Below are 144,179 nucleotides of genomic sequence, written 5' to 3' on the forward strand. Positions count from 1 at the left end.
TATTTGTAAGTATGTTATAAAGGAATTTTTGAAAGCTGCAATTTTCCATTTTCTTCTTTCTTAATAAATTTTTATCTTGCAATATTTCTGAAATAAGCCTTATAGGTTACCTTGGGTACGAAAAACACATGTGAGGAGCAGGACTTATTTTTGAATGCATGCCTAGGCCCATGATATTCCTCCACTAATAAGAAAAAGAGGTATTACAGGGTTGATTTCATAACCCTTTCAGACAACTCTGTGACTAGCATAATAAATTTATATTCTCTGCAGCCATTCCTCATTGCAGGAAAAGGCAGCATGGAGGGCAGAGGAGAAGACAAGACATAATCATATGCTAGATAAATTCCTTCCTGACCTATTTCCTGCTACATATGACAAAAATAAAATTTATTCTGAATACTCACAAACCATGTTCCTCAGGTCATTTATGCAAATTAGTCCCATGAACTGATGTTTAGGAGGCGCTTCTAGAGTTGCTCTTCCCAGGAAACTGTCTTCAGAAGTCCAGATTCCCCTCTGGCAGCTTTCTATCACACTGGCTCTGAAATTCCAGCTGAAGTAGCTGTGTACTTTTACCACTGATGGCAAGCCACAGTGATCAATTTGACACTTGGAGCTCATTCTTAGAGAGTAATATGTTGACAGAAGAGTTGAGAGTTCTTACAGGGCTTGTCTGTACAGAAGATTTTCCACCACCATTGCTGAGGCAACTATGGAGGAGGGTTATACCCAGAATTGTCTTCCAGAAAAAATAAGGGGTGCTCAGTTGAATGCAAATTTCATATAAATCATGAATAGTTTTTTTTTAACATAACGTTCCAGATATTTCAGTAGAGATACTTATATAAAAATCTACAATTACTTATCTAAAATTAAACTGGGCATCCAATTGTCAAAGTCTAGCAACCATATGAACAGAGGGTTAAAATGTTTTTACTATAGAAGAAGTGAATAAGAGCAGTTTCCATAGAACTTTTTTAGGTACTTCATCAGAAACATAACTTTTACGAGTCTTTCAAGTATTATAATTGATATTTTCCTTCTAGAAATCAAATAAATTGACATTGACAAACCATGAGCTGCACTGGAAGAAAATAAGAGAACACTACAAAAAAAAATAAATAAATTTTTCTACTCTTTACCATTTCATCCCATAAACTGAGATCATGATTACCTTGATCTAGAGTAAATTCAGAAATGAGAAAAAAAATGCTATCAAATCCAACATCTATATATAGGATATTGTGGAAAGAAGGGACCATCTCATTTTTTTAATCTATAACAAAGAGACAACATACTTTATTACAAATAGGGAATAAGACAGCTTCCCTAAGAGTCTCTGAGAGGCCACTCAGGAACACTGATTCATGCAATTATCTTTTGCATCTAGCAGAAAATTATATCACACGTATGCTGTTTATAAATAATTGCCAATCTGGCCTAATCAACAATCTTTGGTAATAGAGTCTCTTGTTAAATATAGACAGGAGTTCTCTTTCCATCCATTAAGTATTCTAGCTTCATTTTTAAAAGCAGACATCATAGATCTGGTTGAGACAGTCAGAGAGAGAGAGAAAAGAGAATATGAATGAGCCTGAAAACTTATAATTAAATTTTACTCTGAGTGAGCTCCTTAATTCTGCTCATGCCATGATCAACAGCATTAATGAGTAAAGGGATCCAACTCTCTTCTGGTTGAGGGGTCACATGCCTTGCTTTTGTAATTTCAAGTGCCTTTCTTAAAACAGTTACAAGTTTTGCAGAATTGATTTGCACAGTCAGGTGGCACATAGGTGGATATATGGTCAGAGTCAAATCATCCACACTAAGGCAGATCTCATCAGAAATATCCACAATGTCATGCAGTTGAGCCATCTGATCCTTCTTCCCATTCTCTGTCACTAAGATCTGGATTTTCTTCAGGCAGGCTTTGGATGCTCACCAGGGCAAGGCATGGGATTTATGAGCTCTTGATCTTCCTCAGACCAACATAAGTCTCACTTGCTTAGAAATCCAAACACGTCATCTTCATCATTGTGGTTGTCCTCCTCAGAATCATTCAAGAGGCCACAGTTAGGGTCACATTCTTCCACAGCCTGTTCCATTTCTTCATGTGCATCCTTCACAAAATCTACATTCTTTGTCAGCATTAATAGGGCTGCAGCTTTATTATCTCTTGGTATCTGAGGAACTTGCTGGCATGCAACCCAGACACTGTTGCAGGAAATAAGGTCACTGTTTTCAGGGCTCTGAGGTGGAGTGATGAGAAGCACTTCCTCAAGCTGAGCCATGCCTTCCACAATGTCCAAAGTGACGCTTTTTACCATCTTTCTCAAGGTGATCCCCTGTTCCTTGGAAAGTGACTAGTGCACTGCAATAATTGCCTAATGGCAGCACAGACTTGTTCACGGATCTTTTGGGTTTCCTGTGGTCAGAGTGATCCTGTGATCAGAATGGTGGCTTCCCCCGACACTTAAACTGCTTCCTCATTGAATCTTCTCCAGAACCTACCTCTCCTGATTAAACTCCTCCGGGGTCCCCCGGGGTTCACTGACAGGTGTAGTGTGGTGGACCGGCCACAGAAGGAAAAACTGAAGTGAGCGGAGCCACCTCCTGCGCCTGGGTCCTGCCGGCTCTGACCTGCCTGGGCTTAACTCTACCCCAAGGCCACCACTGACCTCGCCACTCCCCACAGCATCAGCTCACCCTGCACTCCAGGAAGAAGCAACCTCAGTTGGGCCGCCAAGTGCTGAAGCTGTTTCAAAGGCAGAGCCAGAGTGAGGACTGAGACTGCAGACTCAGCTTCGCTCGCCATCTCTGGGGACTGTCTCATTGTTAAGCAAGAATATAACAAGTGTCATGGAAGCCACTCTGAATACCCTTGTTTCCAGCTAAGTCAGTCATTTGTATATTGGCTCCCTCCCTCCCTCCCACATTCTTCAGTAATTTGACTGTATTTGTCAATCTCAGAGTACAAACTATGCACCACAGAAGTCCAGGAAGCCCTATCCTGCTGCCTCAAATTAATATTGTTACATGGATGTCACTCATTTGTTCTCATTTTCTCTAACTGACAAAGATCTGCTCCTGAATTTTCAGCATGGCTGTTTATCATCAGTGAATAAAACCCCAAGGACGATAAAATACATCATCCTATTTGGATCCTATTCCATAAAACCTGATGTCCTTAGTGATACAGGACTGTGACACTGGCTGCTTTTCCACTGGCTATGTTGGGGTGACAGCTGGTAAAGAATGTTATGCCCTGATCCTCACGAAAAGGCCACTAAGTAGAGCAGCACGAATATGTGACAGTTTCCATTTAGAAAGAGCCACATCATGGACAAGAAACATGTGGCCAGCAGAGACGCCCTAGTTTCGTATAACTTGGAAGATCCACGATGTCGATCCCATGGTTTAGAAAAAAAATATTAAAGAGTTTACCTAGGACTGTTTGATTGGCAAGTTGATGACTGATTTATGAATTAAATCAGGTCATCATGTAAGACACTCAATTGCTAAATACATACTGGTTGCTGTGCTTGCTTGAAAATTAGGGAGATCCTCAAAATGAGAGCTGACTGGAAAGATCAAATGAAAATGAAGACTTAGTGGAACTTATTCTGGAAAATTCAAGCTAAATTGTGATTGGCTTTGTTTATACAGACTTAATTTTTCCCAATTTAATTTTTCCCAATGTATTAGTTTATTATGAATTTTACTTTGGAAGCATCTTAAAATAGTTTGAGTGTATTCTTTTTCTACTGATTCAATTCCATTAGCTGGATATTTTTTCCAGAACCAGTCCCATTTCTAAATTGAGAGTGACTTTTCTAAGTCTCAGCATTGTTCTAAAATTCAAAAGAGGGCTGCCACCTGGTGGGAAATACCAGAATTTACTTTGATTACAGTTGGGCTACATTAAAACCTACACATATTTTCTTTCTTTCTATTTTGATGGATTTACATCCTGTCAGCAGAAATCATTTCTATCACTTCAGAGAAAGAAATTTATTTTATGAAATTATGTAGTTAACCATCAATGAAATCTCTCTTTTGCCATTAACATCAGGCAGGTGAAACTAAGTAAGGAACAGTCATGATACAGCAAAGGGCTCTGTAAGTCAGCAGTGTAGTTAAGTAACCTAGAGAGAGCAACTTGCCAAGTTTCACTTGATCAATTTTGGTAGTTTTCCAACCATATCAAGTCTAGCTCCTGCTAGAATTTATTCAATAGTACAAAATTATATCCTATCTCCTTCCCTAGAAACAGGATAAAAATGAAAAAATAATTACAAACTTTTAATTAATTATTGCTTACATTTCACTTTTTTCAAATTGTAAAATATAGTTAATAATGTCTAATTAAAAACAGGAGCAGCTTAGTCTGAGTAACTTCCACATACTTATTCTCAAATACAAATACAAAGTCAAATACAAATACAAAGTCAAATACAAAGTGTTAGGCTGCTAAAGCAAAACATTGCAGAAAGAATTGTGTATTTCTTGTTAATTCAAGAAAAGAAAGAGGAAAATAAGAATACAAGAGAAAAATGAGGGAGTAAGGCTGAGAGAAAATCAAAGAAATAAATATCAATAGACAGTGTGAGATAGAAAGAAAAAGAATATATGAAGAAGAAAAGGAAGGAAGGAAGGAAGGAAGGAGAGAACAGGATAGGACAAGAGAGAACAGGAGAAGAGAGGAGGGAGAGCAGGAGGTAAGGAGAGGTTGAGAACAACAAGCCTCATGGTTGTTTAGAGACTTCATAAGAAATGTTCACATCTCTGCAGAACTAAAAGTGAGACAGCTTCTTTCTGAGGGTTGTTACTTCCTCAGTTGTTAAGTTTTAACAAGCTGAATGACCACTCTTCAGCTATAGTATTTAACTGTCAGTGCTAGGAGATCAGTATAACAAGATTCAGATCCTACCTCCATCATGTAGTCCTCAGGAAAATTCCTGAACTCTTTTATGTCTTAATTTCTCCATCTGGAAAGCAGAAGTACTGTAATGATATAATTGATGGTGTCTGCATCAAAACGTCCAATTGAACTTAAAAGGAACAGTGTGTGTGGAAGCACCAAACACAGTTTTGGACACACAATGATCAAATAATTAATGCTAACAAGATTATAAATTGGTCTTCCAACCTACAATGAAATATGTATCTCTTCCAAGCTAGGGTGTTTCCATTTCCTCTATCACCTGATATCTATCCCTTCAAGCTGTAATTTTGTGTAAGAGCAACAGTTATGAGCAAGGAAGAGGTTCAGATAGATTTTAGGGGATTCAAGGAAATCACCAAGAAAGAGAATAGCAATTGGTCCTCTTCACACACAAATACAGGCCCTAAGAGTAAAATTTAAAAATATTCCACCCTAATCACTTCCAGGCAAAGTTGTAGAAATATTGCTCTTTGGCTCGTGCTTATCTAGTCCAAACAGATAAGTGCTGGGCCTGGTATTCAGATTATGATTCTTTATGATCATTTGTGTTTTACTTTTATAGGATTGCATCATCATATTAAAAAAATGCAATGTTTTCTGCCTAAATATCTTCCCTTCAGAATCTTTTCTCTTGCAAAAGGAGTAAGCAATGCATCAAGCAGCATTTCAGACATTTAGATAGAGCTTAAATTTCTATTTCACTGAAATATTTAAACAGCTGAGTTTTATCAGCCCTAACAAACACAGCATCAATTTGAACCCCTCCCACACATCACACCACTATTTTCATTTACTTCCCCTCATTATCTTCTGCACCTTTGCATTAATTTAATATTTGAAAAAATAATCAAATGTCAAATGGTAAGAAACTTTTCTATGATTAACAAAGTTCAATCTATATAAAATGAGGAGAAATTTATTTTAAAAAAAGATCATTCAACCATACATAATTCATACAAACTAGGTTATGAACTTATTTATAAAATACAAAGAAGAGTAAAAGAAAATGAAAGGAATGTGTTTCTGTGTAAACCAAAGGAAAAGCATTTAGTTACAATGAACTGTTAAGGTAAATTTTTTGCTCAGAGAGCAAATGATTATTTCACCACCAACCTCAGGGAGCAGTATGGGGAAAAAAAGAGTTATGGTATATCCCTCCAGAGAAGTTCCTACCCATTAGAGTTATGGGGTCTGGATTTCATCTCGAATGAGGAAAATTCCATTTGTAGCATATCTAAAACGTACCAATAGTAATATGTGGTAACATTTTTTACTCTTTAGCAGATCAACTCAATAACAACACATTATCCTGCTGATGAAATTAGACTCTGTTCTAAATCCTACAGCTAAAATGGGATGCAGGTGGTCATTGAGCTCTTGGGGATATGGTTGATCATGCACATGTGACACTACTGTGAGAAGAGGAACTTGGCTAAGCCGAAGTCTTAACTATACCTAAGGACACACATCATATTTCTTCTGTCATCTCTGGGAAACCGTCATTTCTTATCTCCAACTCTATTTCTTTCTTTCTCTGGTGGCATGTCAGCCACCCAGTTCCTGAAAAGAACTATAGAATGTGAAATGATAATCTTTCTTTCCAACCATTGATGGATTTACTCCCTTTAGAATTGATTTATTAGAGGAGTAGTGAGTTGTGCCAAGAAAAGTACTTAATACTGTTCTATTTATAAAGTACCTTAGGAACTTCTTAGTTTAGGCTTATTCTGATATAAAATTAATACCTCCCTAGAGTTTAGGATCCTCTCTATGATCCCTTTCTGAAAAGGGATTTTAAATGTATAAAGTCATACAGTATTTCCTTATAAAACACATAACAAGATGTTTGTATCTTTGGAAAACTTTAAAAGATTGAAGGAGAAAATTATTTAAAATTTTTAAAAAAAGCTTTTTAAGATTTAGGAAGTTTCATAAGCATACTCCATTTGCAAAATGTAAAACAAATTTAATATGTGTTTTTATAAAAATATTTGCTATATTATATGACTTATATGACTACTTAAAAAAAGGAGACAATATTAAGAAAAGGAGATGAAACAAGTAGAAATGCTGGAAGACAAAGAAGGACCTCAGGGAAAAGGGAGGAACAGGAAATGAAAGGAAGGAGGGTGACCAGGGGTAAAACAAAGAAAAGTTAATATTTCTTAAATAAAATTAATTCAGGGCAGATTTGTCTTGTTTACTATAAATAAATCAAGAAATCTGACTGTTCACTTGGGCAGTAGTCATCATATAAGTTCATACTCAGTTTTCAGACCTTTTTAAAATTATTTTGTATTCAAGTACCATAAAAATTATTTTCAAACAGAATTAATTTACTCAGTAAATTCTCTTTTTCAATTTTTAGTTGACATATATTAATTGTACGTATTTGTGGAGTACACCGTGGTATTTAATACATGTATATAACATAATCATCTAGTCAGAATAATCAGCATATTAATCAGCTCAAATATTGATCATTTTTTATGTTGAAAGTATTCAAAATTCTCCCTTCCAGATATTTTGAAATGCACAATAAATTGTTGGTAACTACTGTGCTATAGAACAGTAGGATTTATTTCTCTGTTCTAATTGTGTTTTTGGACCCAAACTTTTAAAAGCACTTGATATGTTCCAGAGAAATGGATCTGGTAAAAGCAACTTTATGCGGAAATAGCTGTGATTATAATACTTTCCATCATGCACGCTTTCTAAGAAAATCCCCCCATTGGCCTTGGTAAGTATTAATAAGATTCAGGTACAAACTCAATCTCCAAGAAATCCTAAAACCAGACTGAGAGATAAAGACCCACAGTTGGACTTAGTCTGAAGAGTAGAAAATCTGAATGTCAATGAATAAAAGTAAACACGTGTGGGAAACAAGCAAACATAATGCTTTTAATTTTGAGAGCCTTGTTTCTGCTTTGGCTTCCTTACTTCCCACACCAGGATCCCCGTGTAAGACTCTACTGTATTCAGCATCTCCCAATGAAATATCAAACATATAGAGTTATTGACTTTCAAAATCAAAAGTTATTGCCTCATCCATGGATCTTTGAAGATAAGCTTGGTTACTACTCATAGTTCTTCAAATGTTCTTACATCTAGACTGAAACCTTTTAAGATTATAGATATCTTATTTTACAAGCTCATTTTATAAGTCTCACAAAAGCTCAGCTTTCCTCCAGGAGGAATGAGACACTTAATTAAAGAAACCAATCCTGTACAGTTCTGAAAGGTCATGTGTAGTATTGATGAAAATAATGGTAGCCTGGGATAAACCATGGAATCCCTTGTTCTTCTGAAAACAAGCTCTATTATATAAAGAAACTGTCATACCTAATTATTCAATGCAAGATTCCTTGCAGGCTGCCTGGATACTTCTAAATAATCATCTCTCTTAAAATCCCTGGTTAAAAAAAATAATTCTTTCTGAAGTAGGTACTGATTTTGTCATCATCAGCATCAACATCATCTTCACAGTTTGTGCTATTTGACATGAACCATCAATTAACTTAAATGCAAAATAATTTTATTTACTTTACAATTGTAAAACAAACAATTGTAAAGTCCCTGTCTGCTAATTCATTTAATGTCTGAATTGCCAAAGAACTACGTGTTCTAATAACCCTTCTAAATTAAAATCAACAATTCTAGCCAGAGACACAATACATTATTGTTTTCTTGTATACTGCAAATGCTACTATAAAATTTCAAAGCAAAATTGTATGCACTATGATATGTAGCACTTGCGCGCACACACACACACACACACACACACACACCACATATTCCCACAGGTATCATTGCAAAATATACACATATACTTATTTTTGGCTTGTGAACTAAAAGTGCTGCTAAGAATTATAAAGATGATGAAAATATATTACATGCCTGAACTTCAAGTATCTAGTCCTTCTTCTTGTTCAGCCCCCCCAGATTGAAAGTTCTACCCACAAATCTATAATCTTTGCATCCAACAGAACCTTAAAAATTCTAAAATAGGGGCTGGCATTGTGGCTCAGTGGTAGAGAGCTCTCCTAGCAGGGGCGAGGCCCTGGGTTCAATCCTCAGCACCACATAAAAAAATACATTAATTAATTAAAGATATTGTATTACAACTATAACTAAAAAATAAATTTAAAAAAAAAAATTCTAAAATAAAGTCTGGGAAAGAGTGAGGTGGCATGAAGGAAAAGTTGTCAATGAACCTAATTCAGGACAGGAGCAGAAGCTCTGGCCCTAAATCAGCAGACAAATCTGTAATAGCTCCCTGCTGGCTTGTCTACCAACTCCCACCAAGCCAGAAGAGATTAAGAAGCTTCCAAAAACAATTTGGGGGCAGACTACAAATGTGGCCAGCCAGTAATTGACATGAGTGAATTATTATAGCTATTCTATGAGCACATATTCTACTTGGAAGTCCAAAGGATCAACTTGAAATATAGAGGGTTTTTAGGTCTATAGGAAGTTTGCCATTCATGATTCTCCTGCCCACTGTTAAAATTCAAGTCATTTTTGTGCAATTCGGCTTCAAAAATGAGTATTAAAAAGTGGTGGATGATCCATTCGAAATAAACTTGTCAAAAACATTGAATCTCATCCATTTTCAGTCAGTGAACAAATGAGGCTTTTTAAATTGAAACAATACAGGCAACGGAATGCAACGTGATGTTATCATCACTGTTCTGGGTTTTGTGTTGTTATTTTTACTGTTTTATCAAAAATGTGCAGGAATGCATATGCTAATTAGCTTAATTGAGCTATTCTATATTATGTATACACATCTCAAATCATCATGTTGTATACAATACATGTGATTTTATTTTCCCATTACTAAATAAAATATGATGTTCTTTTAAGATATGACATTGAAAGATTTCTACTCTGACGTTATACTTTAAATTTATTTTTTTACAAAAAATCTGTACTAGAGACCTCTGGGTGTTGCTCAGTTAGCTTCTGTCTCTAAGATCTGCCCCACACATAGTAGGGGTCCCTCAAGAGTCATATCTCATTTTACAGTTTCATGCCCTAGCCAGGAAGGGTGGGCCACTCATAAGCCAAGCAGTGGAAAAATAGAAAAAAGGACTAAGTACAGACGCTCATAGAAAAAGTTCTCCTGTGACCCAGCTCATATAGAATTCTGTGAAATGCCTTGCCCTCATCTGTAAAAGTTCCTTCTAGCTTGCACTATTTTGATGTATATTTATTTTATCAATTTTTAAATTATATATAACATTTAGGATTCATTTTTACATAAACACAAAAGCATGGAATATAATTTTCTCTAATTTCGTCCCCAGCATATCCCCCTGCTCTCCTCCTCTACTCTATTGATCTTTCTGGTATTTACTTAGAGACTTTTTTTTTAAAATTAGAGTCTTGTAGATATACTTGATGGTGAGATTCACTATGGTTTTTTTATTGATTTTATTTTTTTCTTAAAGAGAGAGAGAGAGAGAGAATTTTTTAATATTTATTTTTTTTTTTAGTTTTCGGCAGACACAACATCTTTGTTTATATGTGGTGCTAAGAATCGAATCTGGGCCGCACACATGCCAGGCGAGCGCGATACCGCTTGAGCCACACCAAGCCCCTAATTTTATTATTTTTTTTAATATTAAAATTATTATTTTATTAATGGGATGCATTACAGTCTTTATTACACATATAGAGCACAATTTTTCATATCTGTATATAAAGTATGTTCACCTCAATTTATGCCATTACACATGTACTTTTTTGCATTACAATTCTTAATACACATATATACCACAATTTTTTCATATTTCTGTTTGTATATAAGGTATGTTGACACCCAATTTAAGTCTTCATACATGTAATTCATTCCCCTGTTCTTCCTCTATCTTGTCCTTCTTCTTCCTTCTACTCCCCTTCATCTACTTTACTGATCTTTCCTCTATTTTAATGGAATTCTCTCCCCTTTTTCCTCTCCCACCACCTCTCTTTCTTTCCCCCTTATTTTGAGTTAGCTTCATATATCAGAGAAAAATTTTTGACCTTTGACTTTTAGGGACTGGCTTATTTCACTTAGCATGATAGTCTTCAGTTTCATCCATTTAAAGGCAAATGCCATAATTTCATTCTTCTTTATGGCTGAGTTATACTCCATTAGTTATATATACCACATTCTTTATCCATTCATTTGTTGAGGAGCACCTAGGTGGGTCCCATAGCTTGGCTATTGTGAATTATGCTGCTATAAACACTAATGTGGTGGCATCCCTCTAGTATGCTGATTTTAAATCCTTTGGATATATACCAAGGAGTTGGCTAGTATATATTTCTATTCAATAAAAAGAATATTGTCTCAGAAATTTGGTCATGACCACCAAGTTGTACATTGTAGGTTAACAGGCAATAAAAAATCATAAACACCCTCAAAAAGTAAGTACTTTTATCTTTCAAAAGAAAAATTGCTGGTGGGTCTGCAAATTGGTGCAGCCAATTTGGAAAGCAGTATGGAGATTCCTGGGAAAGCTGGGAATGGAACCACCATTTGACCCAGCTATTGCCCTTCTTGGACTATTCCCTGAAGACCTTAAAAGAGCGTACTATAGGGATACTGCTACATCGATGTTCATAGCAGCACAATTCACAATAGCTAGACTGTGGAACCAACCTAGATGCCCTTCAATAGATAAATGGATAAAAAAGTGGCATTTATACACAATGGAGTATTACTCTGCATTAAAAAATGACAAAATCATGGAATTTGCAGGGAAATGGATGGCACTAGAGCAGATTATGCTAACTGAAGCTAGCCAATGCCTAAAAAATAAATGCCAAATGTCATCTTTGATACAAGGAGAACAACTAAGAATAGAATAGGGAGGAAGAGCATGAGAAGAAGATCACCATTAAACAGGGTCGAGAGTGAGGAGGGAAAGAGAGAGAGAAGGGAAATTGCATGGTAAAGGAAGGAGACCCTCGTTGTTATACAAAATTACATATAAGAGGAAGTGAGGGGAAAGGGGAAAAATCAAGAGAGAGAAATGAATTATAGTAGATGGGGTAGAGAGAGAAGATGGGAGGAGAGGGGAGGGGAGGGGAGGGGGGATAGTAGAGGATAGGAAAGGCAGCAGAATACAACAGACACTAGTATGGCAGTATGTAAAAAAGTGGATGTGGAATCGTGAATCTACAATATGTATACGGGGTAAAAATGGGAGTTCATAATCTACTTGAATCAAATGTATGAAATATGATATATCAAGAGCTTTGTAATGTTTTGAACAACTAATAATAAAAAAAGAAAAAAGAAAAAAAAGTCTCTCTACTTCAGCCTTGTTTTAAATTCCTTAGACCATTAGGATTTTTTTTACTTTCTTCTTTTTTTTAATTGTTGTATTATAATTATTAAACATAATAGTGACATATTTGTACATGCACATAACATAATTTGATTAATCTTATTCCCCAGTAATTTTGTGTGACAAAGATTTTCAATACCTTAACAACATTCTATATCATTTTTTGATATTGGAAAAGGTCTTTTAAATACCTAATCTTGTCATTTTCAGAATTATTCTGTACAGAAGTTCCAAGAAATATATTACCTAGCCTAAGAAAAGGGAACTAATATTTACTGAGGATCTATGATATTCTCAAAATTGTACAAGGCATTTTTAAAGTAAGCTGTCTCATTTAGTTAAGATAAGTCTTGAAAGCCACATTACTCTTATTTTGTAAGAGAGAAAACAAATTTCCCTGTGGCCCAGTTACTTGGACCAGAGCTAGAACTCAAGTTATGTCTTGTTCTATTTTTCAGCAATTAATTATTAAGTCTCTTGACTGTGTGCCAAGCACAGTGTTAGCTTCTCCATTTGTCCAAGAGGGAAGTAGAAAAATGAATAAAACAGAACCTGGCCTCCAGATAATATCTCACTTTAATATTCAATAAAAATACTGTATTCTATGGATTACCTGTATCCTGAGGCATATGATATGAACACTTGGGATGAAAAACAGAACAAATTCAAAGTCATTTACTTAAAAGGACCTTGGGCTTTAGAAATCGAGGAGACACAGGTAGAAAAAGCAGAGGAAGTTGAAAATTCACCACAGGTTCTGAACCTAAAAGAGAAGAGGATTGGTTCTGGGAAAATTAGAGAAAGAAAGAGAGAGAGAGAGAGAGAGAGAGAGAGAGAGAGAGAGAGAGAGAGAGAGAGATATGAAGGAGGGAGGGAAGGAGGGAGGAAAAGAAAGAAAGATGGAGAGAGTGAGGGAGGGAAGGAGAGAGAGAAAGAGAGATAATAAAAGGAAGGAAGGGGGAGGGAGGAAAGGAGGAAGGGAGGGAGGGGAGAGAGAGGAAGGAAGAGGAGGGAGGCAGGGAGGAGGAGAGAGGGAAGGAGGAAGGAAATGAGGTGATAGGATAAGTATTTCACAAAGAAATTCTCCTTTGGGAGGAGAAGGGATTCCATCTTTGTCTAGAGAGTTGTTCCTCTTTCCTCTCTTCCTTTCACTGTTAACTATCCCAAGTATATAGGAATGGGATGTTAAGAAGGACTTAGGGCCAGGGTAATGGTACCAGAACTTGATGGAACATTGTGATCCTTTACATCCTGATAACTAGGACAAAGACATTCTTCATTGAAAATTTCACTGCTTGTTTTTTGCTAAAGTAGATAATGAATCAATAACCAAGATCTGAAGCAAATATCACAAAGATTTTCTTTGTAGAGCTGTCATTATACTAGGTCTACAAAAAACAAATTGCCTTCTTTATACCTCTCTCAATATAAGGCCTTAAGAGCACTACCTAGAAAAGTCTATCCCATTCTAAAACTGAAAAAAAAAATCTGCTGTTGCATCACTTAAAATTTTTATGTGTCTATTTATTCATCTATGCTTTTAGAGTTTATCTCTGGAAAATATTACATTCTAAAAATCTCAAAAATTAATGTTATCCTGACCAAACTATGAAAGCCTTTTAAATAGTCCAAAAATGATTTATAGAAAGTTTGTTTTCTGTCTGGAAAAGTAACTAGTGAACTATTTACACAGTAGCTACTTTCCTCATTCATCTGGTTTGAATCAAATTAATCCCATTTTTGGATGAAAATTATGAACTTAATGTTTATGATACACAGTGGCATTTACTAGATATTACACAATTGCATTCATCTATGCTTTTGGCTACTTCTGTTCCTTTGACATCAAGATAATATAAAACACTTCTGCTCATTAGGAAGAGAGTTGTAATCATTTTATGCCAGATAATAAATCAGCAAAGAGATAACTAATTTCTAAATGGTGGTGGTTTTCCCTGAAAAGGCAGATTTGAACAGATGACTGTCAAATCAAGGGTCCCTTCTATGATCTGCCCTTCTTGGGCAAGCTCAGTGTTGTAGTCAGCCTGTGTGTGCCAGCAGCTTTCAGCTGTCACTTGCTGACATTCATTCCCTGTGCCCCATCACTAATGCTCTCTGGGATTGGTTATGAGATGCCAGAGATTTAAAATCCTAAAGAGCTCTCTGCAATTATTCTTCTTCAAAGCACCTTTTCCAAAACTAGCCATGAAATCAAAATACAAGTTTTTAGAATAAAATTGTAAGCCAGCCTGAGAAAATAATGATAATTAGTGTTAGAATAATGAATGGACACAAAACTTCATACATATATGAAATACACACACACACATACATACATACATATGTATATATGCTGTACTATGCTGTCTTCAAGCAGAGATTTATAGATAGATATAGATCATAGCATTTCATGTTTCAAATATGAATTAATAGTGGCTATTAACCAAAGTAAATATTTTAGAAAGATATGATAATGAAATAATTCTTTCCTAAAATATTGAGCTAGTTATTTATTAATCCTGTGGAAGGCAAGAAGCCAGGAAAAAGGATTTGTCACCACCACACTTGGGACCTCGGATAAATACGAACTGTGCTGAGATGCAGCTGAGGCTGGACATGAGCTCAGTCTTTTCTGTTTTTCTTTTTATTTTCTCCATATTTTGCCTTTCACTCTGTCATTATTCTTCTATCAATGATATGATATCCAAAAGGAGATGAAATGAGGACAGTGTGAACATTATTTTCAAGTTCTTTCTTTGGTTGATTCAATTTCTTTGAAATATGTAATTTAGTCCCATTAATATTATTGTTTTAAACTTCTAGGTAAATTACCTCATAATGTTATAAATTACTTTCCTTAACTGCACAGGAATTCTAAAATTGTTATCCTGCTAAAACTGGCTTTCATTAAAATAAGCCAACAAACAAAAAAGAATTAGAAATAGACAATCTAACATTGAGTAATCAAAAATTGTTATATGGATTAGATAAGAAATAGAAATTTCCTATTTTATTGTTTTTGCTTGTGTTGAGATAAACATGTCAATTTGTTATATTGCTATAATTCCTTACTTTCAGCTCAGATTTATTCTTTGCACAAATATTTCTAAAAAGTTAATTTGGAAAAATTCTGTATTATTTTTTCTTAATGAAAAGTAAAGAAATCTTCACCAATTAATAAAGAGAAACAGATACAAGGGCATAACCAGAAATGCATTGTGAACTCCCATTGCCAAAATGGAATAAAGATAATCACTGTCTCTGGCTCCTGCCATTCATACATGCCCAGGCCTGATGTTTCAACTACCTAGATGCCAGTGTAGTTCTTCTAGACATTTTTTGGAAACTGATCCAACACTCACTTATTCTATAGCCTTAGGTTTGCCTTTGGTTCTTATGTTCTGAGTCCCACACCCTTTTCACAGAATTTTGATTATACCCGCTCTCTTAACCAAGTAACCTATGGGAATAGACATCTCATCTCATGGGCTACAGATAACAAATTTGGAACTCAATGCTTATATGATAAGTTCCTGTTCTAGCTTGATGATGCCCTAACTTTCTCCCTGGACTTGATACCCACTGGTATGCTTGTGAGAACCTGGGTCAATCCACTGAATCACAGATAAACTTGCAGCTTATATTCTTAGGGTACCCTTAGTGTTCAGGGCTCACAGATTTTTTTGGTTATGATGCTGAAGCAGGATTTTTCAAGGCAATAGCATGTAGGTCATTGCTGAATCCTATCAAGTTGCTCTATCATAGATAAAATGTCTAAAGGAAAGGCTCAGAAGAAGATTAATCTTTAAATGGATGAACTCAAGAAAAGGAACCAATGCAGAAGACTAAGGAAAATGATTAATAGTTTAGTTAAAAAAAACTAATCAGGACAACATTAAAAAACAAAAGAGAAAAATTTTTCAAGACAGAGGTAAAAGGAAAACATGACTAAACCATTGGATGCTGCTCAGAGAGATCAAGATAAACATGCCATGAATGTCAAACAGTAGGTACTTTTGAATTAACTAGAATCTTTAAAACGTAAAAAATGGCTCCTAATTTGTTCTGTTGTCCTCCTTTCCAAGGGATTCATTTCAGAACTTTTAGGTAATGCCAGGCAAGGGAGGGGAGCTTTGAAGGCTCCAAGATGGAGGGCTGCCCAGGGTGAGGTTTGGGGACCCAAGAGGCTTGAGGAAAGTACCCTTATTGAGGAGTACTAGAACCAAGAGCAGGGTACCTAGGAAGGAAAGGGGTCAGCAGCAGTGAGAGATGCATTGATTGCAGGGAATTGTTCAAGTAGGTATATAAGGATAATGATAGATTTCTCACTGTGGGAGATGATGGTTTAAAATGTATAAAAGGGGAAAAATGGGATTAACCCTGTGGTGTTGGGCTGGAAAGGCTTGTATCCTGTGAACTCACCAAAATCTCCTGGGAACAGCAACAGCTAACAGGAATATGCAAATCTAACCCTCAGGGCTCCATTTCTTTCTTTCTCTTCTTATTTATTTATTATTTTTTTTTGGGTAAGCACTCTACCAATTTATTTTTTTAATTAATTTTTATTGTTGGTTGTTCAAAACATTACATAGTTCTTGATATATCATATTTCACACTTTGATTCAAGTGGGATATGAACTCCCATTTTTACCCCGTATACAGATTGCAGCATCACATCGGTTACAATCCACTGTTTTACATATTGCCATACTAGTGTCTCTTGTATTCTGCTGCCTTTCCTATCCTCTACTATCCCCCTCCCCCCTCCCCTCCCCTCTTCTCTCTCTACCCCCTCTACTGTAATTCATTTCTCCCCCTTATATTTTTCCCCCTTTCCCCTCACTTCCTCTTGTATGTAATTTTGTATACCCCTAAGGGTCTCCTTCCATTTCCATGCAATTTCCCTTCTCTCTCCCTTTCCCTCCCACCTCTCATCCCTGTTTAATGTTAATCTTCTTCTCATGCTCTTCGTCCCTACTCTGTTCTTAGTTACTCTCCTTATATCAAAGAAGACATTTGGCGTTTGTTTTTAAGGGATTGGCTAGCTTCACTTAGCAAAATCTGCTCTAATGCCATCCATTTCCCTGCAAATTCTATGATTTTGTCATTTTTTAATGCAGAGTAATACTCCATTGTGTATAAATGCCACATTTTTTTATCCATTCGTCTATTGAAGGGCATCTAGGTTGGTTCCACAGTCTTGCTATTGTGAATTGTGCTGCTATGAACATTGATGTAGCAGTGTCCCTGTAGTATGCTCTTTTTAGGTCTTTAGGGAATAGACCGAGAAGGGGAATAGCTGGGTCAAATGGTGGTTCCATTCCCAGCTTTCCAAGAAATCTCCATACTGCTTTCCAAATTGGCCGCACCAATTTGCAGTCCCACCAGCAATGTACAAGTGAACCCTATTTCCCACATCCTCGCCAGCACTTGTTGTTGTTTGACTTCCTAATGGCTGCCAATCTTCCTGGAGTGAGATGGTATCTTAGGGTGGTTTTGATTTGCATTTCTCTGACTGCTAGAGATGGTGAGCATTTTTTCATGTACTTGTTGATTGATTGTATGTCCTCCTCTGAGAAGTGTCTGTTCAGGTCCTTGGCCCTTTTGTTGATTGGGCTATTTGTTATCTTATTGTTTAATTTTTTGAGTTCTTTGTATACTCTGGATATTAGGGCTCTATCTGAAGTGTGAGGAGTAAAAATTTGTTCCCATGATGTAGGCTCCCTATTTATCTCTCTTATTGTTTCTCTTGCTGAGAAAAAAACTTTTTAGTAAGTCCCATTTGTTGATTCTTGTTATTAACTCTTGTGCTATGGGTGTCCCATTAAGGAATTTGGAGCACAATATGTAGATCGGAGCCAACTTTTTCTTCTATCAGACGCAGAGTCTCTGATTTGATATCAAGCTCCTTGATCCATTTTGAGTTAACTTTTGTGCATGGCAAGAGAAGGGGATTCAGTTTCATTTTGTTGCATATGGATTTCCAGTTTTCCCAGCACCATTTGTTGAAGATGCTATCCTTCCTCCATTGCATGCTTTTAGTCCCTTTATCAAATATAAGATAGTTGTAACTTTGTGGATTAGTCTCTGTGTCCTCTATTCTGTACCATTGGTCCACCCGCCTGTTTTGGTACCAGTACCATGCTGTTTTTGTTACTATTGCTCTGTAATATAGTTTGAAATCTGGTATTGCTATGCCACCTGATTCACACTTCCTGCTTAGAGTTGCTTTTGCTATTCTGGGTCTTTTATTTTTCCATATGAAGTTCATGATTGCTTTATCTATTTCTACCAGAAATGCCATTGGGATTTTGATTGGCATTGCATTAAACCTATAGAGAACTTTTGGTAATATTGCCATTTTGATGATGTTAGTTCTGCCTATCCATGAACAGAGTATATTTTTCCATCTTCTAAGATCTCAATTTGAATTAAATGGTAAAAAAGGAAGAAGCACTTGAAACATAGTTAGCTGGCACTGATGAGAAGACATTGTGGCTTTGAAATCAACAGTACTGGTAGTAGATTCTGATTCTTCCATCAGAGGCGAGATGGTAAAGTACTTTCTGAGAGCCAACAGAGCTCCCAGAGGCTAAAGGCCATAATACTAGAGATAGAGACCAGAACAGCTGTGTCCTTGGCAGGCCAATTCCAGCAGGTTTTCTTGGGGCTTATTCCTGGAGGAACAGTGTAAAATTCCTCTTCCAACTATTCCCATCATTTGTAAGCATTTAAGTCTCTATACTATATCCTTTTCTGAAAGTGGCTCTGCCTCCTAAAAAAAGTGGTGAAAGAAAGCATCCCTGTATTGTTCCAGTTCTTAGAGAAATGCTTTCAGTTTTCCTCCATTCATAATGATGTTAGCCTTGGGTTTGTCATATTTAGCTTTTACAGTGTTGAAGTCAGCTTCCTATTTTTTATGGCCTGTGAGCTAAGAATGGTTTTCACATTCTTAAATGACCACATTTTAAAATATTATTTAAATTGCCAAATTTGCTCAATAAATACAAAATGCAAAGTTAAATTTGAACTTCAGATAAACAACAAATCATTTCTACATGTCTCCCAAATGCTGTTATGGGTGTACTTACATCAAATAATGCTTTATTTGGCAACTCTGATATAAGCACTTCCTTAAGATCCTTGATTTTGCCTCTAGGCCTGCAAAATCTAAAGAATTTACCATCTGGCCATTTGAAAGGAAGTTCTCAATGGGGTTGGTGGATCCCTACAGCAAATGACCTCTCTGTACAAACATCCCATGGTCCAAGGCTGTTGAGCCAATTCTATCAGTTCAAGAATATTTAATGAACATCTACAATCTGCAGTGTCTTGAGGAAAATGCAGGAATGAACTGCATGCCATTAGTGCTTTTGTGGAAATAAACTAGAGAACCCCAAAGTGGCCAGAATAGCTGAGGGAGACCCTCATAAAGGGGTGATCAAACCCTCCCTAAGGAGTTGGAAGACTGCTAACGTTGAGGGAGGTAAGGCCTCAGTAAAAGAAATGAAGAGCGAAAGGAAAGGTAATGGGGCCAGAAGGCTCTTCTGCCTACTCTTACCCACCTCTTCCCTTTTGTCTTTTGCAGGTATTCCCCCCAGAAAGTCTCTTGTACACTGAATCTCATCTCAGTTTCTCTAATGAACTAACACAGGAGTAGCTGTAGTAGTCCCAGCAAGGGGCAGAACTAGGAGGACATTGGCTAATCTGACAGGTATTGACATGTTTTATACCAAATAATGCCTGCTGTGGGTTGAGGTAGAAGGCAGGGATTTTAAGTTGTATCAAATGGCATTGGACTACAGCCTTTGGAAACTTTAAATATAACTGCCTCTTGTGTCACAGAATAAAGCTCCTTTTGAGATTCTAAGGTAAACATCTCTTTTTGAGGCTTAAATCATGATAGATAATATTCCAAAGGGAAGTTGCATTACAGACATGGAGAGAGTTAATGGCCAACTATAATATTAATGTTTCTCTTCTGTATTCTTTATTATGTGTTTTCTTCCTGAAGTATTTTATTTCCATTTAGACAAAATTAAGTCATTTCCCAGGACTCTCTTTCTTCTCCGCAGCACTTGTCACAGATGATAGTTCATAGTTTCTTTAACCACTTGGCTTTAGGACTCCACACACTAGATTCTTTTCGCACCACACTGGCTATACCTTCTCTGTTCCCATTCTTAACTGTTCCTACTCCGCTTGACCCTTAAATGTTGGAGTGACCTTGACCTCAGTCCTCAGTACTTCCTTTAATTGCATTTATTCTCACTCCCCAGGCTATCTTTTCCAATTCCATAGCTTCAAATATCATCAATGTACATATGACTCCCAAATTTATATGTGAAACCTGACTTCTCCCAGAGCAATAAGCTTGCTATCCAACTGCCAACTCAATAGATTAATTTGAATATTCAATAGGCATTTCCAACTTAACATAACCACTAACACTTCTGCTACCTCTAAAATCCTGTTCCTCCCTCAGTGTTCTTCATCCCATAACAAATACCTCTCATTTATCCAAAGTCTTTCTTCCCTAATTGCCTTCCTTCTAACACTCTGGACCCCCATCAGGATATTCAGCTGTATCTTGTCAGACCTGACCTTTCCCTACTAATTCCTGAACTACCATTCTTTTTCTTCACAAAACTTCTCAGTATCTCAATACATAAGTATGTATATATACATTGATTTCCTTGTGATTAAAGAAGAATGTAAGCCTATTTGCTTAGACCTATTTTTTATATACCTAGGGCTATTGCCTGACACATAGTAGGCATCAAAAATACCTGAAAGATTAGTGAATGCCCAGGGAAACAAATGACTTCAGAAATCAAGAAGTACTCCAGTTTTATCCCTTTAGACTTACTTCTAAAAGTCATATCTTACTTCCAAGTAGAAGTGCTCCCTAACAGAGTTCCAGGAATTGAAGCCATTAATGTATCAGTAATTATTTTTTACTAACATTTTAAACTTCTATTTATGTATGGTTTTTAACTTAATGGGCTATCTGAAAAACGAGGATGTGAATAAATGCATTCATAGTTTTAAGATACCAAACACCAAAAGGCATTGCCTCCCAGCCAGCAGTCATCTAGTTTCCAATGAAAGTCAAATTCAGATAAAAATATTTGAATATGCGCTTTTTCCCTTGTACTGCTCTCAGTTGTCTCTTAAAATGAATCATCTTCCCTTTCCTTAAAACAGATTATTTGATGATTTCTGATCAATGTCCTGCACCTTGAATGTTGCCAATATTATCATTTGTTCCCTGGCCAAGTGCATTGGTCCTCTTCTCTTAGTTCCATCACAGAAACTTGTAAGTTATATCCTGTGAAACACTTTCTTGTATGTACAGTAGTGCACACCAGTGCACATTTTATTTTTAAAACAGAATAAGCTTTTCTGACAACAGCAGCCCCTAAGCGGATGAGCCTCATAGCTATGCCATGAACAATGGCTCCAAGAATATTTTCAGGTAAGGGAGCCCAAAAGCAACATGTAGAAGGGTCAGCATGTTTTCCTGAGAGCATTTGGTCAAAAGAGTCTTTTCATTGAAGGGTTATGGGACTTTCTGAGGGAAATTGCCTTTATCATAGAACTGTCTGAAAATTCCAGAATTTCAGGAAAAAGGAACCAGACCTGTAACCTTTAAACTCCACAGGCAGTATCTGCAAGGTAAGTGAATAAATGCATCCTCACTTTTCAGAATGTCCAAACACTTACCAAAATGCTCTGTCTCCAAACCAGCAATCAGTTTCCAACAAAACTGCCTTTAAAAAAATATATATATTTCTAGTTCATTCTTTGCATGGAAAGCATTATGTACTCGACAGAAAGCAATTTACATATTTGGATTCTACCTGGAATTGAGCAATTAAGAAATAATTAATTATAGGGTCTAATGTTCTAATTACTAGTAAACACAACTTGCTAAACAAAAAAAAAAATGTGTTTTTATAAGAATAGTTTCTCCTGTTATCTCATATTTCCTACAAATTATTAACTCCCTCAAAGTAAATGTATTCTGATATCAAAAAGATTAAACGCATTTAAAAGTAACTTAATTCCTCAATAGAAGAAACCAAATTTTTCTTTTGAAAAAATTGTCTATACATCTTATTCATTATTTATATTTCAATGATGTATTTGTCACAGGACATTCTAAAAAACTGAGCTATGTCTTTATGGACCATGAGAATCCTGACTTTATTTTGGATAGTAGATAGCAAAGGTATATATTTTTTATTTGATTTTAGGGCAGAATTGTGTTTGTAACCTTTCATACTCACTAATGACTGAGATATGGTTTTATTCATATCTGTTTATTTTAGTCAATATTTGCCTTACAGTAATAAAAAGAACTGACAAGAACAACTTAGAGGAAGAAAAGTATATTTGGGATCACAGTTTCAAAGGTTCAGTCCATGATCAGTTTTTCCATAGTTCTGGGCCCAAAGCAAAGTAGAGCACTTTGGTGGAAGGGCATAGAGGGAGAAAGCAGGTCAGGACATGATAACTAGGAAACAGAGATCTACTTCCCAGGGACAAAATATAAACCCCAAAGGCACTTCCCTAGTGAGTGCTTTCTCTAGCTACATCCCACCTGCCTACAGTTACCACCCAGTTAATACATACAGGGGATTAAACCACTGATTAGGTCACAGCTCCCATAATGTAACCATTTCACCTCTGGACTTTCTTGCACTGTTCCCCACATGAGCTTTTGGGGGACGCTTCATATCCAAACCACAACAGTGTTGCATTCTTTATTGTAAACTTGCCACCTAAAATTCCTGCCTTCTCTCATTCAATAATCATTTATTGAGCTTCCACTGTGTGCCAGAAGGTACCAGAAATACATCATCAATACTAATCAATGCCCTGAAATTCACAGTCCAGTATTATTGGAATGCCCAGAATTAAGCATCTTTAAGAAATTTTTTTAAATAAAACATATATATTACTTATTTGTTGTTCTGTTTATTTTCTGCACAAGTGTGAGAACTCTTGAGGACAGAAATCATATAATTGTCTTCCTAGTTCTTCATAATCTGCCACATTGCCAGGTATACAATAGTCAATAGAGACTATAATTTCTCATCCTGATGTGACATTTTGAATATCTTCAGAATATCATTTAAATGAGGAAAACTGAAATGAATTATACTATTTACTTCAGAGCAAGGTCTCCCAGTGAAAGGGATAGCATTTATCCACCCAATCACTAGATATTTACTGAGTAGTTGCCATGTTTAGAGAACGGGCTTACTCCTACATCAAATGCTGGTACTATGCTTAATACTTTGTAAATTCCATTAGAAATTCCTAATTTTTAAAATTAATTTATTTAATTAGGTATATATGACAGCAGAATGCAATTTGGTTCATTGTACACAATTGTAGCACAACTTTTAATTTATCTGGTTATACATGATGTAGCACCACACCATATGTGCTGTCATACATGTACCTAGGGTAATGATGTCCATCTCATTCCACCATTTTTCCTGCCCTCATGTCCCCTCCCCTTCTCTCCCTCCCCTTTGCCCAAAGTTCCTCCATTTTTTCCATGCATCCTCCTTCCCCATTATGGATCAGCATCCACTCCTCAGAGAGAATATTTGGCCTTTGTTTTTTGAGGGATGGCTTACTAGCATTATATTCTCCAACTCCATCTATTTACCTGCAAATGCCATAATTTTAATCTCTTGTAATTATGAGTAATATTCCCTTGTGTATAATACCACAGTTTCTTTATCCAGTCATCTATCGAAGGGCATCTAGGTTGGATCCATTGTTTAGCTATTGTGATGTGGGCTGCTATAAATATTGATGTGGTGGTGTCACTACAGTATGCTGATATTAGGTTCTTTGGGTATGAACTGAGGAGTGGGGTAACTGGGTCAAGTAGTGGTTCCAAGGAACTCCTAATGTTTTAATAGAGAGCCTACTGGACTTTTAGAGTACCATTTTTTTTTCCAGCACAAGACCTGAACAGAAATAGGCTAGCAACCTGCCCTCAGTTCTTCTTCTCTTATGCTGGTAGAAAGCCAACAAAGAACCAGACCAAAGAGTTAAACATGTTTAAGTAACTGGTATCTTTTTCCATTGGTCCAAACCTGATTCTGATTAAGACTTACAAGGTTTAGATTATCCCCTGAGAAAAGCCCTAACATCTGATATTTATCCACCAGCATGATTGCAGAGAACAGAAAGAAAGCATGCCCCTCACCAGAAAGTTTCTAAAAAAAGGCTTTAATGATAATTCCTTTCTCCTCCCACCAAATACTGCTCTCAGTATTTCACAGAGAATTTTAGTATAATTCCTTTCTGGGAATAAGAATAAAGAAAAAGAGGAAACTGAGCTTATCCACTCCAACCACCCACACCCTGAAGACACTGAAGAATAGGCCCAACACTCTCTCCTCAGTCTTTCCACAGCCAAGTCCTGTGATGGCCCCATTTGGCTGAAGTTGGTCAATATTGCCTTAAAAATGTAAAGTATGCTATGCTTTTCTCTACCAGCTTTCTGATGGAATTTTATTTTAGTGTCACCACAGAGCAAGCCAGGACATTTGCTGCTATCACAATTTACTTCTGTTATCAGATTTTCCATTAAGGGAATGGCAATTAGGCTATATAGAGAATATGTTCTTATTTTTATTTCTTACTTTTTTATTTTTTATCAGTGCATTATAGTTATACTTAATGTTGGGATTCATTTTGACATAATTATACAAGCATGAAATATAATTTGCTCCAAAGCAATCCCCAGTACTTCCCTCTTTCCCTCCTTCCCTCCTTCTCTTTCCTCTACTCTACAGGTCTTCTTTATACTTACTTATAGATCTTTTTAAAATTAGTGCTTTATGGCTATACATAAAGAAGAAATTCACTGTGGTATATTCATTTATGTACATAGCATAACTTGGTCAATTTCATTCCACTATTCTTTTTCTATCCTTCCTCCTTGCTCCTTAATCTCCTTCCTCTACCCTACTGATTTCTATTTTCATGGGATCCCCTGCCCTTTCAGGGGGAAGGATCAACTTTCACATATGAGAGAAAACATTTGACCCTATTTTATTTAGTGTGATAGTCTCCAGTTCCACTTACCAGCAAATGCGATAATTTCATTCTTCTTAATGTCTGAATAAAACTCCATTGTGTATATATAACACCTTTTTTTAATCCATTCATTTGTTGAATGGGAATCTGGGATAGTTCCATAGTTTGGCTATTGGGACTTGCAATGCTATAAATATTGATGTGGCTATATTACTATAGTATTCTGAATTTAGTTATTTTGAATAAATGTCAAGCAGTGGAAGAGCCGGGTCATATAATGGCTTCATTCCTGGTCTTTTGGGGAATTTCCGTACTGTTTTCCAGAGTAGTTGCTCCAATTTGCCATCCCACCAGATATGTATATTTCTCCCCTACATCCTCACCAGCATTTATTATTTGTATTGTTGATAATTGCCATTTTGATCGAAGTGAGATGAAATTTTAGTGTAGTTTTGATTTGGAATTCCCTAATTGCTAGAGATGTTTAACATTTTTTTAATATATCTGTTGGCCATTTGTATTTCTTCTTTTGAGAAGTGTCTATTGAGTTCTTTTACCCATTGATTAACTGGGTTATTTGTTTTGAGTGGTTTTGAGGGGTTATCCAGTTTTTTGAGTTCTTTATATATTCTAGATATTGATTCCCTGTCTGAGGTGCAGGTGGGAAAGATCTTCTCCCATTCTCTAGGCTCTCTTCATGCTTTTGTTTCCTTTTCTGTACAGAAAGTTTTTAATTTGATGCTATCTCACAGATTTTTTTATTTTATTTCTTAAGCTTAGGGGTTTTGTTAAGCAATTCAGTCCCTGTACCAATATGTTGGGATACTAAGCCTATATTTTCTTCTAGCAGTTGCAAAGTTTCTGGTCTAATTCCTAGGTCTTTGGTTCACTTTGAGTTGACTTTTTTGCAAGATAAGAGGGATCTAGTTTTATTCTACTACATATGAATGTGCAGTTTTACCAGCACCATTTGTTTAAAAAGTTTTCTTTTGGTAACTTTGTCAAGGATTAAATGACTGAATGAATGTATATGGATTTGTCTATGTCTTCTATTCTATTCCATTGGTCACCATGTCTACTTTGGTGCCAATATTATGCTGTTTTTGTTAGTATAACTCTGTAGTAAATAATTTGAGGTCCAAAATTACAATTCCTCCAGCATCACTCTTCTTGCTCAGGATTGCCTTGGCTATTCTGAGCCTCTTATTCTTCCACATGAATTTCAGGACTGTTTTTTCCTAATTCTGTGAATAATGTCACTGGTATTTTGAGGGAGATTGCATTGAATATGCTAATATATTTTCAACTTTCTCATAACCAGACTTTGGTGTTAGAATCTTTTAGTCTGATTTTTCTCACATGCTTCATCTTTACCTGTCTCTTGCCCTACTAGCCACAATGCCACTAGTCCTATAATGTCTTGTAATCAATGCATTTTTTTAAAATTAAATCTTCTTCACCTAGTGCTATGACCAACAAGAAATGCCCATAAAGACTGCAAATTTGTGCAACAAATCTGTAAAGCAGTATGGAGATTCCTTTGAAAACTTGGAATGGAACCACCATTTGACCCAGCTATCCCACTCCTCAGTCCATACCCAAAGGACTTAAAATCAGCATACTATAATGACACCGCCACATCAATATTTATAGCAGCCCAATTCACAATAGCTAAACTGTGGAACCAACCTAGATGCCCTTCAGTAGATGAATGGATTTAAAAAAATGTAGCATATATACACAACAGACTATTACTCATAATTAAAAGAGAATAAAATTATGGCATTTGCAGGTAAAGAGATGGAGTTGGAAAATATCATGATAGTAAGTAAGCCAATTCCAAAAACCAAAGGCGAAATATTCTCTCTGAGGAGTGGATGATGATCCATAATGGCTTGGAAGGCGGATGCATGGGAAAAATGGAGGAACTTTGATTGGACAAAGGGGAGGGAGAGGAGGGGAGGGGACATGAGGAAAGAAAGATGGAATGATATGTACATCATTACCCTAGGTACATGCATGACAGCACATATGGTGTGATGCTACATCATGTACAACCAGAGAAATTAAAAGTTGTGCTGTAATTGAGTACAATGAACCAAATTGCATTCTGCTGTCATATATACCTAATTAAAATTAATTAATAATCAATTAATTAATAAAGAAAAGAAATGCCCACATGTTTGGTCTCCCTATTTGAGAGAAAGATGTACTTATTGTGTGGTTTGGTAGTCAGCCATCAACAGAATTATTCCTGTTGGAAAACCCACCTGTTTTTCATTGTTTTTGCTTTTTCTTCTTTTTATTTCTCTTCAGACTACTTTGTATCTCCACTATTTGCAACAAAAGATATGAAATTTTCAATTATTATATTATTTTTGACTCACAGCTGATGACCATTGTTCCCAAAGGAATGAAAACAATACCATTTGTATGTCTTATCCATATTGCAAGGAATTCATGAAAGACCTTACCATTGAAAATATAATTTGTACACATTTACCAAAGTAATGTAGAAATCTCAAAATCTTGACAGAGTAACTAGGTATTCAACGCTTATGCAAGTCTTCAGAGTATGTATTCTAATATCTTTGATGAAAATGCTTCCTCAAAATCCATATTTTAAAGTAACTCCTGCCACAAAAACCTGATTTTTTTTTCTTCAGCTTCTACAGAAGTTTCCTTTTTCTTCAAGCAAGTAGTTCTGACACGTAGTCAGGCCCCACAGCCTTCCTTAGCTTGTGTTCTTTGGAAACACACAACTATTTCTGACTGGATACAATCCTAACAAAACCAAATTCTTAATATAAAAACATCAGGGTAGTTATTTAGAGAAAGACTTCATGTAAGATGCTTGTCGTAAATTTTTATACTTTTTTCTTCCCCAAAAGATACCCATTATTCTTTTATAGAAAAAAAATATTAATCATTTTGAAAACAACAGTGATCCCTTCACAAAAGTACAAGATTATCATCTGTTTTTCACCCCCCCAAAAATGCTAACATTCATATTGTTCATTTAGATTAAATTTTAGTCATGCAAAGCCACCAGCCAATACAAATGACACAGTCCCATTGTTTGCTATAGTATCAACTGCACTTCAGAATCATCATGACAATAAATCAGTTGTTGAAAGCCAGTATTCATAGTACTAGCACTCAGAGTAAATACTAAGTTTAAGAGCTGATTAATTAATTAAAATAAGGAGTAAGTTAGATATAAAAATCTTAGGAAAAACTATTCTTTGGTCCACACTCTTGAAAAAATTAACTCTTTTTTCTCTTTCTTGCCTTTCTCCTATTTTCTGTAATTATATCCAATTTAGTAGTTTTAGAGATTTGGTCAATTAAAAAATTATTTTTTTTTTTTGTTGTTGTTGTTGTTTAACAAGAAACGTGTGCTTCTACTTATGGTTCTAACTGCTTTTTATTCTAGACCATCTTTCCAAAAAGTGTACCTTTCACAAACTACCTTGTAGAGAGAGATGACATTTTTCTCCTGGTCAAAGAGAAAGATGCTTACAGTCCATTACAAAAAAGTCAGTTTCCTTAAACTCGGGGTTCCTCTCCTCTAAGGCAACTTACTGCCTGTGCAAATGTCATCTGACCCTCTGCATTGCCTTTGGGACCCAGCAACCTGATGTAAGTATGCTGGTGTTCATGCTTTCTGTTGTGCCACACGAGGTAAAGTCCTTTGTATCTGACCAGAAATCTTGTGTCTTCTCCCACTCTATATAAGATTATTGGTCTATAAGTAGTGTAAATTTCTAGACCGTTCACAATTGACAGTTTTTAGAGATACTGGCCAGTAGAATTAACAACTATTTGTTTCCCAATAAAATTTTAAAAAATTAACATTTCTATCATCTTCTTTCATAATCTTTACATCCAAAAATGTAGACTATATGAAATAAAATTAAAAAGACATAATCTCATAATAAAATACAGAGCCAAAAAACTTGAGCAAGGTCTGGTAACATACCAGGGCAAAGATTTACAGGAGTTTCTATGACACATCTTACATGGTGCTCCCTTGGTTTTAACTGTGTGGTGCTAAGGGACATAGCTTTCCAAAGGCAAGAAGAAAGATCTTTTATTTTGCCTCCAAACTCTGCAGCTCACTCAGGAGATGTTCTTTGTATTCATGAATGTAGGTTCCTGTTAACAGTGAGGAAGGAAGACAGAGGACCACCCCAACATCAGGACTCTCACTTCCCATCTCCAAGGCTCAGATTATCCAAGATAGAAGATGGAGGGAGAGGATGTGGAAGGACCACCTACCATCCGTTTTTTTGCCACAGTGGCAGAGGCAGGTAGTCACTCCAGGGAGCGGCAATGTTAGGTGGCAAAATGTTTCTGACTTCTTCCAAGTCTAACATTTGCTTACAAAGGAACAGCATCTGGAAATATTTTTTTCTTCTACTGGATGGTATTGCATATGGACAGTCACTTCAAATATATATTGAAAAGCCAAAGCTTAAGTCTACATCAACACACAAAAAAGGAAGAAGAAAAAAAAAAAACTTGGCAGACTTTTCCCTAAAATAAGCATTCTATATTCTAAACCCCTAGAAGTTTGGAATGTGTCTCAGTAACTCCATGTCTCCATACTAACTGGACCGATTGTTCTTTGAAACCAGTTACAGAGTTTCTTGAATCAAACAGGTGTTCCTCAAATTACAACCATTGGGGTGAGAAATAAGGCACAGCTTCCTGGGGATAGTTCAGTTTCTTCTTCAGTGTTCTCTTTCTCTACAGATGTCAATTATGAAATTCAGTGTAAGGGATTTGAGTCACAGATGGAAAAATAGCATATAAAATATCTAATTATAATCATGATTACCAACAATTGATTTGGAGACTCTTTTTTAAAGCAGCTAACTAGATTTTAGATTCTTCTTACATTATGACATCCATTACTTCCAATTTTCCTAAGAAAATTACATTTCTTCTCTTCTTGAAGAAATATGAAGCCCCCCAAAAGCAATATTTCCATAGCTATCAGGTTCCATCATATGGACAGGCATATAGTTTTCAAGGACAGAGTCTTACTACAGAAGAAGTCCTTCCAGCAATTTGATTCAGTAACCTTCTACTGCAGTTGGAGCTCATGCCTCTGTGCTTTATAAAACCCTATGGATGAAAAACGGACTTTTACATTACTAATCTAAAGAATAAATAAGCATTCTAAAATTCTAGGCTGGTTAACTTGAATATAACTTCCTCTTCTAAAATCTTTTTTTAAGACAGAAAATATTTGAAAAAAAACAAGAAAATTTAGCTGAGGAAGACTTTCTCTTCAGAGTTCCAAACTTCTCCAACATGGCTCCAACACAGAACACCTTGGTACCTATGCTTCTCCAACCTTGCCTTCCTCTCCTTCCCTGCCCCCACTTCTCCCCCGTGAATTCCAACACTCTTTTCTCACCACAGGACCTTAGCACATGTTATTTCCCCTGAATAGCACTTCAGATTAAAGGGTATGTTCTAGAAGTTTTCCCTGATGCCAGAATAGATGGTAGCTGTCTCACTGTATCATAATATGTATGTGTTGTGTGCTATACTTGCTAGTTTACATTCCCTAATTTTTTTTTAGACACAGCTGAATGAAGTTAAACATTCTCTAGTTTTGTTAAGTCAAACAAAATAAATCCTGCTTATAACTCTGTCAAGTACTGTTTTATTTAGGATTTGAAGAGCTACAAAATTGTTCATAACATGGCCTCTCTTTTCTTCAATGAAGAATCGCTATGTAACTCAAAAGGTCATTATCAATCAATGTAAGTAAGGGCTACTTTGATTTGATAAAGCAGATGCTTGTCTAGTTTCAACACAGTATAGAAAAGCAGATAGGAGCATCTCAGTACAGAATATTCTTTCTCTTTGGCAAAATTATTTATGCTGAAGGGAAAGAAATTTAATTTGTGTATAAACACAAAACAGTTTTAAATATTTCTATATAGTAAAATTCATTAGACATGAACTCTGTTTTTCTAAAGTATAAAAGAATTTATGTATTTATTATAATATTATTATATTACATGTAATACACATAATGTCTTTGCAGTTAGGAAAATAGTAACCCTTCATACAAAAGCATATACTTCTTTGTGTGTATGTGTGTGTGTGTGTGTGTGGTGCTGGGGATTGAACCCAGGGCCTTGTGCATGCAAGGCAAGCACCAAAAACATATACTTAACTAAATGTATGTAAACAATGCATTTAAAAGTGCAATTACATTTTAGAAAAGAACTGTATCAATTTTAACATAAAAATAATAAAATATTTAGAAGCCATAAATTGTTTAAACGATAATATTTGTTATGATTCTGAAATATTACTTTTGGTGACAGCAATATATCTTATCATTTATGTATATTTTGTGATTGTAGAAGAAACCATCAATCCAATTGTTGAGCCAAGAAATACATAGTCATGCATTAATTTATGATAGGGATACGTTCCAAGAAACACTTCATTAGGTGTTTTCATCATTGTGTGAACATCATATGGTATACTTACATACACCTAGATAGTATGACCTACTACATACCTGTGGTATGACCTATTTGCTTCTAAGATAAAACCTATACAGCATGTTACTAAACTGTATATTTGAGGCAATCAAAACACAATGGTCAGTGTTTGTGTATCTAAAGATATGTGAACCTACAAAAAGTAAAAAGAAAAATAAATATATATATTTAATAAATATATATATAGTTTAATAAATAATTTTAAACTTAATAAATAATTTTAAAAATATAATAAATTTTCAACTATAATAAATAATTTTAAACTATATATATAAATATATATATAGTTTAATAAACCATTTTAAACTATATATGTAGTTTAAAATATTTTAAAATAGTATACCTGTATAGGGTAAATAGCATAAATAAAACTTGAAGGAGGTTGCTCTAGGTGTCAATCAGAGACTGATGAGTGAACAAGAAGGCCTAGCACATTACTGTCCACTATTGTAGACTTTCAAATGATACACATTTAGGCTATATAAAATTTATTTAAACAATTTTCCCTTTAATAATAAAATAACTCTAATTTACTATAACATTTTTACTCTATAAACTTTTTACTTCCTTGACTTCTTGGCTTGTAACACTTAAAACACACATTGTACGGCCATACCAAAAAATAAATAAATAAAATAATTTCTTTGCATCCTTATTCTATAGGCTCTTTTTCCATTTAAATTTTTTTAATCTTTTAAACTTTTTTTGTAACAAACTAAGACACAAACTCACACAATAGCCTAGGACTATGCAAGGTCATGTCAACACATTACTATCATCCTCCTCCACACTTTGTCTTACTAGAAAGTCTTCAAGGCAATTACAAATGAAGCTGGCCTCTCGGATGAAAACAACACCTTCTGGTATACCTTCTGAATATTCTGCCTGAGTTGATATATAGCTAACTGTTTTTATAAGTAGAAAGAGTATGCTCAGGGCTGAGGATGTAGTTCAATGCTAAAGCACCTGCTTAGTGTGCATGAGGATTGTTTTTAATCACAAAAAATAATAATAATAATAAGGAAAGAAGGAAGGAAGGAAAAAAGTGGTAAATAGATAAGCCAGTCATAGATAATCTATAGCATAGCCATTTATTATCATTATCAGGTATTGTGTAGTTACACAGTGGTATGTGCTATATACTTTTATACCACAGCAGCTCCAGCAGCACCAACATGTGAACAATGCATTGAATTATGATATTGTCATAGCTATGATGTCACTAGGCAATAGAAATTTTTCTAAAATGCTATGGAGCACATTACTGTACTTGAAACAATTAATTGTAAGAGAAGGGGATTGCTATTGAGACAATTGTTTCCAGTGTGTTCCCTGCAATAAATAATTATAAAGGAAGACAAAATCCAAGACAGCTTCACAGAGAGTTGGGACTTGTAGATTAGGTGAGATTCAGACAAGTGGAAAGTCATTGCAGGCAACAGAGGTGGTGAGGGTAGAAAAAGCCCTGCAGTGTTGATGGTGCTCTCTGAGGCCATGAGGAGATTAGCAATGAGACCAGAGGACTAGAGCATGCAGAAGCAGAAAGAAAGAAACAATACATGTGCAATTGGGGAATAGAGTTCATCCAGGAGTCTTGGTAAATGTTATGGTTTTGGTATGAGGTATCCCCTAAAAGCTCATGTGTGAGGTAATGCAAGAATGTTCAGTGGTAAAATGGTTAGATTAGGAGAGCTGTAACTAAATCAGTGGATTAATCTATTAATATGGATTAACTGGGTGATAACTGTAGGCAAGGAGGGAGAGGCTGTAGAAAGTAAGTCACTGAGGACATATCTTTGGGAGTTATAAAACTAAATAATGGTTTGTATAATCTAGCTTCTATTTTTTCTCTCCTAATTATCTACAAGTCAGATTATTTTTAAAATTAAGAAGTTGTAAAATTAAAGCATTCTGCATTTTTAATATGCCAAGATTTATGCTAAAAAGACATATTTTCTTCCTTCTATCCTGAAAGGGGTCCCCCCCCCTATAATTCAGCTTTTGGTGCTATTCAAACAACTAAAACAATGATTCATATTTTAATGAGATTTGAAGAATCTTCCCTCCTGATAAGGCAAAATGCCCAATTTTTTATTTCCATTATCATGTAATTTTCTCCTTGTCAAGGAACATTGCCAGCTTTAGAGAGCACTAGCAAAGAAAAAAAAAAAAAAAAAGCTTTCTCTATTTATATGTTAAATAAGATTCCTAACACACTAGGAAAACATTGGAATCTAAGCTGGAAGAATAGAGCCCAGGTCTCATGGTTCTTTATGCATAATAGAAATTCAATGATTTTTTTTTAATTGACAAAATTTTAAAAATTTAGTCTCAGGAAGCATTTCTCTGATTTACTAAAACACTGTCATGTTCTGAGCCCATATAAATAATAAAGAACACATAGAATTTTAATTCTTTAACAAAGGTTATTAAAGTACTTAAAAAAAAAAAAAAAAAACTTGGGCTGGGGTTGTGACTCAGCAGTAGAGTACTCTCCTAGCACGTGCAAGGCACTAGGTTCAATCTTCAGTGCCACATAATAATAAATAAATTAAATAGAGGTATAAAAATAATAAAAATAAAAAAGGAAAACTTGAAGAGAAATTCTAAAGAAAATAAGATTTTTTTTTACCAAACTCTTTAAGACTTAGAAATCAGGAAAAAAGTTATTTTACCATATTGCTACTATCATCCTATAATTGAGTCTTCATTATATGTCTGTCTCTAGTTGTTTTATATACATGAGTTCAGTTTTACTCTCTCATGCCACAATATCTGCTATAAACCATGTATGCTAAAAACCACTCCTTTTCAAGGGAACTGAGAATAAACCATAATCTTCAGGTTCTAGAAGACCCTAAAAGTAAGGGTTCAAAAAAGTTGTTCAAAATGCAAATTTCTTCATCTTGTTACAGGACTGGGACCTCCTGGGAAACCAAGGCAGTACAACCCACCCCCACTTTAAGCCCCAATTCTTACAATCAAGTCAGAAATATTTCAGATGTGTCACTCAGGGTACCAGGCATGAATTTATTGAAGGGCTAGGAAAAGAAAATCTAAAAGAAAGTCTGATGTCATCCCGCTGTCAGTTAAAGGTCAAGAGGTGGACTTTCAAGTCCCCACTGCCAAGACAACTATGGGTCACCATGGCCCATGCTGACCAGTTCTAATTAGATCTTAACCATAAATTCTTACAGATTTTATCATTAGGAGGAATTATCCTTATCTGTCCAAGTTCCAGGATCCAGTCTGTGAAAAGGGTCACAAAAGCCTTTCCCTTCAGGGTAACTTGGGTTCCTCTTATGGACATTATTTTGGACCTGCATTTCTCCTGCAGAGAACCAGTAGTCTGCTGAGAAATGTGACATAACCTGTCCACTGAAGCCAGGTAGGGCTGCAGGTAAATTTCTTCTTAGAAAAGAAAGCATCTGGGAGTCAGCACAGTGGGTCTATTTTATAGAATCACCTTTATCTCATGTTCCCACCAGTCACATCTGCCTGTCCCCTATCAATCTGAAGTGGTCAATGAATGAGGGCCTCTGAATAATTAATTGCCTTGTAAGATCCTACACAGTAGCCAGGTATTACAAATCTCTAAGGAGTTAGAATGTAACATGCTATAATGAAATTGTACCTGATATTTTCTAATCCATATTTGATCCAAACTCCCTCAGGATATCCCACCCAACCAGTATTCAGAATGTCATTATGCCTTTTACAGGTCAAAAAGAATAAGAAAAGGAGTTAAGCTGAACTAACTCATAAAACATTTGAAGAGTTTGCTGTCTTTTAAAAAAAACCCTAATCTCAATGATGACTTACGATTTCTCTTTCTTTCTCTCTCTCTCTTCCTCTCTCTCTCTCTCTCTCTCTTTTTTTTTTTCCTTTGCAGATGACAGTTTAATGCCAATTCCCACTTCTGATTACCAGTCCTGAAGTCAATAAATATGGATTCTTGCCTGGAGTCTGCCTCTACCTTTGTAATCTTGAACAGTAAAAACTCTCTTTGAGATCCCATTGAAATAATTTAAGGCCCTTTCTCAATGAGAATCTATGATAAGAAAAGTCATTCTTAGAAAGTTCTGCTTAAGAAAATTCTCAATGTATCAAATAATAAAAAAGAAAAGTTTGCCTTTCTATATCTAGGGAGTCCAAAAAGTAATGAATGGGAACAAGTGCCAGTCAATTGTGGGAAAAACAATCAACTCTAGAAGTGGAGTATTTCTCTCTCCTGAAACTCCTCAGAAGAGAAAATTTGGTTGTAACATCTGATATATGAGTCAAACTTTTAGAATGGGCAAGGTCAGGCCTGGAGGAGGCTTCGAGAATCTAGGGTAGGTAAGTACCATCCAATAGCACTGGGGAGCCTAGTCTGAGCCCAGGCACTAGCACCCCCGCTTGTCAGGTCTGGTACCCGGACTGAACATGTGCTTAGTTCTTTTCTAGCTCACAGTTCAGCATTTCTTAGTCACCCTCCCCATCCTAATATCTGACTGATACCTTTTACAGAGGCTGCAATATTTCATCCAGCTCTTTGAACTGATTGACCTTCTAACTCACATTTCTACCACCTCAACCATTTTCCACTTTCTAATGCCAGGCCAGGGTTGAGAGTTTTTACCAGCCACCCCCTACCACTAAGACCCAGACAGGAAAGAAGCTGTCTATGGAACATATTTCAGCCAGTGTTTAAACAACTGTAAGTGTTCCTTCTTTCAACAAGCACTTCTTAGGAGCCTACCCTGTGCCAGGCACTATAAATGAACAAGGAAATAGCAGGTAGGAACAAGTGCTAAGATGAAAATCATACAGGGGGATATTCTAGAAATGTTATAGACTACTTTAAATTGGGTGGTCAGGAAGGCCTGACAGAAGTAGGACATTTAAGTTAAGTCCTGATTGATATGAAGGAGGCAGCCATGCAAAGATCTGAGGGGAGGGAGAGGAGTATTCTAGGCAAAGGAAACTACTTTGGCAGCTTCAGTGAACTTTCAGTGAACGTAAGAACAGAAAGACCAGTGTGGCAAAAATAGAAAGACCAGTGTGGCAAGAACACAGGCACCAGATATAGAGAAGATGAAATTGGAGAGTAAAACAGGAGAAGCAAGGAAGGAAGAGTATTATGGATTGGAGTTAAAGAGCTTAGGTTTTATTCTAAGGGTGGTAGAGGATTTTAATCAGTGAAATAATGTAACATGATTTACATTATAAAAGATAGCAAATTGAGAACAAGAGAACTGGGGTAGTCCATTATAGGTTCTTTGTAATAATTCAGGCCAGATGTATTGTTAGCTTAGAGTGGTAACCATGAAGATTAAAAAAAAAAAAAAATGGATATGCGGTGGCAGAATGAGCTAACTGAACAGATATAGGCCATGAGAGAAAGAGGAATAAAAGGTGACTTCTAGGTTGTGGGCATCTGGGAGGCTGGTCGTACAACTTACCCAGATGGGTAAATCTATGCAAGCAGTGTGGTATGCCAGTAAATGTTTAACAACCAAGTCTCAGGAGGAAAAATCCTTCTTTGGTAATGTTCAGTATATATCAGGTGAATACTCTCACCACTGCCTAATTCAGTCAATAGACATGACATCCTTGAATGAGTGATGATCACTAGTGCTTTCAGGACCTGATAGAAGTCAGCTTCAGCATATTGTTGTTAGTAATAAGCTTTGAGGAGGGAATAAAGCCAAGAATTCTTATTTCAGTATGGACCAAATTTTAAAACCCTGTTGAGTATCCATTAGTCGATAAGTTGTAGTTTTTCATACAATTACATACTATTATATAGTTGTATTGTATATGAGAAATAAGTTGCATGTTTGCAGTCAAGATGTCTAGACTGCATTATCTTTATTCCCTACAGAAAAAAATCTTCATTGATCTCTTTTCTTTTTCTTTGTGTTCTTTTTCTATCATCCTTGGTTTATTTGTGTCTGTGTGTAAATAGTATATATATGTATGTATGTGTGTGTGTGTGTGTGTGTGTGTGTGTGTGTGTGTGTATTGTAACTTTTTAATGCTGCTATAATAAATTACCACAAATACATGTTTATTTTCTTATAGGTCTATAATTTAGAAACCTAACATGAATTTCTTAAAACCAAAATCAAGGGACCAGGAGAGCATTCTTTCTGGAGACTCTAGAAGAATATTTGCTTATTTGCTTTTTCACTTTCTAGAGATTTCTCTCATTCCTTGATTTGTGGTCCTTTCTTTCTATCTTCAAATCCAGCATCTCCCATCACATTACTGACCTCTCTTGTTTTTTTCTTCCAATTTTAAGGACCCTTGTGATTACATGTGGCAACCCAGATAATCCAGGATAATTTTTCTATTTTAAAGTCTGATGATTAATATCTTTAATTAGCAAACTAGTTCCCTAGCCCATTTAACAAACTCCAGGAAAAAGGATGTGTACATCTTTGGGTGATCATTAGTCTGCTTATTACAACAGGTATGTATGTGTGTATGTATGTATGTATGTACACACCAGGACTAAACTGCATATGTTTATGTTTTTACATCTGTATACAAAGATAAGTACCTATTCCCTCATATATCACATATTTCTATAACACAAAATAATATACACATGTTTTTCTCCTAGAATTTTGTTCCAGGAAGAATTTTCTCTCTACAGGAACAATTTGTATACTTTTTTCCTCCGTTCAAAAAGACTATAAAAATCTATCATATCACTCTTCCCTTGTTTTCTGAGAAGATCAAAGCTAAATTTAAATCTCAGATGCAATAGTAATCACTATATCTTTCTCCTTTTAATTAATAATGGTACTGTATTTGTTATAATCATACTGTATTTCATTTATTTCCTATTGGAAACCACTTTAAATGCTTCTTTGGAAATAGAATAAGTTATAAACTATAAACAATAACAGCTCTGAAGGAAATCTCAGGGAAGCAAAATGATAGTGTTACACATTTCTTAGTTCCATGTAGACCACAACATTAAAAAAAAAAAAAAAAAAAAAACATGGAAAGCTGCATCTATAAAGTAATAAGACTCCAAATCCCTGAGAAGGAAAAGAACGTTCACACTAGCTTTCCATTTTCCACAGTTTTGAGCTCCGAGCCATTCCAAGAAAATCAAAATGTGATAATCCCAGTCAGATAGAATATCCAAAAGAAAAAAGAAAGAAAACTTTCCAGGAAGAAATGGAGCCTGAGTGGCTGGAAGCCCTCCGTACATGGAAAGCTTCAAATGCCCTAATCCTCACTGCTCCCTGGACATTCATCCTTTCCTAATACTTCACCTCCAGAGCTCAGATACCCAAGGACATTTTTAAAGATTTCAGATGAGCCACTGAGCATGAAATGCATTACTGATATTAAAAGCCCTAGCCTATGGATTATGTAGTCCCAGCAGCAGCTTCTTAACAGCCTGAACCGCAGCCCAATGCCCATTCCTGTCAACCATGGGGAGCCGCATTAATTCAAACCCCCTACAAAAGTTGTTCACAGGTCACAGACCCAGATGTCACATCCAAAGTAGGAGCACAAGCCTTCCTGGAGGCAGCTCCCCTCCTCTCTCCAGTGTGTGTGATCCTGTTTCTCCACAGTGACCTAGAAATGCACAAGAAAAGCTAAGAATCAGGGTGAATTAGGAAAGGAGCATCCTGTGCAGACAGAACAAAAGCTCTGACTGCCACGCTGGCCCATCTGAGAGACCAGTCACTTTCCTTCAAATTTAGGAGACAGAACTGGGTTCAAAACCTGGCACCAAGATTTATTTATATGTAGCCATGGGAAGTCACCTAGTTTTTTGAACTAAGTAAGCTTATCTTTAAAATAGGATGAATAATAATTCCCACCTTGTAGATTTGTATAATGCTATGATTTGTGTAAACTGCTTAGCGTACTGTCTTGTTATAGGAAGTGCTTCCTAAACATTAGCTAATGTTTACATATAAATAAACTGAGGCACTGAAGTTAAATACTTCCCCAAAGCTACATAGGTTGTGAGTTACATCATTACCCCCAGAACTATTTGATGTCACAGCTGATGCTTTGTATGATTTAAGGCATTTCAGAGAGAAATTGAGAGCCCTATCAATTGCCGATCTTTTAAGTGTCCCTTCATTTGGTGACGACATGGTCTGTCATCAGACTATTCCTCCCCTCCCTGAAGCCTGTGCCCCTTTCCTAGCTTGGAGATGTGGACCAATCTGCCTTTTTGTTTTACAACCTCTACCAGGTCCTCAACTGAATACCATGGCACCCAACCCCAAAGGATCCTCTCTGGACATTCTGTCTCCTTTCTCTGAGGTCAGCTGCTGGCAGGCAGCTCAACTTCTAATGGTGGGGGTGGTGGAATCTTTGGGGTTCCTTTCCATGATGGCACCATTGTTTTCGTCAGCTTTTTCACTGCTGTGACTAAAAGATCTGAATAAAACAAGTTTAAAGGAGGAAAATCTTATTTGAGGGCTTACAGTTTCAGAGGTCTTTATCCATAGAAGGCCGGCTCCATTCCTCAGGGCTCAAAGTGAGGCAGAACATCATGGCAAGAGAGGGTGGTGGAGGGAAGCAGCTCATATCGTGATCAGAAAGGAGGGATAGAGGAAGGGAGAGAGAGGGGGAGAGAGAGAGGAAGAGAGGGAGGGAAGGAAGGAGGGAGAGAGAGGGAAAGAGAGGAAGAGAGGGAGGGAAGGAAGGAGGGAGAGAGAGGGAGAAAGAGGAAGAGAGGGAAGGAAGGAGGAGGGAGAGAGAGGGAGCGAGGGGGAGAGGGAAGAGGGAGAGAGAGGGGGAGAGAGGGGGAGAGGGGAAAGGGAGAAAGGAAGAGAGAGAGAAACTCTACTCTCCAGATACAAAATATAGACCACATAGCCACGCCCCCAATGAACCACTTCCTCCCCGCCACACTTCACCTGCATCCAGTTACCACTCAGTTAATCCCATCAGGGATCAATTCACTGATTAGGTTAAGACTCTCACAACTCAATCATTTCTCCTCTGAATCTTCTTGCATTGTCTCACATGAACTTTGGGGGGACACCTCATATTCAAACCATAACAACCATTTTATGTTCTATGTCTTCCCTCCCTCCTAGAAAGCAATATTACTTGAACATTGGCTAAAATCTTCCAGTCAGAAGTTAAACTTTGTTTTAAATCCTGGATCTAACATTTATTTAATGTGTGACACTGGGTTAATTTACTCTGTAACACCCAGTTTCTTTATCTGAAGAATGAAAGTAAAAATGGTCTTTATCACATTGTTTTCTTAAAAAGATTAGACAATAAATGAGATTAAATATACAGTTTTTAACACAATACTTGGCACAGAGTTATTGAGTATGTGCACGATGTTATATTATACTCCTCACAATTTAAATGTGTGATGCTTAATTTTCTGACCCATGCTAGGTGTCAGATTCACTTTGGTCTCCCCAGTTTCTGTACCAGTGTCGAGCCCCTTGTGGTGGCTTATTGAACATTGCTGATTGACTGAATGAAAGAAGTTATCAATGAACTCTTTATGTAGAATATGATAAACTACTCTCACATTCCACTTAGTAGTAATCCAATGAATTTCTTACGTGGGGATTCCTAACATTTGCCTAAATGGGATACTTTGGGTGGGGAAAAAAGAGAGTGAGGGAGTTTTTAGGAAGTTTTCTGCATAGGGTGCTATATCAAACCCCTGCACTACTCTTTCAAAACATTCAGAGATCAACACAATTTATCTTGGCTTTTGGAATCAGACTGATATTTCTTTGACAGTGATAGGACCCAGACCCTGGGCCACATGGAACCCCATTTACACTCTGATTGTATAAGTGTGTACAAAGCCTTCCAAGGACGTTTCACTATAAGCTTCCTCAGCCTTTGGTGTGTTGTAACTAATGAGTAACCACTTTAGTAGGAGGAAACAACCAAAGCAGAAAGAAGGAAGATGTCTCATGAAAAGAAAGGGAAGGGCTAGTGTGGACTAAGTTCAGCAAATGAATTCTAGAGAGTTTTGAGAAAGTATTGTGGGAGACTGAAACAGAGGTTAAAGAGTAATGTTTAAGACACTGAGATGGACGAAGCTTATTAGCCTAGTTTTCTGTGTGCTTAGTGGAGTCTCTTCACAAGACTCCAGTACACATCTATGGCTTTTCAAAGATGTCTGGAACATAAGTGGTGTTTCTCTTGAACAGGACACCTTGCTGAGATTGTCCCACAGGAGTACTTCTTTATCTTTCGCACACACTTGGTCAATGAACATCCATTACTATAAACTGACCTATGTTGATATGACAGTTTATCTTTTCTCAACACCCTGAGCCATATGCATCTTTATATGGAACACTGTAAAATGAGGTTCTCTTTCAAAGCTGCCTCTTGCATCCATATTTGTTTTATTTCAGCTGCATTAAAATGACTACTTGAAGAAGCCAACAGATCATCCAGCATAATTCCCCTGGAATCAATTTCCTTTTAAGGAGAGATTTCTAATAAAATTGCTTTCCATTCTTTCTTTCCTGTGTTTTGTTGAATGAGTAAGCAGTTGATGGCCTCTGCCAATATCCACAGAACAGTAAGGAGTGTTAAGTTCATGAGACGTGTCTTTAGGTCAGAGTGCTTCTTTTCTTTCCCAGCTACTATCAATGTGACCTTCAAAAAATCTCAGAAACTCTCTGGGATCCAAGTCTTTATTTAAAAAAAAATACATTTGGATTTTAATTAACATGTGCTTATTATATAAAGCCTAAATAATAAAAAATTATATAAAGGGAAATTCTTGTTCCTCCTTTATCAATGATACTACTTAGAGTTGCCATCTTTACACTTTTTTCTATATAAGTATATACAGTAATAAGTACATGATTATTTCAAATAAAAATACATATAATGTATGTCAATTTCTTAAAAATTAGACACACTGAACGTAATATTCTTCAAGTTACTTTCTTCAAGTTGAAAACGTAATAGAAATAAACTTTTGTGAGATTCAAATGAAATAATGTATGTGAAAATAAATTTATGATCATATTATGCAAAGGTATGATATTATAATTATAACTAGGGTATCATTTATTATTATCAGGGACTTTTTCCTCATAACTCCTGTATAGTTTTGGGGATGATCAGCTTTCCTTTTCTGCCTTAGTTGCTTAAAAGTATTCCTTTGCCTCAACTCAAAGGTAATCTTTAAGAAATATTTTTTAACCTTTCTGAATCCAAGATACCTATTAGAATAGCACATCGGTTTAACTTAGTAGATTTGACTGGTACCTAAAATAATGGTGTGTCTTGGAATAAAGGTATCTTAGATTTGGTGAAATATACTAGGTGACTATCTCTTCTTCCCTCAAACAATTTAACTTTAAAATTGTTACCTTGGGCAGACAACTTCATCTCCCAATGCATCTTCATTGATAAAATGGTGATAATAATTAGAAGTGTTATTATGAAGAAAGTTCCTAGAATAGAACTTAGCTTATAATAGGCATTCATTAAATATAAATCCACTCTGTCCTCTGCCTCTCTAAATTAAATTCAAAATTCTTGGACTCATATTTAAGGTCCTGATCACATCACTGCATGATAATAGGCATTCATTAAATATAAATCCACTCTTTCCTCTGCCTCTCTAAATTAAATTCAAAATTCTTGGACTCATATTTAAGGTCCTGATCACATCACTGCATGTCATATACCCTGTCCTTTAATCAACCTGTACCATCTGCAGCTTCCCAAATCTACCCCACACTTCCCCAATTTTGTCCTCTCAAGAGTTGCCTATTAATGTCTCACCCACTTCAATGTCAATACACAAAATTTTTTCTGATATCCATGGAGCAGATGTGATCTATTTCATCTTTGAGTTTCCACAGCACCTTATTTGTGCTGTCACACTTTCTCTTGACTTTGTCCTCACTCCCTACCTGCTAGAATTTCTTTTGAAACAGACTAGCACTTCCTCACCTGTGTGCACCATAGAGATGCACACTGACTTACATAATAGGAGTTTTCACCAAATAAATTTTGCATTAAAATGAATCTTCACATTTATGTCTATGGCTATGAGGCATTGCTCCAGAAATGGTAACATTTTCAAATGTTATATCAAACCAATAATATTAACCTGAATTTTTATTGGTCTGCAAATATATTTTAAAGGCATTTTATAGACAAATACTCTCATAATCCCTTCAAATTCCCTGTTTATGCTCAATTTATTTTATTTTAAAAACAAATGGATAAATTTTCCCATATACAAAATGAGAAAGCTTTAATGAAATCAGTTCACTACTTTTATTTGGTACTTTGTCACTTAAGTTAAAACAATAGTGAAGACAAAACTACTTGAATATTCTGGAAGGTGGATAACCATGTAATCTCATACACACTAGAATGAACCTTGTGCTGAATGAACTAAAGTTAACGACTTCATCTAGAAGCTACATACAGTATGTATGTAAAAGTACAAATAGGCCACAATGAGCCCCTTATTCTGTGTGATTAATATGTACTAATAAAAACAGAAATATAACTCATTAACCTCCCTTATTCAATAGGAATGGTTTTTTAAAAGAATGGTTCTTCTCATAAATAATGACAGACACACACACATTTTGCTAAAAATTGTACCAACAGAGACCTCCAGTGGCTGAATGACTTTATGTGGGAGAATGTGCACAAAATAAAAGAAATAGGAAAGACATGATGGATTATTTACCTAAGGTTCTTCAGTCTAGTGTCTTTTATGCCATCCATTTCAGTACTTCATCACCTCCTAAGTGTCTGAAGACAACTGTGTTCTCATCATCACACTAGGAAAACCATATCTTTTTCCAATAGAATTGCTTACTAGAAAGTTTACCTGATATCTATTTGAAATTATTTTTATTAAATTTTATAACATGAGTTAATTTGAATTACATCCTCCAATTTTTTCTTTACCATTTACTAATCAGATTAACTACTTAGAAGCATTGATACTTCAATATATAAAAAACAATTCTCAATAGATCTTTTATTATTTTTTTAATATTTATTTTTTAGTTTTAGGTGGACACAATATCTTTATTTTATTTTTATGTGGAGCTGAGAATCGAACCCAGAGCCTTACGCATGCTAGGCGAGCACGCTACCACTTGAGCCACATCCCCAGCCCCAACTCAATTGATCTTTCTTAGATAAATTACACAAACTACATATATATATATATATATATATATATATATATATATATATATATATATGAAAAATATACACATAGATAAATATGAAAACCTCTTAATAATTCAAATTAATGAAGTGAATTTGAGAAAGCAAGATCAGACTATGAATATAGTTTCTGAAGAAATTTTTATTATTTATATTATGTAATTCCATTTCAGCCTGAAAAAAAAAAAACTGTTTCCAAAGAGTAGTTAATAGAAATGTGCTTTCATAAAATAAAAAGATTGCTTGTGTATAAATAAAGGGAGTACTTTTGAATGGTCTTAGGATCTTTAAAATGATAGTTCTCAGGTTGGGAAAGTAGTTCAGTGCTAGAACACTTGCATAGGACACATAGGGTCATTGGGTTCAATTTCCAACATCACACACACACACACACACACACACACATTAATTCTTTCCAGTATATTAAATGTTTCTCCCACAGAAGAAAATAAAATCGCATCAATTCATTATTCCTGGTCTTATCTATATTAAAGGACTATATGTTCTACTAATTTAATGAACAAGTACTTTGCCAAGTGTTGAGGATATAAAGATATTAATTTTTAAGTGCTCAAAATCAATTTTAACCAAACACTAAAGTATAAATTAAACTCCTTCAATCACTGAGTAAAATGGACCAACATTTGTCAAAGCCTATTAAGACAGCCCAATTATAGCTAAGAATGTATTTTTATCTTTTTAAAAATAAAGAATAATAGAATAATAATAGAATAATAAACAATCCCTTCCAAAAGAGATTTTCCACAAGTATTTATACATGGCCCCTCACACCGCTACTGGAGATTCCTCTATGTAGCTTTGAGGCCAAACACACAGGAAACAAAACAAAGTGAAGCTTGGTTAATATATGATATTAGCATAAGAACATGGAATTACATTTACATGTGTTCATACCTGAAAGAACGAACAAGGCTCGTCATCCGAGAAAATGCCTGTTTATTGAGGAACAGCTCTGCAAATTTATAGAGCCAGGGGTGGTTTGACAGTTATGACAGTTTAATGTTTGAAGAGTTTGATAGTTGGCATGGGGTGCTTTTTGATTGGTGGGTAAGGATCATGTGAGCCAGCAGGGCTCACCATTGAACAGCTCTTCTTGGGGAATGGGAAAGTTAGTCTTTGAGCCTGGGTGACTCCCAACAATACCTAAGATAGGGACATCCAAAGTCAAATAAACTCAAAACAAGGTCAATGTCTTTGAATTCAGTGTTGGGCATTTAGTAGTCACTTGATAAATGTTCTGTCAGTGAATAACTAAGATAAAGTCTCCACCCTTCCCAAACGTGCCAAGTAGCTAAGTCTCTTATCCCATCTTCAAAGTAAGACAGAAACATAATTTTTATTAAATCGAAGCTCATATTGTTTAAATCTGAATTGTAGCTACAAGGGCTGCTTGTTGCATATGAACTCTGTCAAAACAGTAGAATGGCCAATTATTTTTTTTAGAGAGAGAGAGAATTTTTAATATTTATTTTTTAGTTTTCGGCGGACACAACATCTTTGTTTGTATGTGGTGCTGAGGATCAAACCTGGGCCGCAAGCATGCCAGGCGAGCGCGCTACAGCTTGAGCCACATCCCCAGCCCCAAATGGCCAATTCCTCATACACTTATGCCAAGGAGAAGAGAAACTGCACATTTTTAAAATCCCCCTATTTAAGAGATGATGACCCAAACAAGATCACCCTCCATTCCCTTCTTGGGTTTTTTCTCTAATGGGGATTATAAAGAGCACTGAAGTAAAAAAGGGGGAGTCATCATGAACCCGGAGTGGGATAGAAACACTCATATTCTACATAATATATTTCTGGTTGAATATGAGCATTTGATCAAATAACAAACCAATTCAACATGCAGAAAGATCAAATCTATTGGTGCAGGAATAGGGAAGCAGGATTTTTTTTTTTGATACAAAACCCTAAGATTTAAATAACACTTTAGTCATACGTGAGCTCTGTCAAGAGATTCAAACAAAGTATGGTCTTTCTAAAAATAGTTTATTGCTTCTAAAAATGAGAAATCAGTTTGCTTCCTATTTCACTCTTCAGTTCTTTATAACTATATACATTTTCTGTTCCTTTGTATATTTCAAGCTTACTAAGAGTGTTTCTGACCTTTTTTTATTCTTTCTGGGCTTTACAGATTGTGAATGAGGATTAGCTGTCACATTTCTGAATTATTAAAGTATCAAACTGATTTTTTTCTTTTACTATCCCTCATGTCATATTATACCCAAATTCCTTTGGCTATTTGTAGATCTCGATGTTATAAAGACACCATGAATCTGAGACTTTCATTATTAAATGAACATTTGGTTCTTATAGCATGGATAAGGGAAAATATGAAAGAGCCAAAAAAAAATACTTCATAATGAAAGAAAATATATACAAAACATTATCAATGAAGCAAGTTATCCTTCTATTACAAACCACCTTGACCCAAAATACTCTACTTACCAATGTCACAGAAACACACTTCAGATTTTTGGTACTTTGATATGTATGAAAGCACATGAAAATAGGGAAATAATATACACCAGTAGTTAAGGGTAAGGACATGGAGTTAGAGAGCCCCGTCCACTAACTAATCATGTGATCTTGAACAAATTACTTAACGTCTTTGTGTTGTTTCTTCATCTGTTAAAGAATAAAACTACACACTTCAATAGGAGGATTAAGTAAAGTCATACATATAAAGAACTAAGTACAGTGTCTGTTCTTAAGCAATATGACCATGTAGTTCATATTTATTATTCAATAAATTGAAAAATGAGCCTTTAAACATTATTAAAACAATTGCACTGGGGGTAATATTTTAAATCAAACTGCCTAGGTTAAAACAAACATAATACATATTAAGAATGATGCAAGTCAAGTTTAATAGAGCTAACTTACCATCCTGAAAGCAGGTGAAAATAAAAATCTTACTAGAAGGGCAAGTACACACAAGAGAAACCAAAAAGAATAAAAAATTATCAATACAGCAAACCATCAAACCATGAGAGGAGGAAAACAACAAGTATTCAAAACAATGAGAAGAAAACCAATAAAATAACAGGAGTAAGTTCTTATCTATCAATAATAACCTTGATGTAAATAGATTAAATTCTTCAGTTAAATAGCAGATTGGATGAATGAATTTAAAAAAAAAAAAGATCCCAAAATATGTTGCCTACAAAAATTCACTTCACTAGTGAAAACACAGACTTCAAATGAAAGGATGGAAAATAATATTCCAAACAAAAAGAAGCCTAAATCAGGCAGGCATAACTTTACTTATATCTGATGAAACAGACTTTTAAAACTATAAGAAGATCAATACATAGTGACCAGGGATCAATTTAACAAGAAGGTATAACAATTATAAATCTACATGTATCTAACTCAGCAAAGTTGCAAGATACAATATGAACATAAAAAATTAGTAGCTTTTCTATATGCCAATAACAATTTTTTTAGTTGTAGATGAACACAATACCTTTCCTTTATTTGTTTTTCTTATTATTAGTTGTTCAAAACATTACAAAGCCTTGACATATTGTATTTCATACATTTGATTCAAGCATATTATGAACTCTCTCTCTTTCCCTCCCCGATCTTGACCCTGTTTAATGGTGATCTTCTTCTCATGCTCTTCCTCCCTATTCTGTTCTTAGTTGCTCTCCTTATATCAAAGATGACATTTGGCATTTATTTTTTAGGGATTGACTAGCTTCACTTAGCATAATCTGCTCTAGTGCCATCCATTTCCCAGAAAATTCCATGATTTTGTCATTTTTTAGTGCTGCGTAATACTCCATTGTGTATAAATGCCACATTTTTTTTAACCATTCATCTATTGAAGGGCATCTAGGTTGGTTCCACAGTCTAGCTATTGTGAATTGTGCTGCTATGAACATCGATGTAGCAGTATCCCTATAGTACGATCTTTTAAGGTCTTCAGGGAATAGTCCGAGAAGGGCAATAGTTGGGTCAAATGGTGGTTCCATTCCCAGCTTTCCCAGGAATCTCCATACTGCTTTCCAAATTGGCCGCACCAATTTGCAGTCCCACCAGCAATGTACAAGAGTATCCTTTTCTCCACATCCTCGCCAGCACTTGTTGTATATCAGCGACAAAACTTCTGAAACGGAAATGAGGAAAAACACCCCACTCACAATATACTCAAAAAAAAAAAAAAATACTTGAGAATCAACCTAACAAAAGAGGTGAAAGATTTATACAATGAAAACTACAGAACCCTAAAGAGAGAAATAGAAAAAGATCTTAGAAGATGGAAAAATATACCCTGATCATTGATAGACAGAACTAACATCATCAAAATGGCGATATTACCAAAAGTTCTCTATAGGTTTAATGCAATGCCAATCAAAATCCCAATGGCATTTCTGGTAGAAATAGATAAAGCAATCATGAAATTCATATGGAAAAATAAAAGACCCAGAATAGCAAAAGCAATTCTAAGCAGGAAGTGCGAATCAGGCAGTATAGCGATACCAGATTTCAAACTATATTACAGAGCAATTGTAACAAAAACAGCATGGTACTGGTACCAAAACAGGCCGGTGAACCAATGGTACAGAATAGAGGACACAGAGACCAATCCACAAAGTTACAACTATCTTATATTTGATAAAGGGGCTAAAAGCATGCAATGGAGGAAGGATAGCATCTTCAACAAATGGTGTTGGGAAAACTGGAAATCCATATGCAACAAAATGAAACTGAATCCCCTCCTCTCGCCATGCACAAAAGTTAACTCAAAATGGATCAAGGAGCTTGATATCAAATCAGAGACTCTGCGTCTGATAGAAGAAAAAGTTGGCTCCGATCTACATATTGTGGGGTCGGGCTCCAAATTCCTTAATAGGACACCCATAGCCCAAGAGTTAATAACAAGAATCAACAAATGGGACTTACTTAAACTAAAAAGTTTTTTCTCAGCAAGTGAAACAATAAGAGAGGTAAATAGGGAGCCTACATCATGGGAACAATTTTTTACTCCTCACACTTCAGATAGAGCCCTAATATCCAGAGTATACAAAGAATTCAAAAAATTAAACAATAAGATAACAAATAACCCAATCAACAAATGGGCCAAGGACCTGAACAGACACTTCTCAGAGGAGGATATACAATCAATCAACAAGTACATGAAATAATGCTCACCATCTCTAGCAGTCAGAGAAATGCAAATCAAAACCACCCTAAGATACCATCTCACTCCAGTAAGATTGGCAGCCATTATGAAGTCCTTTATTTGTTTTTATAGGGTGCTGAGGATCGAACCCAGAGCCTCACACATGCTAGGCAAGTGCTCTACCACTGAGCTACAACCCCAGCCCCACCAATAACAAATTTACTGAGAGAGAAATCATGAAAGCAAAACCTACTCATGAATAAAGAATTGAAAGCGGAAAAAAAAAAAAAAAACCTACTCATGATAGTTACCACACACACACACACACACACACACACATAAAACCTACAAATTGCCAAGGAAGTAAAAGACTTCTAAATTAAAATTATAAAATACAAGTGAAAAAAAAATTGAAGCAAGCACAAAAATATGGTAAGAACCGCCATTACATAGATTGGAAGAATAAATATTGTTGAGACGTCCACTCTACCAAAAACAATTTACAGATGCAATGCAGTACCTACCAAAATACCAGTAACATTCTTCACAGAACTAGGAAAAAATCCTAAAATTCATATGGAAGCATAAAAAAAAAAAAACAAATAGCCAAAGAAACCTTGAAAAAAAGAACAAAGCTATAGGCAGCACAATTCCTGATTTCAAGACATCCTACAGATCCATAGTAACAAAACAGTACAGTGCTGGCATAAAAACAGACACATAGACCACTGGAACAGAATAGATCCCAGAAATAAATCCATACTTCTACAGCCAAGAGGTTCTTGACAGAGGTGCCAAAATTGCACACTGGGGAAAGGACTGCCTGTTCAATAAATACTGCTTGGAAAACTTGGTATCCACATGCAGAACACTGAAACTTGACCCCTATCTCTCACCCTCTACAAAAGTCAACTCAAAATGGACCAAAAACTTTAATGAAAGACCTGAAACTCTAAATCTACTAGAAGAAAACATAAGGGAAACACTTCAAAATATTAGTACCGGTCGTGATTTTTTGGATAGGACCCAAAACACACAAGAAACAATAGCAGATATTGACAAATGGGATTTCTGCAAACTAAAAAGCTTCTGCACAACAAAGGAAACAATCAACAGAGTGAAGAGATAACCTACAGAAGGAGAGAAAATACTTGTCGACTATTCATCTGACGAAGGATTAATATTCAAAATATATAAGGAACTTCAACAACTTAACCAAAAAAAAAAAAAAAAAGTAATCTGAATTAAAAATGGGCATTTGCTGGGGCTGGGATAGTGGCTCAGCGGTAGAGTGCTTGCCTAGCATGCTTGGGGCCCTGGGTTCAATCCTCAGCACCATATAAAAATAAGTCAATGAAATAAAGGTATTGGGTCCAACTACAACTAAAAATAAATAAATATTTTTTAAAAAAATGGGCATTTGGGAACGTAGCTCAGCGATAGAGCATTTATATGAGGACCTGGGCTGATTGCAAGCACCTGCATGTGTACACACAAACACACACACACACATACACATACACACACACACACACACACACACAGAGGAAATATTCTGAATATACACTTCCTAAAAGAAGAAATGCAAATGAATATACAATGAGTATATTTTAAAATGCTCAGTATCATCAGCTATCAGGAAAATGCAAATGAAAACTACCATGAGATACCATCTCACCACAGTTAGTATGTCTGCTTTCAAAAAATTGAAAAAAGTAAACGAAACAAATAATTACAAATACTGGCAAGAATGTGAAGAGAAGAGAACTCTTAGATACTACTGGTGGGAATGTAAATTAGCGCAGTCAGTAGAGAGAACAGTATAAGTTCCTCAAAAACTAAAAGTAGATCCAGCTACCCCACTTCTGGGTACACTCACGGGAAATGCAATCAGCATACCAAAGAGATACCTGCACACCTTTGTTTATTATGATAATATTAAAAAGAGCTAAGACATGGAATTAGCCTAGGTGTCCATCAACAAAGGAATAGATAAAGAAAATGTGGCATATATACACAATGGAATATTATTTAGCCATAAAGAGAAATGAAGTCTGGTTATATAGCAAAATGGATGTAACTGGAGAATACTACATCAAAGTGAAATAAGACAGACACAGAAAGACAAATACATGTTCTGTCTTATATATGGAAGCTAAAAGTGTTGACCTTATAGTAGAATAGTGATTAATAGAGGTTGGGAAGGATGTGGTGAGGATGTTGGATAATGGGAAGTTGGATTTGAGCCAGGAATTTAGCTCAGTGGTATAATCGCCTAGGATATAGAAGAACCTGGGTTCAATCCCCAGCATTGCTAAAAAAGAAAAAAGAAAAAGGAGGTTGAAGTTGATCTAGTGCATGTTGTGTGCATGTGTGGAATAATCACACTGAAATCAATTAACATATGTCATTAATACAGGTCAATAAAGAATAAAAGAAAGAATGATCAAGACAAAAAAAAAAAAAGTCTTTCAAATGAAAATGCAGATGACTTGAATCCTAGATAGACAAAGCCCCAGTGATCTTTCCCCCTGTATTTCGATTCTCATCTGTGGATCTCTTGTTTTCTTTCCCCTTGGCTTCCAATAACAGAAGGTTCCCTGGGACTCCTCTCACCACTCTGGTGACTTCTCTTTTTTGAAATGCAGGTTTTTAGGATCCAAGATTTTGCGCTAAACACTTTCACTCCTCTTTCTTAACTGCCTCTTTCTATTAAATCCTCTGTCTTCAGCTGACACTTCTATGACCTCCAGATCTGAAACCCAATCCAAGTTCTGTCTTTGGAGTCTCAGTCCTGTCTTTTCTGCTGTTTCCGGAAGCTCTCCACCTGTTCTATGGGCCTTTCATGCTCAGTGTCCTTGTCCCCTTGCCTGCTCAGCCAGCAACTCCTCTTGACTCTCCATTCCCACTCACAGTATACCCATCTTTCCAGACATTGAGATTTATAATTTTGTCATCTTCAACTCTTTTTTCCTCTTATTCCCAATCTCCCAATTGTAGTTAAATTCTATAAATTCTACCTCTGCAATATTTTTCTAGATAATTCTTCATCTCGGTCAGCACTTTTCCCCTCTTGTTCAGTCCTTATCGCCCATGATATTGAAATGACTAACAAGTCTCTCAGCCCTCAGAATATACGGCAATCCTAATCCCTTTTACAATATACTCCTCATGATCACAATTATGAATAAGCTAGTTTGATTCCAAAACATTTGGGTAGCTTTCCATTGCCTCCAACTTCTGTTCCCTTTCTCATGCTCCCAGGGCATGGCCTGTAGCCTCTCTTTCCAACATGATTTACTGCCTACTCTTGTCAACAATTCCTCTACTCTAGCCCAATTGAATCATTTGATCTTTTCAATCTGCACTCTGAAATTGTTGATATCACAGTTTGTTCACCAAAACTTCTGCCTTGAATTCCCTCCCTCACCTCTAATGTGGACCTCACTTTACAACATACGCAGGTTCTCACCTCTTCTGAATTTCTCAAACCACCTAAAATTCTTTTGTGATAATTTTCATTCTGTGCTTTGTAATCTGATCATTTGGGTACCTGTCTTATTCATGAGTTAATAAGAGCACAATCTGTAAATGATTCAATTTTGTATCCGTAATTATACACAAAAGATGGCTTGGCATCTACTGCAGCCTTAACAATTTCTTTTAGTTGTCAAAAAAAAAAAAAAAAAAAAAACATTAAATGCCCTTCTTGACTTTGATTCAGTAAGCATAGATTTAATTGCTAGTTCAGGATCCTATTTACCTAGATGGAGAGTAGGGCATCATTGAAGTATTATATGACCATTGCAAAGTCTCCTAAGATTCCTTTAAAATAAGCACAGAAATGTTGCCATAAAAAGTGGTCAACAAAACCAGTACACAAGAGCACAAACTTGGTAGCAAGATAACACAAGAATCAAGGAAATCCCACAAACACCTTTACAAAAATCTCTCCTTCAAAGCTCTCAACTTTAAATGCAGCTTCATTAATTGGTGGCACAGGAGAAGAAACAGACAAATCCCTCTGAAGCTTACTGATGTAAACTTTCCACAATGCTATTAGGTTTTACTCTTCTTAATTACATGTATGTGCTTATATGTTAAGTCCTTTTCTTTTCTATTCAACCCTCTGTTTAAACATGTTTTGTTCCAACATTTTTTCAAAATCTAGCTGGATTAAAAAGCAGAGTTTAGAGGAGATTCTACTTTTTCTGCCTTTCTAACTGCATTTGTAAAACCAGAGTTTGAGGTCTATATAAGAACTCCCAAGTGGGAAAGTTAAAACGCAGACCTTTCTATGCACCTCCCCATGCCTGAAGAGCTGAACTCCCAGTCCCTATGTTTTGATGGATTACCTTACAAATTATCCCAATCATCTCACCATTATATTTGCAGGTTTTATTCCTTTTTTGGAACTTAGAGAGATTAAAAATAAATTTTAGCTTCTTCCAGCATCACTTCCAAATTTACAGCTCTTCTTTGCTTCACATCTGACTCTAAACCAAGCCAAATGCAGAATACTCCCTCCCTGGTGAGATGTCCCCACTCATCCATCATGCCTTGCTGATGCAATCCAGTGCCATAAGTTTTCTTCAGGGAGCATGGGTGGCCAACAGACATGAGCCCATGAGTGAATGGAAGAATTGTGTAAGACTGCATCTTGTGTAAGGAACGTGCAGGGACATGTTTGCCAGATCTCCTGGATGCTTTGTGTGGACGGTTTTAGTCTCCTTTTCAAACAGAATAATTCAAGTTATGTTTTCAACCTTCCTTTTGACATTGATTTTCACATTGTTGTTTTTTTCCTTACATGCAATTTTTTATTTACATGTGCCTATTCTTAAGATAGTAGTTAAAACTCCCCACAAAAGAGCCATACTAGGAAAGTAATATGGATAAATACTACTTCCAGAACACATTTTGATATAATGTTGGAACAAAACTTTCTTAAACAGGGGGCTAAACAGAAATGAAAATCACACAAATAAATGAGGCATCACCCCCAAAATCTAAATAATCTTCTGTTTGGTTTATCTGGATAATTATTCAAGTTCTATTTTAACTTTACTTTTTAAAAGTTGGCCCTTATATGAATCTTCCCCTGTATCCAGCTCTTTAGCACATCTATATTTTATTTATTGACAAATTTCACATTTTTATCACATGAAAATCAAATTCTATTTAGAAAGTATATTTTATAATATAAGGTTTTATTTCCACTTTTGGTAAGTGTTAACTTTGTTGTTGTTTTGGGTTTTCTTCTAATAGGCTATGCAGCTGGAAGCCCCATCTGAGGCCATTTCCCTTTCAATGGGGACAAAAAACACCTAGGTGCTCTCTGTATGTTAGAGTCTGTAAACAAGTCAGGATAGCGCCTGGCAAAATGCCCGAGGGAGTGGTTTGTAAAGTAATGCCAGAGCCATTAAGTGTGGAGATTCCTTATTGGTTGACTGTTGTATCTAGTTTATGTTATGTTATGTTAATTAAGATAAGCTGTGTGGAATGTATAAATACCTCTGTTGTCCTACAATAAACGGCTCCCACTCCTGCTGTATCAATCTACACAAGTTGCTCGTCACCCCCCCATCCCCCCCCACTGCGGCATCTGTAGGCATTCAAAAGTCATCCAAGGATTATTTTAAGAGCTCTATTAGTTTTGCAGACTTTTGTCACACTGAACCTTCAACTTGAAAATATGAAATAATGGACTTTTATTTTACTTATCAGATAATTATCAAAGCAGTTATTCTTCTGATGTTCTGAAATTTTTGGAAGAAGTGGGCCCATTTGTATGAAGAGCCAATGATTTTCTGGAATAGAAAAGACCACAGTCCCCTTCCCTTCCTCTCCAAAAAAGCCAATGTAGACTGTAAGGCCTGAAGAGATAATAAAGACCAAAACTCCTGAAACAGAGTTGAAGCAAGCACAGGAAGTAAAGGGACAACAAGCAAGGTCCAAACTGAATCGGGGTATCCTCTGAGCCTTTGAGTCTCAAGGTAATGGCAGTCGTAAAATGTGCCTGGTGGCCCTTCACTCATAGGAGCTGTTTTGGTCTGATCCCCAGATGCCACATCCTGAAACCCATCCCTGTGTTTGCACCAAGGTCATATCTCCCTAAGGCTTCTGCCTGCCAAGGACCTGGAGAAATGAAACTCCTTTGTTCTCTGACTTTGGCTCAAGAACTCCTGCAAGGGTTTGCCAAACTTTCCTTAGGCCATATTGCAGTCTAGAAGGCTTGCACCCAACCTTGTCTCCCTTTCTCCTTCACTTGCCATCAGACCAGCATCACAATCTGATAACTCTTTGAGCTCTTTCTACTTTTCACATAGGCATTTCCCCCTAATATTTTCCTTCCTTCCTCCTTCCCTACCTCCCCCCTCCCTCTTTTCCTTCCTTTCTTCCTTCCTTCCTTTCTTTCTCCTTTTTGGTACTGAGTATTGAACCCAAAGGCACTTTACCAACTTGCAATCCTCCTATCTGAATCTCCCAAATCACTGGGAATACAGGCACCACACTCAACTTTCTCCTAATAATCTCTACATATTTAATTCCATTTTAGCATCTGTTTCTTAGGGGACTCGGACTAACACGCAAGAAACAAGTGCTGAAGCCATCTTGACCTATTCTTCCTGGAGCCACTTGTGTCCAAGGAGCTATTGTTAGGTAGAACCTCATAGAATTGACAATACCAACCATTTATGACTTACCAAAATGATAAATTCATATGGTTTGATTTCAGCAGTGTGAAGTATTGACAGAGCTGAAACGTTGGAGGTTCAACATTGGAGCCCTAGCATTTCCTTGAACCTGGAATAGGACTTCTCCCTCTCATTCTTGGGAGGACTGTTACTGAAGAAGGTAGTCTAATCTCAGTTCAGCAAAATTTTACCCAGAAAATTTGTTCCTTTCTGTTGCCCATGCTTCCTCCCAAAGACAAGTTGGTTGTTCTTAATCAGCCTTGTGCACAGGCCCATTTCCATTGAGCCAAGCTCTTCTCCATTACTCATCTGTCATGAAATGGGCATTAAGTCTTGATCCACTTGCATAGGCAAATTTTACCCTCATAGAAATGACTTGGTTCAGGAATCATTTGAACTTTGACCTTGAAGGGACCCGTTTGTGGGGAATTTTTTTTTAAATCAGAGGTAACCTAGTAAATGGGGAAATCCCCACCTTTTTATAAATAAGCAGGATCCATTCAGAACCTAGAATGACTGTAGCACAAGGAACTCTGCTTTATCTTCTGTCTTTCCCATACATTCTCAAAGGCAGTTTCTACTCCTTGTAGCCATCAATTCTCTTTCGCTCTCCAAACCACTGAAAAATAAAAAGTTGTAGACATATAAATGAGAAATAATGAGAGCTTGGAGTGGAAAATACTGGACTTTTTTCTCTTAGTGGCAATGATAGTACACTCAGGCCTGATTAGGACATTCTACTTCCCCTCAAATTCAATGCCCCTGAAATACACAGTAAAATATTAATGGCAAAATTTATTTTCTAATGGAAAAATTAATTTTCACAATGATTGAACCTAATTCTAATTGTAATTTAAAGTACAGAATTTTTCCACTCAAACCTCTTTATTTTTTACAACTACTTAACCACATTACTTTTGTTCTCAAACACTATATGGAAAAAAATTGCTTTTTCTAATAATTTCCTTTTCATTAGAGAAGAAAATTTGTATGCAATTAACTTGACAGTTTTAAAAAGAAAAATAGTCTGCATTTATCAAGCATTTACTGTATGCTAAAATACAGTCAGAAACTCTGGGATTCTTTGAGTCCCTGCAACAGAAACTGGCCTAAAGCTATATAATGGATAAAGTAAAATCATTATCAGTTTTTGTATATCATACTCCTTCTGTGCAATTTAAAATATTGGCATCACAATATTTTGTATTTCACCTAACATGAACATTTCCCTAATTTATGATAAGCCTTTTATCAACATCATTTTAAACATTTTATTGTTTTCCATTGTATGGCTATCAATATGTTTGTCTTCTCTGTTTTGGGACATTTATATTGCTTCAAATTTTTGGCTTCAGTTTAACATATAAGTGTGTATGCTTAGGATCATTTTTAAGATAGAATTGCTGGGCTTAACATCATTAATATTTTTAGATTCTTGATATGCACCTTCATGTTTATCTTACATTTTCATCATCAATACATGGATTTGCTCATTTGAGATCTTGAATAATATTGAAGGTAAAGATTTATAAGATATTCCTAGTTTAAACATCCTTTCTGATGCAAAAGGAAAAGTGGTAACTAATTTAAATTTGCATTTTCATACTAACAATAAATATTGAACATTTTCCCAAGTTTGTCAAATTATCTATATCTCTAGTCTTTGATATAACTTCAGATTCCTTACTTTCTGGCCATCAAAAGTCATTTCCATGGTGGTCCTGAAGATGCTCTTAGGTTACGTCAGATTTAAATAAGGTTTTTAGCCATTTTATATCACTCAGTTCATTTGCCTCAGTTGCTGTGGTGAATTTTACGTAAACGTATGAACAAGAATGTGTACATAGCTCTGGGTATGTGCAATGGTATGTGTTTTTATATACTTTTCATTGGTGAACACTGGTGAATCTTTAGTCTTCTCCCAGATCATGAGAATTATTAACTTATACCACAATCATAAGTTAACCAAATTTATTTACCTTTTCAAATTACTATTATTCTTATTATTTCTAACATTTTCCAGTCTGTCCTAAGAGTTTCTTATATCATTATTGCCAACTATATGGTAAAAATCCCCAGTATTAAGGATTAATAAAATATTTGATTTAAGTTGGTTCTTTTAATATTTTTCTGACGATATATGTCTTGATATAGAAAATTTGATACAGTATTTTTTTTAGATTAACCAACCCAATTTCTCCTCTCCAGATTGTGGATTGGAAGTTGGATGGAACACTATAAGTCAATGTGGAAAAATAATTTTGCCAAATTTCAATCCCAATCAAGCCTCCATCAAAACTTCATTCTTTTGCTGTTGCAATATATTTATGTGACAATTTTTAAGGGTTTATTTTAAAGGCTCAATGGACTTCTTAGATGCCAAATCACTTAAAAATTTTTTTTTGATGGTACAGACTAAAGTGAATTAAAAACACATGGAATCGATGTCCTCCAAAATATATGTTTTTTTTTTTTAAATTTAGAGAAAGAGGGTGAGAAGAGGTGGTTGGCAAAATGTTTGGGTTTTAGTAAATCCAAAATTTTTGAAAAATTGTTCCAGATGTTTGATGAACCCCCCCGGTGTCCCTAAGTTTCACCCAAGCCTGCTATAAATAAAGATAATTATAAACAGCAATAGAGTGAAATTCAGCAATATGTAATAGATGCTATAGCAACAAGAATTAACTATGAACTGAATTACCCCACAGATTATAGAGGATGTGGATGTGCTGTCAACCATGAAGAGAAGTATAGTTTTACAGCATGCCTACATAAAGGAAGTAGGGGAATCAAAACAACAACTTCACCCACGAAAACCTGACGCTTCCTGACACTTCATCCTGGCATCAGAGGCTCTCATTATCTAGCCAAGCGGTTCTTGAGACAGGATGATCAATCACCCAGCCAGAATGTTTGGAAACTTGTGGGATATTTTTTGGTTATCACAATGACTGGGCAGAGCTACTAACTTTTATTACACAGTAGCCAAGGATGCTTAACATCCTGAAATCCCCAGAACATAAGGAAATGTTCATCTTGAAGCAACTGTGCCCCCACCAGACTCTCCACCCCCTCCCACCCCCGCGTTCCAGGCTACCCTACCAACTTTCCTATCATCCCTCCTAGATCACAACACCCTGCTTTCAGGTCCTCTACTATTCTCCTATTAGAATTCCTTGTCTCTCCTCTTCAATAATCCACAGCTACTTTTTCTTACAGAAAGACTCTTCTCTACCTAGAGTCATCCCTCAAGGAACCTCCAGAGTGAGCTTTTTATCTTCACTTGATGTCTTTCAACAACTCCATCCTCAGTTTCTTCCCTTATCACATCTAGTACGGGGTAACATGCCTACAGGAAACCTGCTTGATTAACTACTGCTGAACATTTTTTATCAAGATTGTGGTCATGTTAGACTTTCTTACTTGACTCCAATGAGATAATTTTGCCATGTGTGTTCTCATATGCATTTCCATGTCTGCTGAGATGGATATAAATATAGATACAGAGAATATAGATTGAGATACATTTCTGTGAACACAAAACATTGCCTTTTAATTTAAATATGATGCTTTCTGAGTCCTTTGGCTGGAAGATTGGGTGAGAATTTGGCCTCTTGTTTCTATTCCTTAAATAATCACTCACATTTGAATTTCAGAGTTTTACCACCTATGAGTTACACCATAGCACTAAAGAGTTTTGAGAGACTTAAAGTGCAGCCAGGAAGAGTCAATTTGGAAATACATACTCTAATACCTCTGAGGGGAACAATTCCCACAGACAAATGCTGGAAGAGGTGAACTATACATCTGGACTATAATAATACTCCATGGAATGACGAAGGAGAGTTTCATCTTTTGAGCCAGGGAGACTTGTACTAAGAAGTGCTCTTTGGTGTAGCGCTTTGCTGACTTCACAGAGGAAGTCTCTAAGGCTTAGATGAGAAACCAATAGCTTCTATTTAATTTCACATTGCTATCACTCATGGTGATGTTTAATACATACGACCTTTGTCTTCAAAGCATGCAACTCTTCAATGACCATGCCCACTGCAAGCTTTTCTGGACCTTTGCCAAAGTGTTCTCATGCCACTGGGGTAGCTGTCATCAGGAGAAACCCACACAGTCCTTCAGCCTCACACTACTTATAGACCTAGAGTAAGTATTAAAACTCAAAAGAATCAAAATGTAATCTCAGAATGCAAAGAAGAAGAAGCATACACTTTGTGGACAAGAGTTCTATTACTTACCCTTTCCCCATTCTCGATGTGGAATAATTGAGTATGAAAGCTGGTAATAGAGCAATAAGAGGAAAATACCAAAAATAACATCATCAACAACTACAAAAGCCATCATATTCATTACATAAAGGTAACAAAATAATTTGAAAATTATCTCTAATTCTGTCCCACAGAAATCATCATTGAATTGTTCAGTTAACATTCATCCAGACTTTATATATGTACATGCATGTAGTTTCCAAAACAGAATTAAGATATACCCACTACCTTCAATTTTGTTTTTTACTTAACATATTACAGACATTTCCATTTTGAACATAAATTTTAAAAGGGTATAACTAAATCACCATTTTTAAAGCTGCTTATTATTTATCTTAATTAATGTATCAAGATTTATATAAGATTTATGTTGTCCTATCTAGCATTTAGGTCGTTCTTAGTGTTTTACTATTTCATGCAACACTGCTATTAATATACTTATATATACATTTTAAATATTTCAGTTTATTTATAATGGATACATTTGTAAGAGTGAGGATACTGAATATTATTGGAGCAGAAAAATAATTTTGATTTACATTGCCAAACTTGTCTCCCAAAATGCTACACCAATTTGTTCTCCAATCCAATGCTTTTAAAGGGAAATGAATTCTGAGTTTTAAACAACTTAGTTATACTTTTTAAAAAATATAACCCATCCTCAATTTTAAGACTGCTTGTATGATTGTTTTAGTTGTTTAAAATTTGCTTTTAAAACTGTGTTCCGATTTTTTATCTCAAGAACCAAAGACCTGGAGGAGGAGGCTGCAGGAGATGAACAGAAGAGAGGAAGGAAGAATTGATTTTTTTTTCTGCCTAAAGATTTGAAATGTGATGGGATTCTGCTTTAAATCATTTATATGAGCTTGGTTCTGAGCAAGATTTACTAACGGTAATCAAAAGTTTGGCCAAAAATATCTTTACTCAAAGTACCAAAGAATAAAGTTAATTATTGCTCTCATTCACTATCTGACAAATAGTTCTCAAAAGAGTACCACATTACCAGGATTTTAAGGTAAAATGAAAATTTTTATAAAGGTGTCTGACATTTGAACTGTGGATTTTAAATTAGTTGTCATTTGTACAAGTAGTTAATATACTTAAAAAAAGGCAGAGTCAACAATTTAACCTGTAATTAAATTGATTCATGTTAAAAAGAAAAAAGCAAAACTCCTGTGGATTTATACACTAAGCAGATGAGATTACTTTAGCAATTCTAACTAATGTAATTTTGATAATGTTAGCAAGATAATGGGAATTGTGAGATTCACTCATTTTATTGCAAAGACATTAAACAGTCTATCAGGGTGAAGCACTTTAAAGTATAACTTGCACAGAGATTGAGACAGGAAAAAAATACATTCTCCCTCTCAGTACATGGGAATAGCAAAGAGCAGAGCAGGTTGAGTGGTGAGGAACCCAAGAGACAGAACAGGAAAAGCAAGCAGATCAAACATGCAGGACTTAAGGCTACAAGATGTGAGGTCATTCTTTGAGTTCTAATAGAAAACCAAGGGCCCAAAGCACATGATTTTTGCATGTGGAACAAAGAATCAAAACACAACACAGTTCAATCTTCCATTTGCATCAGAATCTGGCAGGAGACTCTCTGGGAGGCCCTAAGTCTGCATCTGGGACATTAGTGACAAAGAGAAAACCATATTTGAGGGACTATAAGAAACATTCTGTTTTCCATTCACGCTCTACTTAATATTTAGGGTCATGAGAAATTTCTATGAAAGAGAAAAAGAAGAAAGTAGCTCCATTATCAGAAATGGTAGCACTGAACAAATAGCTCTGTAGACCGCAGACTGTGAATACAACTCCAAAGATAATATTTTATTTGCATCCAACAAGTAGAACACTGACATAGTATAAACATAACATGATAACAATATAACACAATAAGAACCAAAATTCCTGCATTAGCCAAATCAAGACACTTATGGAGAAGAGTATTCAAAAGTCACCAAAGACAAAATCATCAGGCCCTGCAAGAACTAGGCTTGAGTCTCCAGCAATTCCTTTTCCTCTTTGGATTTTAATTCTCTTATCCACAAAACTAGAGAGTTGGATATCTAAGGAATCTTCTAATTCCACAATTGTCTAATTCTATAATTTTTAGAATTCTTTAAATAAAGTAAAATTAGAATTCTTTTTTTCCCCCTCACAAAATTACTTTAAGCCCTGTGAAAGGAAATGTTTCTCTTATAGCTGCTGGAACTAGAATCATTCCTGGCTCTATCCCCCACCCCTCAGGCTCAGCAGCTGCCAAAGCTGCAGAAAGTGGCCCCAGTCCAAAGAGCTCTGTTCCCTGGAGCACAGGAGTGAGAGTATTCGAGAGCATCTGGAAAGTCTGCTTAATATTGCAGTCACTTCCCAGGGTCGCATGTGCTTCCTGGCAGCAGCTAATGAGAGCAACAGAATGAGCATCCAGGATCTCTCTCCATCCTGTGCTTCACCTGTTCTGAGGGTGTGCCTGGGAAATGCCTGCTCCAGGACTTAAGCGGCAGGTGACAAGCAGCAATCCTGCTTACCACATCTTTAAGCAGCTTTTAAAAAATGCCAACCCTAATCTGAGAAGAAAGGTTCAAGGGTAACATTTTCTTTAAGAAACTAGTAAATAATGTGGGTAGCAGTAGAATTATAAACATAAACTAGAAAACATAAAATATCCAGCCTGCCTGCCCCCATGTACTTAGTGACTTGTGACGTTATTCAAGCCAGTCTCTCACAAACTTTATGTGAACGTTCGGTTTTCTGAAAGTCTATTGACTTAAAAATGATTCAGTTACTATGTAGCTGAAGGGAAACAAAACGAAAGTCCCTGAAGTGTTTGAAAAACACATTTTACTGATTTGGAAAGAAGTTATATCAACACTGTCCCGCATGTTTAACTCTATCCAGGAAAATGACAGTGGAGGCTTAGGTTAGATGCAGAAAGCACTTCCTACTGGCTTTCTCATTATTTCTGCAAAGCTACTAACTAATAATGAGAATTATTTCTCAACAAGATTAGGATATAAGATGGCATTTTAATATAGTTCTTCTCTATCCTATTTTTCTAGGTTCCTTCTCCTTTCTTCCCCAGACTCCTCCCATGCCATCCCTTACATCCTTCTCCCATTTGTCCAAAACATGGGAAAAGATTTCTTCAACTCTTTCACTGAGAAGCACTACTGACCCATGCTACTGTGCTTTAAGCTATTGATCTCTTAACAGGAAAGATACAGGACAAATAATAGAAGGCTAAGCCCTAACCAATCAAAAACAGAGATTTGTAGAGAAGTGAATACTCTGAAAGTCTACAAATAATAATTATGCATGCATCTGCTCACACCTCCTAAACATAAAACATCATTGCTTCTGGTGTCAGTAATATCTTCGTGTCACCACCATAATAAGGAAAGAGTTGACAGTGGCAAAATTGTAAACCTGGAAGTAATCATTTCACAGCTAATGTTCAAAAAATTTTAACCATAGTAGATCTCAAAGCAAAGCTGTAAGAGGAAAAAGAGAAGTGAGGGTTTACCCACTACTCCAACTATCTAGGGCCACTGGGAAATTAACTGAGTTTTGTAACTTTCCTTAAACTCCCACAGTATTGATAAGTATGGAAAATGTAGTGATAATCAAATTGCATTTGTCATCTATCTGACTAGTACAAAAACTTAGGTTTTTTTTCAAAATTTTTAATTGAATATAATGACCAAAAGTTATTTTAGTACAAGAATTTTCAGAATGACTCTCACAAGTAAACAATTGCCAAACACCTCACTATTAATCTGGTATGAGGTCTGGTTGCCATAGAGCAGGAAATAAACAACACAAACAAGCATGATCACCAAGCCACATGCCAACACTTACTTTCCATGGAAAATTCTTAATTAAACTGAACAGTCTTAAGGAGTCAGTTTAGTTTTTGTTATTTATAAATTTTTTAGATTATTGTTTTTCATAATTATTCTTAAATATCTTAAGGTGCTCGTAATTATTTTAGTGCATAAATTTAGAGAAAAAAACAAAGTGATAACTACTTAATAAAGAAACAGAAAAATAGCAGATATTATAATTTCTCTTCACATGTTTTATATTTTCATAAATATTTATACAAACATCGGCTCCTTTGCCAACACACAAACACCTGAGTTTATTCTTTTCAAATTGAAAAGAATAAACAATAAGGTGACTTATTTTAAAAGCACTTCACCTTGATTTTCTTTTTTTTTTAAAGTTACAAACATTTTTCAAATATAATAACTATGAATTGTTAATGGTGTCTCATTGACTCACATCATCACATTAGAGATGCCTTCCCACAGGGGCAGAGAAAGAAACTTATATCCAAGATATAAAATATTTTATGTCAAGAAACACATTTCCAAGTTTTTACTTTATGTTTTTTGGTTTTTAGTTTGGGGGAGTTTTTGAGGCTATTGTGAATAGGGTAGTTTGGATGCTAATCCATATAGGGGGAATGCATGGGATAAGTGGAAGAACTTTGGATGGGGCAAAGGGGTAGAAAAGACAGTGGAATGAGATGGACAACATTACCCTAGGTACATGTATGATTGCACAATGATGTAACTCTACTTCACGCACAACCAGAGAAGTGAAAAATTATTCTCTTTTTGTGTACAATGAACCAAAGAGTTTTCTACTGTCATGTGTAAGTGATTATTAGAACTAATAAAAAAATAATTTCCTTAAGCATGTCACATGTCATTGTCATTGGAAAACAAAAGAATTTTTTTCAGCTAATGACATTGTAATTCTAACACTATACTATTTATACTATTCCATTTAATATTAATTTTAATAATAACTAAGAATGTGTAAGAAAAGAAAAACTTTGTTTAAATACCACAGCACAATTATGAGGACTAATACAAAAATCTTCCCTACATTTCCAACACCTTCTTCTTTTTTTGCTTTCTGGCCTCCTTCCATACAGCTTTGCTACAGATGGTGAGGCCACAAGGAAAAAGAAAGCATTTTGCATTTTGCAGGAGAAAATGTACTCAATTTAAAACTTTTCTGTCTCCCTTGCTGCACTGCCCAAAGTGGTCCTCCCTTGACCCTAGAATTAATTTAAAATCCTATAAGAAGGGAAAATTCAGAGTTTACAAATCCATGTAATAAAGTAAAACACGGAGAAAAGTAATAGAGAAAAGATGGAATCAGATCCTAGAGATGAGGATCATCTAACTACTACCTAACACATCAAATATCTAAGTAATACAACCAATGGAAGATCACCAAAATAATATGATAATCCTGGCAGAAGCTAACTCACATGTGGAGTCAATTAATGTATAAATCACATCTGGGTTTGTACTTTTACCTACTAATAATTGTATAGTTAATACATAGAGAAAATAATATAATTATACATTAAATGAATTTTATCTATATTGGACATAATTATTCTAGTTACTGTTTATTTCCAAAATCAATTCTAAATCAACACAAATTCTGGATAAGTTCATTCATTAAAAGCAAAGACTGGTTAAGCACCAGAGCAGACATTATCTTGTTCATTGATTTCTGGTTCCCCTCTGCTTCCATAATTTTATTTCCTGCCATCTCTGAAATTTAGCATTCTATGAGACCAACACTGAAAAGTAAATTATTAATAGAAGTAGATCTCAAGTTTTTCTCACTGTTCAAATCAAAACTCCATCAATATGTGTTCCTAAATAACTAAAATAAGTCCTCCTATCTGCTCTCACCATAGACTTTTGGAAATAAAATATAAACAAGAAAAAAACTTTCATTATTTTAAGCTATTGAGATTTGAGAGATATTTCTTACTGTAGTATAACATGGACTTTACCAATTTGACAGGAAGACAAAACTAGGTAAGAAAATTTTCTTTGTAGCATATCAACATAGCCTCTTCTCTACTTTAGTGATGGTAGTAATAGTTACTGTTGTTGTTTAATGTTCTACGATTATTCCTCTTTTAAAACTAATTGGTAATCTCTAAGCAGAGTTTTTGTGACAAATATTGATAAATCAATAATTATTTTTTCAATACTAATTTATCTGCTCACAGTAGGCACTCAGTATGTGAGTACTGAATTTAAGAAGTTGTCTAACTGAAGAACAATGATATGATCACGTTCTTAAGTAACCTGAATCCTTACGTTGTAACATTTATAGAGTATAACTTATTGTACTTCAATTGATTTAATCTCTAGGAAAATTCATAATATTATTTGAAATAATTAAAACAGATATGATGAATTATTTTCTGCAAACAAAGAACCTATTTTGTAATTGGACTACCTTAGTCCAAATCCTGATTTTACCATTTACTATGTGTATGGCCTTGGACAATTATCTAATCTGACTGAATGTTGGCTGTCTCTTTTATGAAATGCCTACTTCAGAAAAATGTAAAAATAAATGCTTTTAAATTAAATGTAAAATTTCAAGTCTATTACCCTATATATATTATAATCAATAATACTAGTTGAAACTTGCTGCATGTGTTGAAAGTGAGATGAGATTTGGGACTTTTGGTTTATATTTACCAAATAACTATGTAAACCTTCCTGATTATATTCCTAATTACCAAGTCCTGTCTATCATTATCACTAATGAAATGTTCTCTAAATGCAGACAGTAAATTAAACCGATTAATTTTGTAATACTATGAACTTAATTTTTCACTCTAACAAATAATCTAGTTTCCAGAGTTATGGATTGTCAATAAAACAAATATCTTTGTGTTTGAATACATCTACCAGAGGAAAAAATATGGTCCTATTTAACAAAGTAAAAAACAACATAATAAAAAAATAAATAAAAAACTTACTTTCAAATACACTCAAGGACTACTTGGATCCAATGTAGTTCTTACAAAACAGAATTTTTATGACATAGCCAAATGAGTTCAAAACATGTGAATTAAATTTGCCTTAAAAAATTACATATGGTGTAAAAATAAATAAGTAAGGGGAGAAAATACTGGGGACAATGAGCTTGGACTTTATTAAATGTCAAATATTTTAACCTAATTTGTGATATTTGTAAACTTAAAAGGTTGTGTACTCATTAAGAAATACTTTGCTAATATTCCCATACGTATTAAAATAATTTTATTTTTTTCAATCTCAATAATTTCTACTTGATTTAAGCCTTATAAAAACAGTTTTATAAATTTTTAATTCACTCATGTTTTCCAATTTGGCTGTATTGCTATAAATTTGAAACTCAGTTCCTTTCCCCATTTTAGTAGCTAAGAATTAGAAAATTCATTACAGTAGAAAGTGCTACTAAAACGAAACTGACTGATGACAAAAAGAATGCTTTGGCTTGCAAAGAGTTTTGACTGCATGAAAGAACATAAAGGCATAACCTACCCTAGTGGCTGATTTCATTACACCAAGACCCAAGCTTTATAATATGCTCACCACACCCTATGTTTCCCTAGCAGTCTTATAATAATTGGCCAGTTTTGCAAATATGAAGCTTTATCCACATAATACAACTCTCCTAAGACCTAACCAGCTAGTGCCACACTCAAATTTACCTACTTTAATCAAAACTACTCTAAGATTTCATCTCACTCCTGTCAGAATGGCAATCATCAATAATACAGGCAACAATAAATGTTGGCGAGGATGTGGTGAAAAGGGTACATTCGTACATTGATAGTGGGACTGCAAATTAGTGCAACCACTAAGGAAAGCAGTATGGAGGTCCCTCAGAAAATTGGGAATGGAAACACCATTTGACCTAGCTATCCCACTCCTTGGTTTATACCCAGAGGACTTAAAATCAGCATACTATATTGACACAGCCACATCAATGTTTGCCGCAGTTCAATTCACAATAGCTAGACTACGGAACCAACCTAGGTGTCCCTTAATGATGAGTGGATAAAGAAAATGTGGCATATATATTCAATGAAATATTACTCATCTTTAAAGAAGAATATAATTATATAATTTGCCAGTAAATGGTTGGAGTTGGAGAATATCATGCTAAGCAAAATACGTCAATCCCACAAAACCAAAGGCCGAATGTTTTCTCTAATATGCGGATGCTAATTCACAATAACGGGGGTGGGGGGGAGCATTAGGGAAGAATAGTGTTATCTTAGATTAGGTAGAGAGAAGTGATGGGAGGGGAGGGAGAGGATGGGGGGACAGGAAAGATAGTAGAATGAAACAAACATTATTACTGTATGTATATATGTGACTGCATGACATGTACACTTCTGCAACATGTACACTCAGAAAAATGAGAAATTATATCCCATCTATGTATGATATATCAAAGTGTGTAAATGCATTCTACTGTCATGTATAACTAATTAAAACAAACAAAAATTTCAAAAAAATAAAAACATGATTTGTAAGTTTAAAAAAAAAAAAAGACATACTGGACAGGGGCTGGGTTGTGGCTCAGTGGTAGGTAGAGTACTTACCTAGCATGTGGGTAGCACTGGGTTCAATTCTCAGCACCACATATAAATAAATGAATAAAATAAATTTTCATCAACATCTAAAAAAATATTTTAAAAAAAAAGAAGTACTGGACAGGACCATACCCAGAAACTTCATGTTAAGATAGCTTTATAAAGGTATTTTAGTCTGTAGAGGGTAAAATTTTGATTATGATTCAGAGTCTTGGAGAGGATCCATTCATTTACAATAGTTTATATTGCTAAAACATAAAATAGGTTAGTATATTGTATAAACAGCTTTGATGACACTTGATATTTCTTGGCTCTGAAATGGATACAACACTCCCATCAGGGAATGTAAGATGTTGAGTGAGCTTTTTCTTATTTTCCTGGAGCCAACGCGAAGGCCCATCGCTACAGACAACAAATTCTGGCTACTCCATCTTGTAAGTTCTACGAAACGATGATCTCTCTCAGGGTTAACTAAACTGAGAGATCAATTTATTATTTTTGGCTTTAAAATAAACCCCAACTTCCCACACATGCCTATCAGGAGTAAGATGACTGAGAGGTAAAGGAAGTAAGCTTGGCAAGGAGTATGGGAAGTAGAGCTGCCTAAATTTTGAGGATCCATTCCTTCTGTCCTGTGACTGAGGAAAGCCAAGTGCATTCCTTGCTGAGCTCCAGGGGAAAGAACTCTGATGTAAAGGCAGGAACTCCAGTGGAATGTTTGGCTGGAAGTTTTGCAAATAAGTGAAAGACAAAGACAAAACACTATGCACTGTCAAGGCAGAGTGGGGACCTCAAGTCTCCATCCCAGACAGACAACTGTATGTTAGGGATTCCCTATGTCCCCAGATCAGAATGCTAACCTAGGAGGGTAGGTGAGATTGACAACTTCCTTCCTGTTGGGACCACTGAATGTGGGAAGAAAAGAAGGATGCCTATGGTACCATCGACTGAGATCCATCTACTCACTGAAATCATCAGTATCCAGGGGTGCTGCTTGGAGGTTTACACTGGAACAAGCCAAGAAACACAATTGCATGGAACATAGAGGAGGACCCAACCTCTTATCAGAATACACCCACCTTTTCCTCTGCCCTCCTCTGAGTCTTTTCCTTCCCAATCCTGCCCTAGCTTGCAATGAGTTCAAGAAGAGACGATCTTTTAAGCAAATAACTGATCAGAGTTCTTAAAGATGTGAATAATAAACATCAGAACAAATACATTCTAATAAAAGTTGCTGAGAAATCACAGTGTGCAGTTTAAGATGTTTTAAGAGAGTTTCTAGCCAGTAGGGAATAGCAAGAATGACAGGTGGCTATCTTGGAAATAAAAGCAGAAGTGTTATAACAAATCAATTAGTCTCCTCAAAAAATATGCTAATGATTTGTCTTTATTTACATGATGAACAAATTAGAAAAATAAAGTTTAATCAACAAATCCTGAGAGTAAGGAGGGAAGATGGCCGCGAAGGGAGTGCAGTAACTCCGTGTACTGCGTCACTGTGAGGGAAAATGATGAGTTAGAAAGGCTAAAAGCTATCTTGTTAGGAATTTCCAGCAAAATTGGGGTGCTCCAAAACCTAGTGGAAGGATTTTCATCGCAGGAGGATCAGCTTCAGGGGCTCAAACGCGAGCGATCTGTCCGTACGGAGCGCTGCTTGTTCGGCAGATCGCCCCGCGGCTGGAGTCTGCGGCGTGCACTGGGAAATGACGGGCTGGTGGCACAGAGATACAGCGATGCTGATTCTGCGGGCTCCTGCCAGCTAGGCATTTGCTGAGCTCAGAGCTGAATTCTGGGTTGGAGACGGGGGAAGGAAACGGTCCAGTTCAGTTCTCCACACCGGTCAGACCACGGAGGAAGCCAGCGGCCACCATCTTGGAGAGCTGACGTCACCATCCTTGTTTTTGACTGATTGCAGCTCTTTCAGCTATAGAACAGGTAATTTCAGGCTGACAATTGTCTGCGTCTCGCAGACAAATTGCTCAGACTTAGTGCTAAATAACACGCGGAAACTGCTTCTTGGAGCCTGCTCCTATCAGAACACGCACCGAGCCCGGAGCGGCAGAGCTCCGGCTCCCGGAGCTGCTCTGGCCCAGGGCTATAGAACCCGCGGAAACTGCTTCTTGGAGCCTGCTCCTGTCGGAGTATGCACCAAGTACGGAGAGGCCGAATTCTGGCTCCCGGAACTGCTCTGGCCCAGGGATGAAGAACCCGCGGAAACTGTTTCTCGGTCCGGGTCCTGCTGAATACTGTGGAGGCCAGAGGGGCGGAGCAGAGCCGCCGCCGGAGCCCGGAACAGGCCCAGCGACCCGCCAGCGTGGTGTCGCGTTGCCCCGGCTAGAGCAGGGGCCGAACAGGGCCGCCGCCCGCGCCCGGAACAGGTCCAGCGACCTGCCGGCGTGGTTGTCAAGAAACCCCAATTGGAGTAGGGGGAAAGCAGATCCTCCACCCGCGTCCGCAAGGTAGGCAGGCCTGTGACAGACTGGCAGAACAGCCCCAGCGGCCTGCCGGCGTGGTAGACACGTCACACCACTTGGGGGAGGAGCAGAGCAGAGCCGCTCCCCAAGCCCGGATCAGGCCCAGCGGCCCGCCAGCATGGCAGTCACATCACTCCATTTGGAGTAGGGGCAGAGCAGAGCCGCCGCCTGAGCCTGCAAGGTAGACAGACTTGCGACCGACCGGCGGAACAGGCCCAGTGGTCTACTGGTGTGGTAGACACGTCACACAAATTGGAGGAGGGGCAGAGCAGAGCTGCCTCCCGAGTCTGCAAGGTAGGCAGACCTGCGACCGACCGGCGGATCAGGCCCAGCGGCCTGCTGGTGTGGTAGACACGTCACCCGTCATCCCAATTGGAGTAGGGGCAGAGCAGAGCCTTCTCCCGCGGTCGGAGCAGGCCCAGCGGCCCGACAGCGTCGTAGTCACGTCAACCCAATTGGAGCAGGGACAGAGCAGAGCCGCCACCCGCGCCCAGAACAGGTCCAGCAACCTGCCGGCGTAGTAGTCACGACACCTCAATTGGAGTAGGGGCAGAGCAGATCCTCCACCCGAGCCCGCATGATAGGCAGGCCTGTGACAGACTGGCGGAACAGGCCCAGCGGCCTACCGGCGTAGTAGACACGTCACACAACTTGGGGGAGGGGCAGAGCAGAGCCGCAGCCCGCGCCCAGAACAGGCCCAGCGACCTGCCGGCGTGGTAGTCACGACAACCCAATTGGAGAAGGGGCAGAGCAGAGCCGCCGCCCGCGCCTGCAAGGTAGTCAGATCCGCGACTAACTGGCAGAACAGGCCCAGGGGTTCACGGACGTGGTAGACACGTCACACAAATCGGAGGAAGGGCAGAGCAGAGCCGCTGCCCGCGCCTCCAAGGTAGGCAGACCTGCGACCGACCGGCAGAACAGGCCCAGCGGCCCGCCAGCGTGGTAGACAGATCACCCCAATTGGAGGAGGAGCAGAGCTGCCGCCCGCCCCTGCAAGGGAGACTTCTCAACTATACAAGAGCAATATAAATATATAGGGGGAAAATTTCAAAAACACAACAGTTTCACTAAGCAGAAAGAAACACGAGCAATATGAAAAGACAAGGAAAGAAAGGACCACAAGCAATGCAGGTCAACTCAACTTTAGAAGAGGTAATAGCTGCAGCAGATGGAATGTCAGATAAAGAATTCAGGCTATACATGCTGCAGATGATCTGGAGTCTCAAGGAAGACATTAGACAGCAAAATCAGACAATGAAAGATCACTTTGACCACTTCGACAATGTATTACATAAACAAATCCAAGAAGCAAAAGATCAACTATACAGGGAGATAGAGGTAATAAAAAACAAACAAACAGAAATCCTAGAAATGCAGGAAGCAATAAACCAATTTAAAAACTCAATTGAGAATACTACCAGCAGAGTAGAACACTTAGAAGATAGAACATCAGACAATGAAGACAAAGTATTTCAACTTGAAAAGAACATAGACAGCTCAGCAAAACTGTTAAGAAACCATGAGCAGAACATCCAAGAAATATGGGATAATATAAAGAGACCAAACTTAAGAGTCATTGGGATACAGGAAGGTATAGAGGTCCAAACCAAAGGAATGAGCCACCTATTCAATGAAATAATACGAGAAAACTTCCCAGACTTGAAGAATGAGACAGAATCCCAAATCCTAGAAGCATACAGGACGCCGAATGTGCAAAATCATAAGAGATCCACACCTAGACACATTATAATGAAGATGCCCAACATACAGAATAAGGAGAGAATTTTAAAAGCTACAAGAGAAAGGAAGCAGATTACATTTAGGGGTAAACCAATCAGGATAACAGCTGATCTTTCAACACAGACTCTGAAAGCTAGAAGATCCTGGAATAACATATTTCAAAAACTGAAAGAAAATGGGTTCCAACCAAGAATCATGTATCCAGCGAAATTAAGCTTCAGGATGGAAGATGAAATTAAAACCTTCCACGATAAACAAAAGTTAAAAGAATTTGCAGCTAGAAAACCATGTCTTCAAAACATCCTCTGCAAAACATTACAGGAAGAGGAAATGGAAAATAACAATGAAAACCAACAGTGGGAGGTAGGACAGTAAAGGGGGGAAAAATAATCAAAAATGAAAACAAACCATGTTTAGCAACATAAATAAACAAATATGGCTGGAAGAACAACCCATATCTCAATAATAACCCTAAATGTTAATGGCTTAAACTCACCAATCAAGAGACACAGGCTAGTAGAATGGATCACAAAACAAGACCCAACAATATGCTGCCTACAGGAGACGCATTTGATAGGAAAAGACATACATAGACTGAAGGTGAAAGGTTGGGAAAAATCATATCACTCATATGGACTTCGGAAACAAGCAGGAGTGTCCATACTCATATCAAATAAAATAGATTTCAAGCCAAAGTTAATCAAAAGGGATAAAGAGGGACACTACATACTGCTCAAGGGAACCATACACCAACAAGACATAACTATCATAAATATATATGCCCCAAACAATGGTGCAGCTATGTTCATCAAACAAACTCTTCTCAAGTTTAAGAGTCTAATAGACCAACATACAATAATCATGGGAGACTTCAACACACCTCTCTCACCACTAGACAGATCTTCCAAACAAAAGTTGAATAAGGAAACTATAGAACTCAATAACACAATTAATAACCTAGACTTAATTGATATATATAGAATATACCACCCAACATCAAGCAGTTACACTTTTTTCTCAGCAGCACATGGATCCTTCTCAAAAATAGATCATATAATATGTCACAGGCAACTCTTAGACAATATAAAGGAGTGGAGATAATATCATGCATCTTATCTGATCATAATGGAATGAAACTGAAAATCAACGATAAAAGAAGGAAGGAAAAAACATGCATCACTTGGAGAATGAACAATTGGTTACTAAATGATCAATGGGTTATAGAAGACATCAAGGAGGAAATTAAAAAATTCTTAGAGATAAATGAAAGCACAGACACAACATATCGGAATCTATGGGACACATTAAAAGCAGTTCTAAGAGGAAAATTCATTGCTTGGAGTTCATTCCTTAAAAAAAGAAAAAACCAACAAATAAATGATCTCATACTCCATCTCAAAATCCTAGAAAAAGAAGAGCAAAACAACAGCAAAAGAAGTAGAAGGCAAGAAATTATTAAAATCAGAGCTGAAATTAATGAAATCGAAACAAAAGAAACAATTGAAAAGATTGACAAAACTAAAAGTTGGTTCTTTGAAAAAATAAATAAAATCGACAGACCCTTAGCCATGCTAACGAAGACAAGAAGAGAGAGAAATCAAATTACTAGCATATGGGATGAAAAAGGCAATATCACAACAGACACTTCAGAAATACAGAAGATAATCAGAAACTATTTTGAATCCTTACACTCCAATAAAATAGAAGATAGTGAAGGCATCGATAAATTTCTTAAGTCATATGACCTGCCCAGATTAAGGCAGGAGGATATAGACAACCTAAACAGACCAATATCAATTGAGGAAATAGAAGAAACCATCAAAAGACTACCAACTAAGAAAAGCCCAGGACCGGATGGGTATACAGCAGAGTTTTACAAAACCTTTAAAGAGGAACTAATACCAATACTTTTCAAGCTATTTCAGGAAATAGAAAAAGAGGGAGAACTTCCAAATTCATTCTACGAGGCCAACATCACCCTGATTCCTAAACCAGACAAAGACACTTCAAAGAAAGAAAACTACAGACCAATATCTCTAGTGAACCTAGATGCAAAAATCCTCAATAAAATTCTGGCAAATCGGATTCAAAATCATATCAAAAAAATTGTGCACCATGATCAAGTAGGATTCATCCCTGGGATGCAAGGCTGGTTCAATATACGGAAATCAATTAATGTTATTCACCACATCAATAGACTTACAAATAAGAACCATATGATCATCTCGATAGATGCAGAAAAAGCATTCGACAAAGTACAGCATCCCTTTATGTTCAAAACGCTAGAAAAACTAGGGATAACAGGAACTTACCTCAACATTGTAAAAGCAATCTATGCTAAGCCTCAGGCTAGCATCATTCTGAATGGAGAAAAATTGAAGGCATTCCCTCTAAAATCTGGAACAAGACAGGGATGCCCTCTCTCACCACTTCTGTTCAACATAGTTCTCGAAACACTGGCCAGAGCAATTAGACAGACGAAAGAAATTAAAGGCATAAAAATAGGAAAAGAAGAACTTAAATTATCACTATTTGCAGATGACATGATTCTATACCTAGCAGACCCAAAAGGGTCTACAAAGAAACTATTAGAGCTAATAAATGAATTCAGCAAAGTGGCAGGATATAAAATCAACACGTATAAATCAAAGGCATTCCTGTATATCAGCGACAAATCCTCTGAAATGGAAATGAGGACAACCACTCCATTCACAATATCCCCCCAAAAAATAAAATACTTAGGAATCAACCTAACAAAAGAGGTGAAAGACTTATACAATGAAAACTACAGAACCCTAAAGAGAGAAATAGAAGAAGATCTTAGAAGATGGAAAAATATACCCTGTTCATGGATAGGCAGAACTAACATCATCAAAATGACGATATTACCAAAAGTTCTTTATAGGTTTAATGCAATGCCAATCAAAATCCCAATGGCATTTCTTATAGAAATAGAGAAAGCAATCATGAAATTCATATGGAAAAATAAAAGACCCAGAATAGCAAACACAATGCTAAGCAGGAAGGGTGAATCAGGCGGTATAGCGATACCAGACTTCAAACTATACTACAGAGCAATAGTAACAAAAACAGCATGGTACTGGTACCAAAACAGGCGGGTGGACCAATGGTACAGAATAGAGGACACAGAAACCAATCCACAAAACTACAACTATCTTATATTTGATAAAGGGGCTAAAAGCATGCAATGGACGAAGGATAGCATCTTCAACAAATGGTGCTGGGAAAACTGGAAATCCATATGCAACAAAATGAAACTGAATCCCTTTCTCTCGCCATGCACAAAAGTTAACTCAAAATGGATCAAGGAGCTTGATATCAAATCAGAGACACGGCGTCTGATAGAAGAAAAAGTCGGCTACGATCTACATACTGTGGGGTCGGGCTCCAAATTCCTCAATAGGACACCCATAGCACAACAGTTAATAACTAGAATCAACAAATGGGACTTACTCAAACTAAAAAGTTTTTTCTCAGCAAAAGAAACAATAAGAGAGGTAAATAGGGAGCCTACATCCTGGGAACAAATCTTTACTCCTCACACTTTAGATAGAGCCCTAATATCCAGAGTATACAAAGAACTCAAAAAATTAGACAACAAGATAACAAATAACCCAATCAACAAATAGGCCAAAGACATGAACAGACACTTCTCAGAGGAGGACATACAATCAATCAACAAGTACATGAAAAAATGCTCACCATCCCTAGCAGTCAGAGAAATGCAAATCAAAACCACCCTAAGATACCATCTCACTCCAGTAAGATTGGCAGCCACTATGAAGTCAAACAACAACAAGTGCTGGCAAGGATGTGGGGAAAAGGGTACACTTGTTCATTGTTGGTGGGACTGCAAATTGGTGCAGCCAATCTGGAAAGCAGTATGGAGATTCCTGGGAAAGCTGGGAATGGAACCACCATTTGACCCAGCTATCACCCTTCTCGGTCTATTCCCTAAAGACCTAAATAGAGCATGCTACAGGGACACTGCTACATCGATGTTCATAGCAGCACAATTCACAATAGCAAGACTGTGGAACCAACCTAGATGCCCTTCAATAGACGAATGGATAAAAAAAAATGTGGCATTTATACACAATGGAGTATTACTCTGCATTAAGAAATGACAAAATCATAGAATTTGGAGGGAAATGGATGGCATTAGAGCAGATTATGCTAAGTGAAGCCAGCCAATCCCTAAAAAACAAATGCCAAATGTCTTCTTTAATATAAGGAGAGTAACTAAGAACAGAGTAGGGACGAAGAGCATGAGAAGAAGATTAACATTAAACAGGGACGAGAGGTGGGAGGGAAAGGGAGGGAGAAGGGAAATTGCATGGAAATGGAAGGAGACCCTCAGGGTTATACAAAATTACATACAAGAGGCAGCGAGGGGAAAGGGAAAAATAATACAAGGGGGAGATATGAACTGCAGTAGAGTGGGTAGAGAGAGAAGAGGGGAAGGGAGGGGAGGGGAGGGGGATAGTAAAGGATAGGAAAGGCAGCAGAATACAACAGACCCTAGTATGGCAATATATAAATCAATGGAAGTGTAACTGATGTGATTCTGCAATTTGTATACGGGGTAAAAATGGGAGTTCATAACCCACTTGAATCAAAGTGTGAAATATGATATAACAAGAACTATGTAATGTTTTGAACAACCAACAATAAAAAAATAAATAAATAAATAAATAAATAAAAGAAATCCTAAACTTTCAGAGTATATTAAAGTCCCCTAGGGCTGTAACTAAATTGCAGTTTTCTTAGCTCCACCCTACCCCAGAGACCCAATTCAATGGATCTGTGGCAACAAACCAGAATCTGTACTTTTGACAACTTAATCCTTCAATGGTATAAATATCCCTCCACACATTACTTGCACTGCAACCCACAAATGTTGATAAATTGTATTTTCATTTTCATTTAGTTCAAAATTATTTGTAATTTCTCCTGAGACTTATTCCTTGGCCCATGTGTTATTTAGAAGTATGTTGTGTAATCTCCATGTATTTGAAGATTTTCCAGTTAGTTTTCTGTTATTGATTCCTAGTTTAATTCTGTCGTGGTCAAGAGCGGACATTGTATAATTTCTACTCTTTTAAACTTGTTAAGATGTGTTTTATGGCCCAGAATGTGGTTTGTCTTTGTGAAAGTTCCATGTGAGCTAAAGAAAACAAGGATTCTGGTGTTTTTTTGGATGAAGTAGCCCAGAGATGCCCATTATATCCAGTTGATTGATGGTATTTTCAAGTTCATATACATCCCTGATTTTCTGTCCTCTGGATTGGTCCATTTCTTAAAGATTTGAGTGTTGAAGTCTCAAACTATAATAACGAATTCATCTATTTCTCCCTACAACTCTATCAGCTTTTACCTCACATATTTTAATGCCCTATTGTTAGTAATATACATATTAAGAATTGTTAAGTCTTCTTGAAAAATTAAGTTCTTTATCATTATGTAATGTCCCCTTTATCCATGATTTTCCTTGCCCTGAAGGCAACTTGATTGCAATGTAGGTCCTTGAGGGGCCATACTTAGAGAAACACTGGCTGGATTCACTTCTATGGCTTTCTAGTTACCATTAAATTAAAACAACATTAATTTGTTATCTTACAGTCCAATGTGTGTCTCTTGAACCAAAATTAAGTGATTCCCAAGCTACATTACTTTCTGAAGTCTCTACCAGATAATTCATTTCCTTACCTTTTTCTAGCTCCTACCCACACCTAGGAAAAGACCTACCTGATTAGATAGAGCCCACCTATATAATCCAGGATAATCTCCCAATCTCAAATTCTTTTTATACACTGACAAAGTCCTTTTTGCCAAGTCAGGCAATATTATCAGGTTTTGGAGATTAGGATGTGAATATCTTTGTGAGAAGCCAATATTTTACGTACTACACTGGCCTAATCACATTTACTCTGTGATTTTAAAAACATTTTCAAAACTATATTAGTAACACTTGACCAATATTCAGAGGCAACATCAGAAAAAAGTAGTTTTAATTTTTTTAATGAGGAGTGGAATTTTAACATGGCCATAGCATATTATGCAATTTTTATAATGATAATACTTTTCTGTCTTCAAGCTTAGCTAGGGCTAGTTGGCATTAATGGAGTTGAAGACAACTTCTATTAACAACAGAGCAGAATTTAATAGGGCAGGTGAGTGCAGCCAGGAATAGGGTCTACTGACCCCAGCCAAGTGTGGATTATTCAGGCCTGAAGTTGCCACCTCTTGGTTGTTTAAAAGATTGAACAGAAAGACAAATTCCTATAGATCAAGACAAATTCCTATGCTCAAGGCACTCACAGTAGGTGGGAGAGACTGATAGCTACAATAAGTCAGCTAGCCAGTATGTGCCCTTAGAGTTAATTACCACCTCCACACCCAGAGACATTCAGAAGACATTCACCAAGGCTTGGACATTTTCCTTTCAACAGCTGGTACATTCAAAACCTAGGAATCCCTTAAAGAAGTCTTTCCCCCTTAAAAATATTGTATGAAATTCTGGTATTTGTTTAGACCACTGACCCATTTGATTTATTCTTGGGTATGTTGTGACCTGTGGATCTAGTTAGATTTCTTTTTTATTTTTTTCAAAAGATCGTCCATTTCTCATAAGACCATTTATCTATAAATTCATCTTTTTTCCCAGTAATTTCAGATATTATCTTTGTCTCATTATCAATTTTCACATGCACTTTTGTCATCTTCTGGACTGTCTATTCTATTCACTGATCTATCTATTCATGTGCCATCAACCACATTGTTTAACAATAGAAGTTCTATAGTGTGTCTTGACAACTTATGGGAGTAGTTTCCTCCCTCATAGCTTCTCTTTTCATCATTCTTGTGCATTCATTATTAAATATGGACTTTGGTATAAACTGAATATTTTCCATTTTAAAAGTTTGCATTTTTATTTTATTTGTGTTAAATTTATTAACTGGGGGAAATAACATTATCATGATGTTGAACAATCTTATGCAAGAATAAGAAATGCCTTTTCATTTGTTCAAGTTTACCTTTGTGTTTTTGAGAAGTTGTTATGGTTTGGATATGAGGTATCCCCCAAAACCTCTGTGTAAGACTAGGAAAGAATGTTCATAAGTGAAATTATTAGATTATTAAATTATGGCATACTTGAATGGATTAAGTGGTTAATGATAGGTGGCTGGTAGGGTGTGGGTTGGAGGAAGTAGGTCACTGGACCTGTGCCTTTGGGGTTTATGTTTTGTCATTGATACCTCACTTTCTCTGCTTCCTGACGTCACTATGAGCTGAGCAGCTTTCCTTCTGACCCTTCCCCCATGACGTGCTGCCTCACCTTGGGCCCATAGCAATGAAGTCAGCCATCTATGGACTTCTGAAATTATGATCCCCAAATAAACTTTTCCTCCTCTAAGTTGTTCTTGTTTGGTGTTTTGGTCACAGTCATGCAAAAGATTAAAACAGAAACATTTAATAATTGTCTTTTAGAGGTTTCATTCATCTCATGTTAAGCTATCATTTCTATCATTATGTCTTCTGTTTACTACTGGATATAGAAAGGTGATTTACTTCTGTATGTTAGTTTTATACACTGCTAACTTTCTAAATTATTATTTGTGGTCAAAACCCTTGAATCTCTAGGATTTTCCAGATATTTCATCATATATTCTACAAATCAAAACTCATTATTTCTTCTTTACCTGTTTTTATGATTTTAGTTCTCATATTTAATCAAATTGGTTAAAGTCTCATGTATAGTAAATAGTAAAAATAATAAGCATTCTTGCCTTGTTGCTAATCACATGGATATTACTCTAGCATTATGTAAGGAGCTGAATTTAGAACTAAGATACACATACAAAAAGGTATGCTAAAAAAGTATACCTAGAATTCCTCTTGGACATTAAATTCAAAATAAATTCTGAATTTTGTCAAAGGCTCTTTTGGCATTTATGGGAATATGTCCTATGATTTTTTTCTTCTTAAAGAAGGTAAGATGTGACGAACCCAGAGATTTAATCCAGATCAGCCTTTCAATGGTATGAATGTGAGCAGTTCTACTTCTGTGATTGAAGCACATACACTAGATAGTTTTGAACGTCTCTCCCCATTCTGAGAGGAATGTTTGTAGGGATCTCATTTGACACCTATATGACAGTTGAAGAGTGGGTTACATGTCCAGAGTAAGTACAGAACACGCAAACAGGAGTGAGTTTTTAAAAAAATATTCTCAAAGAGGTACCACTTACCTGTGTTATTTTCAACGTGATCACATATTTTTTAAAACTAGTTCAATAGGGTCAAGAGTACAGGACACGGGGCTGGTTGTGACTCAGTGGTAGAGCACTTGATCAGCATGTGTGAGGCCCTGGGTTCAAATCTCAGCACCACATAAAATAAATGAATAAAATAAAGCTATTTTTTTTTAAAAAAAAAAAGAGCACAGGATTTAATAAAAGTGACCAAAAAAGGACTTAAGTGAAGCTGAACTCACTCTCTAGAATGTGAAGTGTGAGAGAAGGGTTTCAATGTGGCAGAATAAAGGAGGTTGCTTTCCTAGTTGCTCGGTGGCATGAAACCAAGAAAGGAATTAGGCAGTTTCTCATCAAGGTGGGTGGAAAAAAGGTATGTGTGTGTGTGGGGGGGTGTCTTTCCTGGGAATTAATTCTGGACATTCAAAGCAGATCAGGGAATCAGGAGGTGGAATACAAGAAAATAAGGAAGAAATCCACACTGCACTGCAGCTGCTGCCACTGCCAACAACACCAGCAGCACCCCCACAAACAAAGTAGAGGGATAAGGGAATTAAAGAAACCTGTATTTTTAGGAGGCATGAAGCACACCTGGGTATGGAGAGATCAGAGATCAAAGACCTTGTTGGACTAATCTGAAAGGCATTGCACTGTTCGAGAAACCTCATCTCCCCAGCAGCCTGCAGAGAAAAGAGGGAGGAACTATTTTGCAGTTGAGGTGTTGGGGCAGCAGCTGGGGAAGCCAATTTCCACCAGCCCGAGCTTGGCCCAAAATACAGGCCTGGCAAAGCCACACCATAAGACATAGAGTGTGCCTAAATGAACAGGGGAAAATCAAACACGGAAGAGGGGAAAATCCACCCGGCTCCCTGCTTCCCCTCCAAACCAACTGCTTGCAGGACTAATTGGGAGAGATGCTTTCATCCAGGAATTCAACAGGGAAGGGGCAGAAGTGATTGAGTTTGGAGACTGAAATGCAGTTTCCATGGGTAATAGAGGAGCCTAAGGATTGGCTCCTCTGCCGCACAGTGGAACCCAGAGAAGATCCCTGGGTGCTATCTCCCAGCATGAACCAGCACCTGCTGGGACCTGCAGGTGTGCTGATTTAAAATCTTTAGACTGATCACTATTCACAAAAAAAAAAAAAAAAAAAAAAAAAAAAAGCCCTGAAGCCAACCTAAGCCTAAACCCTGCCTCCAAGAACTCCACCTATAGGATCTCTTCTCACACTCCAAGAACACCAACTAACACTGCTGAGAAGGGAAGCCAAGAATCTTTTGAATGCCAATGGAAACACTTCTTTAGTTTTTCATCAAGTTTTTTTTTTAATGTTTCTTCATCTGTTTTCTTTTTCTGTTCTCTGTTAAATTGTAACCAGAATGGTTCCTGGACACTTATACGTATTCATATTTGTTATTTTTTTTCTCATTTCTATCATTTTTTTTTTATTGGTTGTTCAAAACCCTACAAAGCTCTTGACATATCATATTTCATACATTAGCATACATTAGCTTCAAGTGAGTTATGAACTCCCTTTTTTACCCCAAGTACAGATTGCAGAATCACATGGGTTACACATCCACATTTTTACATAATACCATAATAATAACTGTTGTATTCTGCTACCTTTCCTATCCTCTACTATCCCCCCTCCCCTCCCCTCCCATCTTCTCTCTCTACCCCCTCTACTGTAATTCATTTCTCACCTTGTTTATTTTCCCATTCCACTTACAACCTCTTATATGTAATTTAGTATAACAATGAGGGTCTCCCTCCGTTTCCATGCAATTCCCCTTTTCTCTCCCTTTCCCTCCCACCTCATGTCTCTGTTTAAAGTAAATCTTTTTTTCCTGCTCTTCCTCCCTGCTTTATTCTTAGTTGCTCTCATTATATCAAAGATGACATTTGGTATTTGTTTTTTAGAGATTGGCTAGCTTCACTAAGCATAATCTGCTCTAGTGCCATCCATTTCCCTGCAAATTCCAAGATTTTGTCATTTTTTAGTGCTGCGTAATACTCCATGGTGTATAGATGCCACATTTTTTTAATCCATTCATCCATTGAAGGGCATCTGGGTTGGTTCCACAATCTAGCTATTGTAAATTGTGCTGCTATGAACATCGATGTGGCAGTATCCCTGCAATACGCTCTTTTAAGGTCTTCAGGGAATAGTCCGAGAAGGGCAATAGCTGGGTCAAATGGTGGTTCCATTCCCAGCTTTCCCAGGAATCTCCATACTGCTTTCCAAATTGGCCGCACCAATTTGCAGCCCCACCAGCAATGTACAAGAGAACCTTTTTCCCCACATCCTTGCCAGCACTTGTTGTTGTTTGATTTCATAATGGCTGCCAATCTTACTGGAGTGAGATGGTATCTTAGGGTGGTTTTGATTTGCATTTCTCTGACTGCTAGAGATGATGAGCACTTTTTCATGTACTTGTGGATTGATTGTATGTCCTCCTCTGAGAAGTGTCTGTTCAGGTCCTTGGCCCATTTGTTGACTGGGTTATTTGTTATCTTATTGTCTAATTTTTTGAGTTCTTTGTATATTCTGGATATTAGGGCTCTATCTGATGTGTGAGGAGTAAATATTTGTTCCCATGATGTAGGCTCCCTATTTACTTCTCTTATTGTTTCTCTTGCTGTGAAAAAACTTTTTAGTTTAAGTAAGTCCCATTTGTTGATTCTTGCTATTAACTCTTGTGCTATGGGTGTCCTATTAAGGAATTTGGAGCCCGACCCCACTATATGTAGATCGTAGCCAACTCTTTCTTCTATCAGACGCAGAGTCTCTGATTTGATATCAAGGTCTTTGATCCATTTTGAGTTAACTTTTGTGCATGGTGAGAGGAGGGGGTTCAGTTTCATTTTGTTGCATATAGATTTCCAGTTTTCCCAACACCATTTGTTGAAGATGCTATCCTTCCTCCATTGCATGTTTTTAGCCCCTTTATCAAATATAAGATAGTTGTAACTTTGTGGATTGGTCTCTGTGTCCTCTATTCTGTACCATTGGTCCACCCGCCTGTTTTGGTACCAGTACCATGCTGTCTTTGTTACTATTGCTCTGTAATATAGTTTGAAATCTGGTATCGCTATACCGCCTGATTCGCACTTCCTGCTTAGAATTGCTTTTGCTATTCTGGGTCTTTTATTTTTCCATATGAATTTCATGATTGCTTTATCTATTTCTACAAGCAATGCCTTTGGGATTTTGATTGGCATTGCATTAAACCTATATAGAACTTTTGGTAATATCGCCATTTTGATAATGTTAGTTCTGCCTATCCATGAACAGGGTATATTTTTCCATCTTCTAAGATCTTCTTCTACTTCTCTCTTTAGGGTTCTGTAGTTTTCATTGTATAAATCTTTCACCTCTTTTGTTAGGTTGATTCCCAAGTATTTTATTTTTTTTGAGGATATTGTGAATGGAGTGGTTTTCCTCATTTCCATTTCAGAAGTTTTGTTGCTGATATACAGGAATACCTTTGATTATGTGTGTTGATTTTATAACCTGCTACTTTGCTGAATTCATTTATTAGTTCTAGTAGTTTTTTTGTAGACTCTTTTGGGTCTTCTAGGTATAAAATCATGTCATCCACAAATAATGATAATTTAAGTTCTTCTTTTCCAATTTTTATGCCTTTAATTTCTTTTGTCTGTCTAATTGCTCTGGCCAGTGTTTCGAGAACTATATTGAATAGAAGTGGTGATAGAGGGCATCCCTGTCTTGTTCCAGATTTTAGAGGGAATGCCTTCAATTTTTCTCCATTCAGAATGATGCTAGCCTGAGGCTTAGCATAGATAGCTTTTACAATGTCAAGGTAATTTCCTGTTATCCCTAGTTTTTCTAATGTTTTGAACATAAAGGGATGCTGTATTTTGTCGAATGCTTTTTCTGCGTCTATCGAGATGATCATATGGTTCTTATCTTTAAGTCTATTGATGTGGTGAATAACATTTATTGATTTCCGTATATTGAACCATCCTTGCATCCCAGGGATGAATCCTACTTGATCATGGTGCACAATTTTTTTGATGTGCCTTTGTATCCGATTCACCAGAATTTTATTGAGGATTTTTGCGTCTAGGTTCATCAGGGATATTGGTCTGTAATTTTCTTTCTTTGAGGTGTCTTTGTCTGGTTTCGGAATCAACGTGATGTTGGCCTCATAGAATGAATTTGGAAGAGCTCCCTCTTTTTCTATTTCCTGAAATAACTTGAAAAGTATTGGTATTAATTCTTCTTTAAAAGTTTTGTAAAACTCCGCTGTATACCCATCCGGTCCTGGGCTTTTCTTGGTGGGTAGTCTCTTGATTGCTTCTTCAATTTCCTCCATTGATATTGGTCTGTTCAAATTGTGTGTATCCTCCTGACTCAGTCTGGGCAAATCATATGTCTTAAGAAATTTATCGATGTCTTCACTATCTTCTATTTTATTGGAATATAGGTTTTCAAAATAATTTCTAATTGTCTTCTGTATTTCTGTAGCATCTGTTGTGATATTGCCTTTTTCATCCCGTATGTTAGTAATTTGAGTTCTCTCTCTTCTTCTCTTCGTTAGCATGGCTAAGGGTCTGTCAATCTTGTTTATTTTTTCGAAGAACCAACTTTTAGTTTTGTTGATTTTTTCAATAGTTTCTTTTGTTTCAATTTCGTTGATTTCCGCTCTGATTTTAATTATTTCTTGCCTTCTGCTGCATTTGCTGTTGTTTTGTTCTTCCTTTTCCAGGGCTTTGAGATGAAGTGTGAGCTCATTTATTTGTTGGTTTTTCTTTTTTTTGAGGAATGACCTCCAGGCGATTAATTTCCCTCTTAAAACTGCTTTCATTGTGTCCCATAGATTCCGATAAGTTGTGTCTGTATTTTCATTTATCTCTAAGAATTTTTTGATTTCCTCCTTTATGTCTTCTGTAACCCATTGATCATTCAGTAACATATTGTTCATTTTCCATGTGATATAGGATTTTCCCATCCTTCTTTTATCATTGATTTCCAGTTTCATTCCATTATGATCAGATAAAATGCATGGTATTATCTCCACCCCTTTATATTTACTGAGGTTTGCCCTATGGCATAATATATGGTCTATTTTTGAGAAGGATCCATGTGCTGCTGAGAAAAAAGTATATCCACTTGATGATGGTTGATATATTCTATATACGTCAGTTAAGTCTAGGTTATTGATTGTGTTATTTAGATCTATAGTTTCTTTATTCAACTTTTGTTTGGAGGATCTGTCCAATGGTGAGAGAGGTGTGTTGAAGTCACCCATAATTATTGTATTGTGGTCTATTTGATTCTTGAACTTGAGGAGAATTTGTTTTATGAACGTCGCAGCACCATTATTTGGTGCATAAATATTGATAATTGTTATGTCTTGTTGGTGAATGGTTCCTTTTAACAGTATATAATGGCCTTCCTTATCCCTTTGGATTAACTTAGTCTTGAAGTCGATTTTGTTCGATATGAGGATGGCCACACCTGCTTGTTTGCGAGGACCGTGTGCATGGTATATTTTTTCCCAACCTTTCACCTTCAGCCTGTGTATGTCTTTTCCTGTCAGATGTGTCTCCTGGAGGCAGCATATTGTTGGATTTGTTTTTTTAATCCATGTTACCAGTCTATGTCGCTTTATTGGAGAGTTTAAACCATTAATGTTTAGAGTTACTATTGCTATATGGTTTGTACTTCCATCCATGTTTGATTATTTGTCTCTCTCTTTTTTTTTTTTTAAATTTAGTTTATTTCTCCATGATTAGCTTTCCCCCCTCCGTCAGTCTTTACTGGGGCACTTCCCACTGTTGGCTTTGGTTATTGTTTCTCATTTCTTCCTCGTGTAGTGTTTTGCCCAAGATATTCTACAATGCTGGTTTTCTGGCTGCAAATTCTTTTAGCTTTTGTTTATCATGAAAGATTTTTATTTCGTTGTCGTACCTGAAGCTTAATTTTGCTGGATACAGAATTCTTGGTTGGCATCCATTGTCTTTCAGTGTTTGAAATACGTTGTTCCAGGATCTTCTCGCTTTCAGTGTCTGAGATGAAAAATCCGCTGTTAACCTTATTGGTTTACCCCTGAATGTAATCTGCCTCCTTTCTCTTGTAGCTTTTAATATTTTCTCTTTGTTCTGTATATTGGATATCTTCATAACAATGTGTCTTGGCGTTGGTCTACTTTGAATTTGTATGCTCGGTGTTCTGTATGCATCTACAATTTGTATATCTCTTTCCTTTTTTATTTCTGGAAAGTTTTCTGTAATTATTTCATGTAGTAGATTACACATTCCCTTGGTTTGAATCTCTGTGCCTTCCTCTATCCCGATCACTCTTAAATTTGGTTTTTTAATGTTATCACATATCTCTTGGATGCTTCTCTCGTGATTTTTGACCAGCCTATCAGAGTTGGCTAGACTCTTTTCAAGATGATATATTTTGTCTTCATTATCTGACGTTCTGGCTTCTACTTGCTCCACTCTGTTAGTGATACTCTCATTTGAGTTTTTAATTTGGTTTATAAGTTCCTTCATTTCTAAGATTATTGTCTGATTCTTTTTTATAATCTCTATCTCCTGATAAAGATGCTTAACTTCTTCTTTTATCTGTTTTTGTAATTCGTTCTCAATGTGTTCTTTTGCTGCTTGAATTTGCTGTCTCGTATCCTCTTTAAGGTTCCATTCCATCTGTCTAAGGTATTCCTTGAGGTCTTTATATGACCATTTTTCTGATGAATCTATATTCTCCTGGGTATTTAGGCCTTCCTGCATTGTTTGTACTCCTTTCCTTCCTTGCTTTTTCATAATGCTTCTTGTTCTGTTTGACTACTGAGTTGTTGATTACTCCTATAAATTTATTTGCTGCTTGGGAGGAAAGGTATTATAGGGGGAGGGAATAAGTCACCAAGGAGAATGAGAGTAAGCAGGCAGAATTCAAGGAAGGGGGAATATGAGAATTGAAAATAAATGCAAAGACAGAAGAAAAGAAGAGAGAGAGAAAGGAAACAGAAAATTAAAAAGAATTAAAAAAAATCATAATTGCAATAATAAAAATGAAAATTAGTATTAAAAAATAAGATAAAATGAATTAATAAAAATTTGGGGAAAACAACAACAAAAACAAAACAAAACCAATAAAAAAAAATTTTAATACATGCAGTCTTTTAGACTCATCAATTCAGATTGTTAACTACAATTCTGGTATGAGAGAGATCATCCATAGTGTGAATAAAACAGGAGTCCAGAGAAAAGAAAAAAAAAAAAAAAATGCAGTCTTAGAGTTCGATTCACTATTCTTCCAGTAGGTGGAGCTGTGCCCACCGGGCCACGCTTCTCCTCTCAGTAGGCGGGAGCCAATTGCTGTGCATCAGCTCTTCCTCCTGGACTGGGCGGGTCTCTAATCCTGAGTGCACCGGTGAAGCTCACCACAATATTGGCTACACACCAAGTCTGCTATTCCTGTGAGCCCTGTTTTCAAGAACGCCTGGGCACATTCTCCCTGTTTGCCATTCCCTTGGACCCTAAGTTTGTAGAGCTTGGGGTTGAGAACCCCCAGCGAATTTGCTTGCCCTCTGGTAGCCACGCCCATGGAAGCTGGTGCAAGAGACCTCAGTTGTCAGCACTGGTGATAGTGGTAGCCGGAATTCCGCGCCGCGGGTCACGCGCCACTCCTGATTCCCCCGTGCAAGAGCCGGGCGGGCGGGGCCTTTAGCAGCGCCCGGCAGGCAGGGACTGTCCACACGAGCACGGGGTTGGGGGTTGGGGTGGTTGTTTCCAGTGCCGTACCGCCAAAGGCGGCTCACAGAGCTGGGAAGGCAGGACCCAGCCTTCCGTATGCTCGCTGCAATGTGTGAGCAGCGGTTTTTCGGCTGAGCCGGCGGGACCGCGCCCCAGTGGGAGCTGTTTACACGAGCGCGGCGGGGCAGGGGTGGGGGGTGGGGGTCGTTGTTCACAGCGCCGAGCCGGCGGGGGGGGGGGGGGGGGAGGGGGTGATCGGAGGGGGTGGTCTTTTGCAGCGCCAAACCGCCTCTGCACTAGGCCGGCTGGGGCCCAAGCAGGCTGTGGCCGTTTGTAAGTACGCTGCAAAGTGTGGGCAGCAGCAGGGGTTCGGCGTTGGCCGTGAGTTTCTGCTGAGTTTCACTCGCTGAGATTCACTCGTCTGGGACAAAGTGACCCCTCTAATAGACTTACTAATTCCCGGCAGGTCTCCTTTCAGCGGAATTTTGCTAGAAGTCCCTCAGCAGGCTGTATGCAGGTGAATTAATGGTCCTCTCTGCTCCCGTTCCTGCGGAGGCATTGAAAGTGCTGCCTCCTTGCCGGCAGCCATGTTGGGTCCTCATTTCTATCATTTTTTGAAGGCACTTATTTTTCATGGGTCAGTATTTGATGATTAGGATGTTTAATTAGTATGTTTCAGTTTTGTTTTATTTTATTTTTAATCTAAAAAATTTTATTTTACATATTTTTTTCTCTCACTTATCTGTTTCTCTTCTCTTTTTCTATTTTATTCTGCTAACAGTCAATCTCTATTGTTCTTTCACTCTTCCATTAATTTTTTACTTCCATTTTCTCTCCCCCTCTTTCATAATCATCACATCCTATATTAACTCTGTTCTATCCCTGTTCATCATTCAAAATTGTGTGTGGCATGCTGAAGAGAAGTGTATCAACAACAAAACCCAAACTCAGGCCCCGCGTTCCAGAGGCAGAGTTCACCCACCCACCCACACCCACGTCAGAGCCAACCCGCACCCAGGTGGAAAGCTACCCCGCACTGGGGTTCCTTATTCATCTAAGCATGGCTCCACAGCCCAACATCAGGAAACATACAGGCTTGAGGCTGCCACCACTACAAAACTGGGATATCTCTCTTTCAAGAGACAACAATAAGGACCTAGTAAGACATCACCAAGGTCCCTGTGGACTGGCTGTACCAGAGGTTTCTCTACAAGGGGTGCTAATAGTTATCCTGTTGCTGAGGTAACAGGGAGTCTTGCATGGGGTTGCCTATCTCTTGTTTCTCCTACTAACAGCCAACTTCCTATGATTATCCTCCCACTCATCATATAATCTAATACTCTATATTCTCACATCCTAACTCATAAACATCCCAGCCAAACCCCCAGCCCCCATTTCCACCATCAGAAACTGTAAACCATTAAAAAAAACCTATTGACTGTATGGTAGAAGATAACCAAACTCATCATTTCTGTTTATATTGACAAAACTATAAATGTAAAAATGGAAGCTAACTGATATATGGCTGCATGATGGATACATTGATTGCTATAATATTGATCTTGCCCTTAAAAGTGAGGTATTGGTAACCTGTAGGCATGCTATAAGACAATAGGGCAGAAGCTGTAATACCTCAGACCTACACTGCAAGAGAGGAAGACACATAGACATCATGAAAAAACAAGGGAGGAAAGTGCCCCAAACAAAGTAAGACACTACAACAATAGAAACCATAGATAGTGAATTATGTGAAATGTCAGAGAAGCAGTTCAGAATATACATACTAAAATGATTTGGGAATTAAAAAATGACCCAAGTAAGCAGATATAGGCAAAAATCGATCATACCAACAAAGAGATAAGAGAGCAAATACAGGTTGCAAGAGATTACTTCAAGAAAGAGATAGTGATACTGAAAAAAAAAACAGAAATTCTCAAAATAAAAGAAACAATAAGCCAATTAAAATACTCAATAGATAGCATCACCAATAGACTAGACCTCAGACAGGAAGACAAAATATACAATCTTGAAAATAAAGTTGACCTCAAAGTGAAGATGGTAAGAAACCACAAACAGAACATCCAAGAATTCTGGGATACCATAAAAAGGTCAAATTTAAGATTTATTGGGATAGAGGAAACTTCAGAGATTGAAACCAAAGGAATGCACAATTTCTTCAATGAAATAATATCAGAAAATTTCCTAAGCATGAAGAATGAATTGTAAAATCAAACACAAGAGGCCTATAAGACACCAAATGTACAAAATTACAACAGATCTACACCAAGACTCATTGTAATGAAAATGCCTAGCATGCAGAATAAGGATAGAATTTTAAAGGCCACAAGAGAGAAAAATCAGATTACCTATAAGGGAAGACCAATTCAGATCTCAGCAGATTTTTCAACCCAGACTCTCAACGCCAGGAGATCTTGGAACATTTGATAAAATACAGCATCCCTCTATGTTCAAAATGCTAGAAAAACTAGGGATAACAGGAACATATCTCAAAATTGAAAAGGCTATCTATGATAAGCTCCAGGCCAACATCATTCTAAATAGAGAAAAATTGAAAACATTCCCTCTAAAAACTGGAACAAGACAGGGATACCCTCTTTCACCACTTCTATTTAACATAGTTCTTGAAACTCTAGCCAGAACAGTCAGACAGATGGAATTAAAAGGATATGGATAGGAAAAGAAGAAGTCAAATTAGCAAACAATATTTGCAGATGATGTGATTCTATATCTAGAAGACCCAAAACATCCCACCAGGAATCTACTAGAACTAATAAATGAATTCAGCAAACTAGCAGGATATAAAATCAACACCCATAAATCAAAGGCATTTCTGTACATCAGTAACAAATCCTCTGAAAGAGAAACTAGGAAAATCACCCCATATACAATAGCCTTAAAAAAAAATAAAATACTTGGGAATAAACTTAACAAAGGAGGTGAAAGACCTCTATAATCAAAACTATAGCATGCTAAAGAAAGATATTAAAGAAGACCTTAGAAGATGGGAAAATCTACCTTGTTCTTGGATAGGCAGAATTAATATTGTCAAAATGACCATACTACCACAAGCACTATACAAATTCAATGCAATACCAATCAAAATCCCAAAGACATTCTTCATAGATTTAGAAAAAGCAATCATGAAAATTCATCAGGAAAAATAAGAGATCCAGAATAGCCAAGGCAATCCTTAGCAGGAAGAGTGAAGCTGGTGGTATTACTATTCCAGACCTTAAACTATACTACAGAGCAATAGTAACAAAAACAGCCTGGTATTGGCACAAAATCGACATATAGACCAATGGTACAGAATAGAGAACACAGAGACTAACCCACATAACTACAGTTATATTAGACAAAAGCATCAAAAACGTACATTGGAGAAAAAAAATGGTGCTGGGAAAACTGTAATCCACATGTAACAAAGTGAATTTAAACCTCTATCTCTCACCATGCACAAAATTCAACTCAAAGTGGATCAAGGACCAAGGAATTAAACCAGAGACCTTCTGCCTAATGGAAGAAAAAGTAGGCCCAAATCTCCATCATGTTGGATTGGCCCCAACTTTGTTAATAAGACTCCTATAGCACAATAATTAAAGCCAAGAGTCAATAAATGGGATAGATTCAAACTGAAAAGCTGCTTTTTGGCAAAAGAAATAATCAGTGAGGTGAATAGAGAGCCTACAGAATGGGAGCAAATCTTTACCACAAGTACATCAGATAGAGCACTAATCTCTAAGAAATATAAAGCACTCAAAAACCTTAACACAAAAAAATAATAATAATAACCCAATCAATAAATGGACCAAGGAACTAAACAGACACTTCTCAGAAGAGGTTATACAATCAATCAACAAACATATGAAAAAATGTTCAACATCTCTAGCAATTAGAGAAATGCAAATCAAAACTACTCTAAGATTTCATCTCACTCCAGTCAGAATGGCAGCTATTAAGAATACAAACAGCAATAAGTGTTGGCGAGCATGTGGGGAAAAAGGCACACTCATACATTGCTGAGGGGACTGCAAATTGGTGCAGCCAATATGGAAAGCAGTATGGAGATTCCTTGGAAAATTGGGAATGGAACCACCTTTTGACCCAGCTATCCTTCTTCTCGGTCTATACCCAAAGAACTTAAAAACAACATACTACAGGGACACAGCCATACCAATGTTTATAGCAGCACAATTTACAATAGCCAAACTGTGGAACCAACCTAGATGCCCTTCAGTAGATGTATGCATAGGGAAACTTTGGTATATATACACAATGGAACATTACTCAACATTAAAAGAGAATAAAATCATGGCATTTGGAGGGAAATGGATAAGTTGGAGAATATAATGCTAAGTGAAGCAAGCCAATCCGCAAAAAAACAAAGTCCAGTGTTGTTTTTTTGTTGTTGTTGTTGATGTTGTTTTTAAATGAGGACACAGACAGCATAATAGCAATTGGAGTAGGGGAGCTGGGGAGCAGTGGAGGAACTTTAGATAGGGCAAAGGGGAGGGAGGGGAAAGGAGGGGGCAAGGGAGTAGGAATGATGATGGAATGAGTTAGACATCATTACCCTAAATGTATGTATAAGACATGAATGGTGTAAAAATATCTGTGAACAATCAGTGTCTTGAAAAATTGTGCTCTATATGTATAATATAAAATGAATTGCATTCTCCCATCATGTATAACAACTCAGAATAAATAAAAAAATATATATAAATAAAAAAGAAAACTAAATGGAAATGGAAATGAGGACAACTACTCCATTCACAATATCCTCAAAAAAGTAAAATAAAATACCTGAGAACAACTTAACAAAAGAGGTGAAAGAGCTATACAATGAAAACTACAGAACCCTGAAGAAAGAAATAGAAGAAGACCTTAGAAGATGGAAGGATTTACCTTGCTCATGGATTGGTAGAATTAATATTATTAAGATATCCATACTTCCAAAAGCACTTTACAGATTCAATGCAATTCCCATCAAAATCCCAATGATATTCCTTGAAGAAATAGAAAAAGCAATCATGAAATTCATCTGGAAAAACAAGAGACCCAGAATAGCTAAAGTAATTCTAAGCAGGAAGAGTGAAATTGGTGGTATCGCAATTCCCGATTTTAAACTATACTATAGAGCAATAGTAACAAAAACAGCATGGTACTGGCACCAAAAGAGGCTGGTAGACCAATGGTACAAAATAGAGGACACAGAGACAAATCCACAAAATTACAACTACCTTATATTAGACAAAGGTGCTAAAAGCATGCAATGGAGAAAGGATAGCATCTTCAACAAATGGTGCTGACAGAACTGGAAATCCATATGCAACAAAATGAAATTGAATCCCTTTCTCTCACCATGCACAAAAGTCAACTCAAAATGGATCAAGGAGCTAGGAATCAGACCAGAGACTCTGCGTCTAATAGAATATAAAGTTGGTCTTAATCTTCATCACGTGGGGGCAGGCCCCAAATTTCTTAATAAGACACCTATAGCACAAGAGTTAAAACCAAGAATCAACAAATGGGACGAATTCAAACTAAAAAGTTTTTTCTCAGCAAGAGAAATAATATGCAAGGTGAATAGGGAGCCTACATCGTGGGAACAAATTTTTACCCCTCAAACATCAGACAGAGCTCTAATCTCTAGAGTATACAAAGAACTCAAAAAGTTTAACAACAAAAAAGCAAATAACCCAATCATCAAATGGGCCAAGGACTTGAACAGAAATTTCTCAGAAGAGGATATCAATCAACAAATACATGAAAAAATGCTCACCATCTCTAGCAATCAGATAAATGCAAATTAAAACTACTCTAAGATACCATCTCACTCCAATAAGAACAACAATAAGTTCTGGTGAGGATGTGGGGGGTGGGGGTGGGGGGGTGCAGGGGAGGTACACTCATACATTGCTGGTGGGACTGCAAATTGGTGTAGCCAATTTGGAAAGCAGTATGGAGATTCCTTGGAAAGCTGGGAATGGAACCACCAATTTGACCCAGCTATTCCCCTTCTTGGACTATACCCAAAAGACCTAAGAAGAGCATACTACAGGGAAACAGCCACATCAATGTTTATAGCAACACAATTCACAATAGCTGGAATGTGGAACCAACCTAGATGCCCTTCAATAGATGAATGGATTTAAAAAATGTGGCATTTATACACAATGGAATATTACTCAACACTAAAAAAATAATAAAATCATGGCATTTGCAGGCAAATGGATGGCATTAGAGCAGATTATGCTAAGTGAAGTTAGCCAATCCCTAAAAAACAAATGCCGAATGTCTTCTCTGATATAAGGGGGGTGACTCAAAATGGGGTAGGGAGGAAGAGCATGAGAAGAAGACTACCACTAAATAGGGAAGAGAGGTAGGAGGAAAAAAGAGGGAGAAGGGGAGTTGCACAGAAGATGGAAGGAGAACCTCATTGTTATACGGAATACATATATGATGTTGTGAGGAGAAAAAGAAAAAAAAGTGTGTCACATTAGATTGGATAGAGAGAAAGGATGGGAGAGGAGGGGAGGAGTAGGGAGGATAGGAAGGGCAGCAGAATAGAATAGACAATATGATTGATGTATGTACATTCCATGTATGTATTATATATCAAAATGCATTCTACTGTCATGTATGACTAAAAATAAATAAATAAAAATTTTTTAAAAATGGCTATTTCTCAAAGACACAAAGATTCTCAATAAAATGCTAGTGATTTAATCCAGAAATATTACTTTTAAAAACACAAACATTATGAACAAGAGAATTGTATCTAGGAATAGCAAAACTGATTCAACATTGAAAAACCCCAAATTGTTCAAAAGTAATTTACCATATCAACTGATAAAGGCAATCATATAATTATTTCAATTGTTACAGGAAATGCATTTGGCAAAATCCAACACATTTTCTTGATTTAAAACAAACAAGCAAAAAAAAATACACCTAGCAAAACAGAAAACCTGGGAAAGAAGAAAATTTTCTTACCATAATAAAAAGTATCTATAAAAATACTTCCTGTGGTAACATACTTAATGATGAAAGATAATTCTTTCTCCCTAAGACCAGGAATAAGGCAAGGATGTCTGTTCTCACCAATTATATTCGACATCATACAGAGGTATTAGGCAATGCAAATAAGGCAAGGAAAAGAAATAAAAACCAACAAATTGGAAAAGAAGAAATCATACTGTCTCTATTCACAGGCTAATTATTAAATTCATCAGCTTTTCATTGTTGTGATAAAATACCTCAGAAAAACAATGTAAAGAAGGAAAGCTTGGTTTGGGTTTATGGTGTCAGAGGTTCCAGTCTACGGCCAACTGGCTCCATTACTATGGACCTGCAGTGAGGCAAAATATCAGGGCAGGAGGGCAAGGTGGAGCAGGGCGGCTCACCCCATGATGGCTAGAGAGCAGGGAAAGAAAGAGGCCAGGAACAAGATATAGTCCCTAAAGACACACTCCTGAGGACCCCCTTCCCTTCAAGTAGGTCCCACCTATGAAAATTACTCCAATGAGGACCAAACTTTCAATATATGAGCCCTTGGGTGACACTTCAGATCCAAAGTATCACAATTGTCTGTAAAGAAAAATCCTAAAGAATGTTTAAAAGCAATGAAATTAGTCTCTTTGGGAAATATTTAGAGCCAGTATTAAAAGAAAATTAATTGAATTTCTACATGCTAGAAAGAATAACTGGACTTAAAACTTTAAAAAGTAACATTTGAAGCACCCCCAAAAAGCATGAAATATTTAGATATTAATCTTACAAAATGTATACATAATCGGTATGTTGAAAACTATAAAACTGATAAATTAAAACTATAAATGAATGGAGAGATACAGTGGCCTTGTGGTTTGAAAGATTCAATAGTGTGAAGATGGTAACCCTCCCTAAACTGGTCTATAGAATCAGTGCAATTCCACTAAAATCCCAGGAGGACATTTTTTGTACAAAATGGCATGCTGATTTTTAAAAATATAGGGGAAAAAGCTATTGTCAATTATCAGTGGTGATACAAGGATGGTTTTGTGTTCAATTAAAACACAACTAAATGTATATTAAATAGGAGAAAAACTCTTTATATGGTTATATAATATAAACAGAACCACACATTGTACCTAAATTATACTATATATACCTGTACTACCATTTGGAATTTTTGGAATAATGATTATATTATTTGACTTAAAGAAACAAAAAGTATATGGGAAAGACCTACATACACATTCAACAAATGGTATTTGAATAAATGAGTACCCATATGCAAAAAAAAAAACACTTGACTTACTTCATATCATACACAAAATTAAATTGAAACCGATCATATGCTGGCTATGGTGGTACAGGCCTATAATCCCAGTGGCTAGGGAGGCTGAGGCAAAGAGGATTGTGAGTTCAAAGCCAGCCTCAGCAACTTAGCAAGGGCCTAAGCAAATAAGCAAGACCCTGTCCCCAAATAAAACATAAAAAGCTGGGGATGTGGCTCACTATTGAGAGCCCCTAGATTCAATCCCCAGTACAAAAAAGAAAAAAAAAACTGATCGTATACTTAAACATAAAATCTAAAATTATAAAACAATAGGAGAAAAAATTTACTTTGGACAAAGATTTCTTAGATACAACACCGAAGTCATGATCTATAAGAAAAATTGTTAAATTGGACTTCATCCAAATTAAAATTATCTGTCCTGAAAAAGATATTGTTAAGAGAATGAAAACTATAGGGACAGAGGCAATTAGTTCTTGTCAAGGACTGAGAGTAGTGGAAAAATTGGTGGGAAGGGGACTGAGAAAAATTTAGAGATGTTGGAAATAGAAATCTTGATTATAGTGTAGATACAAAGCTGTAGGCATTTGTCTAAATTCACTAAACTAAATAGCTAGAAGTAAATTTTCTATATGTAAATTATACCTCAATATATATGACATGTATAAAGTTCATATATATAATTGTATATTCACAATACATACCTCCATAAATGTGATACATATATATCATGACATATTTACACAAATTTTTTGCATATTTTATTTCACTTGTGTTTTCTTGGCATAAATCTAGACTCAAAGTACTTCTTTTCTCTCCAAGAAAACAACAAAACCAGCATGGCTTTGTACATTTTGACAAGCCGACCAATGGAACAATAGAAAGTCAAGAAAAAGACAAGCATGTATATGGAAACATGATTTCTGTTTGTTAAAGGTGATACTGAAGAGTAGTCAGCACATAAAGCCCCTTTTATTAACAGGATCATTTGTAATTTAATAACAATATAAAATAATCTCACACCATACATGGCAATCAATTCAGATGTATTATGAATCTAAAGGTGACAAAAATAATGACAAAGTTTCTGGAATACAGCAGAGGACATTGTTTTATTTCCTAACCATGTCATAGAACATACCAATTTTAAAGAATAAAATTGATAAATTGAACAACATTAATAGTAGTAAATTTTTGTTTTGCAAAAGACTTCATGAAGAGAATGAACAAATAAGCACAGACTGGGAGAGGATCCTTATCATACACACAATCAACAAAGAGCTTTGATCCATAATATTGAAAAAGGTCTTTAAAAGTAATCAGACAATCTAATAGAAAAATGAGCAAGAGATTTCAAAGGCATTTTACAAAAGGATATCCAAATGGCAAATAAGCATTAAAAAGAAGCTAACGATCACCAATCACTCAAGAAACTCAAATTATGAGCACAAAGAAATAGCATTTCACGGGCTGGGTTTGTGACTCAGTGGCAGAGCACTTGCCTAGCATGTGTGAGGCACTGAGTTCCATCCTCAGCACCACATATAAATAAATAAAAAATAAAGGTACACTAACAATTAAAAAACATTAAAAAGAAAAAAGAAGTACCATTTCACACTTACCAGACTAGCTAAAATAAAGTGAATGAAAAGTCTTTATGTTAACCAAGATATGAAGCACCAGGAGAGCTTAGATGGAAGGAGGTGTGGTCACAGAACCCCCAAAAGAAGTGAGACTGAGAAGTTGACCTAAATAGGCAGCAGCAGTGAGGATGGAAGAAGAGGAATGATGTGAGAGAGGATGGAAAGATTGCAAACAAACAAAAACAATGTTGACTGATTAGAGGCATGGGGACAGGATAAATAAACAAGACGATAATGTTCAAGCGAATAAGGCAAGCTCAACAACCACAGAACTTCAAGAAACTTCTCTTTTCTCATGGAGAAAACTACCATCAGCTCCAATCAACCCTTGTTGGGTCTTTATCATACCCAGAAATATTTGCATAGCACATGATAGACACAGTAACAGGATGGTGCACACTACAAGCCCTGAATCCCCATATTTATGTGGAAAGAATAAAATAATGCCAAACTTTATCAAGTTCTTAATCTCTTACAGCATTTTTCATTTGTACACCAATACTGATATCATTGTCTCATAAATCTTTCAATTTAGTCACCAAAAATATTTATTTTTAATAAAGTGCTTGAATTATGCAGACCAACAAATCAATCTTGAATGACCCAACCTTGCAGTTCTTTTCTCTGTTGGACTGAAATTATTTTCCCAAGAACTTATCAAGCCTAATCAGGGAGCATTTGAGATTCTATGTATTTAAAGGCTATTTTAAGATGCATCTTGTTTATTTTATGGTAAGATTAGCCATTTATCATTTGAAATTTCCAGGCCACAAAACTTCTAAACATAAGACCCAGCTGCTTTATGTCTTCAGTGAGTGGTCAGTGGTCAAAGGACATGTTTTGGAAGTCAAAAATCTGAGTATGAGTCAGGCTGAGTCTGCCCTGGGCAAAATTTGGAAAATAGCACATTTTTCCTATTAAACTTTGATTATTCTGTTTTTTTTTTTTTCAAGAATCCCCCACATAAAAATTTAGTCTCACTTTTCCAGCCTTGCAGTTTCCTCATCTTACCCTAAATCCTTCTTTCGTTCTGCCTTCGTCACCTTTGCGCTAATGTCTGAACTTTCTTCTTTTCAAAACTAGTCAGTACCCTTACACTTGTAACAGGCAACTTGGGCACCTCTGCTGGGGTAAAACAGAGATGAAATCCCAGTGAACTTACAGCTTGCATTCTAGGGAAAGGAGAGAGATCATCAACAGGTCTGATGGTGGTAAGTGCTGTGAATACAAATAAATCAGAATAAGAAGATGGTGATGGTGATGGTCGGAGGGTCATGAGTTTTTGGTTGTAAAAGGGGAGTCTGGAAAGCCCTACTAATAAAATGGTTTGGTAGCAAAGATCTGAACAAATGTGAAAGAGAAAGCAATGTGGATAGCTGAAGCAACTGTTATTTCTGACACACAAAACAGTAATTGGAATATCCTGAAGTGGAAGCAGATGCGGGTCTTTGAGGAATATCTGTGAGGCCTTTGTAGCTACTGCAGAGAAACATACAGTTGATCAGAGATGACATTAGTGAGGTAACAGACAGTCAAATAATATGGAGTCAGGTAGGCCTTGATAAGGGCTTTGATTTTTATCCAACATAAAATGGCAGCAGATTTTTAAAAGAAAGATGACTGGCTTCTTTTCTTCTTTGGAAAGACCACCGTGGAGGGGATTGGCTGGACTGGAATAAGTGTACCTGCTACTTGGAAGCTGCTGCGCTTTTCCAGGTGAGAGGTGGTAGTGGCTGGGACAGAGCAGGTTGTGGGACTCAGGTGTATTCTGAATATGTTTCAAAGAGCATGCTGTCGGGATTTTCTGATGAATCAGATGTGGGCATGAAAGAAAGGGATCGAGGATGACGTCATAGTTTGGGGCCTGAGAAGAAAGCTATCAAATATGGAAGCAGTGGGAAAACTGAGGAAGTAGTAGATTTGGGCAGCAGTGTGGGCTATGAGTCTATAGTTCACAGAAGTTAGGAAGGGAATAATAGATTTGCAAGTAGCTGGTTGAATTTAAAGCCAGGACTCAATAAACTTACCTATGGACAAAAATAAAGAAAAGAAATATTCCAAGGACTCAGGAAGTTCCTCTAGCATTTGAATATTGCAAAAATGAGAAAGCTCTAGCAAATTAGCCTAAGAAGGAACAGCAGATGAGATGAAAAAACCTGAAGGGAAGATTCCATTATAGCCTAAGAAAGTGATTTAAAGAGAGTGACCAGCTCAGTTCAGTTCTCCTAATAGAAGGGTAAGAAGATAAATGAGAATTAACTACTAATCTGACTATATGGAATTCCCTGATGGCCTTGATAAGGAGAGTTTGGCAGAAATGGTAAAGACAAAACTTTAATTGAGGTGGATTCAAAAAAGAATGTAGCTCTTCATGTTAGCTTTGTGTCAGTCTTCTTACCTAAGCTGGAAATTTCGGATAAACACTTGACATCACCCTCTTATTCTCCTTCTACAATCAATGATTCAGCAATTTCTGTTGATTATATTTCTGAACATGTCTCTGTCAATTTCTTTCCATGTCCACTGCCACCACCCAAGACTTTTGTCCAAGCCAACTTACCTGCACTACTTCAATAACTTCCTAGGAGCCCCACAACAACCACTGCTGGTGCCTTCCAGTCTATTCTCCAAAAGAAACTAATGGGATCCTTTCAAAACTCAGATGGAACCATGTCACCCTCCCCTTCAAAACATTTTAATAATTTGTACCGGTTTCAGAATAAACTTCAAAATTCTTAAAACACATACCTAGAGCTATTCCACACTCAGAATTTTCTCCTAATCTTGGTGTCTGTTATGTTTTGGGTATGAGGTTTCCCCAAAAGCTCCTGTTGATGCAGGAGTACTCAGATGTGAAGCGATTCGACTACGAGAGCTGTAACCTAATCAGTCCATCTTAGTGTGATTAGACTTACTGGATGGTAACTGTAGGCAGGTGGGGCATGGCTGGAGGAAGTAGTTCACTGGGACAGTACCCTAGAAGGGATCCTCTTCCTTCTGGCCCCCTCTCCCCCATACTTCCTGACCCCACCATGAGCTGAGTAGCTCCCCTCTGCCATGCCCTTCCCCTTTGATACTCTGCCTCTCCTTGGGCACAGAGCAATGAACCCAGCTGTTTATGGACTGAGACCTCTGAAACCAGGAGCCCCAAATAAACTTTCCCTTCTCTAAGTTTTTTCATTGTGCATTTTAGCCACAGTGATGATGTAGAAACTGACTAAAACAGTGTATATTTCATGTGGCCTTGTCCTCAACTGATTTTCTTTCCTGGATATATGAAGCCTGAGTCTCAAAGATGCCAAGAACTGTAGTTAGTTCCTGAATCTACACAATATAAGAAAGAGTCTTAGAAAAACTTCACACTGAGACCCACCCCTAATATTTGCAGGACCCAGGGTGAAAAATACAAATGGAGGCCAATATACCAGACTTCAAAATGTTTAAAAGTCATAAATTGAGCTTACAATACGTTAAGTAAGATATATTATGTCTTTCATAAAAATCTGGAAGGTCAATTCAAATTCACTTCTTCAATTCCTAAAAGTTCTGAAACAAATGCCCTTCTCTTTCAGCTGTTGGCATCTTTTGGCTCTGAAAGATCCTATATGCATGCCAGTATACCCCTTCAGCTTAATACTGTTCATTCATTGATTGGCAATGTATTGAGGACCTGCAATGCTTCAGTATATTAGAGAACCAGCTTATCTCAGCCTTCACATCTTATCTTCAAACATAAGCACCTCTTATGACTGTTTCCAGACTGTTTCCAGGGCCTTACCTTCAGTGAATCTTTTACCCTCTGGAGGAAAAGATCCCCACAAATTACAAAAGTAGGTATGAAACCTTTGGACACAGACTGAATCACAGGTACAAGCTATAGGCTAGAGAGTGGGTGTAGCCATAGTGTAGGCATTTATCCTTGGCCCTGAGAACCCCTGCTCCATGCAGAGGGGTATAGCTAGGGAGACCAAAGCAGGACCCTACAAAGGACAGGACCTGTGACAGAGACAGCTTTGGCTCAAGTTTAAGAGCAGTACTTGCCATACAACATCTCCCCTCCAAGATCTCTGGAGCTGCCCAGTCTCTACCTTGCAGTGCCTGATTGTTCAGTTTTCCTTCCAACCCAAATAAGCCAACCCAATATCATATTTGCAATAACTACCCCCATTTCTTTCCTTTCAAGTCAGCCAAATGTTTCCATTGTTTGCAAGCAAAACAAGTCTTAAAGTGTCTTGCATGGTTTGGCATAATCTGGTTCCTAACCACTTTTAATTCTATTCCCTTCTAATGTCTCTGGCTGGCCACACTGGTTTCTCTCAGTTTGTCACAAGAACAAAGTTCCTGTCCACCTCAGCATCTTTGCAAATGGTGCACTCCTTACCTAAACAGACCTCCTCTTCACCTGACCACTGCTTTCTTTAGAAATCAGATTAAGTGTCATCTAAGGAGGCCTTTCTAACTCTCACCTAATTAGGCATCCCCATGTTCTTATAGAACCATACATGTTTCTGAGCATATATCACTAATATTGTATTACTTGTCAAATGTTAAATCTTCCTGATAGAGACTAGGTGCTACGAGAGAAACCTCATCCATGTTATTCATGCCTCTGTCCCAAAAGCCTAGTGTGTGTACAATACAGAGTAATTGTTCAATAAATATTTCTTGGTGAATGAATTCATGGTTATTACTTGTGTCTTGATACATTATCCTCCCATCAGCCAAAGCTCAGATTTTTTCTTTGAATCCTATATCACCTCTAAGTCCTTCATTTACATTCAGATTCTTAGTAAATTAATCATTTCACACATGCCCCAAGAGAAGATAGGGTCTCTGTCTTTTCATTTAATATCAATGTATTAAGTACCTACTATGTACAAAGAGTATTTTAGGGAGAACACAGAAACAAACTAAACCCATCCCTTACTTTCACGGAGTTTACAATCCTCAAAGAATGTGAATATGCTGGTTCTCACAAAAACTAGATTTCCCCTTCTTCTCTGTCTCCATATCACCAAGTTCCCAGCACTTGCCACTGTTGGGAGATAAACACCCACCATAAGAGGACCGCTCCAGTTCCCCTTCTCCTGGGGAGTCAGGTGGCAGGGTGGGGTGGGGGTTTATATCAGATTTCTAGACACTTGGATTCCAAACAAATGAATGTCTTCTATAAAGAATGTTTGCTAAAAATTATATTCCTAACATTCTCACCATATAATGATTTAAGTCCACATAGAAAAATGCAGAATATTCTTTTCAAGGTTTTAACCTTCTGAAATATAGAAAGATACAAAGTTAGTAATAAAATACAAAGAATTTTGCTGTGATCATTCCCTTCTATGCTAGTTTTTTAGAAGGATACTATGGAAGAAAAGATTTTGATTTTATGAATACATGCTTTTGAAGAAGCTATAAAAAATTATTCACTCATGGTAGAAAATATCGGGAATGCAGGAAGCCAAAAGATGATATCTTCAGTGCTTTCTGGCATCAATCCTTTATTGCTGGTTTTCCTCTTAAAAACTAAACACCTTCATTTTTTATAAAAATAAAATATACTTAAAGTTATTATGAAGAGAAAAAATAAACTTACTGATTTAATATTCAAAATGTATATAGCTTAATAAAAATGTATCTAATGAAATTAGAAAAACAATCATTTTTTCCAATAATAAGCCCATCCTTGATTATCTTAAGGTAATAACTCCATAGTTTACTCCAAAATATCATGAGAAATTTAGAAGCTTAAGATTCTGTTCTCCAGGTAGAATGAGTCAAGTGCTTTTAAAAGAAAATTAATAATTTTTATCTAGTTACAAAATAATTACCATTAGAAACCCTTTTCAATTTTTCTCCATTACAGTACATTTAACATAATTTTCTAAGCATGAAATGTTGACATAGGTTAAGTTGTTCAAAGGAAAATGAATGCTTTTGGAATTTTATGGGAATTTCAAAGTATTACTCTTGAAAGAATCCTCCACGCAAGACAATTCGCCGGGGAGAATTCCAATTTTATTGCAAAAGGCTGTGTGCTTATATAGATCTAAGGAGAGATGGCAGGGCTTAGATAAATGGCTGGCCACCCGTTTGTTGGCAAGTTCTTCCAGATATCAGTTCCAGAGCCCAGGAATTAGTTCTTATTGGGGCTAAAGTTCCCCACCAGCGAGATTTGAAATTGGCGCCGGCACACCCGAGGGAACTTTTTGCACCAGTGAAAAAAAGGGGAAAGCAGGAAGAGAAGGTCCTTAGGCGTCATGTTGGGGTTTTTCTCTGGGGTGTGGCTGCCATTATACTTTTCCCAACGACTCTATGTGGTGAAAAAGTCAAACTTGACAAAACTGCAACATTGTTTTCGAACAATATAAATATATGTAAAAATAGTACAAATAAATATTTTGAAATAAATTAAATATAAAGTTTACTTTCTTAAAAAATCATTTATTCTTTTTATCTTTCACTTTAAATTATTTACATTTGACAAATGAAAGATTGACTAATGGCTGGTATGAATAAAATAGTAATAATTTATTTCCAAATTTTTGAACCATGGAAAATCACTGTTGAGCATATCTCTTGGAATAATTCACATAACATGAATATTGAACTGAAACTAAAAATGGAACCAGTTGTTCTACAGGATAGTTTATAACTCAATGCTATTAATAGGCTGCCAATTCTCTATAGGTTACTTTTTAGGGATTTATCATGACTTTGACCAATTTACAGTTGTATCTCTTACCTGATTTATGTAGATATAAAGAGATAAAGATAGAATTATCCTCTACAGTTATTGATATGATTCACTGAGATTGAAGCTCTCAACCCAACATCTGTACATAGAAAGCCTTTAAAGATATGAATGTCTGTGTTTTGATTTACATTTTAATTACTACCTTTCTTCAACCCAACCATCTCATTTCTCTGCTCAATTTTATAGCCAAACTCTTCCAAAGAATTGTCCACATACACTGACTTTATTTCTCAAAGGGTCTTTGTTCACTTCTGCATTCCCCAAGCATTGGCTTCAGTGCTGGCAATGAGACTTGTGTCTACCATTGAGGTAGCATGCAAGGATATTTCCAACTACTTTGTCCAATCATGCCTTGGTCAACAATAGAAAATTTTCCTGTCCAGGATTGATCACAGGTGGTAAACTAGACGACGTGAGGGAAGAATGAGAACCACACAGGAAAGGAAATTTCCACTTCCCAGAATGGTTCTTTTCCATTCCTCTCCCAGGTTTTTCCCCAGTCCTTCCTCTCTCTGAGTAGTTCCTTGGTTCTTTTTCCCAGCCCAAGTATTATGTAGTTTCCGAGACGTAAGAGAACGTCTCTGAATCTCCTGGCCTGACATTGTAGCCCCTTAGCCTCTCTCTACAAATTTCCCTGTCTTGGGAAATGCTTCAGATGCTGGTGGCTATTGTCTACACATCAGTTGAGAAGGAAGATGTTAAGGTACGTAAACAAGTCAGGATGGCACCTGGTATTTTGCCAGAAAAATGTTAAAGTCTGTAAACAAGTCTGCATGGTGTCTGGCAAAATGCCAGAGGGAGTGGTTTGTGAAGTAACAAAAGCAAGCCATTAAGTGTGGAGATTCCTTATTGGTTGACTGCTGTATCTATTTTATGCTAATTAGATAAGCTATGTAAAATGTATAAATATCACTCAGATCCTACAATAAACGGCTCCTATTCCTGCTGTATCAATGTACACAAGTCATTCGTCACCCCCAGGTTATTTTGCCCAGCCAGCCGGGCTGCGGCAGGAAGAGTTGTCAAGGTACTCAAAGGAAAGAAATATTCAAAACACAGGTCAATGCTTTGGGTACTATACAGCCAAGGTTTTTGTTGCTGTGTATTTCTTTGTATTGCTGTTATCTTAACTGACGCCAACATTAACATCTCCAAAACTCACAGTTCCAACAATATGTATACAATTGAATTTTTATTTTCCAAGCAAAAATAAAAGATCTTTACTTTGGGAGAAATATCTTCAATCCAACACACTCCGTTCAATGGAATAATTATTATCTTTAAAGCAATTGAATGAATTATTATACATCCCCTGCTGAGAAAAATTATGCAGCCATAAAAGATGAGGTATGTCCCCAGGCACTATTATAAAACAATCTTCAAGATATTGCTAACTTTTAAGAAGTAAATTGCACAGTGGTTTAATTCCATTCAGGAACATGTGTTTTTTAAATGCTATTTTAATTTTATTACATATTTCGAAATTATCATTAGTATATATGAATGGAAAACTTCTGGAGACATACATTAGAAATTGTTGAAAGGAGCTACCTCTGGCGAGTGGAACTCAAGGTTATGGATGGTATAATTATTTTGAACTTCTTTTTGTTTGATTTTTATCATATTTCATTTTTTATTATATGTACACAAAAAAAATATAACTCTTCTCCCTATTATATTTGAAGGTCTAGTTTCCTGCAAAGTATATCTGAAGGATTTCAGCAATGGTACAGACTTACAGTTATTAAAATGAAAGAAAACATAGCTCAGACATTGGAACTTGATTCAAAATCCTGTCCTTACACTGTCTCCTTCATGCTTCTCTGAGAACTCCATATATACACAGAAAATACATGCACAGAAGGCAATGGCCATTAAGTAAACATTTCACTGCTCTGGGTCTGGACCAGCACTGTGAGCTGTGGTGGACCAGCAGTCTGAGCTGTGGTAAACCAGCACCCGGAGCTGTGGTAGACTCCATATCATAGTTAAGAAAGCATATGTAACCTAAAACTAAAACAACAAAAATGGCCTTCTTGCTCATTTTTCTCCCATGTCCTCAACCAAATATGAGGTCTCTCCTCTCCCAAGTAAGGAAGACTAATATAGAAAATGGCGCAGCATGGTGGGGTTAGGGGTGTTAGAGGAGTAGGGCATCTTCCTCAGCTCAGAGCAGTGAGCCCATCTAACACTATGAGCCCAGGACTGATCTTGGGAAAGAAGGTAGCCACTAGACAGCCATGATCTGAAGTCTCCAGGGGAGTGGGACCCTCCGACAGAGGCAAACCACATCTGGTACTGCTGGCCCCGCCACTGAGGCTAGGGCAAAGTACAGGAAGGTGATTGCCAAAGAAAAGGAAATGGTAGCTAGCACTCCCCATCACCCAGTTGCTAACTGCCTCAGGGGGAGGCTTTCCAACAAAGCAATCACCCCCAGACAGCTCTCTTCCTGCCTTTAGGTCACCACATAGGCAAGATTAGAGGAGAAGGAGGCATGAGAAGAAAGGAAACCTTAACTATAAAAGGGGCAAGACACCCCCAGTTTCTTGGGCACTAGCTCTGGGCTCCCTTCTCTCCAGTGTCAGTCTGTTTCTCCGCCCCACCCCCTCCTGTTTCTTAAATAAAATTTACTTTTTGCTCTTGCCTAAGCGCTTCTCAGGTGTTCCATCTTCAACACCAGAGGAATGAGGACCCGAGACTAATTTTCAAAGACTAGTATCACCACCATCACTTACGCAGTGCAGGAGCCTTTATTTGGGGTTGGGTTCAAGTGCACTGTTCTGGACCATACTTAGTGGAGTAAGGATAGTAATCTACTGCTCAAAGCCATTCCATGCTTACTTTATACAGTGTTTCTTCAAGGCACCATCTGGTTGGTGAAGTCACCTTTAAAAATATTGTTTCACTTTGATTAAATATGTCATCTTTCATTTTAAAATTAATTTGAGTTAAACTGGCTTTAGAGGATGACCATTATTTCAGTCTGCTAGAGACATTAATGTTGAGAAGATGAAAAAGGGGGAAAAAGCATCAAATCAAAAGGAACATTGAAGAGTGAAATAACAACATCTTTAAGTGTTTTTCTATACAAGTCAGCACTTCAGTGCTTAAGCTCCAACATTGTATCACCCGTCCCCCCCACACACACACCCCAATGTCAGAGATAAGTCCAGGCTATAACAAATATTTCAATTTTCATTGAGCTAATATCAAAAATATTGGTCATAGTTATTTGTTCACAAATAAAATTATTAATATTCATGTATTCTAGAATACTAAACATAAAGAACATAGTAGGCTAGTAATAAATATTCATGAAAGAATGAATTCTCAAAGGTTAAAAAGCTTTAAACCTAAGAATATTTTTTCTATTTTGTGAACTCTATTTTTTAAAATTTTTATTCAATTATCTCAATTTAGTTTGGTTTATGTTTGATTTATTGTTGTTTGTTGTTTGTTGTTGTTGTTCAAGATGGCTCTGGTTATTGAGGTGTTTGGAAATTCCATATAAATCTTAGGGTTGTTTCCTCTAGTTCCTTGAACAATTTCATTGGTGTTTTGATAGGGATTGAGTTGAATCTATAGATTGCTTTAACTAGTGTGGACATTTTAACAATATTGATTCAATTAATCCATGAACACAGTATGTTTTTAAAGTTCATTATTCCTCCTCATTTTAGTTCATCATTGTCTTATATCCTTGATTATAAAGATCATTCAGTTAAATTTATTTCCAGGTATTTTTTGGTAGCTATTGAAAATGGGATTGCTTTCTTGATAATACAACCAGGTTTAAAGAATTATCTCAAATGTGACTTTTTCATGAATCTATTTAAAACTGCCACACCCTGCATCAAATTTTAAATCACTAATAATAATAGTTTCCACTATCTACCAGGCATATTTTTAAATAAACATGTCATTTATACATGCCACATCACCAGAAAAGTACACGTATTTTAAGTTTTCAAACAAATTATTGCAAAACAAACACACTTTCAGAAGACTCATGGAATGTGGGCAATAGAATCTCCTTTTAATGGGTGAAGAAATTAAAGCTTAGGGATATTATATAACTTGACCAAGGGTATATTGCTGGTAATTAGAGGATGTAGAAATTTAGAAAAGACCACATCTCCCAAGTCTCCAGAGTTACTTGGTAAAATACTCCAAGCCTAACCTTGTCAGACAGAGTCTGCTTTAATTCTCTTTTGGATTCATTCCTTACCTGTTCTATACCAGATCTGCAAATAATATGAACTTCTGAACCTCTTATTCTTTCATCCTTCATGGCCCAGGCCTGATTACTCCTCCCTGACCCTGTCTGTCCTCGTTTTCCGACCTCCATCTTGTTCTTGGCTATAATAAGCTACTAACTGCCTGGTCTTCATTCTCTGGCTCCCAAATTTCTGGCTCAATTCAGACCTGGACATCTGTCTGGCTCTTTCCTGAGCCCCTGCCGGCCCAACCCCGTCCTGACATTGCCCACACAAGTGTATTACAGACTCCCAGGGAAGAATTTGACGGTTCCCACTGAAGTCATCTCAATCATTCAGATCATTTGCCAATCAGGCAACTTTCTGATGCTGGCTTTCAGAGTCACTCCAAGATTAAGCAATACATTATGTTTACTAGAGGAGAAGTTCCCTTCTACTACTGGATTCCATGCCAATTCTATCTTAGCCATGGCAGCAGTGACTACTTTCAGCATTATCTCTTCAATTTGCTTAATTTAAACAAGAGTTAGATGTATGAGGAGGAAAAAACAAATTTCTTTATCTCATTTTCCTTTTTACTCTCTATTTGGAATTCCCAAATGAATTTAATTGATTAAATGTATTATCATCATGCCTTTATCTTCCCAAACTACTTACATTTCTTAAAGCAAATTAATTAGGCACAGATCTATAGAGCCATGGAAGTTCCTGTGCTCTGGTGCCATTTGAAGATCCTTACCCCTAACACAAAAAAATAAGTCAAAATGTATTCAATTTTCCTAGCTCTAGGCTCACTATTGCAAAATGGTCAATACTGATCTCTCCAGGTATCCCTGGAAGGGGCCATTGCAGCCTCAGGATTAGTGGTCGTGGAGCAAAACTGCTATCATTGTCTGTCCAGTTTAGTTTCCAACAGCTGTGTGCAATGAACCTATAACCTATGACCAGTATTAGACAATTTAAAATATAAGATATTCTAACCAGAGTAGAAATTACATAGTTTATATTAACCACAGACAAAAGATAAAAGGTATGAAAAGTGAACAGTTTCCAGAGAAATGATAGATAAATGTACACTAAATCATGATAAATGTACACTAAACCTATTTGTCTAGATTTTTTTCTTTTTCTTTTTTTTTTTTTTTTTTTTTTTTTTGGTATCAGGGATTGAACTCAGGCGTGCTTAATCACTGAGCCACTGAGCCACATCCCCAGCCCGTATTTATATCTTATTTACCCAGGTCACTGGGATTCCAGGCATGCACCACTGTGCCCAACTTGTGTAGAATTTTTTAAAGATTTATGAATGATATGGAACGTGATTATCCCATGTTCCCACATAGGTCATGTTCATTGCCTTTCATTGGCCACACCTAACTGTTCTAAAGTTTATCATCACTCCAAGTTTCTCTTAGAATGTGATCCCCCGCATTAAAGTGGCTGCCAGTTAAAGTCATGGGTAAAGAGAATGAAAACTGACAGACAAGATAGAAGACAAGGTATTTGGATTCATATATGAGGATATTTTAGGCTGCTTTTGTTTACTGGGTTTTGTTTTGTTGTTTTGCTTTGTTTTTTTTATTTTTTTTTTATTTTCTGGGTTTTCTATAATCAGTATATAAACCTTTAAAGAGTTTTTTTTAAAAGAATTTTTATATAAAAACAAAAATAGGATACTCAACCCACTGCCTAGTTATCACAATCCAGGCTAATAATGATGACACATTTTAAGGGGAAATTTGTTTTCCACCCTATTAGATAAATCAAAAGGGTCCAAATATTTATTTGTTCTTAAAGCAAAGACAGATTTATCAAGCCAAATGTTTTACATACTTATTTCAACCACTAGAATTCTTTCATTCCCTGACTTGATGTGTTAGATTTATTGGTTTGAAATTTCCCCACAACCACAGTCATAAATAAATAACTACTCTGAGAATTTCTAGTCTTTATTTAAAGTTAGACTTCTGAATGTTTTCAGGTAATTACAATCAGCAGTTCCCCATAAATTTTGAGAGCAGAACTTAACTGCTAAAAGAGTTCCAGCTTCTGGGCCACAGGCATGAGGTTTTATGTCCATTATTATTCAAAAGGAATCTGTTTATAAGAAGAAGGATCCAGACTATAAGACACAACAAACAAATGCCCTGCCAAGCTGAGTCAATCAGCTATCAATGTATGAATCATTTGGAAAACTCCTTTGAAGATCCTCAGGAACTACGAAGAACTGATTCAGTTCTGCTTAATATTTGCACCCAAAAAAAAAAAAATCACAGCATCAAGAATGGAAAATGAAGAAAATGTACTCTGGACTGTTTAAAACACACATACAACTGGATCCATGAGGCAAGACTGAAATAACAGGATCCTCTTTGAATGCTGTTTTAAGAAGTCCATCTCTCTTTTTCAGGCTTGTTCAGTGTGTAGTCACCATAGGACAGCATTGTTGCTTTAAGAGATGTTAAATAACTTGAGACTAATAACCAGCAGCTCTTTGTCAGAACCAAATCTCTGAAGGGACTATAAATGATAATATTACACATTATGTCCCTAGAACTCTGGAGTAGAATTTGTTGTCAATTTTTCATTAAACATTTTTATTTTCTTTATAATGTTCCCTATAATTATGATTAATTAGGGAACACAAACTGCTTCCAAATGAAGCTAACAGTGTGTGAGTTGGAATTATTGGAGGTGGTTTCAACATATTTCACAGAGAAACATATTTTAAAATATTCATACCACATGTCTCATTGGAAGAAGCCTGACATTCTGTAATCTCCAATACAGGGGATAGCCCCAGTGGGAGATAGAGGTGGGCTCTCCCCAGAGGTTCACGATAGCCAGAGGCAGTCATTTCCAAAAGGTAGACATCTATGCAGTCGTTATCAGGCATTTCCTTCCAAGAGAAATAAGAAGTCTTCTAACTATAAACAGAAAGCAAAGTGTTTTCATCCTCATGTTTATCAATTCAGTGTATATTATAAAACAATGTTTTTAATTATAGATTCCAATGGATGTACTCTTAAAGGAAATAAAAGAAAGAAATCTCCAAATTGTATGTTACTTTCAACAAGATCTTCTTTCCACAAATTGGTTCCTATAAATTAAGTTTTTCAAATTCTGGGATAAAATAGCCAAACCTTACCAACTGCATTATGACCAACCTGTTACCCTCTTTTTGATCAGTCCAGATTGTAGCCAGTCTCATTCCTCAAGGTCAGTTTAAATTTTTTTTTATCTTCCCAGAATCACGCTATGAAGAGCTCCACCTCGATAGCCTTCAGTTCTGAGGCTTGACGTCCTGAACATGCTGGCTCTTTTGTTCCACTCCTGGAAAGAACCTCATGAAAGTCTCCACCATATTTTTTCTCCCCAGATTTCACCTCACTTCCTGCAGCATTTCTTTGCACAGTCTACTAGATCTATTATTTCAAATGTGCCTTTACCACCATCCTAAGCCCCCTTGACCTGCTGTCCCAACATCACAGCAGAACTCTAAACCTTGGTGCTATGAATTGAATTTTTCTGTTCCCCTTCCCACCAAAATTTATATGTTGAAATCTTAACAGACAATATTATGATATTAGGAGGGAAGGTATTTGGGAGACAATTAGATCTTGAGGGTAGAGCTCCCCATGAATGGAATTAGTGATGTTATAAAAAAAAGAGCTTTCTCCCTCTCTTCCTACCATGGGTGTATAGTCTCCAATCCAGAAGACAGCCCTTTCCAAAATCTGACTGAGATAGCATCTTAATCTCTTTCAACCTCAGGAACTATGGATTATAAATATGTATTTATATTTATAAGCAACCCAGTCTAGTACTCTGTTATAGCAGCCCAAATTGTCTAGGACATTGAGTAAATCAACTTGCCTCTTACACAACATCCACACGACTCACTGAGCAATTCCAGAGAAAGATACTTTTCCCCATTCATACCACACTACTTATGGTTCCTTAACATGATCTTGCTACATATTACTCCACCCAACTGAGATCCTCTTTTTTGGCCATTGTATTTCTTCTTTTGAGAAATGTCTGTTTAGATCTTTTGCCCATGTATTGATAGGGTTATTTGGCTTTGGTTCGGGTTTGGGTGTTTTGTTTTGTTGTTGTTGTTTGGTGTTAAGTTTTTTTTTTTTAGTTCTTTATATGTTCTGAATCTTGATCCCCTATTAGAGGAGTAGCTGAAAAAGATTTACTCCTATTCTGTAGGCTCTCCACAATCTTATTCTTTTGTCACACAGCTTTTTAATTTTATACCATCCCATTTATTAAGTCTAGGTTTTATTTCTTGAGTTTCAGGGATCTTGTTAAAACATTGACTCCATCAGTATACAAGTTACCATCAAAGGTATCTGTGTATGTAGATGTGGTGGCTAAATAAAGAACCTTCAAAGATGTCCGTAATATCAACTTGTTACTATAATTGCAAAAAGGACTGCACAGATCCTTAATTAAGTTAAGGATCTGAAGATGTGGAGTTTTCCTGGATTATCCAGTTCTTCACCAATACACACATACACACACAATGATATAAAGATGAGCAAAGCTGGAAGATCAAAGACCCTCTAGGGTCATGTAAGAGATGCAACGATGGAAGAAAGAAGATGAAAGGATGCTAGGAAGAGGTAATGACCCAAAGAAGGTGAGTAGCCTTTACAATCTGAAAAAGGCCTGGAAATGGATGTTCCCCTCAGAATCTTTAGAAGGAACCAGCCCTGTCAATACTTCGGATTTGTCCCAATAAGACTAACTTTGGACTTCTAACTTCCAGAACTGTAAAATAATAAGTTGTTTGTATTTTAAGCCAGTAAGTTAGTAGTGACTTGTTACAGCAGTAATAGGAAACTAATGAACTGTGGTCATTCATTCACCCATTCTCTTTATTCCAGGTAGCAGAAGACCACTCTGCTTTTGTGATAAAGTTTTCCTATAAGCCAGTCTTCCATAACTACACTGTGCAATGCAAAACCAGAAGAGTACCATTTCTACCTAAGATTTATACATTCAGTGCAGTGTAATGATTAAAGCACTGTCTCTGAGTCAGACTTTGAATGGGGATTTGAAAGATGTGAACAATTTTCAGAAGGTGAAAAAGTATAAGTTTGTCAAGGGCTCCATTTCTCAGGGAACTTAAGTCTTGTGGGTAAAGGTAAATGATAAATAAGTAAAAAAAAATAATTTGAGATAGTAGTAAATTCTGCAAAGAGTATAAAACAGGAAAATAGAATGGCGAGTGTATATTATGGGAAGTCACTGGAAAGTTTTAAATAGGGGAGTGATATATACAATCACAGGCCACATAACAATGTTTTGGTCAGTGATTGACCACAAATATGACAGTGGTCCCATGAGATTATAATATTCACCTAAATGTATAGCCATTTTAGTTTGTGTGCATATACCATGGCACTCACATAATGACAAAAAGATAAGAAAAAATTCTCAGACTGTGTTCCTGGAATTAAGCAATACGTGACTATGTGTTGTTTTAAATATTCCTCTTTTACATGGTGAGAGATGGAGATCTACTTCCATTCTTATCAAAACTGCCTCAAGATGGATTTAAATTTAAGAACTGAAAACATGAAGCTACTAGAAGAAGAGAAGAACACTTTTATGACATTGAAATAGACTAAGTTTGGGGGGATAGCACAGGCAACAAAAGCAAAAATTGGAAAATAGAATTACATCAAATGAAAAAGCTTCTACACAGCAACGAAAACAACTAACAGAGTGAAAAGATAAATTTACAGAATGTGGGAATATATTTGCAAATTAGTCATCCAAAGGGATGAATATCCAGAATAAACAAAACTAAAAAAACTCAACAACAACAATCCAGTTTTTAAATGGGTAAATTATCCAAGTATATCTCAAAATAATATATACAAATGGCCAACACATCTATGGAAAAAATGCTCAACATCAGTAGTCATCAGATAAATACAAACCAAAATCATAATGAGAGATCACTTTACCCCCATTAGGATGTCTATTTCAAAATACAAAAATTACAAGTGCTGTGGAAAAATATAACAAAAGATCTGGCAAAAGAATAACTATCATACACTGTTGGTGGGGATATAGATTAGTACAGCCATTATGGTAAACAGCATGGAGATTCCTTTAAAAATTAAAAACAGAACTAGCATATGATTCCACAATCCCATGCTTGGGTGTATATCCAAAGAAAAGGAAATCAGTATGTCAGAGAGATAACTGTGCTTCATACTTATTATAGCACTATTCACAGTACACGGGATATAGAATCAAGCTAGGGGTCCATTATGGGAAGAATGGATACAGAGAATGTAGTACACACACACAGAGGAATATTATTTAGTCATAAACATAATGAAACACTGCCATTTCCAGCAAAATGAATGAAACTGAAGGACATTATCTTAAGTGAAATAAGTAAGGCACAGAAAAACATACACCAACTGTTTATATATATATATATGTGTGTGTGTGTGTGTGTATGTATATGTATATATATATATATATATATATATATATATCTATATAGATATAGATATAGATAGATAGATAGATAGATAGATAGATAGATAGATAGATATATGCAAAAAAAATAAAATTCATCTCATGGAAGTAGAGAACAGTGGTAACCAAAGCCTGAGAAGGAAGGAGGGGATGGAGAGATTATGTTTAATGAGTACAGAAGAGCAGTTGGAAAGAAAAAATAAATTCCAATGTTCTATATAGCACAGTAGGTAACTCTGGTTGACAACAATTCATTGTATATTTCAAACTAGCTAGTATAGAAGATTTTTAATGTTCCTAACACAAAGAAATGATAAATATTTGAAGTGATAAATAATCCAATTACCCTTATCTTCTCATTCCACATAGTATATATTCACTGAACTATCACACTGTAATCCATAGATATGTATAATTACTATGCATCAATTAAAAATATATATGTGTTTAAATCTTATGATTCTTCTTTATGTATGGAAGTTTAGATTTTAATATGTGCTCTTGTTTCCACAAGCACATTTAGGAAACTATAGGAATCATCAAGTAAGAAAGGATGGTAATGTGGACTCAGTGGCCACACTGGGTGTGATATGAAATATTTTGATTTGGACTATTCAACAGGTGACCTAATAGAAAATTATGGCAGGTTGACTATGGCAGAGTCACAAGGGGAGCACAGGAATCCAGGATGACTTCCAACCTTTCTATCTCATGATAGATGGAGATATCTTTATACATATGCCCCTCAAATTACAGTAGGGTTGTGTTCACATAAACCCATCATAATTTGAACCTAGTATAAGTCAAAAGTTCACTGAATACACCTAACTTGCTGGAGATCATAGCATAGCAACATAGTACATTGCAGAGCACCTTTTGTTTACCATTGTGATTGCAAGGTTGACTATGAGCTGCAGCTTGCTGCTGCTGCTCCCAGCATGACAAGAGCTTATCACACTGCATATTGCTAGCCAGAGAGAAGATCAAAATTCAAAATTTGAAGTTTCCACTGAATGCACATCACGTTTGCACCATAATAAGTTTGAAAAAATTTAAGTCCAACCACAATTAGTTGAAGACCATGTGTTCAGAGATGGGAAACCCTGGCAGAGGGACAGGTAAGAGAATCAGAGGTCTTTGTCTCAGACACAAAACATAGAAGGTTTATCTGTATCTAAGTCAAGATATCAAGTAGCCAGTTGGAGATGAAAATTGGGTGACATATGGTAAGGTCACATATTCATTAAGCAATGTTACAAAGGTACAAGAAAGTTTATGCAGGTTGTGAAAGCCTGGAATAAATGTTAATAAGATGGCCTTTAATCTGTAAAAGAAGCCAATAAATGTTTCTGTGCACATAGTGACATAGGTGTTTTAGAGAAGTTAATAAGACTGCAGGGTATAGGTTTGAAAGAAGCCAACACAGGCTGGGGTGGGGCAGCCCATTAGGAGGAAACTGAGGTCATCCACCTCAGTTCAGAGCTTTGAACCTATTTCCCACAGAAATACAGTTCAAACTGAGAACACTAGCAAGAAATTGAAAATTCTTTTCGGTCTATGACCTTAAGGAGGCTATAAAGTTCAGATGTTTCTTCACAATTTCTGAGGCATAGTCTACTATTTTTTTTCAAGTAGACCATAAACATGACAGTTTCTACATGCACAACTGATTTAGTCATTATGGTCATCAAAAATCCATATAAAACCATCTCAGTCTGTCAAACAATCCATTGTCTTCTATCTGTTTTGCATAGTTTTTTACAACTGACACAACCAAGGTGTTATTTTTGTATCTGTTAGCCAGACCCATGTTGACAGTTAATAGAACAGCCACTCCCCATGCAGCATACCACAACGGAGGCAGTGGCTCTGCCAGCGTGGCTAAATCTGAGTGCATATCTAGAGATCTAGAATGTGCCCTGCCCTGTTGTCTACCAAATCTGAATTTTTTTTCAACCTCTCTTTTATTTTATTTTCTATCAAGTTATAGCCCCTATCCTCTAAGTTTCTGAAGTAAGTGAAAAGATAAAAACCAAGATTCTTTTTTGAGTGGATCAAAAATTTGTACTATTGGGGGAAAATACCTTAAATTTTTTTCAGTCATCCCAGATAGAACTATGCTCCAATGATCTATGTATTCCCTAAACAATCATAGCAGAAATATCCCCAATCAATGATATTGGCCAAATTATATTGTTAGATTATGTAACAAAAAATCCCACCATTACGTACACTATAATGCACCAGTTAAAAAATATGGAAAAAACAGAAATAGCCCCAATCTACTGCAACCAAATTCTGGGCCAGGATCACGAGGAAAGGCTGAAGGGATTCCAAATAACATAATTTAGTTTTAGTGTCCACGCGTGTTCTTTGCCACCTATACTGATAGATGGCCAAAAGGTAGTCAAAAGAAACAATTAAAACAGTTTTTCCCTAGAGTCATGAAGAATTTTTGACAAAAAGTCCTCATAAATAATACATTTAAAAATAACCATGAAAGTCATATTTTAGCCATAGGATCTGTAAAAATCCACTTATCTCTCTCCAGCATGTATCTTACCTTCAAAATGATTATAGCAATTTGTCCTTCACAGAGGATATTTTGGAGGATATTCGTACTTGTATGCTTTGAAAATGACAAATACTGTGCAAATATCATTTCATCTTATCAAATGGTAGAGAAAAATAGATCATTGATTATATGGTTTTCTATATAGTCCTTGTGGAATAGACTACCTTTTAAATAGAAAAGCAGTGACACAAACCTTGAAAATTATTCAATTAAAACAGCTGCTTCATTCAACAAAACCTACTGTCCATGTGGTCAGCAGCCTTTAAGTGACTCTCACTGGAGCCCATGTCCTGCTTTTAATGTGTAGCTCCCTCTGGACCTAGTAGGGGTAGTAGGCCTAGACCTAGTAGAGATTATATATATATATATATATATATATATATATATATATATATATATATATATATATATATATATATATAACAAAAGTGATGAAATGTCACTTCCAAGATTAAGTTATGGCTTCTATCTAATTTACCTTCTCTCACACTCTCACTTGCTCTGATGGAAGCCAGTTGCCATGTTGAAAGCGGCCCTATGGAAAAGAGCTCCTTATGGAAAAGGGAGGCCTTTAGCCAACAGCCAGCAAGCTACTGAATTCTGCCAACACCCACAAGAAAGATCCTGAAGGCAGATCCTTCTCCAGTCAAGCTAGACATGAGGCAGCCCCAACCAATGCCTTGATCACAACCAGAGAAAGACCCTGAGTTGTGCCTAGATTCTTGACCCACAAAAACTGAAGGGTGACAAAAATTTGTTACTTTAAACCACAAAGTTTTGGGATAACTTGTTATGTGGTTATATAGAGCTCATACAAGCCATAATTAGCTTTGTGGAATAAAATGGTGAATAAAGACATTTCAGTGACTGCAACTGATGACTTATAATTAATTAACAATTTTCAGGTGATAATGATTAAGGATCTATGCCCCACAGAAGCCCAAAAGTAAACAGAGCTCCATGAAAAAGACTAAATGAGGCACCCTGCTTTTGTCAAAGAAAAATTATTATCATCAACTTATTTTATACATAGTTATTCATAAATCTGCACCTCATTTTTAAAACAGTATCTCTAGAGTATCTTTTCACTTAGTGCAGACCCTTCTATAAATCTTGCCAAGACTTCTGCCAACTTGGTACATGTCACCAAAATGCCAAGTTCTTCCCAATCAACCAAGTCTGGTTACTTAATCCTTTATTCACGAAATGAATGATATGCTTTCTTTCACGAAAAATATTGATACTCATAGTCATGATATATTTATTTTCCTTTACTGGTAGAAAATTTAGAGTCTAAGTTAATATGGAAAAACAATAAAAACAAAAATCTATGTCCTTGTATCTCTAAAGCAAGGTAAGTAATTGATGATCCATACCCTGTCTAGGGCTAAAGATATATAATTTAAGGTCTCCCTGTAGATGGATAGATAGATAGATAGATACATAGATACATAGATACATAGATATATTATATTAATATAGATATTATATTAATTATATATATAATGCTAACCTTTTGTTCCATGCTTGTTAGGTAAAGGAACTCATGAAAAATGTCCTTCAAAATCAAAAGCATAACTGGAGAATTATATTTACTCACAACCATGACCATGAGACTTTAGTCTACTGGTTTTTCTCCTAGGCTCTAGTTATCTGGGCCTTGGACAGCATCCAATGATGGAAAGGGGATGCAAATAGTACAGAAATCAGGGATGAATTTAACTGACAGCATGAAGTCAGAGTCAACATCTGCTTCAGGGAATATCAGACAACTCCAACATAATGTAACTCAAAGCTATAGAATTTCCAAATGATTTCCAAAATATCTTAAATTCCCAGATTTTTCTGGGCAGCACATGTTGATTTATAGGAAATATTGCCTCGCTTGGAGAATAGAGAATACCTAGTGAAAGAACTTTTAATGAGTGTTAATGAGCTTCCTGCAGGAAATCTAGAGTGTGACAAAACATGCCTTTCTCTCCAAGCTCTTCTCCTCACACCCTCACCTCCCAATCCCTGGCATACCTCCTTTTCCCTAGTTTTCTCAGTATATTTTGGTTTGGGGGTATCCTTGGAGACAGACTAAGATGACAGGTTCCAGTAACATACGTGACTACAGTTAATCCCTCTCTTCATTGCTATGATCAAAAACTGGAGTTGTGAATTGACCTGTTCTGTTAGGAGAAGCTAAAGTTCAAATTTTGTCCTTATTTATTTGGCAAATGAAAATTCCTGAATTTCAATACTATTTAAAGTTGAAAATTATTTTTTTAATCACTGACCAACCAACCCATTTTATTGACTTCAGAAGGCAATTTAAGTTGGGAGCACATAAATGTTACAAAATATTAAAGAAAGATAAATTCTATAACCCTCAAATAGGTGCATTCTTCCTACTAAAATTATCACATAGCCTATGCAATAGAAAAATTTCTGTCATTTTGAACAACCTTAGTGATATTGACTTTGATATTGACAGTGCATTACAGGAAACAAGATCAAGTCATTATGATTTCCTAGCCATCCCGGAAAAACTACATTTAACACATAGTGCAAAGATCCACAGGTTCTATTATGGCTATATTCATTTTCTAGGACTGCGGTTATGAAGTACCACAAACTAAGTGGCTAAAACAACAAAAATTTATTGATTTGCATTCTAGAGAATAAAAGCTCAAGGACAAGGGGCCAGCTGGACTGTGTTCCTTCTTAAGACACTAGGGAAGGATCTCTCCCTGGAACCTCTCCTGGTTTCTGGCAATTTCTTGGCTTATGTCAGCATAGCCCCAGTCTTCACATAACATTCTCCCTGTGTGCAAGTAAATGACCAAATGTCTACTTTTCATCAGGACACCAGTTGAGTCATTTTGAGTTAGGAGCCTATCTACTCCATTAAAACCTCATCCTAACTTTTTCTTATGGCATCTGTAATGACCCTATTTGTAAATAAGACCACATTCCAAGATAGTGCAAACTAGAAATTCAACATGTACATTTGAAGGATGGCACAATACAACCCATAACGAGGGTCAGTAATCCAAGGTTAAGAATTACTGATGTTGCCAACCAGTTATACCCTCACTAAGAATTTCTGCTAACCAGGTATATTGGTGACTAGCTCAGCAGGGTGACACTGCCAGGAAGCAATCCTGCAAGAGGATTCTGACCTGGTGGCCATGGCAGAAGAGGTTCACCAAGACATCTTGATAAACCTCTTTAAACCTCTGAAGTAAACAACCCTGGCAGAACAAGAGCAAGATTCCAGACCAGTTAATACTTTGGTGTCCTTTTCTCTACATCACAAAGATTAAAACTCCAAAATGAGTCCAAGACATCCAGGCTTGAAAAAAAAAAAAAATACCAGCACATAACACAATGAGTTATTCTTATGCACGTAGAGAACTCCAAGAAGAGTGGATAAGAGGACGTTCAGTACTGCCCATTCCTTGTGGCCTCACACGCAGATCTTGACCTCTTGACTTCTACGTTTTCACTGCCCTCTAGAGGCCCATGAGGTGGCTCACTTCCCTCTGGCTGCCTTCCTGAGCCTCTTGCTAGGCCTCAGATTCAAAGCACCACTATTGCTGATACTGACAGCCTAGTCCATCCATTCAGAGTTTCTCCCAGCAGCACATTCTGTGCATAATTAAATACACACAGTCCCAAACCAGAACAGAGAGGCACATTTTCTCAGCATGTGGGACAGTTATCCCTCTCTTCACAGAAACTCTACATAATTCATTTGAACTCCTTTATCTGACCTTGTCTCCATAAACTGACAGAAAACAAAAGACAACCCCTAAATCCAAAGGAACCATCTATTTTAATTATGTGCAAAATTCAAAAGAGGTCAAAATACTAAACTGGGAATACAAGGAACAGGCTAACTATAGACCTATCTCAGAAAAGGGCAATAAACTGAAAGGTGGCTGAGTTAAAAATCCCTTTAAAATGTCATTGCTCAGCTTCATCACCAGAAGTCTGTATAAAGGCACCGATGAAAGCAATGCTTTAGCTCATGTTTTTCTCATTTAGTCCTAATCTTTTCCAGCATCTGGTACAAGGACAATCAAAATGAAACTTAGAAGTCCTAAATTCTACAACCACTTCTGCTAAAAAGATGTAGGACCTGATCAACTCCTTTAACCTGCCGAGTCTCAATTTCTTCAACTTTAAAATTCGGGTCTGGTTTAAATGATCTGAATGGACACTTGCAGCTTCAATCTTCTATAACCTCTGAATCGATTCTACTGCATACCAAGTCCTGAAGTCCAGCAAGCCTTCATGTTCTGGAACAGTCCTACTGGCACACCACATGGGGTCTCTGTCTCAAGTTGGGTTTCCTCCACATTGGATCAGAGAGCTACAGCAATTATAAATAATGATGTCCCAAGAATTCTTTCAAATAGAAAAAAAAAAGAAATATTTATTTTTTAGAAAACTTACCCCCTTTTAAATAAGAATAACTTCCCTAAGAATTTTCAAATACTCAAAAACATCTTGATTTTTGCCTCATACCTTTTGACCTGACAACTAAGCTGTTAGGCAGCAGTATTGCAATGTAGCAAACTTGCCATGTTTTCAGTGAGCAGCTGTTACCACAAAATGAGAAGCTTTTTCTGATCAAATTCATAAATATTTTCTAAAACTTGAGTATATCATTTTTTTCTCACTATAACTTGAGTACTTTTTTTTCTTTTTTTCTTTCTTTTTTTTTTTCTTTTTTGGTAACAGGGATTGAACACAGGAGCACTTATCCACTAAGCCACATTCCAACCCTTTTTTTATATTTTATTTTGAGACAGGGGCTTGCTAAGTTTCTTAGGGTCTACACTAAATTGCTGAGGCTGAGTCCTCCTGACTCAGCCTCCTGAGCCACTGGGATTATAGGTTACCCTGACCAGCTAAAACAGATTCTTTTATTTTTTTTAATTTTTTTAAATTTTAATTAATAATCTATTAATGCACACAATATCTTTATTTTGTTGATTTATTTTTATGTGCACGATGATCGAGCCCAGTGCCTCATACATGCAAGGCAAGTGCTCTATCACTGAGCTACAACCTCAGCCCCTAAAACAGATTCTTAATACCTTCATTTCCACTCAACTATACCAAATTTTTTCTAAATTAATAAATTAGTAGTGCTTTCCATCATTGTACTTACAAAATACAAAAGAGTAGGTACTATTTCTAATGTGCAATTCGTCTTTAGGGTTATTTTTGGACAAATGAAGACTCTCAGGAATAAGTCCAAGTATTACAAATGGGCAACCAATTAATTTCTCCACTAGCTCTGACAGGGTAATTTGCTATTCAGTCATTACCTCTTAAAGAAAAGAAAAACATATAAGCATTTTTGTTGATGTGATCAACTCTAGTTTTAAAATATTTTGCTTATAGAAATGCTCATATTCTCAGATTTCCAGGAGAGATATATGCCAAAAAAAAGAAAGAAAGAAAACTAAGACTTCTCTGAACAACCTAAAAATGTCATTAACATGGGAGTTCATTTTCATGTTAGTCAAACTCCACATGGTTTATTGGCAGAAAATTAAAAATTTCAATGGTCATTCATATGAAAGACTAAACTAGGGCCTGAGATATGAGTCAAGGGTGATCTGGAGTCCAAAGTGCATAGGAATGAGATATGGATCACTTTGTGATCAATCAAGACTCATGTCCAAATTCCAAGGATCAATATGGTAAAAGGAAGCTGCCAGCAGAAGTTATCACAGTGCATTCTGTAATTTTAGTCTGTTGGGAGAAAACATCATGGTTCTACTGAGGCCCATTTCCCATAAAATCAGATTTCCATCAGTGACTAAAGGGGTAAGGACTGGAAATTAACATTTATTGTAGTAAACGGAACAGGGAGCTTATATCAACTAAATAGAAGGTCAGGACCTTTTGATTCATGAGCAGATAACTAGGTACACTCAAGTAATAGAGCGAAAGGCAAAGAATTTAAAGCTGTGCCTTGGTAAACCAAGAGCCTCCCTCAAGACCAGCACATTCTGGATTTAGACACTTCACACATCTTTCCCCTCCCCACCTCTGAGGGAGGCGGTGGAGCTCTTGGAGGTACCTGGCTTGGTTCCCATTGCCTCTGGAATTCCATAGATCTGATCCTACATGGTAAAGCTCTTGATAATATAGCAGTGGGGAAGCAGGAACTGATGCTGTTTGTGAATAACCTATTAATAAGATCTTCCTTTCTCTTTAATTTATGGTTTGCCTTTTCCCTCAATCAAGTTCCTCTGATGAGTTGGAAAAAGATGTTCAAGTGGGAAGGACAAAGTAACATAGAGATGGAACTTATTAACAATCCTTGAAAAGCATTAGTAAGATTCCTAGACCGCTTGAATGTGAGTATTTTAAAAATTAAAGAGATTCAATCATCAGTTTCCAAATGACTAAACCAAAGCACAGAGAGGCAATTGCCTCATTCATGTTGACAGTAGCCTACTGGTCACACAACCACAAGAAGAAACCAGATCTCCTGCCTCTTAATCCAATGTACACAGCTCTATAAGATTTTGCATCATACCTGATGGTCTTAAAATGGATTTCTGGGAATGGCAAGAATTCCAGGAAACCATAGCTATTTGTCCCACTTGACACCAAATTTACTTGGAGATGATTCTATTGTTTTCTACTTACTGGTGTGCCAGAACATTTGATTTATTTAAAGTGTATCTTAGACTGGGGATGTGGCTCAAGCGGTAGCGCGCTCGCCTGGCATGCATGCGGCCTGGGTTCGATCCTCAGCACCACACACAAACAAAGATGTTGTGTCCGCTGAGAACTGAAAATAAATATTAAAAAATTCTCTCTCTCTCTCTCTCTCTCTCTCTCTCTCTCTCTCTCTCTCTCTCTTTAAACAATAAATAAATAAAATAAAGTGTATCAGGTTTATAAAGGCCAATACTCTTGAGAAACAGATGCAAAAAATTCTCAAAAAAAAAGAAAACTAGCAAAATGAATTCAGTAGCATAAGTATCATTCATTATTACAAGGATCATTCACTGTTATAAGGATCATTTTCACTGTTTAAGTGGAATTTATCTCATGAATGCCAAGATGGTTCAACAGACACAAATCATTAAATATGATATAAATCATATTGACACAACACAATGTAGGAAAAAAACATAATTATCTCAAGAGATAAAGAAAAATCACTTGATAAAAATCAATATATTTTCATGATAAAAAAATTAACAAATTAAATACACGAGGAATGTATCTCACACTACAGGCTATCGATGACAATCCTACCACTAACACCATACACAATGGTGAAAAGCTGAAACTTTTCCTGTAAAATCAAAAACATGACAAGGATGCCCACCTCTCATTATTTCTATTCAATGTAATACTGGAGGTATCAGCCAGATCAATTGGGCAAAAGAAAAAATAAAAAGCATTCAAATTAGTAAAGAAGAAGTTAAATTGTTCCTGTCTGCAAATTACATGGTCTCATATATAGAAAACCTTAAAAATTCCACCAAAAAAAATCACTCAAACTAATAAATGAATTCAATAATTTTTAGGATACAAAATCAACTTACAAAAATCAGTAACCTTTCTATACACTAACAACAACTATCTGAAAAACAAATTTTAAAAAATGACAACAACAACAAGTTTATTGACAATAGCTACTGAAAACGAGAAATGCTTAGGAATAAATTTAACCAAGGAAGTTAAAAAAAAAAAAAAAAACATACACTGAAAACTATGAAACATTGATGAAAGAAAGTGAAGAAGACATATTCAGGTTCCGCATATTCTGAGGCAACCAATCAAGCATCAAAAATATTTAGGAAAAAAAATTAGTGTTTGTATTAAACATGTACAGACTAATTTCTTGTTGTTACTCCCTAAACATTATCCCTAGTATAATGACAGTTTAGATAGCATTACATTGTATTAGGTATTATAAGTAATCTAGAAACCATTTAAAATATGCATAAGTTATATGCCATTTTACATCAAAGAGGTGAGCATCATCTAGAGATTTTGGTATCATGGGGAGTCCTGGAACCTGTTCCCCATAAATACTAAGTGATAATTGTAAATGGAAAGGAACCCCATGTTCACAGACTGGAGAATTCATATTATTAAAATATCCATACTACCCAAAGCAATATACAGTGTCAATTCATTCCCTATATAAATTTCAGTAACATTTTTCATAGAGATAGAAAAAGAATTCAAAAGAAACCACAATGACCCTAAATACCAAAAGCCATTTTGAGAAAACAAAACCAATAACACAAAGCTGGAGGGCATCACACTAACTGACTTTAAATTATACCACAAAGCTATAGTAATCAAGCCTGAGTGGTACTGACATAAAAACAGAAGTTTTCAAAGAGAAAAGATTCTAAGTGTTCTTATCAAAACAGAATAATAAATATGTGAGACAATAAATCTGTTAACTTGATTTAGCTATTTACAATGTATACCTCTTTCAAAACATCTTTACACAATATATAGGCAATTTTTTATTTTTCAATTTTAAAAAAATCAACAAATCTTACTTTAAAAACAGGTCTAAACTGTGCATTTTATCTATACTGTTGAAATATAGAAACAAAAATAAATACATAAATGGGTAAATTTAGATCTGCTAGACCTATAGTGCCCTCCAAGAGGAAAATGGTTTAATCCTAGAATGAAATGGAAAACCCAGGAACAACTTAGGAACACCTCATCTCAAAATAGAAAAACAAAAGAGGACTGGGCGTGTAGCTCAGTGGTACAGCACCTGCATACATGAGGCCCTGGGTTCAATTCCCATTACGACCCCCCCCCAACAAAAAAAAATAAAATAAAATAAAGAAGTCCAAGAAGAAGCCCAGGCTGATATGTTAGAGATAGTATGCTGACCAAGCATGCCCTTAGAATGAGTCTGGAGCTTCAAGGGCACCGTTTTAAAACCCACATCCACAGGCATTCTTTATACATAGCAATCATAAAGATTTGTTTCTAAAACTAGCTAACATTTTTCTAATTCCCAAATGTAATGCCAAGACTTGAGGGGGGAAAAAAAATAGGTACCAGCAACATATGTTGGAATGGACATGGTATAGTCAAGTCAATAAAATAGGATCCCAGATGACTCCTCACACCAATCCTAACATAAGTAGTCAGACAAAAAAAAAAAAAAAAAAAAAAAAAAAAAAAAAAAAAAACTTGGTTTCCAGATGAAATACCAAGTTTGGAAGCCAAAATGACTCTCTCCCAGACAGGATATGGCGAGACTCCATAGGCAGAGGGTGGAAAAAATGTCTGTTTCTCTTTCCCCTGCCAGCTCATTCTGTGTCAGTACACCCACTACACTTTCTCAGGAATCTGCTGCCTCTGAGGAGTCTCCATCACATGCCAACTGCTTGACCAGGGTGGGACTATGTAAAATACATACAACAAGAACCCATTAAAAGCTCTTGGCGAGTGAGACAATGCTGAAACTCTCCCTGGGTTTATTATAACTCAAGCGCCCTGCAACAATTATGGAAAAACAGTGATAATAGGAACAGTGATAACTTGAAGGCATGTTGAAGCCTTTACACAGGAGTTGTTATTGTTCTTGTTTTAAGAGAATATCTTCCCTTAAAGATACTTGCCCTAAAGTATCTTCCCTTATCTTCTCTTTCTCTGAGAAACCTAGATGCCTCATTTAGTAGGAAAAAGAAAAAAAAAAATGACGACACCAAAGGAGAATTTCATATCTTGGCTATATATTGCTGATATCTTGAGAAGTGTCTTCCTATGAATTCTTTTGATCTTCAATCTTTAGAACACAGGGCACCTATAAGGCAGACCCAGTCACAAATGAAAGCCACGTAAATGAAAGACAAATATGGACAGAATTAACACCATTTGCAACCTATCTTGGAAGGTTTTCTCCAATCCCACAGCCAAGGCCTGTTCTACCTTTCATTCCAAGGAGCACCCTGCCACTGTCCATTTACAGTTTTGGCTCAGGCTTTAGAGATTTTTTTTTTTTTCTCCCTGTAATCGCAACAAGGATAATTTTAACTTTTCACTAGTTCAGAGATTGTAATCTGCCTCCTTGAACTTCACTCCATTCCTTCCAAATTTATTGGCAATGGAAAAATGTTTAACGGGCCCACAGAAATTTGCTGGAAGAGGTGAAGTTTCGCCGGTTGCTATTTAAAGTTCTTCCTTTTATCAAAGCAGTTAATAGTTGAATGCAATCAATTCTCTACATATCATTCTAAAATGGAGATGATTCTTCTAAAACAGTGCTTCTTATATTCAAAACTGTTTAAGACTTCACCTGAACGGCTTGCGAAGACATGGATATGTGGGTCCCACCTCCACAGTTCTGATTCTGCAAATCTGGAATGAAGCAAATGAGATCACATTTTGAGATCAACCTTTTATAATAGCCTTCCAGACTCTGCAGGTTTTACAAACCAAATCAAATAAATGAAAATCTAGATATTATGTCATGTGTAATTATTAGTTTCAATCTTGTTTTATGCAAGTTATGGCTATGGCAAAAGCACTATTATAATTTTTAAATACAATGGGTAAATTTGAATGACACTGTATATGCATGTTATCATTTCATAAATAATTATGCTGTGGACTCAATGAGCTGGCACTCCAGGTTTCAGGAGTACAGAACCAAAGCCTAGAACTTAAAAGGTCAGCACAATCCTATGGTGCTTTATAGTGTCCTGTGCTGGCAATCAGCCGGTTGTCCTGTGCTGGCAATCAGTAGCTTTCATCTCACACTACGATCAAGTCTAAAAGAAAGACCCTCAAGAAAAGTTGAAAAATTCCTAGCTTAAGGAAGTTGATATTTGCCCTTAATTGGGTAGGATGTCCAAACTGAATATTTCCAGATACTGAGGAAATTAAATAAAAATGGGGCTTCTATAAGAATAGATAAGACACTTTGGGAACCTAATTGAGATTTTAATATTGTCATTGTCTTATGATAAGGAAAAAGGGGAATGTGAAGCACAGTCCAGTTTACTGAACTTAACCAAATACTTAAGATAAAAATTATGTTTTAAGGACATCCTTACTTTTGACATGCTTAATTTTTGTAGCATTGCTATTTTCTCCTGATTTTTCCTTTCTTTGGGCTGTCATTGGTCTTTGCATATCTATTAGAAAATAATTCCAGTCTCTTTCAGCTCGGTTAATAAAAGAATTTTTTTCATATTTAGGGCTAAACAGAAAAAAAAAAACTGAATTCTGAGAGTCAAGATGTACAGTGAGAATCAAAGTGATAGATGCCACAAAGAAAGGCAAGGATTCACAAAAGACCCTACGGAACATTTAAATCTCACACAGGGGCATTAATCATTAGAGGAGCACTTTACTCAGTCCTTGGGAGGACTGTATTTTCATTTATTTAGAATATAGCGGGTGCCCTATCGTTTTTTGTTCTAGATCAGAGGTTTCTAGGTTCTTTAATTAAGGAAGGGTGCTTTTTATTGCCTCAGGATCTTAATATACAGATGCTGTGATCAGTAAGCACTTAACAACTATTTGTTCTAAGTGCTGGATATATTAGAAAAGGGGTCAGACAATTCTCCTGCTCACAATAAGCTTTTAGTAGTTGTGCACATAGATCAGTGAATATGGAATACCAGGGAAAGCTGTGCAGACCAAGTTCAATGTAGTCTGACATCTGAAGGATATATACTGGAATAAATGGAACTAATCAGGCAAAAGGGTGAGTGTTTCAGGAGGAAAGAACTGAATGCCCCAAAGCTCAATGATGAGTGATTTCATATTTAAAAAAAAAATAGAACTGAAAGGAATTTTGTATAAATGTAGTACAGAAGAGTGAGGTCTTATAATAACTGGAGCAACCATATGACTTATCAATCAAACATTCTAGAAACAGAATAGAGTTGCTATTAATAAAAGCATTGGAACAAAAATAGTTTGGTCACTTTAATGGTCCACATTGATGAGGTTGGACTTTATTTTAAAGGTATAGAAGAATCTGTGAGAGAATAATAAATAAAAACACGGTGTGATCACATTTATATGTTAGATAATTCTGGCATCTGAGTAGAGAAGAAAATACAGCAGTTGAAAAAATGTTCCAGTCATTCAGCAAAATACAGTATCTACTTGAAAAGAGAAAGTGCCTAAAAGAGAGTCATAGATTAATTCAAGGAGTCACCGTTTACCTAAGAGCCACAGAAACATAACTGGGCTGGGAAGAGAGCTATCATGAAGGTGCTTTCAACTTAGTTTGCTTTCAGAATCTAGCAGTTCATTCATGGTCATGCCTTCAGTTAAGGAGCCTTGAACCAGCTTACATTTTAAATAAGTGAGACTCCATCTTGTTACATATTGAAAATAAAAATCCATCATGCTACATATTGAAAATACTAACTAATAAACTCTTTCAGAAATTCAATATCAAAATAAATATATAAGTAATTAATATAGATAGATAGATAGATAGATAGATAGATAGATATAGATAGATAGATTGGGTTGACCAGATATCCCAGTTCTCTACTGTCATTTTTTATTTCATTTAATTTCACCTTAGTTATAAGTCTGTTATTCACTCACTTTACATAATGAAGATTTCTTTGATGTAATAACAAGAAAAAAGTCTTTATAAAATGAAAGAAAAGAGCTGGAGTTGTAGCTCAGTGGTAGAGCACTTGCCTAACACATGTAAGGCACTGGATTTGATTCTCAGCACCACATAAAAATAAATAAATAGAGGTATTGTGTCCATCCACAACTAAATATATATATATATATATATATATTAAATGAAAGAAAAAGTTGATATGTTACATTTCATCAAAATTAAGAACTTCTACTTTTAAAAAGACATTGTTAAGCAAATGACAAGAAGTCACAAACAGGGAGAAATATTTTCCTATTCACATGTCTGGTTAAAAACTAATGTCCAAGTATATATATTTTTTAAAATTCCTAAAAAACAATAAGAAGAAAAACAAACAATCCAATAAAAGTACAAAAAATGAACAAGCATTTCACAAAGAGTAATACATGAATGACAAATAAGAATACAAAAAGATGTTTAACATCATTAGTTGTAAGGGAAATGCAAATTAAAACCAGAAATTCAAATAACTACACATTTTATTATAATGTCTATAATTTTTTTTAAAGGACTGAACTGTACCAAGTACTGGCAAGAATGTGGAGCAACAGAACTTACAGACATTACTGGCAGGACTATAGACTAGTTCCACTTCTTTGTAAAATAGTTTGGCAGTTTCTTAAAAGTTAAACATAAACCTACCATACAATCCAACCATTCCAGTTACAAGTATTTATCCAAAAGTAATGAGAGCACCTTTTTGTAAAAAAAAAAAAAAAAAAAAAAAAAAAAAAAAAGACCTATACACAAATGTTCATAACATCTTCATTTCTAATAACTAAAAACTGCAAACAACATATGACCATGAAAAGGCATGTAGGTAAACAAACTTTGACATTCCCATACAGTGGAATACTGCTCAACAACAACACCAAAAATGAACTACTGATACAAGCAACAAGGAAGACCTCCAAAAAGCTAGACCCCCACTCCAAAAAAATATATACTATATGATTCCATTCATGCACAATCTAGAAAATACAAAATAATATACACTGACAAAAAGTATCAGTGAGAATGGGGAAGACATAAGAAGGGAGATGACTTCAGGGAGTAGGAGATATGGATGTTAATTACCTTGAGTATGATGAAAGTTTTACAGGTTCACATGTCAAACCTTTTCAACATGTACACCTTAAAGTGTGCAGTTTTTGTACATCAATAAACCAATTAAAATTTAAAATGGAAGAAAAACATCAATGACCCACCGTGCTGATGAGGTGGCAAGAAAAATAATCTTTCACAAGATCATCACTCACTCTGGAACTGGTTATCCACATTTATTTACCCTCAAAGATGAACAAACAGTGCAAGAAAAAGCCAGGCCAAAAGTGAGCTATTAAGTAGAGTGATCATATATCCCAATTGTCTGGGACAGTTCCAGCTTACACCTATCATTTCTAGAAAAAGTATTAATTAAATGCCCTTTCACTCTCAAAAGTGTCCTGATTTGGAAACAGCCAATTATATGGTCACAGTCACTACACTCTTAGCCAACTAAGGAGGTACAATTTCTTCCTAGGTAGGCAAAACAGAAAAACGAACTGAAAATCATACAAGTAACTATCTTTAAAAGAATTTTAAATTAGGTTGAAGAGCATCCTGAAAAGTCTGCTAGCCAAGTTAAAATTGGTTTTCAAATTATAAACAAAATAAACAAAGCAAAATGTACTTTATTTTTTTAAGAGAGAGAGAATTTTTTTTTTTAATACTTATTTTTTAGTTCTCGGCAGACACAACATCTTTGTTTGTATGTGGTGCTGAAGATTGAACCTGGGCCGCATGCATGGCAGGCGAGCGCGCTACCGCTTGAGCCACATCCCCAGCCCAACAAAACGTACTTTAAATGAAAATCAAAATATAAGCAAAAGGATCAAGATCCATTTTAAAGACCAATTAGCCCTTCCGTTGATTCATTTAGTACTTGTAAAGCATCAGGTACTGTGCTAAAATGCAGGCAATACACATTTCGAATGAACAGCATGAGCAAATAGTGTTGTTGCAAACCAGACAATCTTTGCAAGACATGCAGAGACCGAGCTAGCTAGTTTTAAAAGTGAGATTATTTCTAATGGTGTCAAAAAAGTCTTAAAGGCAAGGACAGAAATCTGTTGCAAGAGTTCCCTGCCTTCCATTTCTACAAGTAGAACTCTTCATTTCCTTCAAGGTACTATTTTGTTTGGGCAATATCAGCACAAGGTAAATATTGATTAAAGAATTAATTAAGTTTTATTCAATGTCTTTTCTCCCAGTGATTCCTTATGCTAAATTAATAGTTTCTGCCAAAGACAACCATTAGTTGCTGATGGGACAAAGCCTCTTTTATTAGGTCTATATATAAATGCATAGGAGTTGCAATCGCCCTTTTTTTTATCCTATTACATATTACAGCACAGATTTCAGGGATAATTAAGAACAATTATTCACTGGAAACATGGAAATTAAATTGAATATTAAATGCACAAAATATAATCAAATAGCATTTTTTTAATGTATAGGGTGGAAGGATGGAAAGCCCAACTCAAAGATCCTGGACTTTTATCTTTAGATGATAGATTTTAAATCTCCCACGGCTGAGATGGTAGGGTATGGGTGTCTTCAGCAAGCAGTTCTGTCAACCCCAGCCATCACTTCTCATTTATTACTCAACAGCATGCCAGGAAGAAACCTTAGGTCACAGGTATGCACTGAATGTATTATTAATTTATCCTTTGGATATTCAAGATTTATCTGACAAGAAAACTTTGATACTCATGTCACACTAAAGTCTTAAACTTCATAGCTGTTGTTTGGACTCTCATTTTCAATTAAACCAAATATGGATACTAATGTTGATGACAATGAATATAAAGCTTGTAATCAACAGATATGACGTAAAATCTGTTTTTAATATGACCTATAATCATTTTAAGATACATGTCTGAATATCATAAATTAATTGGGTGGTATTCACCTCAGGTCTCATTCACAGTGATGGGAAAATACAGGACTCTAAAGAGGCCCAAGACCAGTACAGTTCCCATGGATAGTCTCCTTTATGTTGTTTAAGGATGTAAGTAGAGCTCTTCATTTCTCCCATGAATCTTATTAGCATCCCGAGAGAACAAGCCACATATGAAAAATGTAGCAAAAAGACAAAAGTATGCATAACTGGGGTGGAGGGAGCCAGGCAAGGCCCCTTGAGATGTATAGACACCAACCCATGTGTCTGGTTGCTTGTGGAAGTAAGTGCATGAAGATTGCTGATGGGTTTGCAATCATATCAGATATCCACAGGACATGTCAAGTGCACGTGCTAACACTCGTTCCAAAATGAGACAATGTTCATGTGGCTCTTTTAGAAAGTCCTTACAGATGGGCATGATTATATCTCACTCCTTTGTTTAAAAAATAATAATAATTTGTAAAAAAAAAATTGAAGTGGAGGTTTCATATAAAATAAAAACTTGTGTGATTTTATTCATTACTCTGAATAGTGCATTTTTTTCTTGTTGTAATTTAATTCCCATGTTAAGTCAGGACACCATTTACGGCTTAAGAAAATTAGGAGAAATAAAAGGTCAGTCTAGGGTTAGATGTGGTAGTGGAAAACTATCTGGCTGGTATATTTCACAGAATGTTTTGCAATCACTTTTAAAATCTCTGGAAAGCTAATGTTGAAAAACTTTATAGAAATTAAGGAGTTATTGGCAAGGACTGTTGACTGAGACAGCTCAGTGGAAATATACCAATATCAAAAAATAACTGTTCAGGTTCTCTCATCATCCAACAATTGACTGCCATCTAGTGGATGTATTGCATTCTAGCATGAGTTGCTTAAAAAATCAACACTCATTGAATAATGTAATAATTCCTTTGGAATAAAAATAGCAGGGTGGGCTGGGGATTTATCTCAGTTGGTAGAGTGCTTGCCTCAAATGCACAAAGCCATGGGTTCAATCTCCAGTACCACCAAAAAAAAAAAAAAAAAGAAAGCAGGAGCTTATGCTACAACACATGTAACAAAATAAACCATATCGAATGAGGACTTCAAAAGTTTCATGGTGTAGTCTTTTTTTGACAAGATTTTTGAAAAACAGATCATTTTTATACTTGACTAATTGAAAACCAATTTCCCCTTAAATCCAAGCAAGAGGAAATTAAAAGAGAATTGTCACTTTCTGTTCTCTCTGCATATCATTTCCATAATTGTTCAAAAAATTAATTAATTTCACTTCAGCATACTATAATTTTATAATATTATAATTTTAATATTTTTGTATTGGCTATTAAGCACCTTTAATAATAGATGCTAAGGGAAACACACAAAAAAGTAAGAGATATAGCTCAGCCCTTAAATTTAACAATGCAGTCATGGAGAAATATAATAATCCAAACACAATAATTAGCAATCATCCTAACTTACATAATCCAAAGGAAAGAGAGTTCCATGAAAAGGGAGTAGCCAAAGAATGTTTAAAGAGATGCTTTAACTGTGTTTTATATATAATTTGGATATAAGTGATCAAATCCCTGGGCCTGAAGTCAGTGGAGATGGTTTTTTATAGGAGAGGGAGGGACAATGGATCAATAATGAAATAGTCTAAAGAGTAGACAGGCTAGATGCATCTGAACTGTATTGCAGTCTCATCAACTATCACCTGAACGAGGTCTAGAGCATCACGAAAATCTTTATGAAAGAGTTAAGTTACATAGCTGTTACCCTTTGAGTTCCTAGAACCTCCTTTATTTGCCCTTGGTTGAGCAATCACTGGCTAATTGTAAATGGAAACAAATTCCTGTAATTGGACTCTAAGAATACCCTCTTGTAAGCCTCTCTATGAAAAAGAGAGAAAAACTTTTGATTGCCAGACTCTTAAAAAGTCTGGGAAAGGAAACAAGGAGTCTCCAGAGCCAGGTGCATTAGTGAATTCCTCACGTATCCCTCCAGGTATTTCCTCTTGCCAAAGGGTGGAGCCAAAGGGCCCTTGGGAGTCTTGGGCTGCTCCCGCAGAGTGTGGACTCCCTTTTGTTCTCCTTTCATTTCCCTCCAAACAGCCTTTTGTTAGTTGAAAGCTTAAACTGAAGTTCATCTTACTTTAACATGAACTTTAATGTGTTTTATATTTAAAACAATTCTTGGTTGTAGAGTTGATTTTTTCCTATTCTCATCTGTCAATTCTTTGGCTTTGAGGCCCCATCTGTTTGTAAGACCTAAATAATAATTTAAAGTATCATTTGTTGTTATGTCACAGGCCCTTATCTTCTGTTCTTTTATTCAATCTTAACAAAAATCCTATAAAGTGAGGATTATTTTCTCACTTTTATAAATAAGAAAATCAATGTTCAGAGAGTATGCAAATTATCCAACATCCAAATTATCCAACAGTAGCAAGGCAGAGGCTTGATTTTTTATCTTTCTGATTTTAAATCTTGTATATAGTGTATGTGTTGTTTGTTTGTACTGGACTCTGCTGCTTTCTCCTAAGAAATATATTTCAAATAAATATTTTGTCTTCTTTTGCCCTTCTTCTGTAGCTGTAATGTCTAGATACATTTCCTCACAACTCAGAAACATTGATTCAATCAAATAAGTTAGATATAGAAAAGAACTTTTAGATCAGGAAGTACAATTTCCTGCCAAGAATAGGATGTTTTCCTGTAAAACACTTATTACTCCAAACATATTTATAATAAATATCACATTTTCCTATTACATCTGTGAAATCATCCCACAATATTCAAGATCGCCATTGTAAATGCTATCAAATGTGTCCCATCTCCCCCTCAGGCTCCCTCAGCTAGTTTTCCATCCTCCAACTTTTCAACTTATCATAACATTCTTCCATTTCCACACAATGGAATCATTTCTTCAGTGGGTAAGCTTTCACTCAATTCCAGTGACAGGACAAGGTTAATCAGAGACATTTTACTACTGGCAAGAGATTTTGGCAAAGATCAAGGTGACCTGAGCCCAAACCTGATGGAAAGGCTGGGGCCCCATCTTGGTGGTTACATTTCTAGTAAATACTTGCTTCTGAAGTTCTTAAGGGAAGAGAGTAGGCAAAGACCCCATGTGAATCCCCCAGTCCTCACAGATTAGTAATTGGCTGGCCTTTTGACACAATATGTCAATGAAAATTTCCTAGAGAGAAGAAAGTTCTAGTTACTTTTGGGGTCTCACAAGCATGAAAGAAATTATTTCACTGACCACAACCACATGAATTTCACTGAGAACAAACTGTGCTTGGTGCCAACTAGGCTCTACCAAGCTGAGAAGCCTGGAACCTCAAGCCTCTTCAAGGAAACAAAACCAAAGTCAGTCTACCTCGGGGCTTTTCTAATTAACCAAGACATTTACAAAAAAAGGCAGAAAGATTTAGAAAACTTCATAAAAACTTGCAGTGATGTTCAATGATCTCTTAAACTTCAAAGGGATTCTAGGTCTACTTTGGTGACTCTGTCTATATGGAGATAGCAGAGAAGATCTTGAAAAACTGAAGCCAGATTCAGAAAGCAATGGCTTCCATCAGAATTGGAAATGCATCTATCCATGCAAGGGATGCCCAAGAACACCAAGTACCTCCCCTACTGAAGATCCATTTTGCAATTAACAAAAGTTAAAAGATTTGTCTGAAACTTAACTGGAGCAGGAGGCAAAAATGAGGTGGGGAAACCCACAGTTGAAACTTACCATGCTGGAAGCTACTGATAATCTATAAAGAAAAGCTTAATGGTAGCTAACAGCACTAAGTTCAAATCCTAACTCTGCCACTTACCACCTAGCTAATTTGAATTCCTTAGAACTTTACTTTCCCAATCTGAAATTTGGAGCGTTATGAAGATTAAATGAAATAGTACCTGGAAACACTTGGCACATTGTCTGATCTGTGTCCCCTATAAGTGGACTTTTCAGAAATAAAAGGGGCTGCTAACATTGTGGATATTACTAATTGTCCACAAACAAAACAGAAGCATTATCTAAAAATTTTAAGCTAGTATAACAGACTCCTACTTCATCATTACCAACCTAACCACTTTAGCAGGCACTCCAAAAGGCTGCTTGACGTCTTACTCATTCATTGCCCCCAGAATCATGTCAAATAGGCCATCCTAATACATTCATGTACAGAGTCTCTGAAAGATATGGAAGAGTGCATAAGACCCACGACATCAACAATTTATTAAGGCTGATCCACCAAAGACCACCAAGCACAAGCCCAACAAACCCAGATACAGCAAGGGAGGATGTTCCAGCGCCAGGAGCTCTGCTAGAGCCTAGGAAGGAGGCACCCTTTCTAAAGGTGGAGTTCTATAAAAGATTCTGAGGAGGATCGAAAGGAAGCAGGAACCGGCTCTGGACTGGCTGCTGTTTTTGTGGCAAGATTAAGAAAAACGTGGATTACTAGGAATTGTATACTATCATTAAGCAAAGTTAGTTTGGCAATTTGATGTCCCCAGGAATAGGTAGGAATTAAAAAGGAGACCTTGGTGCATCAATCACAGGAGAGCATTAGTCTCTCAAACACTGGACCCATTGAGACATATAGAGCTACTACTTGACTTTGGGAGAAATAATGTCCTGTTAATATTGCAGCTGACTTATTCACATCTGCCCTCTCAACTGAGGAAGGGAAAGGCTGCTTTTTCCTTTTTAGTTTGAGGCAATTTTTACTCTTTCAGTCCTAGATAGGATTTTACTTTTCACTGGGCCCTAAAATCTTCACTTGGGGTAGCCAGGAACTCAGTACTGTCCCTTCAACTTCTCTGAAAGTCTAAATAGCACTGCACCCTGCTCACTGATCCCAGCCTCCACAGGGAGTTGTGAGTGGTCCCATGGAAGTGATGTGCAGCACTGGGCAGAGCACTTCCGGTGAGGGCCAGCTTTTTTGATTTGAGCCATCCCCACATCACCCTTTCTTGGAAGGTTGTATTGTTGGTTTATGTTATACTCATGGAAAGCTAAAATCCCCAGAGTCTTTCCCAGATGGACTGGATTGGAACCAGCTCTCCTTTATGCCCTTCCTAACCAAACTTACACTGCTTAATTTTTAAGCCCAGCAAAGAACTTTACTGATAGCATTTTTCTTATAGGCTTCTCTTCTCAGTCAATGCTGCAACAGAACAGAAGACTAAGAATCAGAAATCCCAGGTGCAAATTCTAGTTCTCCAACCACCTGCATAACTTGAAGCAGGTCACTCCACCCCTCAGGGTGGTGTTTCTTTGTAAAATGAATGTGCTGCATTGACAATCCCTACAATTCTCTCCCTCGCTAACACATTGCCATCTTACCTCTCGCTGCTGACATAGTAGGAGTCAGTCTATTGTACTCGACTTTGTCTTTATTGTACTGATGAAGAAAATCATTCAGGAAGGTCAGTTAACCTGAGCAGCACCATATGGTTACAGGATTCTAGCAAGCACCATCAGAGTCTAAAGCCTGTGTGTGCTTCTTCCCCTATTAGCAATGGTTTTCCCTTATCTTTTACTCATTGTTGATCTCTCCCTCTCAAGGCCTCTCAGCCTGGAAAAATACTTTTCTGCCACCAGGTAACCTCCATCAACTATTCCATCCTCCTCCTTCACCTTTTCCACACAACTTCCCAAAGGGGCTGTTTGCAATTCATTTGCTTGTTTCTTTATCCCATTACAATCAGACTTGGTTTCCTACATGCTACTGAAACTGGCTTCTCAACCTAAGGGCTTTGTCTCAGTCACTATCATCACTGACCTCCACTACCGCATCTCGGACTCCGTTTCCTTCTCCCCAAGGTTGGCCTGAGATTTTGTTGAAATCGCCTTTTTCCTAGAAAACTTCAGCTATCCCCTTATACAAATGGATCCTACATCTGCATAACGAGCTCTAATCTTCAGACATAAATGATAGGAACGTTTACTGTGATACTTGCTTTGAATGGTCTTTCCTGGCATTTTCCCCTTCCTGCTACTTCAAGCTCAGCTGTTAGGGATGCCTACCTTAGGGAACTCCGCTTCCTGAAAGGCTGGGGCTCCTCAGGTCCTGCTCAGACTCTAGCCTCATTTGCCAATATGCCCTACTAGATGGAAGTTCTGTCCAACTAGCTGTGGACAGACAAGTAGAAGCCTTTGTTCAAGAACACCATGAGTAACTGAAAGGGCAGGTGAAGGTCCATAGCAATGTTTAACAGGAGGTTAGAGAGCTAACAGGCATTTTGCCAATCTCTCATAAATAAGTACAAAAATATTCTCTTTTCATCCAGAAGAAGAACAAGTGATAAAGTTTAAGAGGAGGTCTGGTTACCTAGATGTGTAAATAAATATGGTTTGTTTTAGGGCCGAGAACATTTTTTAAAATCCTTGTCCATTTACATGTCATGGAAACAGTCAAAACAATCCATATGACAACCTTTAGTGCAAACAAGAATGGGCTGTACACATTGCTGAAACGAAGCAGGAACATGCCAAGAACAAAGCAGGGGAGCAGCTAAACTGAAGACTCAATCAGGAAAAAAGATGAAAAATCTCTCTTTATTCAAAGACATGAAAACTAATTAAATGTCTTTCAATGTTTTGTGAAGCTGATGGGAACTTCATTTGTCATAAGATTTGGAGATATTGAAGAAAAAAGCTCACAACCCAGAAACCCCACCACCATCACTTCCTTCACATCCCAAAATTAATATTTAATATAAAACTAAATTGAGACGTTTTTAAAAAGACCCCATCATTTAATTTCAGAGTATGGTAAAAGCTAAAAATTAAAATGATTCTAAAATTTTTCTGAAAATCCTCACATGAATTTTAGACTATTTTCTGAGATTACTTCCATTTATATTTTCTAGAATATCCAGGCCTGCGTGAAGACAGAGGGTTATTTTAAAATCAGTGCCACATGTTGTAATATAATAATTAGGTCATGTATGCAGTATTAAGGGCAGTTTTATTTTCTGTCTCTTTTTGAATTCATATTCCTGCTAACAGTCCAACTGTAGTGAAGAACTCCCAATTTCAGCCTGCTACATCAGAAATTTTACTACTTGAGACAGACCTCATTTTTCAGTACATTTTCAGACATCAAATTGAAGGGGTGGGGGGACTTCAGTACAATCTATGAAAATATTTTTAACTAAATAACATCTCAGACGTAATGCAAATTACAAAATATGACTCTCACAATCCCAGGGAAAGAAAAGGTATGAGAGGCTGTAAATTCAGTTAGGAATGAGAGAAAGAATTTATAATGTACTCAGGAAAAGAACATAGGAAAAAGACAGATGGGAACATTTAGACACTGTAAGCTGTCCTTGATGTCCCTGTTCTCCACAGTTTATAGACTTTTTAGCAGCATACATGGCCACCTAAAATAAACACATTTCCAAGAAATTAGCTGTGGCTTTGTGACCTTTCAGCACTATCCAAAGGCAAATAAATAGAAGTTTCTATAATAGCTTTCAGGAAACTTCCTTATGAAACGACTGATGTTGGCCCTTGGCCCCTCCCTCCATCCTGCTGCTAAGATGCAGATACATCCTCAGGCCTAAATTAATGTGTTAATTTCCTAAGGCAGCCATAATAATTTACTAGAGTGGCTTAAAACAACCAAACGTGATTCTCTGACAGTTCTGGAGGCTATGAGTTCAAAATCAGTACGTATGTTCCCTCTGAAGCCTCTAAGTTGTGAATATCCCCTTGCATCTCTGACTTCTGATGGTTCCTAGTGTTGAGGAAATATAATTAAAAATGAAATCTCCAATCCTAGAAAATCTTTCAACAAAGGAAGAACAGAAGGAAAACAATTTTATTATCCAGTAAGTATTAACTTAGAATGTGATGTTCGTCACGGGAAACCCATAAAGAAACTTCCAAGACAGGGGGAAAAAATTATACTCCTTGAGGCAGCTAAACCAGTACACCCCATTTCACTCATGCTGTCAAGATAAACAATAGCTAGGGGACCCAACATGGCAGCCGGCGAGGAGGCAGCACTTTCAGTACCTCCACATTAACGGGATCAGAAAGACCCATTAATACGCCTAGATTCTACCTGCTGAGAAACTTCTAGCAAAATTCCGCTGAAAGGAGACCTGCCGGAAATTAGTAAGTTTATTGGAGGTGACAGTTAGTCCCAGACGAGTGAATCTTGGCCACGCGGCGCAGAGGTCCAGTCCTGCCGGCCACCGCCGAACGGCCGCCACCCGCCCATTATGGCAAACGTTTGAACGGCCGCTGCCTGCCCGGCTCTGCAAATGGCCCCCGCTGGCCCAGCTCTGTGAACGGCCCCTGGTGGCCTGGCACGGCTAATGGCCCCCGCCCTCCCGGCTCTGCCAACGGCCCCCCACCCGCCCGGCTCTACTAACAGCCCCGCCCGCCCGGCAAACGGCCCCCCCAACCAGCTCAGGAGGCGACGTGAAGGGACTCTAACCAAGCCTTTATGAAATAGCGAACTGGGAACTAAAACCAGAGATTGAGTCAGACCAGAGACAAGCCAGTCCCACCCCTCCCTTCAGACACTCCGGCAAGGAGCCAGGGGCCCGCCATAGCAGAGAGGGGAAGTCACCAGAGTTCGGCCAACAAGATTCCTTCCAGCGGAAACTACTTTAGCAGGTGTGTGACTCCCACCCACACCAGATACAGACAACAGGGAAACTTCAAAAATCTCTCCGTGGGCATGACGGTAAGGGCCAAGGGATTCCGGACCCCCAACT

General features: G+C 36.6%; 1 pseudogene; it reads right to left on the reverse strand.

Moving 5' to 3' along the window:
* Positions 1 to 1,611: 1,611 nt before the first annotated feature.
* On the reverse strand, positions 1,612 to 110,903 carry LOC143404077 (cyclin-D1-binding protein 1-like; annotated as a pseudogene).
* Between the last annotated feature and the right edge of the window lie 33,276 nt (positions 110,904 to 144,179).

This window comes from Callospermophilus lateralis, chromosome 7 (assembly GCF_048772815.1).
Source record: "Callospermophilus lateralis isolate mCalLat2 chromosome 7, mCalLat2.hap1, whole genome shotgun sequence".
NCBI lineage: Eukaryota > Metazoa > Chordata > Mammalia > Rodentia > Sciuridae > Callospermophilus > Callospermophilus lateralis.